At 35.8% G+C, this 144,179-nt stretch overlaps 1 protein-coding gene across 1 annotated transcript; it reads right to left on the bottom strand.

The window, feature by feature from the left end:
• Window positions 1-24,839: 24,839 nt before the first annotated feature.
• Asxl3 (ASXL transcriptional regulator 3) lies at window positions 24,840-121,850 on the bottom strand. Its single transcript, XM_042675352.1, has 10 exons — window positions 121,758-121,850; window positions 120,370-120,478; window positions 103,859-103,980; window positions 91,777-91,894; window positions 90,665-90,784; window positions 79,380-79,543; window positions 38,724-38,820; window positions 36,280-36,385; window positions 31,330-33,289; window positions 24,840-28,565 (listed from the first exon to the last, which is right to left on the bottom strand). Exons 1-10 carry the CDS (start codon window positions 121,833-121,835, stop codon window positions 24,840-24,842), a joined length of 6,600 nt encoding a protein of 2,199 aa, XP_042531286.1. The 5' UTR covers window positions 121,836-121,850.
• Between the last annotated feature and the right edge of the window lie 22,329 nt (window positions 121,851-144,179).

The following is a 144,179-nucleotide window of genomic DNA, read 5'->3' as shown; positions in this document are numbered from 1 at the left end:
ACATTTCTGACATAGCTAGCACCAATTCTAAGGAAACTGGACTGAAATATAACACCATCAGTTATCTTCTTGGAGAGCTTCATTTAAAATAAACAGATTTAGCTGGACACTGGGGGCTCACACTTGTAATCCTTAGTACTACAAAAGCTGGGATCTGAGGATCCAGATTCAAAGTCAGCCTGGGCAGGGAAGTCCAGGAGACTCTTAGCTTGAATTGACTACCAGAAAATCGGAGGTAGAGAAGTGACTCAAAGTGGTAGAGTGCTAGCCTTGAGCAAAAGAGCTCAAGGACAGTGCCCAGACCCAAAATTCAATCTCCATTACCAACAAAAATAAAATAATAATAATAGTAATAATAATAAAACATCCTTTTGTAGAAAGAAATAAGGCTTGGAAAAAAATGGGTCAAAAAAATATTAAGTTTTTCTTGTCTCACTGGTATCAAAGCTGATGACTGACCAAATAGCAAGCCTTCTCAAAATAAATCATTTCCTTTCATACACAAGCTAATTTCTTTCTCTAAATTCCCCCAAATAAGAATATCTTAGTTTCAAATTGTACGTTAACTTAAACAACTGAAAATAAAACTAAACAAACATTTATATTCTCATACAAAATTAAACTAAACAAACATTTATGTTGTGATATAAAAATAAAAGTAAGCACATATTTACATTCTGAATAAACACATTCAAAGAATTTTCTAGCAGAATTGTGAACACTCATACATGCATTGCTACAACTATTTCTCTGTACAAAACAGAGTCACAACAAATAAATGAAATTTGATGTTTCTTTGAGATGTTATACATCATAGATGTAGAGATGAGGTAAGCCTACATAAGCTCTCTAGGATTCTCTGTTAAGAAAGAAATTTACCTTAACTATTCAAATAACCATAGCTGCCCATCAGACCCTGTGTCCCTCCAACATAAATGTTTTGACCTTGAGCAGAGGGAGAATTCCTAAGCAAGGATACTGACTGGTACAGCTCTTTTCTGTTGTATGCATCTGTATACTACACATACGATGTCAGTTATGACCTGCATTCTATGAGCAGAATGATTCATTGCAACCTGAAGCTTCAGACTAAGAAATGTCTGAAAGTTTAAAGTAGATGAGGATGGCTAATGCACTGAGTTCCTGAGAGCAAGAGAAGGAAGCATGTCAGAACCCACCCTTTAATTTTCATATTTCCCCTTTTGTGTCCAGACAAGGGAAAGCATGGACATGGTTCCCAGCCATGAGCACACAAGCAAATGCCATAATCTCCTCCTGGCAGGCTCATTCTGTGCATGGGAAATCCAGTAACCTTCATTTAGATACTGCCCATGCTGTTACCAAATTTTCCTTTACATAAAGAAGAAATGAGTGAATACACTGTAACCATGGAAATCCGGGCTGCCACTTCAAAACTCCGCTTGTTGTCTCTATGTGTTAGAGTTTTTATGTTGCTACAGAAAGGGCTCAATCTCTATAGTACCTCCCCCCTCCCAACCTATTTCCTGATACCCCACGAACAGGAGCTTGTAATCAAGTTACCTTTTAATCAGAGTCTTTTGGGAGTTATGTGTTCAGTGTCTGGAAAACTTCTAAAACAAAGCATGGCATTGTCTTCATATATGCTAAGTCTAACTGGTACACTAGAAAGAAAATCTACAGTGACAAAAAAATTCACAGAAAACTAGACAGTCACACAAATCAACACTATCGCTCAGGGATGCATGAACAGACTATTTTGCTCTATTTCACATTAGTTATTTGCTATTTGCTCTTTTTTCACTAGCTATTCTACCAGAGATTATTTCAAAATTTAAAAAGAAATGACAGAGCAGAGTTACTTTTCAATAGGTATCAGAGTATCCTTAGTGAAGTTAACTATAGATTGGAAAACAAAAGAGGCAACATGGATCCTTGTGAAAGTCACAGTGAAGATATCAGGACTCCAGAAAGCTACTACCAAAAGATTTTCAAAAAATAGTGTCTGTTGATATAATTAAAAATTTCTTTTCTAATTCAATGTAGAATTGTTTTTTTTCTTTAATTCAATCAATCCACCTGTATTTACTCACAGAGAAGGATGGAGAGATTGTGTGTGTGTGTGTGTGTGTGTGTGTGTGTGTGTGTGTGTGTGCATGCATATGTGCCCAGAACCATGTTAAGAACTAGGAATCCAAAGTCTAAACTTCTTACTGTCTTCTAGCAGATCACAGATAAAAAAGTAAGAGAGACATTGTTTTCAAGTACTGTTGTGTTTTCAAGACTGCTGTGTTTCAAGTACTGAACAATGTCGAGTTACCCTATTTGTATCCTGTATTACATCTACAGGTATGTTTGTAAGTTATAATATATCAATAAGACACTTCCCGACATGAAATCACTTGTTCAAGGTTCTGCAGACTCAGGAGGTAAATAGATGATATAAATATAACTCATGCAGAATGATGAAAACAGTAACATTGATCAAGATGCATTGTACTTACAAATGGAGTTGTTGAATGGTAACCTATTTGTATAACTGAAGATAATAAAATATTTTAAAAATAAAAATAACTGTGCCTTTAAAATAATCACACACACACACACACACACACACACACACACACACACACATAAACACATACATACACACTAACTCATACAGCAACAAGGAGTTCTCTAACATAATGCTATTTTCTTTCTCTCTCTAAAATGATATGGCCTGTTAATCAGAAGGAAAGTCAATATTATGGCTGCTTGTTTTATATTTCTGCCTGACAATTCCGATAAAAGGCTTTAATTCTGGGTATCTTTGTGAACACAAAGTCTCAGAGCTCCAAAGCATTGATTCAGCAGCACATCTAATTAAATGGTTTAATAGGCAATCTGTACCTGGCAGGAATTTTGAAACATTTACCTAGGCTTGATGCCCAACGCCTCTCTTTCAGTGGTCATGTTCTTCCTACCTAGAGTGAAATGATTGATTTATCTTTAACCCAGAGTTCTGACTATATTGTAGCTGCTCTATGTTCTTTATTTCAAATAAAGATCCTCCAGTGTACCATGTTTTGAATCCACATCTCAAGACTTTCATCTACAATTCTTCATTCATGACTCTCTCTTTTTCCTATATCCTCAACATCATCCTATTTGAGAGAAAAAAATCATGACATACAAAGGCCATTTATGATAAACTTAAAAGAAAGGAAAAGAGACAAGATAAAAATCTTAGCTTTCCATCCCCCTAGATCTAATGCTCTTGTCTTCCCATTTCCTGGGGTTTTTGTGAGTTTTGTATGTATTTACTATGTAAAATTTTTCACATTAATGAATTCACTCCTTCACTGCCTGTGACCCTACCAAAAAATAAAAAAAAAAATAGAGAATTTTATTTTTCTTCTGCTCAGCCATTTTATATATTTGTTGCATATCACAAAATGATTTAGGATTTGTAAAATCTGTGGTTTAAAACCCACAGAATACTTTGAGATAGTAATAAATTGTAATATCCCATTTTGCTGCATAGGTTGCTGATGACACTGGTAATCTGATATTTCCTTTTGCTTCTTACTCTAATATATTTTATTCACATTTGCATGGGTTTGTACATCCTACCCTATTTATCCTTGGCCCATTGGTTCTTTCTATCCTTTGAAAAATCACTTATAAGCTAATGACACTGCAGTATTTATCTGTGGCTCTTATCATTGTCCAAAGTGTAAAAAACATTTACTCAATTGCCAATTATGGTTAAAGTTTTGATATCTCAAGAGCATATCAAAATCAATAACTCAAATTACATTTTACTCGATTACCCTAATAGTGTTTGGTGTTAAGATAGTGGTGCTCCCTCGTTTGATAATTTAGGTATCGTTGCTGTTTTATATCTAACAATGTACACAGAGCTGTCTTAACCTCATTCTTCCCTCCCTACTACACATATATTTTAAGAGAATTCCAAACTGTATTTATTCCAGCTAATAGCAATTTCTAAAATCAATTCCTATCACCTCCACTGTAAATCAGATTTTGTGTCTTTTTTCCTGAGATGTTGCCACCATCTCACAAGTGCTTTTGTTTGTTGTCAAGCATCTTTTTTTCCTCTACAGTGACATCAGAGTGAATTATCTCAACATAAAACAGCCCTGACAAAAATTCTTCATAGGGTTGTTCTTGTGTATGTAGAAGCCTCAAGTTCCTTCCTTCCTATGACGGAGAAAGATTTTTATAATGTACTCCTTCATTTACCTCCAGGCTCTCTGCCCCTGTTTCCTACCTATACTTTATGATCCAGCAATGATAAATTACTTAAAACTCCTATCTATGACATGCACTCACATAACTTTCTACTCTGATTCTGCTTGGAATGTTTAGCATCATTTTCATTGCCTGGATAAGCTATGCTCAATATTCCAATTACAAATTCTGCATAGCTTCTTTCAAAAGATATATTCAATCCCTGACCTCTCTGATGATTTTCTGTGCTTCTGTATCACCTGACATAATATCTATAACTTTTTTAGATTCTATCTCTTCCATCGAAGCTATAAGATATTGAACACAGTGACAATTCTTCACTAGTGTTTATTGCCACAATCTAACACAAGGCCTTGTCTATGATATGGATGCAGTACACTTTTGTGGAAAGGCCAATCACAGTTTTTGTCCTAAGGATTATGTTCTTCTGTGTGCTTGTTGTCTAAATGTGCCTTGCCTTGCATTTTACCTGAATCAGATAAAAGATACGATTCTCGAAATAGCATATTTCTTCCCTGATTGCTTTTGGTGTCATCAAACAAATACTGGACAGTTTGCTATGAGTTTCCTGTTTAGTATCTCTGCTATCTCTCCTTTGGGATTATCCTGAGAAATCTTTCAAAGATGTCTAATGTTATTTTTTTCTCCAAGGGGAGAGGGGAACAGCCACAGATCTTTATCTCTTATTAATGACTTGACAGAAAAAACTTTGTAGTGACTACTAGGATAAAGTATTAGTGAAATTATTCTCTAATACTTACTACTTGCTTCAAAATGGTAATTCCTTCTTTGATAAAAATGTACAACCCTGGGCTGGGAATGTAGCTTAGTGATAGAGTGCTTGCCTAGCATGCATGAAGCACTGGGTGCGATTCCACACATAAACACAAAAAGACGGCAGTGACACTGTAGCTCAAAGGGTAGTGTGCTAGCCTTGAGCAAAAGAAGCTCAAGGACGGGCTCAGGTCCTGAGTTCCAGCCCCAGAACTGGCAAAAAAATTACACAATTCTTTGAATCTCAATAATATGCCCCCTGAATTAAAGTATTAATATGACAGTGATTATTAAAAACAATCAATACACAATAATTTACTTGGCATAATGAATAGTTTTCCAAATGTATTATCCTAACCTTAAAACTCCTTAAGATAAATACTGATACACATATTTAAAGATGAGAATCAATTGAGAATATTAAACCAAAATGTTTATTCATTCCACTTAATCATGTTCCTACTCATTCTTTCAGCCATTGTGGCCTCTGGAAAACGAGAAGTTGAATGATCCACTGGAAAAGAAAAGGCCCAAATATCAAGTGAAAGCATGAAAACTGAGTGTGAGCAATGAGAGAGTTGAAGTTTCTCGGCCCCGAATGATTCCTAAGAAAAAGGAGATACAGTGCAGAGGCTGATAAAGACATGAGGTGGTCATGATTCCCCCTCCCCCTGCCTTTTGAGCTAAAGTTACAGAGGGAGCTGTTGAGACCAAAGTTAAAAGCGAAGAGGGTTTCTTATTTACTAGTTGGGACCCTGAGATATGATTTTTATAACATGGAAAATGCACTTGTCAAAATCCAACATTTATTTAACATGAAAATTCTCAACAAGCTGAAAAGAGACAGGAACTTTTACAACTTGATTTAAACCTTTACAAATAACCTACTATGAATATCATGCAGGTTTACTATCCAAAGACAATTGACTTCCAATATGCCAATAATGCACAATTAGAACTTATAATTTAAAGAAAAAGTGTCATCAAAAATAGAAAATTAAAATTAAATACTTAGGTATCAATGTAACAAAATATGATGAGTATTTATATGGAGAAAATGACCAAATACTGATTAAAAATCAAATCAGATATAAAGTATAGAAATACTCTGTAGGTTGATTGGGAATTTCACTATTTGTTAATTCTTCTAAGTTGATCTCTAGATTTAAGGCAAGATTCACAGTGTGTTACATTTTTATTGACAGACTAATTATGTGGAAACTAATTATTTCATATGGAATGGCAGAATAACCAGAGGAGCCAATACAACATTGAGGAAGAAGAAAAGAATCACAAGACTGTACTACCAGAGTTTCTGTAAAATCATAATTACCAAAGCAGCATGGTATCAACAAAAGAAGAGACATATTGATCGACAGAACATGTAATAGATCACACAATAAAATCAAATGTCCTTTGACAAAGAAGCAAAAGTAATTAGGAAAAGACAATCATTGCAACAAACAGTGCTGGTACATGTTGATGTTCAAGTAAAAAAATAAACTAGGCTAGACGTCATTTCTTTCATTAAAATTAATTTGGTTAAAAAACGGGCTGGGAAGGTGGCTCAGTGGTAGAGTGTTTGCCTTGCATGCATGAAGCCCTGGGTTCAATTCCTCAGCACCACATAAGCAGAAAAAGCCAGAAGTAGCTCTGTGGCTTAAGTGATAGAGTGCTTGCCTTGAGCTGAAGAGTTCAGGGACAGCGCCCAGGCCCAGAGTTCAGGTCCCATGACTGAAAAACAAAACAAAACAAAAAAAAAACCACAGAGAACAAAAAAAATCCATATAAAAATTAGAACTGTAAAATGCATAAAAATAGCAAGAAGGAAGTCTATATGGTCCATGAAAGAAAAATGAAGTTAGGCTTATAAAAATAAAATACATATATACTTTTGAAAAGGTACTATAAAATATTAAATTATTAAAGTTTTGGAGGAAATACATGCAAAATTCAAGAATAATAAATTATACGTATCCAAAATAGACAACCTACTCTTAAACCTCAAAAATAAACAAATAAATCATCTTTAATAACCAACGAGCTAAATAGAATTTTATATGGCAAATAAGCTTAAGAAAATCTGCTCTAGAGCCTTAAATATTAAAACAAAAGTAAGATATTACTATATATGTTTTAAAGTAGTTTAGCATCAAATATTTTAAAATATCAAATGCTGCTATAGAGACAAAGCCACAAAAAAAAAAAAAACCTCAATGTGCATAGGAATGCATTATAGAATAACCACTCTGGAACACAGAGCTTAATAAAACTATAAAATCCAACAATTGTGTTGATAAGTATTTATTCCATTATTGTGTATGTATGACACAGAGAGAGAGACAGACAAAGAGAGAGAGAGAGAGTGTGTCCTGGATTTTTAACTCAACACCTGGGCACTGGCCCTGAACTTTCTTTTCCTTCTAAGGCTAGTGCTCTATCGATTGAGCCACAGCCCTACTCCCAGCTTTATTGGTAGTTTAGAGAAGATAAGACAGTCATACTATATTTGATGTTGGTATAATTTAGGGAGCAGAAGGGAAAAAACAAATTGTTTAAATAAGGATACAGGTTGACCCATTGCAACAATGAGATGTACAAGATGCTATGTCGAAAAAGGAACTTTATAGGTGGAATTTTAGACAGGTAGGGGGGTGGAGTGTAGTTGTGGAGATGGGAGGGAAGGGATGGTAGGGGAAAAACAAAGGAGGAGACAATAATGCTTGATAAGAAATGTACTCATTACCTTGCTCATGTAATTGTAAACCCTCTGTACAGTATTATCACAATAAAAAAAAAACTTATTTAAAAAAAGAGTCCCAAAATTCTCTTACTCAGTCTGGCTTTGAAACTCAATTCTCAGGTTTCAGCCTCCTAAGTAGCTAGGATTACAGGCATGAGCCACCAACATCCAGCTATTCCATTCATGTCAACATTCAGGCACACACAATACTTACACTCAAAGTTTGTAGAAGCTTTAATCATGATTGTCAAAATTTGAATCAACCAAGGCACTCTTTAAGAGATGAATGGATAAACTACCAGTAGTACTTCTACACAATGAAATATTATTTAATGACAGAAGGAAATGAACTATAAAGATAGTAAATGATGAACACGTTTTACTTAGTTGATGGTCATTCTCAAGAAATTCTCAAGAAATTGTATGACTTCCAGAAAGACAAAATTGACCTGGTACATGCTTGTAATCTCAGCACTTGAGAAGTTGAGGCACAAGGATCCTGAATTTGAAACCAATATATACTACATAGGCAGATACTATATCAAAAGTAGAGAAACCAACAATACAAGGCAAGCACATGAACAAAAGGAAATTAAAGAGCTAGTAAACTCATTAGTGATTGATGAGACGTGACATACATCAGATACATTACCAGATCAATTTAAGTCAATTAAATTGTTCTAATAGTAAAATTGTAATACCTCACATCATACCTTTAACCACACTCATAGCACTTTATAGCATAAAGAACAACATTAATCTTGTAAACATTAATAAAACACTAAACATTTATTCAAGAGATTTTGGAGTTGCTTGGTTTTATGCAGACTGTGTCAAGGCAATCGAATTGTCTATAAATGTATGATAGGCTTATGGCAGTACTTGTGGAAAATATGCTGACTGAAGCAACTTTGGGAATGAGTGAACCCTGTTGGACCAAAGGCAAGAAAAACTACAGTTCAGTATTGTACAAAAGTTGATGAAGTTATTACCTCTTTTGGTATTAGTTGAGACTTCTTATATGCCTATACGAAGGCTGGAATTGAACAATTAAATGAATAGATGACAGAGGGTGGGGTCCAATTATCATACTGTGAATTTAGATATTAGTTAAAAACAGCGAAAAGAGTGCTCTTATCCTTACACTAATGGATTAGTTAGATGTATCAGTATAAACTTATGTTTAGCTGAATATACATGTACTGACACATAGACATGTATATGTGTAGTAGGCATAGGTATGCATACATGAGTTAATATGCCCACATATATTTACTTTCTTGATCTTTTAGTTTCAAAGTCATTCCAGCATCAATACTCATGCATAGACCACTGTATTAGAAACAATGTTATTAGCATTCTTAAATAAAATGAATCATTGGATACAAGATTTATGGGGGCTCTTTATATTGTTTCTTTAATTTTCTTAAATCTAAACTGCTTTAAATATAAAGAATAGTACAGAAATAAGTGATACTTCAAAATAAATTATTTTGATCAGATTGAAGTTACCAGATTGAACTAAATTGAACTGTTTAATTCCCCCTTATGGGAGTGATTTTTGGCTACACCATAAGTGTGACACATTGTTTTGTGTGTGCTGTGGACTGCAATGTGTACAAATATCCAAAGAAATTAAGAAATAAAAATTTCAGAGCTGTAAGTGGTAAAGTCTAGCTTAAATTGTAGGTCTAAGATTTAAAAGATAATTTTAACTATCAAAGGCACTATAGGAGGTTAACAAAAATATATCACATATGTTCTTTTTCAAACCAGCGGTGTTTGAAATTCACTTAAATAGGTGAAATAGTAAATTTCACTAGAGTGAGATATCCAGGTCCCTGCTATGATAGAGCAATACAGAGAGAGCCATGATGTCCCTGCTATGATAGAGCAATACAGAGAGAGCCATGATGTGGACACAAAACAAACAAGATGCATAGTCTAGATTCTGTCCCTTACCTTTCTGCACAAGGCAAGTGCTCTACTACTTGAGCCACAACTCTACTTCTGGTTTTGGTGATTAACGGGAGATAAGAGTCTCTTAGATGTTCCTGCCCAGGCTAGCTTTGAACTATGATCCTCAGCTCTCAGCCTCTTGCATTACAAGGATTACAAACATGAGCCATTGGTAAGATTGTCTTGTTGCAATGTGTTTTAGGAATATTCTCATTGGAGTGGTTCACAAGCAAAAAGTCCTCACCTGTAAGCTAATTTGTGGTGCTTTTTTCACCATTTTAAAATACAGAAGACTGGAATAATGTGATTAGTTCACTTTATAATAGAGTATGGTTAATGCTGCAGCAGTTAACTACCCAATATCTGAAGTACTCTCTCTTAAAAAAATAACTCTAAGTATACATTTCTACACTCAAAGTATTTCAGTAGCAAATATTACAAAATTAGCCAGAACCTCAATTCTAAGCTAAAAATTCAAAAGCTACTTGGAAGATATAAAATATAATAATATTAACTGAATCAAGTGCACTAATGTTAAGTCCAATATAAACTGGTAGCAAAAACTTCCTTATATTTAAACAAATGTTATATTTAAAATAACCCTTGTTTAATGAAAAAATTACTTTAAAGAAATATTGATCCTTGTTTTCTAAAAGAAGAAATAAATAACACAACTCTGGTTGATCCCACAAAAGAGATGATGAGCAGCAAAATAAAGTTAGAAGGGCTTAACTTTAAAACCAAAAGGACGTATTTTCTTTTCGAAAAAAGTGCTCTCAAATAAGAAAAGACTTAAGAGAAAATAATTACCAAGTATGTTAAATTCAAAGGGTGGGTTTTAATTTGTCAAAAAAATGCTGTTTTGTGCCTCTATGGAAATAATCATCCTGGAGAAGAGTCCAATAAATTAATAAAGTAAAATAGAAGAGAAGAAGAAGATTGGGAACTGACAACAAATTGAAAGGGCCAAGTAAAGGAGAGACACCACTTGCCTTTGTGAAAATTGTGAACTGACTGAGCTGACTTTAAAAAATCCAGGACATATGCTTTCACATGTATCAAACAGTTATTTTCCCTTAATGCAAGGTCAGGATTGCATAGGGGGCTCTCACTGTCCATTCTTCTCTAGGAAACAGTAAGATCTAAAGGGATCACTGGAGTTGATGTTAGAATATAGTACCCACAGACGGCAAATCACATGCTCTCAATTTCTAGACAACATGTTTGAGAATTACTCAAGCTGTCTATTTGTAGATTCTTGAGTCTTAATACAGATATACAAATACTGATGGGAGAGACAGAACTGACATCTAAAGTTTTTAAACAATATTTAAGTTGATACTTGGCACACTAAGTTACTTGAGAAAACTTGCTAGAATCAAGTGCTGGTTAGTCTAGAAACTAACCAGATTAGTTAGATTATAAGATACATTAACGGATGAGAACAAAAATCCAAAGCAAGGATTAATGAGCTAACCACTAAATTTACTTATTTACAAAATTAAAGACATGCTTAAGTATATCAAAATACAAATGAAAATTAACAATATAGGGTCAAACCAAAATGGATTTAAGGTCTTTTGAAGAGAGTTTGCTTTAGAGAAGTCCTTCTCTCTCCTTGTCTTCCTAGAAAAAGTGAAGTAATCACTAATAGTAAAGAATTTGAGGTCAGAAAATAAATAAATGCACCCTATCTGTGTTGTCTAACAATCGTAGCTCATTCTTATTGGAAGTCATTGTATGAGCTTCATCATTAAAATGATAACTCAACAAGGAAAAAAAATAAGAGAGCAAAATGGGGAAAAGTGAGGAACAGTATTATATTTTAGTCCTATAAAATCATAGAACAAATACTAAAACCATCAGATTCACTATTTTCCCTATCATATTCTGTTATAGCTTCCTCCATTCTGCTGGCTCCTAACATCACCAAATAGTTTTCACTGTAGGCTCAGGGGGATTTTTGGTTGTTGCTTTGGTTTGGTTGTTTCTAGGTCTAGCTTTCATATATGGTGAAAAAAGCCATATAACATCATTCTGAGTGTGTGTGTGTGTGTGTGTAATTTATATCACTTAACACAAGATATCTTCCTACAAATCACATGGTTCCACTTCTCTTTGTGGTTAATACTATACTACACACACACACACACACACACACACACACACACACACACGCACGCGCACACACACGCACACACACACACACACACAAACGGCTATTGTAAATTGTGCTGCAACAAAATGGAGGATGGACATTTTTATTCTATGCTGACTTTGATTTTTAGGGTAGCTCTAGAGTCATGTAATGGGATCTTACACTAATTTTAGCCTCATGAGGAATATCAGTACTTATTTCCATTGTGGATTAACTAACATACATTTCCACAAACAGTATATAGGATTTCTTTTTCCCCAAATTCTCATGAACATTTGTCATTTGTATTCTTGATTCATTTTAACTGGGATAAGATGGAATCTCAATGTAGTTTTAATTTTCATTTCCTTGCTGGCTAAGGATGTTGAACATCTTTCATGTATTTACTAGCCTTTTGCCATTTTTTGAGAACTAGACAGTCAATTTATTTGGCCATTTATCTCTAAATTTACTTGCTCTTTTTTAATTTAACTTTTGAATTCTTTATACATTTTGTATACTTATCCCTTGCCAGATGAATAGCTAGAAATTATTTAGGCCAAACACTATTATTGGTCTTAATATATTTCCTTTATTGTGTTCTTACTCTTTTGCACTGGACTTACATTCAGATTTAAAGTTTTTCATACTTCAAATCATATTCTGGGAATTATTCCTCAGCTTTGAGTAGATTTTCCATCTCCTTTTTGTCTAGCTGTGTCCTAATTGACAACTCCCTTTCTTTCTGGTCCTGAAAGATGTCCATGTGTAATTTGGTTCTATTTTTAGCCATTTTTTTCTCTCCTCTGACAGTTAAAGATGAATAGATCTCACTTCATAAGCAGGCATTTGTTACTTATTTTGCTATCCTTTGCAAAAGTACTTCAGGATATTAGCTTGGGAAGACATCTGTTATAACAAGGAAAGGTTACCAAAATTTGCGAAATGAATAGTGTATTGCTAGGTTACCCATTCAGATCCCAAAGACCCTAGAGCTTTAATTCTATTGAAAAACTTCTCTCTGACTTGATATGATGTTGGCTGGTTAGTCCTAGACCTATAAAATTATTGCCACTCCAGGGCAGACTGACTTTTACCTTCAAGTGTGTTATTTTTTTAAATTATTTTTTATTGAAAAGGTGATGAGTTAGAGGGTTACAGTTATGAAGGTAAGGCAATAAGAACACTTGTTTTTAATCATTGTTACCCCATCCCTCTTTATCTCCCACTTGCCTCTCACTTTCCCCCCAAGTTGTAATGTTCATATCCAACATAGAATCAAGTGAGTATCAATGTTGCTGCAGTTCATCCATTGTTCTGCTGTTTCTGTTACTCCCTTTCCCTTTCACATATTGCATTGTCTATTATGCAAAACCCGAGGTACAAAAACCTAAGAGAAATGAAGAAAGAAAAAGAAACAATAAAGAAAAAAAGAACGAACTATATACAGGGTCTAATGAGAACCTCTTGTTTCCATAAGTTGTAATTCATGTTAATATGCTTCATTATGTATAGTCCTTTGCACTAAGTACTTGGGTTGTTGAGATCCCCTGTTAAGAACATATTCATATTCTAGTTCTTACAAATGAGGGAACTCATGCAACCTGCTTTTCTAGCATGTTCTTCATGAGCAATTTTAGTAGTTAACTAGCTACTTGAACAGAGTGTGTAAGATAGGTTGAGCAACCACTGGGTGGCAGCAGAAATTTGATAAATACGCTGTATGAATGTAATTTCTTAACTTCTATTCTCCCTAATTTTCAGTGTACTAAGGCACAGCTTATTACAAAATGTCCTTTAATAAATAATATTTATCTGAATTATCACTATGATGTAAACTAGTATATACAACTTGAGAAAAATAAACTTAAAAGAATAAAATTTATCATCTGATATTCTATAAATATAAAATGTTAATTTGATTCTGGTACCATTATAGTTTAACACAGATTATTTGCTTTTGAAAACCTTAGAAATATGCCCCAAATCATACAGATTAAAGTATGAAATGTTGCAGAATTTAGAAAAGAATTGAAAAATAATTCTTCAAAGTTCCAAACCTGGCTTTAAACTTCAACTCTTCTCCTTCTCTCCACTCCTCTCTTCCCCTCCTGTCCCTCTTCCCCTCTTCCTCTCTTCCTTTTCCCTCCTTTCCTCTCATCCCCCAAACAGTTTGCTAAACAGTTTATATGCACGACAACCCTTCCAACAATCTTAGCAAGTTACCACTATCTCATCTTTTCAAACATGCTCAGATGCTCAAATCAATTAGGTCAATTAAGCCATGTTAAATTGTCTATGAGCGTCAAATGCAAATTCAAACAAGCCTTCTGAGTCCTGTGACCTACATTCACCCAGTTCCAGTAATTTGCAAAGCTTTCTGCAGAAACGTAGCAGTCTAGAAAGACAGATGGAGTTTCCTTCCATGTTCAGTAAGGAATTGTATGGTTGGTTACTGGTTTGTGGGTTCCCTGTGTTAATTTAAAATGACAAGCACCAGAAGTAATGCTATCATAGGCCATCATTTATTGAGATACAAATCTTGACTGCATTTGCTATTTGTATTTTAAGCTTTTGTCAACTATAGGTCAGAGAGTAGTATACACATAGTTCAGAGGATTTAAAGAAAACATAATCAAATATTCCACCAACAGAAATATATTCTGCTGACAGTTTTCTTAAAATTTACAGTTACCCTCAGCTACAAGTGGCTCTGGCAAAGAGGCTACCTCTGGATCAGCTGATAAGCTGGTGATGTACATACCCAGAATGACATGGATTACAGTACAAATAGTATAGCCTGAGATACCCAGTCCCCTCAGTAGGCTTAATCCTTATTATTTTCATCTGAAAATGGGGGGAAATACCACTTTAGCTCTCAGACACAGCTTTGGACCTAGAAAGGCTAGATAAAATGATACGTGGGTCAATTACTCATGTTACTTGGTGATGAGTAATTTAACTTTTATGAGAAGTATAAAGGCCAAGAGAAAGTTAATGTTGATTTTCAAGTTAGGCCTTTGTAAATAGCTGGCCGTATCAGTCATGCAAGACCCTTGGGAAATGGAAGGCCTTGATAATTTACTATTTTTCTGTGTCTGACATCTTCCTCACCTTAGAGTGAGAGTAGGAGAATTGAAGACACTCTTATGCAAACTATCTACCATTGCATACCAAATTCCATGACATTGCTTTGACCTCTGTCCAATGTGCATCTCCATTAGCTGTCCATTTGAGCTCATTCTCCACCTACACAGCTTCTTTAATTCTCTAGTAGAAGTTACTACTGGGCTGACAAATACAAACTGAGTGGGGCTTAAACAATTGACAAGAACTTCCTCACATTTCTAGAAGCTGGAAGTCTAAGGGTCAAGGTTCCAAGGTACGTATCTTTTCATGGCGTGCACACATGGCCTACTTTCCACTGTGACCTCATCTGGATTATCTGCCTGCCATGTGTGTGTGTGTGTGGGGGGAGATATGTGTGTGGGGGGGCTTTCTTCTTCTGGTAAGAATGCCAGTTCTATTGAATTAAAGCCACATCCCCGTGACTTATTTAAATTGAATTATCTCCTCATAGCCCTCTTTCCAAATACAGTCCCATTTGGAGGTAGAGTTTCAATGTACAAGTGGGTTAGAGACACTGTTCAATCAATGACACCTACTCAGAAATGTCTTCCCTAGGATGCTCCCATACATCCTAAATTCCACACCGATGCTATTACCTGCGTCCTCACAATAGGCTTTGTTTTCCTTTGCAGCATTGTCTGCTCTCAAAGATCCTGCCTATACTGTGAGTTTTTCTCTTCTCTCCTTTCATTAGAGTAGAAACTCAGGATGTCTGTTCTTCCTGATACCCATGGCATTTTTGGTAGTCTGGCAGGAAGATCAGAATACAAACCTGTGTTGTGTACTCTAATGCACTGTTCTACATTGTGCACTGTGTCTGGAAGCAAGAGTTACCCAAGTAGATGAGAAAACACACTTACTTTTCAGTAGCTTACAGTCCAAAGACACATACAGATCAACAGAAAGAAATGATGGCTCTCTAAGCCTATAAAATACATCTCAGGGCATGGCCAAAATAGAAACTCTGTTGTGCACAGTCCATGGAGATATTTGCTTCCATTGCAGAGACTAACTTCATCAAGTTTGCATAAATCTATTTGCTGAACTATGGACCAGGAAATCAGATTTCCCATTACTAAATTTATCATTCCTTCTTGGCAATATTCATACAAATGAACTGTGCATCCTAAAATAGGTTAAATCTGTGTGTGGAAGAGCATTTTAAATATCCATCCTCATAGGCATGAGGTAAACAGAAATATCTCCTGAGACAATACTTTAATAAACAACCATGCATATGAATTACCAATTACTAAGCTTACGTTTTCATTTCTCATACATTCAATTTATATTCATTTAAAACTTTTATTTAGCTGGGTGCCTGTGGCTCATGCCTGTAATCCTAGTCATTCAGAAGGCTGAGATTTGAAGAAGGTGGTTGAAAGCTATCTTAGGCAGGGAAGTCTGTGAGACTCTTTATCTCCAATAAACCATGCAGAAAAAGCTGGAAGTGGTGCTCTGACTCCAGTGGTAAAGTGCTAGCTTTGAGAAAAAGCAGCTCAAGCCCCAGGACCAGCAAAACACATAAAAAATTAAAAGAAAAAGAAAAAAAACTCACCCAATTTCATTTACTAGCTCTTGGCCACAGATATTTCCATGTGCAAAACGTATTTAGTTTTACTAAGCTGACCATGTTTTAGCATTTTGTTGTTAATTTGAATATGAAATTATAGAAAAAAAATCTTTAACTCAGGTAGAAAAGTGTATATTTTTCTTGCTTAGCATCTAAAAACAAAAGAATATAAATGTACATTAGTACCTCTGACTACCACATTAAGCCTGGTATAAAGCGAGCAGATGCTGCTTTACCTTCCCTGGCAAGTGAGACATGGCAGAGAATCACCATTCTGAAGCAGTTAGGCCATCTGTGTTCTCCAGATGAGCCAAATATGATAACAAACTATTTTTTCCAGACATGAGTTTTTCTTTTTTCTTTCCCAATTTTAAGTGGAAAAAGTATGATTCTCCCAGAGGAACACTTTTCATAAAAACATTCTAATGTACTACATTACTATTTGTGTTTTTATCTTGAATGTGGACAGTCTGGAATTAAACTGTAACTTCAAAAGAGAGCTCTCTTTATCAAACATCCTTCCCTCCTATGTCCCTTCCATCCACACAAAGCTGTTCTGGGAAATATAATGTCCTTGATACATTGGAATAGTATTTTCTGAAAAAACTCCTTCCATCTTAGGAAGATGTGTTGTGGTACAATGCTGATGTACAAAACAATAAAGAATGATAACTTCATTTTTAATATACAAAATCAGGCCCTCAATAAAATACTAGAATACAACATATTGTCTGGATAATGTTGGTGATCAAAATATATGTATATTTGACCCATGTATATGTCAAATATACATATATTTTGAAGGCAATGAATGTGCCTACAAGTATTGAGGGTGAAAAGTAAACTTAATGTTAGAGCAAAGTGAGATGGCACACTTTCCTACACAGAAAGGAACTTAAAGTACTTCCTGTTGGAGGTAAGAAAATAAAATTCTCATTAAATGTAATCTTATTTCATAACACTTTAATTTGGCATCTGGGGTTAGAACTCAGGGTCTAAGGGGCTGTGAGTCCCCTTCTTCCCCCTCTCCCTGACACACACTAAAATACTCAAAGATCAGGTTGTCAGATGGTTTCAAGAGAAATATTCATAAGTAGGAGGTGATTAAAGATAGTATTGTCTTGTGGAGCTGTCAATGAATCATTCTCTGACCTGGAAAGTAACACGGAACCATGCTCAGGCCTGAGGCCCAGCTCTGCCTAGGAAAGCAGGCACAGAATGCTAGGGATCAAACTGTGCAGACACTGTCACCTGCATGCGATTAATAAGAGTACTAGGAATCATGTAATGGACAAGGATTGTTTAGGAAAATGTTGACACAGGTGAAACTTACATTGCTACTATATATCCTGACATTATCTGTTTGCACTAATTTTCATGAAAGACCAGCTTCTCTTTTGGGACACACTGGGAGGTGTCTGAATTTGGTATACATGTCTTTTGGTAGTACTAGGATTTGAAATTATAGCGTTGTACTTGTTTGGCTTTGCTTGCTCATCTGGTGCTCTACCACCTGAGCCATGCCTCTATTCTAGCTTTTTGTTAGTTATTTAGCAGATAGTGACTAGTGGATTTTTCTGTCTTGGCTGGATGCAAATACTCGTTTCAGGCATGTGGTATATTTTGAGTCAGTCTTCTGGCGGCAATATTAGGAGACTAAGAAGCAATACTTGGCAGACACTTTGAACCACCTGTTAAGTTGCATCCTTTAAAAGCAGTATGTGATTACAAATGCTAATTTTTTTTTTGCTGAAGAAAGTGCCTTAAAAACAACATGTCTCCATAAGTGTAAAGAGTTGCTAAGTAAAAATCTTATAAAAAACGAAACCCAGAGCCACAGGCTGTTATCTAGGTGTTTTTCACCATTTCTTATAATAAGAAAATCTCTTGATTTGTCCAGCATGCATTAGGGCTGAAGGACGTCTTACAGGATTGCTAAGTATATTCAGAGACAGCTTTGCTTACAGTCAGGTGTCATATAGCTACATAATTTAGAATTTATTATTTTGAATAAAATAGCAGAATATTCAGCTTTTGTTTTTACATATCAAGTCATCTTTCCCCAAGTAGTGAGTGTGTGGTAACTAATTGCATTGGCAAGTTGAATAAAAAATGTTTGCAGGACTTGCTTTATTGTTCAATTTACACCTTTGGATTAGCTATGATATTTGATCCAACATTTTATTGTTGGTCAATGTGGATGACCATATCTGCTTTTGTAATTGAAAATTTGAAGTCTCAGTGACTAACAACCACAGAAGCCAATTACTTTGATGGATGTGGAAACATTCTCGTCAGTTAATTTGTGCTGAAAGAAGCCCATCCTTCATGAAATAAAGTCGCCACATTTTTCTCCTGTTACTTCTAAATCCCATAAAACCTTTGTTTACAAAGAAAGATGGGTAAATTGAAGAATCAGTACATCAATCATTTGTTCTAAATAGGTTAGATCCTACGAAAGATGTACCCCGTTAATGCAGTACAGTACTAAGTTGTTTATATATGGACTACATAATTGTACCCAATTTATGAGAAATAAAAGAAAGCATTCAGGTCACTTTCAGCAAATACCAGCTTAAGTAACAATGAACTATTTAATTTTACCAAATGGATTTTGCACTCAATACTGCCTGTGGAGAAATGCAAATACTAAAAGTATCTGCAACACTAAATAAAATGAAGAAAGTACCCTAACAGGCGAATAAGCAAAAAAAAAGCACGTAAATGGAAATATCATCATTGTTGGGACAATGATTTGAGAACCAGATATAGAGATTCTCCACTGGCTTACCTAAATAAGGTAGACTTGGCTTTCTAATCATCTTTTTCTTTTTTCTCCCTCCCTTCCCTCTCTTCTAAATGTAAACATCCTCTCTCGCCATCTGGTGGCTAAAGACAACATCTTCCCCGTACATGAAAACAGTTGAACTGTGGGATTTAATAGCCAATTACATTTAATGTTTTCTGTTTTTTTCTTACCAAAAAAGAAAAGATATAGTTATATGTTTAACCTATGGAAAATATAACCAAGACAATGTTGTTCTGATGGTTCACGGTATTTTATTCAAATAACTTGAGCTATAATATTTAATGTAGTATGAAAAAAACTAACCAGAACAATCCTTTTAAAATATCATTTTCTGTACTATTCATTTTGAAAGATACAAGTAAATAAAGCAGTAGTAATCTGTCTGACCAGAAAGCTTTTTATTTTGGTATAAAGAATTAAGATCTTGCGTGGTGCTGGTAGATCACACCTGTAACCTACCCAGGAGCCTGAGATCAGAGGTTCGTTGTTCAAAGCCAGCCTGGGCAGAAAAGTCCCCATGAGATTCTTATCTCCAATTAACCATTCAAAACTGGATGTAGAGCTGTGGCTCAAAGTTGTAGAGGGCTAGCCTTTAGCAAAAGAGCTCAAGTGACAATGCTGAGCTCAAGTCCCTGAGTTCAAGCCACATGACTGACAAAAAAAAAGGAAAAAGAAAAAAGAATTAAGATCTTTATAAAAACAAGGGATCTAAATATAGCTTGAAAGAATAAAGTCAATACAGCAGATCTTATTAATATTAATGAAGTTTCCACTTTAGTTTTTACCAAGTTGACAACATATACTGACAGATTTAGGAAAGCTAATATAACAGAACATGGTCTTTTCCTCTATTTTCCTTTAATAAAATATTCAATGTATTATTATGTATCTAAACCACACTTCACTGAAAAATTAAAAATGACAATTACTTCATGTTTAATTTCTTTATTTTCTCCAGAATACTTTTTATATTGAAGCCCAAATTGTTACTTTGAGAAAGGGATAAACAGAGAAACATGGTGACAAAACATTTCATTTCTTTTAACTTATGGTATTGTGAGCAGTCACTTTTGTAGGCAATACTTATTTTTTTCCTTTGTAGAAAAGAAGAAATAAAAACAAACAAACAGCACCGTTAAAGAATACATGATCCCTGAATTCTAAACAAAACACTGTCTAAAAAGTTTGTAAATGCTTGTTGCACTCAGTCACATTTAGTCAGGTATCAAAGCAAGCATAACAGTATTAAATCGTCTCAGTCTTATTGAATTAAATACTCCTCCTTCTGAGGATTTTACACACCTTTCTGAGTTTTTTTTTCCTATGGGAATAATATATATTCTTTGGTAGAGGACTGAAGGAGGGTTTCACTTTTCTGTATGGTGATATAAAATACCTACATATGTTCAGTGCCCTTGCCCTCAATCTGTGTTTGCCAGGCATGTTATGTTTGGGTTGATTTCACATTTTGCTGTTACACTGTAGGAGTAATCCCGCCTTTAAAAAGGCATTACATGGCTAATGTCATACAGATGTAAACATTCAAAATACTGACCGAAAAGAAAAAAAAAATAAATGCACACAAACACACATTTACAAAAACATAACGAAAATATACATGAGATTAGGTTTGCAACAAATGGGGTAAAAACAGCTTTACAATAATGGCAACCAGATAAAGCACTTTCTTTGAACAGTACAGGGATGACAGACATATCTCTATAGTCTAAATTATTCTGCAACTATCCACTAGAGTACAAAGCAAAATAGTATGTGTTATAAAATAAAAAAGCAGCTCCTGTATAGTTTTTTTTTTTAAAAGCTTTTTGTGAAAAAGCATGAGGACCGAAGACAACTGGATTTGTATAATCAGTGACATTTTGGCTACATGGGCCCCTGACAGTCTGATGACTCCTTGTTGTAGGACTCTTCACATTGTTCTGGGCAACACAGATGGACAGCTAGTTTGAACTCTGTTCAGAGGGAATCAGTCCCTGAGGCAGCTAGCAGGCCTCACCACCACAGCCCCAATGCATTCAAGTCCCTATACTAAGGTTTAGCATGAACATCCACAACAATTAAAAACAAAAACTCTAGGGCTTCACCCATACCATTGAGAAGGTACGAAAGCAGAGGCCACAGCCAATTCCTCCTTTGCAATGATGCAAGTATTAATCAAAGAAAGGGGTTCCAGCAACTATTATCTTGACTTTTAACTTCACTATAAAGCACCATTGGAAACAGCTTGTTTCTGCATATTACTTTGAGCTAAGAACTTCCAAGGTCTCGAAGTCAACTATAATTTCTACAGCTCATCCCAGAAACACACAACACCTCAAAGTCTTTATAGCAACCGGGCTCAACGTTACAGGCTTGTTTTCAAGTTTCTACTTCAAAGCAGACCTTAGCAGGGAAATATTATATATATATATATATATATATATATATATATATATATATATATATATATATATGCTGTGTTCACCACCATTTCTGCTATTCTTGCTTTGGGGAAGGAAAACATTTTCCTTTTGAAAATGAATTTGCACCAGAATGCTCTTATTCACATGCCCATTCCTTACTTAAATGTCTTTATACACCTCAGGCAGGAATATGCATATCATGTAGAAGGGGGATTAGGGATTTGCAGTATCCTTTCCTTTCCCTGTTCCAAAAGTGCTACTTAGGGAAATAAATCCTTTGTGATTAAAAAACAAAACAAAACAAAATAAATGTTTACATGTGCAAGTTCTAATCCTGACCAGGGATATAGGAGTATCCCATCATCAAGATGCTTACAACTGAAATTTGCACTTTACACCACAATAATCATGTACTAAATAACATAGTCTATTTGCACATAGGCAGACACATGTAGAAATCAGGAAACTAGGAACCTACTCATCTAGTTCAAATATATTGGCTTTGATATATTTATATATAATATTGAATGAACACCTATAAAATACCTGACCCACAATTTACTTCGGAATTTCTTTTATTTGTTTTAGCCCAAAGATGAATATTCATTTTTTTCGGGATAATGATATGAGGACAATCAGATTTTGAAAGGGCACCGAAAAGAGCAAAGAGACAGAAAAATGATGTTCTTTGGACTTGGGTGATAGAATCCATGCACTATCAACACTTGGTTCTCCAATTCAGCATGTGAAAAAATCCAAACATACAGAAGGACACTTTTCGTTATTCCCAGTAAGCATTTTGCAGGCAGTGTTCAACAGGGATGGAACTGACAGTGAGCTCAATATCACATCAGCCTCAACTGTTCTTCCAACATGTGTCTGTTACTGGTGTGATAGTTTTCAATCTGCTGGTGTAGGCAGTATCTGACAATGGAGTAGCAGCGATTGAATTTGGTTGAATTTGGAAGAAGTTGGCATGCAAGTGTCTATCGTGTTGTGAAGATAAGAGCATGATCTTCAAAATTTAAGATGAAATCTGAGCCAAGTCAATCATAAAGACATCGTTGATGAAAAACAAAAACAAAAACACCATCCATGTACAATCTGATGCTCAGTTAAACTAAGAGTCCGTGGGCACTTACATTGCACTCCTTGGGAAGAGCTGGTTACGTACATTGCTACCTTTCTCAGTCATTAATTTTGTTGATTTAAATGTGAAACACAGAAGAACTCAATCACCAAGTCATAGCCAAAGACCAGGCAGGCCTTTCTTTGCTTTGCTTTCTTAAGACAAAGTATCTTCACTATCTGCAATTTGTAAATAAAAATGGTATCTCTATCGATTAAAGAAAAATTTGGCAATATTACAATAATAAATAGGAAAGAAAAAAACATACACCATAGCTTGTTATTTACCAAGATAAGACATCCAAGTGTTTTTGTTGGTTTCAGGAATGTAATTTTTGCTCATTCCTGTTAACTTTTAAAGACAGCTTTTTAGGGAATGCCAAAAAGTTTACATTGACTAAAGTGATCCCATGTGAAAGTATCTGCTAATCTTACCTTGGATATAGATGATTTCCCCCACTTTTAAAAAGTTCTACGGCCATGAGCAACCAGCGGGTTAATGGCACTCCATATTTCGTGCTCTGTAATCTGAAGTTAAGTGGGCGAGGTTTTGTTGGCTTTCATCTTCCCAGTGTGTGTGGTTTGTGTGTGCTTTTGAACTTCTTTTTGGGAATAGAGCCTCCAGAACTAGCAATAGGGTGGCCCAAGCATATGGAATGTTGCTCAACTACTCAACGCTTGGACTTTACTGGATAAACTCTGAAGATAAATGCCAAAGATGCAGTATCCCTTTTTCAAAAGTAGTTCCAACCCTGCCTCTTGCACCTAGATATGGGGCACAAAGCAAATTATGCAATAATGCATCTATTTTTAAAGGCTGTAATGCAGACTGAGACTCCAGGGCTGGGAGGGATGTGACATGGTTCAGAAAATTGTCATGCTTAAGCCTTCTGCAGTTCCTTTTGCCATCAGGGACACTAGTGCAAAGAGATGGGTGACCCCTGAAATGCTAGAGGATAGTATGCAGTGATATCATTAATAATCTTTAATTATATATGTGGTCATTGAATTGCACTGAATAGAATGTCTAATATTTACATTCTCAATCCATTTATGCATGCATATGACATTTTGATTGCTTTTACTTTCAGGGCATTTTTTTTTCATATTTGCTCTTCAAAGCCATCCATGAAGCTCCCAAATCTTATGGATTTATGGTCCTTCTTTGGCCAAGGATTCTTATACTAACTGGGGATTAAGGGCTGGAACCAGAATATTGGTTCCCCGAGGCCCATGATACAATTTCAGATGTAGGACACATTTCACTACAATCTGTGTACAAAATCCAAGGTAAATTCAGATTTTTCTGCCAGTCTCTGAGAAAGTGTATTAAGAAGGGAGGAATGAGAACAGGGACAGTTGGTTTCATCGATGGCATAACTCCTTTAATGTACCACTTATGATATGAGTAAATACAAGGAATCACACACTTAACTTAGATTCCCCATTCCAAATAGGACTTAATCATTGTAGTCATGGCAGGTCCAAGAAATGTCACTGTAAAAAACACTTGTCGTGATGGTAAATTTATAGAAAAAAAAATGTGTGATCAACATTAGTCATTTTTATTGTTCTCTTTCTACACTTGCAGTTCTGGTGATTAGACAGTTTAAAAATGTCCTTTTTCTAGTTATACCTGGGCAAGAAAAAGGCAAAAAGGAAATGGGGCAGTGACCTGTATACAAAAACTTTCCAAAGGTTGGAATGGCAACTAAACATGTAAAGGGACATGCTGTTGAGCCATTCAGATGGGATATCTCCTCCCTTTCTGAGAAATGCAAGAACATAATAGCCTAGAGAAGAAATGATAATCTGTTCCAAAGTAAAAAATAAATTAGCATACAAGCCACTGCAGTTTCAATTTGCTGTTGTTGATGCTGTTTGGCTTTTCCAAGTTGAAAAGGGATACTGCACCTTTCACTCAGCTCTTACCGTACAACCAGGCAAGCTACACAGAGTTTTGAAGGACCTATGCAGTCATCATGGCAGAAGGCTCCACAGCCTTTGCACACGATCATGGCTTTGAGCCGGCAAGAGCATTTCAGTTCCAACTCATCTGCATTGCTGCTGTCCGCAAAGTTCTGAACGGGCATCTGAGCATTTGGACCAGGCAGGGCTGTGCCAGGACTGGAGCCACTTCCCAAAATCCCAATGGACTTTTCAATTGCGGACGCTGCCCTTTTGAAGCTTGTGCTCCCAAAGTGTATTGTTGGATAATTTCCACAGAGCTGCTGTTGCTGTGGCACCTGCATTTTCTGAGCAGCTAATTGGGTGAAAGGCTTCTGTGGCTCAGAAAGCAAATAGGAAGAGAAATCTGCATTTTTTAGCGCAAATGCTTTTAACTGTTCTTTCATTTCATTCTGGTCATAGGAAACTTGTTTCATGCCCAGTTCACAGCTGCTGCTTAAACCTTCCTCAAAAGAAAGTGGTTCTGATTTTATATTGCTACATATGCCCGTGGACTGTGGCCAACTAAGTCTCTTAGTGGTTTCCATGGTAACTGGAGGTTGCTTTTGATCAGATGGGCCTTCAGCATTGGGGAGAGGTGGAGGTAGTGGAGGTGGAGGTGGAGGAGGCGGGGGCAAGGCCAAGGGTGGAGGGGGTGGGGGTGGAGGAGGTGGGGGTGGTGGCAATGGAGGATGCACTAGGGCTTTGTTAGGCATGGCATGTGCAGCCCCTCCCACATCCTCAGCTTCTTTTGTGGGTATATTGGGTGATAGCATATTGGCTAGCCTTAGCTGGTGAGATGCTGATGAAAGACCAACTTCTCCCAATCCCTTTTGTTCAAGATGCCTATTGAAGGCAAATGTATTACAACCCACTGGAGTCTTAGAAGAGGACTGTAATAGAGCTGCAGTGGGAATGGGGCCCCTGGCAGCCATGGGCATTTGGTAAAACTGCTGCCTGTGTGAGGTACCGGCATCAGGGTGGAAGCTGCCATTTTTGTCAACATGGAATAGGTTCTGCTGGAAGCTGCATGCAGGGAGCAGCCGCTTTTGCTGTTTGACCTCGGGGCTGTGGACAATTCTGCTCTGCACGGAGTGCTTGTTGATCCATTCTTGTTTAAATGGCTGGCTGTGTCCTAGTGGAGTGGTGCTGGGGTTTAGAACACAGGCCACCCCTTTCACATCAGTGTCCACCAGTAACTTCCCTGGCTCACATTTAACTTGAGTGTGTTCCCCCACAGTCCTGGCCACTCTCTTTTTCGGATGGTTTTCTCGCTTTCTCATTTGGAGTGGTGCAAGAGTCCCTGCCAAGTAGCCCTTACCATCTGGATTTGGGGAGTTCAATGGCGCTTCAATGATGTTCCTCTCCGGGGCTGTTTTACCCACTGAGGTAGTCTGGAGGGGTAAAGGAAGCCTGTTGATTTCAAGCTTGGCTCCCAGTCTGGGCTGTGGCAACACTTTTTCCAAAGGCAGGTTGCCCTGCAGTAACTGTGTCACCAGGGGGTTGTTGGCCTCCACAGATGACAGGCGGCAGCTTGAGCTTCCTGCACTCGGAACTCTTTTCAGGGTGTCTGTGGCCAAGGAAATCACCTCTTCCATGGGACTCGAGGTGGAAGCCTTCAGGGCCTGTGTTTGTGGTCCACTAGAGGCCACCTCAGCAGCTGGAGGAGGCAGCTCAGGGCTGGGAAAGTCTTCTGTGTCCATTCTGAACCCCTTTTCCATTTCATGAGGTTCGGATTTCACAGGAAGAGTGACACTGGTTATGAGACTCCTGGAGTGAAGTTCTGACATGTGTGGATAGCTTGCGTGTTCAGCTTTGATTGCCTTTGGACAGCTCTGCTCTGGATATTCTTTCTGTTTACTGGCGCTGGAGTGACCAACCAGAGGTTGTCCTGCGCTCCTCATCCCATCCTCATTCCAGCAAATCCGGTTTCCTTGGTTATACTGACTGCTACAGGTTGTGTCTGCTTCACTCTTGAAAGTGGTAGTGTTTCGTGCCTGCTCAGCAAAGCTTTGACTAGGAGTCGTCACCTCATTCAACTTCTCTGGAATGACGAGGGGCAATTCTCGGATACTGGGGCAGGGGCCCTGCAATGTTTTACAGTCTTGTTTGGCTGTGGAAGCACCAATGAAAGCAGAAGTGGGATCAACACTTTCATTTGTTACCTGCTCAGGCCTGCTGATCACGGACACCTGAGGACATGCCATGGGTTGTATGGATACTTCCGTCCTCACCGACCTGCTCTGCAGGTCCAAGCTGGCCTCGGTACTTTCAACGGAGACAGTCAGAGACAAACTGGAGGTCAGGGTGGTGCTGTGGTCAACGATCACTTTGCAAGGTATGGATCTGTTTATGGCTGCTGGTGCAAAGCCCCCTGGTGGCTGTTGAGGTTTTCCAGAGTTGTCTGCCCTATTTTGAGGCCCTGAATTTTTGTCCATGCTCTCAGCACTTAACTTGGGAGGACTATCATAAGAGTTTATAGTTAGCATATTTCCAGTAAACATTGCAACAGGTGGATGTACAACCAGCGGGTCGGTGACTGCCAGTGAATCACTGCTGCTGAGGGTGGTTCTTACAGTGGTTCCCACGGATATGGTAGCTTGTTCTTCACTCCCAGGCATGGCTAACTTCTCAGGAGGGAATCTGTTGTTAATTCCTGTTGGGGGAATCAGGACAGAACTAGTGGAGAGATGGTTTGGCAAGGTATTTCCAATGGAGGGAGTTGGCACAGAGGTGTAATGACTGGAGACTAAGTTAGTAGGGTTGCTGCTTGCTAAAAGCATGGGTTTATCATCCATGGAGCTTGACAGACCGGCACCTTCTGTTGTGGCTGGAATGGAAGTGCTGTCAATACATTTTGGTATAATGGCTATGCATGAAGTGTCCGTTCCCTGGATGGTTTTTAACATGTTTATATTACAAGCAGAAATGGTTGTGTTTGCACTGTCAACAGACATTAAGACAGAGGATTTGTCAACAGGACTCACAAAGGGATGTTCTTTAATTGTTCCCGACATAGCAGTGCTGCAGACAGACACAGGGACAGAATTTTTATTAAAAAGTATGGGCACACTACTATTTTCAGAAGAGGTAGATGAAACAATTTTCTCAGATAAATGTGATATGGGGATGTTTTCTTCAGAACTGTGCACAGATAAGTCAGTGGCAGTTTCTGGAAGTGGAGTTGGGTTAAGAGGCTGCTGTAATACAGTGGGGATCTCCCGAAGGTGTGTCGACTTGTTGCTAGGAGATCTGCAGTTTGGATTGACAATAATGACACCAGTGGAGCCTTCCATTTTTGTTTCAGGGTTAGAAGTGACTTCCAAATTTGGAGGTCCTTCCTTGGAGCTAAGTGGAGGCAACCGGGTCTCTTTAGTGGTCGGGAAAAGGTGGGCTCGAGCTTGATGTTTGGCAAAGAGCTTAGCCTTGGTCTGCTCTTTGATATGGGCCAGGGTTCTTGCTTTGCTGCCTTCTCCGGGGCTTCCCATAGCTCCGGAGACAATGCTGGCCGCAGCTGCTGCTGCAGCAGCTGCAGCAGCCTCGCGCTGGGCCCGGGCTTGTTGGGCCCTGGCTTTGATATCAGCGAGGGTTCTGGCTCCTGTGTTCCTTCCTCCACTGACAGATGTGCTAGTGGATGCTCGAGACTCTGCTTTGGAGACTGGTTGGCTCTTGATAATAAACGGTGGTCCAATTTTGGAAAGCTGGATCTGAAAGAGGTAAGAATGGAAAGATTAAGTGTTTCCATAAACATGAGCCATGAGGAGGAAGTAAAAATTAGGTGGAAGAAGATGCTGTCTTCTCTTATAATTGGAATGAACTATGCCTCAACCCCTCACAGGGCATTTAAGATTAATAACAGGTATAGTATGAAGTTAAGTCAACCTTTTAATCTCTAGAAACCTCAACCACTAATTTTATTCAGCCAGGAAGTACTATGTTTCCTTAAATGTCATAAAAATGAGAATAGAACCCATGCTTTTTTTTTGTTGGTCATGGGGCTTGAACTCTGGGCCTGGGCACTGTCCCTAAGCTCTTCACCTCAAGGTGAGTGCTCTACCTCTTGAGCCACAGTGCCACTTCCAGTGGTTTATTGGAGATCAGAGTCTCATGGACTTTTCTGCCCGGGCTGGCTTTGAAATGTGGTCCTCAGATCTCAGCCTCCTGAATCCTAGCCTCCTGCTAGGATTACAGGCATAAGCCACTGGCACCTGGCAATGCATGCTTTTTAAAAATGAGGCTAGTCAAACATATTTAAAGATATATCTGTTTAAAATAGCCTCCTTAATGAAATGGAAACACACACACACACACACACACACACACAGACACACACACACACACACAACTGGGATGCTTATTCTGTTTGAATTTATCTATCTTAATTTGACCCAAAGAAAAAGCACTCGCCAAAGGAATATAAGACCACAATTCTCATTCTGGGTTTGGAAACAGATTCTATGTGGTCCTAGGCAAGTTGCCTGCATGCTTCAGTTTCCAGGAACTCTAGGAGCCAAGGATTATATAGTTGTCTCAGTTCCCATACCAACTAACATGCTAGTTTGTACATGTATAAGGAGCATACTATTCTTGTCACTCAGTTGTAAAATGAAATGAGTTATTTATGGTCTATTTCCTTCAATGGAGCTATTATAAAGATAGAATGAGGCTATATTCGTGAAAGGGTACTGCTTTCTAAGGGGGTTACATTATCATTATATTTTCATAAAAGCAAGGGTAAATCTGAGTTTTTTGTTCTTCAAATTAAATATGGGTCAGGCAGTTTCATTTGATACTGATATTCCACTAGCCTTGAATTCTGTATACATCCTAATCTATACTGGTCACCTACATATGATAGGAAAGAGATTCATTATGTCAGCAAATTCATGAGACACATATACATACTTAGACTATTACCACTTGACACATACTATAGCATTTATTTCCATCTAGAATTAGGTTTTGGACACCAGACAGATGAGCTTATCTTTCTGAGCAACCTTCTTTCTTATTTTCCAAAAGTTTCTGAAGCTTAACCTTTAATCTATAGCTAGGAGGATGTGAATTTGGCAAGAAGATTCTATTTTTCCTTTAAAAAATTCCCATTGTCGAAGAAAATAAAACACATTAAAATTAAACATAAATCTCTTTAACCAGGAGCTTAAGGGAAACATCCAATGTCTACTTAGTATCTGTCTCTTTAATTTCAATGTAGTCTAGTTACAAAGGTCTTATCACTTTGAAAACAAATCTTTACCACCAATCAGGCTGATCTTTAAAACACTTCCTCTGGGACAGATGTTTGTATTTTTCTATGTTTCAGAAAGTAAAATGTATGTTTTAAGTTGAAATAGATTGTTCATCTTTTTATATGCTGACTTTCTCAACAGCTGCTCTATTAAATAGAAAAACTAATAGTGACATTCTTAAAAGTCAACCTTGTAGAGATAATGAATCACCTATGACATTGATACAAAAGTACAAAATAAAGAGAAAGTTATTTTTAAAATCTTGAAGTATTTATAATTTGGACAAATCTTGTAATGGTAAAATAATCCACTTTTTATGCCTACAAATGCAAAGAGCTTAGATAAAAGCACCAAATAAACATCAGTGTAGAAAAAAATTAATTAAATGAAAGTTTCTTTATTTAACTTTAATTTTCAGTTTATTCAAACAGGTCATATTTATATAAAAGATTTGTTTCTTGAAATGTTTGTCCATAAGGCTTTTAATTTTGTGGATTTAAAGACTTCATTATTATCTTGGGAATTAAAAATAAGATATATATATATATATATATATATATATATAATTTATCTATAGCACTTTCCCTCAGATTTCATAAGGTGACTTTCAATCATTTATTCAATAAATATTTAATGAGACTCTACCACAAGCCAGGACCTCTCTATTAGGTGAAAATGGTCTTTAGTAACTTTTGGAAAAATTAATAAAAGTTTAATATATAATGTATATAATATATAATGTGTGCATATATAATATAATGTATATATAATATAAATATAGGTATATTTCACCTTCATTTCCTAGAGCTGGTTTCTGGCTTTTGTCTACATTTTATAATCCTACTACATTTTATAATCCTCTGAATTATTTTATCTCAGTTTTCCAAGGTGATGTAGATCACGATCTGCCCCTTAGAATCCCCAAGTTTTTTGGTGGTTTGTAGGTCTTTCTCCCCAGTTTTTTCCCCCTTTAAATACTGATACCCAATTATATGCATATCTCTAAACCTCTCAATGTATGTATTTTAAAAGTAAAAAGTAACATATACAATTAGATTGGGTAGTAGGAGGATACAATTATAAAAGGATAGATAAGTAAGCTTGGAAGAAGAAAATAAAATATTATTCTTCGACGATAACTTTCTGAATAGGAAAAGCCTATCCATGGAGTTGCCTTGTTTCATTATTATTAAACTAATTACTACTGGTAATAGTACTGTACCTTGAGAGGGGGAACCCTGGGTTCCTCTCTTGGAGGCTGCTCTTTCTCGGCTGGGCTGGTGTTTGGAAGGTTCCGCACTGGCTGATCATCTTCTATTCTGGCTCTCTTTTCCTTACAGATTCCAAAGCTATGCTGCTCTGCAGTTTTCCTCTTCGATATCTCTGATTCTCTGCTTTCATTTCTTATCCCATCAGGTGACTTGGAGGGTTCTGATGACTTGGAAGGATGTGAAGTCTCTAACCGATTCTGTGTGCTTCCTTGCTTATGGATTTTATTTCTTGAGCCTTCTGCAAATGAAGCCTTATCAACAGATGGGATATACTGCTTGTCCTGGAACTTGACCGATGAAAGCTCATTTCCCTTAGTCTCTGGCTCTTCAGAAAAGACAGATAATTCCAACGGTGAGGAAATTCCTTTCTTTTCTGTTCTTTGAAGGACAGTATGATTTTTAACTTTCATCATTTCTGTAGGAGGAAGTTCTGGGATTGAAGAAGGGTAAGGCTTCTCAATTTCAACATGAGATTTACAAGGCTGCTGACATGGGGGTTTGTTGTGCAATTCTTCAGCTGGAAATGCATCAGGAGTAATGGAAGAAGAACCTATTTTGATGGGTTCAGGGGTGTTGGATAGAGGCCTCTGCTGGGAGATGAGGCTCTCTCCTGGAGAGCTGACAGGGGCAGAAGTTTCATCTTTCTGTGGGGAAAGAGCTTCCTCAGATATGGAAGGTGACTTTCTCTGTTGATGCATCATTCTTTCGCTCATGGAAGAATTAGAAACGGGGGAAGTCTCTGTAGGAATTGGAAAACTGGATACAAAAGCAGTCTCAGAGTTGAGAAGCATGGAAGACACTGAAGATGTTTCTGATGTCAAAGGCAAATCAGACATTGGCGATGTGTCTGATGTTAAAGGCAGGTTAGATACTGGTGACGCTTCTGATGTTAATGGTAAGTTGGACATCAGAGATGCTTCTGATATTTCAGGTGAAGTGGATACTGGAGATATTTCTGACATTAAAGATGCATGAAGCCTTTCATCAGTGGGATTCCTCTGGTTATATTTGTCTGTATTTTCAGTGCTGGACACCTCAGAGCAAAATGTTGTTTCGAGAGAGGCTTGTGTACATGATTCTTCAGACATGGACTGGGCTTCCCCACCTGGAGATGGAAGGCTGGTACATGCTCCCTCTGGGCTCTCTGAAGAAAAGGAAGTTTCAGAGATACAAACCTTTTCAGAAAGCTGCTCATCGGGATCACTCTGTAACTCCATTTCTACAGCAACTCCTTCAATTGGAAACTGGCTTTCTAGAGAAGATGACCCTGGTTTTATTTTTAGAGTATTGGTCTCTAGTGCAGTTTCTGGTTCTTTCTGTTCTGCATCACTGACATGAGTCACAGATGATGTAGAAGGAACCAGAGAGTCACAGACTTCCAGTTGATCAATAACAACTGACATTTCTTCCTGGGGACATTCTGATTTTTCTTCAATCTTAACTTCAATATGAGGCAAGGTTTCTAAAACATCATTCATTATAACACAAGATTCCAAGTTGTCTTCAGGAGCTGCTATTTGGGGCTCTTCATAAGATGTGGCTGGACTTTCAGATTCCTCAGTAAACTCAGTTATTGTCTTATGATTTTCTTCTTGGCACTCACAGATGCTAGTCTCTACCTCTTCTGCGATTTCCTCCTGAATCACAGACTCCTCAGGGATCAAGATATCTTCTGATTCTAACTCTGCCATGACATCTTTAGCTGGAACCTCTACCATAGGACAAAGTGTAGCACAGAAATCAGGCTCGGAGGATGCAGAACTCTTCATGCTTTTGGATGGCTGTTCTTCCATGGGGTTCAGTACAGAAGACTCTGAAGGGCAAGTGGTCTCACATGTGGAATTCCCTTCACCTCCATCACTGTGTGGTCCAGAAGTCAGCTTCATAGACTCCTCTCTTGACATGCCCAATCTGAAGAGAAATTAAGAGTGTCAAATTATTGTTCAACCAGAAAAGAAGAAAGGCACAACTGGAATCTCTCACAAAGATAGTATTTAATAAAAAAATAAAGATAACTAATTAATCTTCTGATCACTACACAGCATGATTAATTTATGAAAATTTGCAGTTTGTAGTTGATATGTAGTTTCTCTACTGTTTTATAGTTATAACTCAGAAAATAGTCTACTTCTTATTAAGAAAGTCACAGATTATTATTTGTTAAGGAGATATGAACCACACCAAGTATTAATAAAAGGTATATGAAAGTTACAAGTAATAGGATATTAGAAAATATAACTCAAAAGGCAATAGAAAATATGACTTAATTTTTTTAAATCAGAAAGTAGAAAATGCTCTTCAAACAGAAAATTATGTTAACTTTAGAGGATGCAAGAGAGGCAAATATAAATCAAAGAAAGATGAAGGAAACATATCCAATGCCGAAACTGAAATGACTTCTAAAGATTGGTTCTCTTAAGTCAACCTAAGTAATATTTCTCATCCACCTTATTTTTAAGCATAAATTAACAGTACAAAGGTTTTTTATTGTGATATTTGTGAAATGAATATAATGAAATTTGACAAATTCACCCAATCTATAGTACCTTTTCCCTTTGGCCCTTTCCTTCTTGTTAAGATGTTTTGGTGAGTTTTACTGTGATGATTTCAAGCAAACATGAGGTGTACTTTATAATATTCACCTACCCCCATCTTCAAAATTCCCTTTCAACAATTATGACATATTTTTTGAGGTCTAGATTCTATAGATAAGCAAAAGTTACACTATTTATCCTCTTGAGCTTAGTTTATCATCTTATTTAGGCATCGTGTCAAACAACACAGTATGAAATTCTAATAAAGAACAATAAGACATATTTGGGGTCATCCAAGTTTCTCTACATGCTTAAATTTGTTTAAATCAAGACTTTCAGATTTATTTAAATAGATCTTTCACTGTAAAAATCTTGCATGCAAGACAGTAGAGAAAATTCAAGACATAATCTAGCCTAGTATTATGTTGTCAGGCGAAGCTAAACAGAATTTTAACCAAGTGTACTGTAAATCGCTGGGTTTTTTTTTTTTTTTTGATTTGTTTTGTTTTGCTTTTGTCACATTGACTTGCAGTATCAGCATCAGATGGCAGAGAAGTGTGCTGTTCTAAATGAAGTCAAATTAGGACACATGCATTGACAAACACTAAACATTTTCCAAAGAAAGAAATACAGCTATAATAGCATTGATACAGAAAAGATCTCAGTTAAATCCACTTCAACCTTTTACTTAAGAAAAATCCTTAAAACAAAAATGAAATAAAATTAGCCACACTTTTTGACTGTTTATTGCTGTCATTAAAATTCTGAAGGTTCTGAGATTATACAAGGTGATGCTTCCATGAATTATTTCTTTCTTCTCAATTTTCCCTACATCCAAAATCCAAAGTAACTATATTATAGTGAGAGAGAAAGAACAACTACATTACAGATAAAGCAATGTGATAAACTTGAATGAGGTCTGGGGACTGGGTCAGGAGAGATAAAACTGACACTAATTTTATCCCTATCTAGGTATAGAAATCTAGCCATGAGAAGCAGAAGTTCTATTGTTTGGCTAACAATAATATCAAATAAATAAAAACACTGCTCCCAATGTTGGCTTTCACAACCAAGGAAGAAGGGCTACCTAGCGGTCTTCAGCCTTGTCCTCCTTTCAGTTTGGGTTGGAAAAAGTATCTAAAATGTAGACTCCTGGGTTCATCTCCTACAGATTCTCAATAATTACATCTTGATGGGTTCAGAAATTTCCTCTGTAGCTTTACCATTTCTAACTCAGATTTTGATAAGTTTGTAGTGATTCTATGTGAATGCAGATAATAAGCCTGCATAATTTTTCGGTTTTTAAAAGAAAATATACTAACTAGCTCTATTCAATTTAACCTAAATATAGGTTTGTGTCCAGGAATCCTGATCAAGCACCCTCAGGAATAATGCTAGGGAGGAGCTTACATTCTGAGAATGTAATCCCTTCAATGTACAACTACATTCCCTGAGGAGATCTGCGTGTGCCTCCTGGCAAAGTGTTTTCCCCTGGACAGTAGAAATTTTGTAAAACGAGGTTCCAAAGCCCAAAGTTTTGATACCCGCACCCATGTCTCCACCTTTAACACAAAACAACACTGTTTAAATCTTAGCCAGAAAGCAGGGGATGGGGTGGGGTGGGGGTTAAAGCCAAATTTCTCTACTATGGAGGACCTGGAGTTACTGTCAGTATCTCCTAAACATCTCCTTTCTTAGAGATCAGATTTTGTGAGACATCAATTCTGTACAAGCATACTGTATTTCCAGTAAACAAGCAGCGGTGAAAATGCTGCCATGCTAGTTCAGCTAGTAGCACACTACATGTGGTTGGTACTTAAACAAAGGAACAGTACATGCACATACACATATAAATGAAAACCAGGCTGCACTTGAAACAGAACACCGATAAAGTAAGGGATAATGACCCAGGATTTCCCTAACACAAGAGCTAAACAAATAATAAATTGGCTATGTACAATCAATATGTTTGGAGAGAATGTGAGACTTAAATATGTGAGTAAAACTACTTTTCTTTACAAGATTCATTAAAGGACATAGTTGGCTAAAAAACTAGGGGAATTTTGCAACAACAAAAAAAAAACTACTTATGAATGCCAAAATTGACTTCTGTAGGATTTCATGTGCTATTTTCAGTCTAAAATGAATTTTCATGAACAAGTTATAAACCTTTTAAAATGCATTTTTAAAAATTTAAGTGCTGATATGCCACTATAATTTTACCCACAATTTCTTACGCTGAGGGACTATTGCCTTTTATCACAGGTTTATTAAGTTTTACAGCATATGAGTGTGCCATGTGAAGCAGGGAATTACATTTTCATTTCCTTGTAGGAGAAAGGAGAAAAAAAATGCTCTCATACTTACTTTTCCCCATAAAACCTCTCAAAGAATTTTTCTTTCCAAGGCTCTGTTTTCTTTTCCTTCTCAATTTCTTGCCTTATTCGTAATTGCATTTCTGGGGTAAACTCTCCTAGAAAGAAAATGGTCGATGAATTGAATAAAAATACTCACCTCTTTTGCCAATTAATAAAGAAAACATGTAATTCATTTGAGTAGAATTTTACAGATATTGATGTTAAAAGGGATGACTAATGATAATATTTCTACTGCTCTTCTTTTATGAACATCACTCAAATAGTCATTTCATGTTAGATGAACTCTAAATCATTTAGCAAATGTATCATATGTTAGGACCTGCAATGGAAGTATGTATATCCACTGCTGTGAAGAAAATCTGTCTGGTAAGAGTAGAAAATACATAAATGCCTGTGAAATAATGTCCACACAATGCGTAAGTAAAAAAAAAAAATGCATGAAACAAGAGTATATAGAGAAATGCACTTAATTCTGTCTAAATCAATTAAAGAAGTTTACCTACAAGAGTTGATTCATGAGTTAGCTTTTGAAAGATGATTAAATTACAAGACACAGGAATATGAATATATTTATATTCTTTTGAAAGCCCACTAATGAGCAGGGCACAGAATTAAATGAAATGGGAAAGGAAGGGTAAGGCCAATTACCCAGTTATGATTCAAAAAGAGATATGCATACCCTACAAGAGATAGAAAGAAAGCCTGGTGGCATTCAATGGAAGAGAAAAAAGGCTAAATAAATGGTTTACAATGAAAGATCTGACAATATGGAGAGGAACTTTCAGGATTCCAGCTTGAAGCCTGCTGAACAGTGAAGACAAGGGATGAAGATTACAATTGGGCCAGGACCAGTGGGAATGCTGAAGAGGGATCAAACTGAATTAAAAATTCATGATGAGATAAAGAAAGAGGGTTATAGGTACCATTAAGATTTTAAGCTTGTGGACTCTGAGGATGGTAGTGACAGTGAAGTAAGAAAAACGGAAAGAAGAGCAGATATGAAATAGAAAGCAGTACATTTAATATGGAGTATTTTAGTGGCAAGATGCCTGTTATTAGCTGAAGTCCAGTAAGTATTTCAAAATAGAATATTGGAGATCAAAAGAGCCAGATTTGGAAGTTCTTGGTATAGGGGAAATAGTTAGAATAAAGGTCATGAACATGGTTTATTGGAAAATATTTATGTTTTATAAAGTACTGAAGATATAAATATATCATCAAATGAAAGAATAGGAGCTCTAGAAGGAATCTGAAAGAGGACTGTTAGAAATATAGCCCCTAGAGCAATTTAAAATGTATCATAAAAAAAAACACTGCAGATGATTCACATTAGACCGGGTAAAACAGAAACGAGATGGAGAAACGACATGACATGCAAGAACTGAGAAGAAATTAGACTTTTAAAATAGAAACTTTAGAAAATAGAAACATATTAATATTCTCTAGAATGATTATTTTGTTAGTTATAGGGGGGCAAAAACTGGATAGGTAAGCAATAAGAATGAGGTAGCATTGGCCTTTTTTAGTCTTACAAAAAACTTGGTGTTTTAAGGAAATACATGTTGAGGTGTAATTTAAATACAAAAAGAATTAAAAGAAGAATTCTTAGATTCGGAATACCAAAACAGGGAACAAAACTCTATAACTAAAATTATACTTCAAAGAAAATCATACTACATCAAATTTTAAATTATATCATTGATCATATCATGTTACTTAAAAGTATTTGATATAAAAAGTTCTGGTGGCTCGTGTTCGCTTCGGCAGCACATATACTAAAATTGGAAAAAGTTCTGGTGGCTCATGTCTAACTACTCAGGAGGTTGAGACCTGAGGATCATGGCTCAAAGCCCGCCTGGGCAGGAAAGTCTGTGAGATTCTTATCTCCAATTAATCCCCAGAAAACCAGAAGTAGTATTGTGGCTCAAAGTGGTAGAGCAGTAGGCTTGAGTGAAAGAGTTTGGGGACAGTGCCCAGGCCCTCACTGATGAAAGCACCACAGCTGACGAAAGAAAGAAAGAAAGAAAGAAAGAAAGAAAGAAAGAAAGAAAGAAAGAAAGAAAGAAAGAAAGAAAGAAAGAAAGAAAGAAAGAAAGGAAGGAAGGAAGGAAGGAAGGAAGGAAGGAAGGAAGGAAGGAAGGAAGGAAGGAAGGAAGGAAGAAAGGGAAGGAAGGAGGGAGGGAGGGAGGGAAGGAAGGAAGGAAGGAAGGAAGGAAGGAAAAGAAAGAAGGAAGGAAGGAAGAAAAAGAAAGAAGGAAGGAAGGAAAGGTTCTAGTATAACAGAAGAATTAAAAATTGGAGTAGGATGTCATTTGTTAAGTAAATTAAATTTATTTCAGGGAGGAAAAGGACTTGCGCGTCAAAGAAAAGTACAAAACTCAATACGTAAGCAAACTCCAAGAGGTCCCATAATAACAGAAAACTGAAATTTACCTTCTGCCAGTCGCTGCTTCCACCCCTGTGCTGCATATGCAAAGAATTCATTATTTAGAGCTGAATTGCTGAGGCGTAAAATTCCATCACTTCCCATCTAGGAAATAAGCCGACAAAAACAAGATTCCATCAGGAATAATTCAAAGCAAAAGTATGCAGAAAGGCAACAAATCTGAGTGGGGTTAGGTATGGGGAGTACAAGGAAGGGAATGAAGGAGAAGGAAGGGAAGAAAGAAAAGGTAAGGGGGGGTGGGATATGGGAAGGAATAAGAAGGGGAAACAAAGGAGGAGGCAATAATGCTTGATAAGAAATGTACTCATTATCTTGCCCATGTAATTGTAACTCCTCTGTATGGTATTTTCATAATAAAATTTTTTTTAAAAAGAAAGAAAAGGTAATCTCCTAGGATATACATATATATATATATATATATATGTATATATATGTATGTATATATATATCACACACTATATGCATTATGCTTGCTGAAGGAAGGCCCAGAAAAATTAGAGTATTATCTTCAGTTGGTTTCTTAGTTATGGAATGACAATAAAAGATAAAAATATAGATAATGCCAAACATTTGTTAAGTGGGAGTTAAGCAGCTCAAATGTGAAAGCTGTGTGAAGTATCTGGGTGGACAGGATGGGTTAGGGAGAATTTGACCTACGAGTTGGGAATGGAGTAGGATCAAGCGACTGACAGGATTTGAACAAAAGGGTTGGAGTTTAAAGCATATATGTTCAGATAGCATGGACTTTCTTGTAAATCAGAGCATCATAACCAATCAGTACTGGACCATTTCTGATGGTATCTTTGAGAATATTTGCTGTGTGATATTCATAAGGTCTGACAGCTGTGGCTCCTAGTACTTTTCAAAGATTGCCCCCCACACTCTAGATATCCTAAAAACATACTCAGATTTCTTATCCCTGTGCTTTGGCTTGGGATTTTTCTCCACAGCCCCTTGACAGTTACTTTAAAGATTTAATGAAATGCCCTCAGGTAGAGTGCTTGCCTAATACGCATGAAGTCCTGGCTTCAATTCCTCAGTACCATATAAACAGAAAAAGCCAGAAGAGGTGCTGTGGCTCAAGTTGTACAGCGCTAGCCTTGAGCAAAACAAGCTCAGGGACAGTGCCCAGGCCCAGTTCAACCCCCAGGTCTGGGGGGAAAAAGAGAAAAAGAGAATGTTGACTTAAAAGTCCACACTTTATACCATCTAATGTACATCTGATACTTCTGAACTGGATCATGACCAATGAAATATAGAAAGATAGAGATCATGGACAAATATGAGATACACTGATGATATTAACAGAGAGGCCACAGATTTGATATTTTTCATTTCATCTAAGAAGAAACCAATAGCCATGCTAATAAAATAGTGCATTAGAAGATTTCAAGCAATGTTTCACTCATGCATTGATTATTCTCAATAGATACCTATAAGGCCAGTCAGATAATGTGCCTGGTACTTGTAAAGTGTTGGCAATAAAATGCAATAAAGAAAATGCCCATGGGCTGGGAAGGTGGCTCAGTGGTAGAGCACTTGCCTTGTATGCTCGAGGCCCTGGGTTTGATTCCTCAGCACCACATAAGCAAAAAGAAAAAAGCCAGAAGTGGCGCTGTGGCTCAAGTGGTAGAGCGCTAGCCTTGAGCTGAGGGACAGTGCCCAGGCCCAGAGTTCAGGCCCCACGACTGGACCAAAAGAAAAAAGAAAAAAAAAGAAAATGCCCTTATCCTTATGTGGTGAATAAACTCCATTATGTAGCAGATGTGTCTATTGTTTGTCAATTTTTCTACCCACCTGAGGTCAGCAGCCTCTTATCTTATGAGGGGAAAATGTCCCAGGTTTCCCATCCGTTGACTGTATAATTCTAGAACACTATTCTTTAGAAGGTGGTTTATGCATGAACCAACCCACGTTATTTGGTTATGTATCCCAAATGACTAGAATGTATAGGTCTGGAAACTAAGGATTTAAAAGAACCTTCACACTATAAATTCTAGGTCTCCACTTGAAAACTGTGTGCATCCTGTTCCCAGGGCGGGAGGCTGGGAAGGGATGTGAAGGGTAAACAAAGGAGGAGGCTGCAATGCTTGATAAGAAATGTATGCATTAACCTGCCCATGTAATTGTAACCCCTCTGTACAGTGTGTTCACAAAAAATTAAAAAAAAAAAAGACTCTAAATTCTGAGGGATTATAAGCCCAAGACAAATGGGTCAATCAGCTCTAGCCATCATTAGGAAACAGGACTACTGCTGTGGGGGGGCCGGGGGCGTAGACCAGAGGACACTAGGAATGCTGGTTGCTTTCAACCTGAGTTAAACAGCACTGATGGCCTTAAAGGGGAAGACAATTATGGAACCACAGGTTGCAAGGACAGAGGGTGGGGCCCTCTACCAGGCCAAGCAGCAGATCTGCTAGTTGGAGACAAACGTAAGTGGGTGTAAAGAGAAGGCAATAAGTAATTGCATGCAGTCTTAAACCTACTTAAGATTAGGACTGCTTAAAGCTGGTCATCTAGTCTGAAGTCTTGTTCTTGTCACTGTAACCAGGGACCTATTAAAGAGTTGTGACAGAGGGCTTTTCATGTGAGGTATAGGTAGATAGAGTGGTGTAAGAAGTTGATGACAGCATTAAATGGTGGTGATCTATTCTGTGACATACCCCATGAATTGCAGAGCAATGCACCAACCCACGTTAACTGATAAGGTTCTAGGATTTTCTGTGAAGCCCAAAGGTCTTTAAGGCACTCTGCAGGTAGACTGGGAATATAAACCTTGGTCCTAAGAGAAACTCAAAATCCACAGGAGGTAAGGGCCTGGAAAGAGGCCTCATTTTCCTTTGGTCCTTTGTTTTTGTTCTTTCTATGGGTACATTCTTTGGTTCCTTCCACATGTTGGCTCCAAAGTCTTCAATAGCAAGGAGGCTCAGCTGTCTAGAGAGCTTCCACTGGCCCTCTCTTTCATAATTGAATCCCTAGCTTCCAACAGCATTCAAGTTCTCATCCAAGCTCTACTTTGGAAGGTAAGATGATGAGTCGAACCTCATACGACAAGTGAGCTAAGAAGTTTGGGCTACAACTTCTACCTGAGTGCATCCCAGCATAGGTACCCCAGGTGAGCATGAAATATCAAGTTAATAGCTTCTCCTTCACTCTGTGTCCACCTCTTCCTAGTTGTTTAATATGAGCCAGAAGGAGAAAATTGTGATGCTGCTCTAGGTAATAGGCAAATATCAAAAAGGTTGAAATGTCAAAAAAGGCTACAAAGATGTGCACGTGGAAAGACTTCAAGTCCTGTGTAAAGACCAGAAAGTAGGAAAGAGAAACACAGCGATACAAGTACTGATGGTCTTGGAATATTTCATAAAGGATGATAAAAGACAAATTTAAGAGACACTTAAGATTGGACAAGGCTTTAGAATTGAGAATTTGATATTTATGGGATATCAAAATTATTCAGAATGATTCTGAGAGAGAGAAAAGATTAAAAAAATATGGCTGCTCTAGAGCACAAGGATCCATGTTATCAAGGAAATCTAGCATAGAAATTATGAATGAAGAGGAAATAGTTGTTGAATATTCCTCCTAGAAGCCTGACTTTTCTATGAATACAGCTTTGGAATACCTGTCATAGTAGTTTAAGAGTCATAGGCTGAAAAAAAAAAAGCTTCTATATACTAAGAAAGATTAAAAGAAAAGAAGAATGTTTCTAGTACAAACAGCTTAAACTAGAACTACTAGGCAGAAAGCAGGCTCTCTGAAAATACAAGAAGAAATTCCATACTACTGACCTTTATAAAGGCTCAGAGAAAAATGTCTGAATTATTGTTCATATGATGACACATACAAAGCCTGTCTTCTATAGACAGAGCCATGTAGGTATTCTATAAAAGTTTATTGCATTGTCCTTATTTTAAGTGGTGAAGAAATTAATTTAACTATGGTAGCTAATGTACAGTATTTTAGTTTCATGTATCCTTCCAGGCCAGGAACTTGGTTAGTTAGTTAGTCATTGAAATTTCAGCAATAATCTTAAGGCACAAATGAACAGCAGATCCTGATGGGCTCTGAGAAGATTCTCAAGATTTCAACACAAGAAAATTCAAAGCAGGGTGACTGAAAAGCATTAAAGAATATGGAAGCTAGCCTCAGAGGAAATGTTTCTCTTTTTAAAACAGCAAAACAACATGAACTGCCAGATTCCCAGTCTATGTGAGACAGCACGATTAAATACCAGGGCTAAATTAGACTTAGGAAATACATGCCAATAAAACTTTTAAAATACACTATTAATTTTATGGCCCTTAAGAAATACTGTCTAAAAGATATAACATTTTAATGAACTAGAACAATAAACATTTCTGGAAGGTCTATTTATTTATTGCTGAGCTATAAATTCTTGTAGTTTTCATTAGCTGAGACAAAAACATTCATTTTAAAAACAAAATCACCTCTCTTTTAATGAAGTGTCCAGCTAGCCTACTGGTAACTTATTCTTCCTTTGTAAATCAGCGAGGGGAAAAAAAACTGATTAAATGATATTCATGGAGGAAATAACACCAGTAAAGGAAACGTTCCATTGTAGAAATCTCTTACAATCTCTTACAAAGGTTGAAATATTTTCTTTGACATTGATTATATCACATACATTTTAGGCGATGTATGTTAGGTAGAATTCGGAGTATCACACAAATATTGCTGTAGTTAATTCAAAGCAAGAATATATTCACGTTTAATCAAGTATATCTTTAAACCTGAATTGTATTCTTTATCACCTTTTTTTCTTATTTTGCTTCTTGCAAATGATTCTGCATGCAGTTTGGTGGCTGATAGAGGAATATGAGAAATGTACTGGATTAAAAGAAATAGAAATGTAAGCAGTTTGGATTTCACTCTATCATGAATGGAGAGTCTTTAAAAGGAAAGCAGAAGACTTATGAAAAGATTCCTATTAATGTGTGTGGAAAAGCAGACTGCTAGTTTAGACTGGTTTAGTAAGGATAGCTGATAACTGACTTCATAAAGAAGGGCACTCAGGTAAACCTCTGAACAAAGCATTAATATGAGTGATCTCATACCTCTCTGGTGGAGGTGTGAGGTGCCTGGAGGGGACCCTGGGAGTGAGTCCAGAAGAGTTCAGCATCTGTTGGCCTTTGTACACACTGACAATTTGTCTTCTCTACTCAGGAGACTAAAAAAGCTTTAGGGAAATATTTGACTAGAGGAATGATGAGAAATAACATTTCAGGCCTGGAAGAATATTGTGAATGGCACAGTGTCTGTTTAGCATCCACAAGACCTCGGTTCTATCCTCAGTACCATTAAAAAGATGAACTCAGTACCAATAAAACCATTTAGAATTATGAAAGTAACACTTGTCAGGCTAGCTACTGTTTTCAATTAAAAACAAACAAACAATAAGGTCTTTAGAGCAAATGCAACCTAGACAGTGAGATTACTAACAAGAGACTAATTCAGTATCCAAGAGTAAAGGACATGAACCATCAGCAGTTATCACCAAGTCTTTGCATCAAGTTCATACCACAGCGTGAACTCAAGACAAGGTGTTTGTTTTCTCTAAAGAGCAAAGTTTCATTTTTAACCTCATTCTGATGATTTAAATGTCTTGAGGGACTAAATATCTGTTCATTTTATCCACAGGAGAAAATGTTATTTTTCAGAAGAGTCCAAAGATAAGCTTAAAAAATGAAGAAAAGCAACTAGGAAAGAGATCACATTGCTAAAGAAGCTAGGATTAACAATATGCTAAAAACTCTTTTACAAATAATGTCAGAGAACTATTTCCAAATTATAGCAAAACAACATTCCCCAAACTGAGCTTGGCCAAAGAGGTATTTTAATAGGCACTTTTAATGGGTAAGTCCAGGTATATGAAATTTATTCTTCTTAGCAATAAACAGAGCTGATGTCTATTAAATATGGTTCATATTTTTCCACAGTATGCTAGAATTTCTTTTAAAATAGTTAAAACAGGATTAGGTAGTACATTCCAAGTTTTTTAGCTTGTAATCCCCTCACAGAAAAATTAGCTATACCTCCTGGAACAATGATTTCCTAGAGCGTAGTTTAGGAAATGATGCATTAAGATTTGTGCTAGAGGGCAGAAGGAGTTAAATAAAATTAAACTAGGACAATAAATTTGTATATTCTATATTAAAATTCCTTGTTGAACAAATCAATCGAAAATTTCACAGTCTGGATATAGAATAATTTTCACAAAAATGCAAGAAATAAGTATTCAAGCTAAGTAAATGAAATAGTAAAAAATAATAAATTTTAACCTATAAGCATGAATGATCTCAAGTTAAGATCCCACTGTAAGAAATACCTTTGCTATTCCTTTTAAAGAATCAATATGTGCAAAGAAACTTGAAAACAGTTATAAATTTTCATTCTAAAGATGTAATCAAGACTACTTTCAACCGAAAGAAAAAAACTAACATTATGTAGCATTTATCCTTACACCTACTTTGAAATAAATATTCACAGAATCAAACTGAAATGAACAAAAGGCAAGTTTCAGAAAGAAAATATTATGAAAAACTCAACATTTAGATGGAAAAGTGGAAGGCTTTTTGTGTCATAATTGTTATGACAGAGTTTTAAAGCTGATTTTCATAATAAAAGCCTTTCTTCTTCTGAGATGAGCTGATTTCCTTTCTTCTTACTACATGCTGCTTTTGTGATGATGGCTGAGCACAAGGAAGAAATCACAAGGCATAAAGTTCAGCATGGAAGGATGGGGAGATGAAAGTTCTGCCTTACTTAGGATGATGCGAGCTGTAGTTCTTAATTACAATGAAGTTCTTCTGGCATGGGAGTAGACAGGAGAAATAGATGGCAACATTTCAATGTTAAATGAGATTCATAAATACCTGAACTATTATAAAGGGTTTTGGAAATTAAAGAAGATTTTAAGATAGCCTAAGTAACTGGTCTTGTGGGAAATGATTATCAGCTGATCATAAAAAATAACACACATGTACACAATACATGTGCATATTCATATCTACATATAGCCACCTCTGTATACATGCATACATATGCATGAATGTGTATAGAAACATACATTGTGTGTGCAGGCATACATTAAAAGATGCATATATATTGTTTATGTATATAAGTATATAGATCCACCTATTACAGTATATACCTTTCCTATTACATTACCCCCTTCAAAGTGTGTGAAAATACAATTTGTATGCAATCCATCACTGGGTTAAGATGATAATATTCTTTGGGATGGAATCAAATCGAATGCTCATTCCTTTGATCAGGAAACCTGTAACACCTCAGGTGGGCAGAGAAGATGGTTAATCCAAGATGAGAATACAATAACTTAGAATAAGACATACTGGCAAGCATGTACCCAGGCCCCAATTAATAGACAAAAGGAATTTACTAACAAATAGGGAAAATGTTTCTCTCATAATTTGTAAGTTCTGAATTTCAGCACATATAATTGGGGAAATCATGTTTGAATATGTGAAGAATGATAGAAACAAATGAAAAAGGTGAACCTTAATATTGAGTCTTAAAAGAGTTCAATTACTGAGATACAACTAGTATAGTTAACACAGGACTTTAGTGATGCTTGCATACAATATTATTAGAAGCAATAATTACTTTCCAAAGACATTATTCTACACTTTAATAGTCTGACACTTTTTGTAAGAATCATTCTGTTTTCCAATTTCAAAAGGAGGAATTGCTATTCAAAGTGCGATAATTTCTGCATTGCCTCAGCAACCAGCTCAGAAGAAATGCAGCCTGTGGAAAAATCAGTAAAAGTAAATGAATTAAAGAGATCTAAAGGTGAGAATAAAGCCTTTGACAAAAATCAAGCTTTAATCTAACACTAGAGAATATGTTTTGATGTTCACAGTGCATCTACTTCATGACAAATTTGTAGGCAATGCTTGGCCACACCCTGAGGCAATCTGATATGTCTTTATGAGAAGTGATTTTCTTCAAAATTATCTAAATATGGATAGTAAGATATTTTTTAAAGTTAAACTAACATGAAAATGTGTGTATATTTTAAAAATGTCTTAAAAGTTATTATCTCTTTTAGCTGCATTTTTATCAATGTTCCTTTTATGGGCAGGGAGAACAAAAGCAGGGTTTCGATGTTCAGCCATGAAATGGAAGAGCAGGGTTTTATTTAGTGAAACTCAAGTTCATGTTCTGGTGTAGATAAAATAAGGTTATGTTATCATGTAATAGGATTCAGTGAGTCACTGTTTCCATTCACAACCATGGAACAGCTGTGTTTAAGTCACTATTAGTCACTCATGTCATTAACAAACATTTGGTAAGCTTTTACTAGGTGCCAGGAGCTATGAAATGGACAGTTTCTGCCATAAGAGCCTCATCCAAGACTGAGAGAGTAAAGGATAAAATGTCGAGTAGTGCCCAAAGAATATTCAATGTCGTATGTATCTGCTTCCTCTTTGGTAGCCTTTTAAATATCTATGTCTCTAATATACCTATATCTGCTCCTTCACAGCTGAGCAGTAGTCCCAATCTCCTTATACTTTCATAAGAACTAACCAACAATAATAACAACTAACAATTTAGTGTTTCCATTAGGTCTGAAGCTAGGTGTTTTTTTTTTTTTGTCTGTCTGTGTAGCTACAACAAAAATTGGTTTCTGTTTTGGATGATGAAAAGTCCAAGATCAAGGTGTAAGTGGATTGTGTGTATCATGAAGGACCCTTCTCAAAGGGGCATCTTCACATAGTAGAAGGAGCTTGTTAGTTCTCAGGAGTTTTTCCTATGCTTACTCGTCTGTCATTTAATCACTTTCCTCAGGTCCCATTTTCTAATACCATCACAATAGAGGTTAAGATGTCAACATATAAATGCTAGTGATGAAGTATAAACATTCAAATATATAGTAAGTAAACACTGAAGCAGGATTTGACCTCTCAGAAATATCATTATATTAAGTGGCTTCCTCTAACATGCATGGATTCATTATTTTATTCAAAGGCTTTTAAAAATAATTTTAATGGTTTTTTTCTCATTCATTTTATGAATTTTATGTTTATGTGGTACCTAGGAATTGAACTCATGGCCTCATGCATGATAGGCAAGTTTTTATCTACCCTAAGCCACATTCCCTGCCCTATTAAATTTATGTACTAGATGCTGGGAGTAAAATAATAATTGCAGAAGATATAACTGTGTCCTGCAAAGTTACATTAACAAATTGTATTAAAGTCCATGTAGAAAACAAAATACATTTCCATATGAATGGAGAATGTCATTCTTTCTGATAGAAGCACAGAATTCCATTTTGTATGTATACCACATTTTCTTGATCTACTGAGGGGCATCTGAGTTGATTCCATATCTTAGCTATGTCAAATAATGCTGCAATGAACATGGCTGTGCAGGCATAGAGTGAGATTGATTGGTCATAGGAAAGCTCTATGTGTAGTCTTTTCAGGAACCTCCATGCTGCTTTCCAGAGTAGTTGAACAAGTTCACATTCCCACCAACAGTGTAGTAGCTTTCCCTTTTGGCCACATCCCAGCCAGCATGTGTTATTATTACCTTTCTTGATAATGGCCATTCTAACTGTGGAATCTCATTGTTGTTTTGATTTGTGTTTCTTTTATGGCCAGAGATATTGAGCATTGCTTTATGTGTCTATTGGCCATTCTTAACTAATTTTTGAGTTCTAAGTATATTTTAGATATGAGGCCCCTGTCTGATGTATAGCTAATAAAGATCTTCTCCCAATCTCTGGGCTTTCTATTAAATGAACTATGCCAGACCCAAATTAAAATGGCTTGCATGGTTTCCCTTAGTTGTAACAACTAGAATATGTTTAGAATATTCTCAGAAGATCACAATGGCTCAATACTAATGTGCTTAAGATCACATAAAATGATGCTTATCGAAATGAACTCCAAAAAAAATGGGAACAAGGGATTTTTTTTAAAAAAAATATGTACTTTTTTGGGGCTGGGAAGGTGGCTCAGTGGTAGAGCGCTTGCCTTGCATGCATGAGGCCCTGGCCTTGATTCCTCAGCACCACATAAGCAAAAAGAAAAAAAGCTGGAAGTGGCGCTGTGGCTCAAGTGGTAGCGCTCTAGCTGTGAGCTGAAGAGCTGAGGGACAGCGCCCAGACCCAGAGTTCAGGCCCCAGGACCGGACCCCCTCCCCCCCAAAAAACTGTACTTTTTAATTGTAAAAATACTGTAGAGAGGGGTTACAGTTACATGAGCAAGGTAATGAGTACATTTCCTAATGAGCACTGTTGCCCCCTCCTTTGTTTTTCCCTTACCGTCCCTTCCCTCCCACCTCCACAAACAAGGGATTTTTTTTTTTAGTGTACTGTTTGCAGTTCTTTCCTTTTTCCCCCTTTGGCTTATTCCCCATTGACACTGTTTTTGATTTCTGTATCCTTTGTCTTGTATATAAGTTCATCTGATTTGGGAAGGGGAGGGAAACCACAGAAACAGTGGGACAATGGGTAAACAAATGCAACAGTGATACTCACTATACACTATTTTGGAAATGAACTTCGTAGCTTGGGGGAAACAGAGTCAGGGGGAAGTGGGAGAAAATGCTGGTGGGGGTAACACTGTTCAAAAAGAACTGTAGTTATTGCTTTACTTATGTAACTCTAACCCCTCTGTACATCCCCTTTACAATGAAATTTTTTAAAAAAAAGAAAGAAAACAAAATACAATGAGAGAAAATTCTGAGTGCCCACTAATACAGGAAGGAGTCTCGAAGGCCCTCATTTCTAAACAGAACTGTGGGTGAAGAATGGGGAGCAGGCAGCTCCACAATTATAAGGGAGGAGGAGAAGCTAGCAAGACAGAGAAGCTTCAACTTCCAAGCCTCTGAGAATGGATGGAGTGAGCATTGTTATGAAAGACAATGATGCAAGGCTGGTGGCACTGAAGATACTGCTGGCCCTTTAATTCCTTTTGGCTGGACTGTTCTAGCTGGCAAAGGTTCATCTTTCTGTGATTCAATGTCAACCTTTGTAAACTAGGAATAACAAAGTATTTACTTCACCAAGATTTAGTGAGGATTAAATTGAGAATACATATGCAACACTCACTACAGAGGGCTTATTTGAAGAAAATTCTGAAGAAGTTTAGATATAGTAACAACAACTATTTGGGGGAAAGGCTTCACCAGAAAAGTATGGAGTTCGAGGACACCCTGGGCTATGTAGTAACAACCTGGCTCAAGAAACTAAAAACAAGGAAAAATAAAACTATTTGTCATTGGTGTAACAGACCCATCCTAGGGTGATCTCAATGAGTCAAAAGCTTTTAATAATACACTGCGAGTGATTGGCTTCTAGCCAGCTGAAAATGGGAAAGCTCGTTGATTATATTGTGACAGAAAATGTCATCCACGAATCAATCAAATTGTAAATTATCTGAGGAGAGACATGGTCTTTGAGAGTTGAAGGGTTCAGCTCTCATCTGTAAATAACTGAATCCTACCAGCAGCCTCAATGAACCTAGAAGGCTTCACACTGCAAATGATAATTCTACCATCTTGGTTTCTCCATGTAAAGTCCCTGGAAAAGGGAATCATCTCAACTGAGCTGTGACTCCACATTAATGGAAATGAACTTAACTCCTGAACCATAGAAATACTAAATATGTGCTACTTTAAGCTGCCAGATTTGTGGCAATCGATTACAAACTATAGAAAACAAATATAAGTGAAGTGAAAATTCATTTGATTGCTTCTCCTTCCTTCAGCAACTGGGAGAAATTTTTATCTCTTGACAGTCTGATGTATTTGAGAGTATATGTGTCTGGGTCTTCAGAAAAGGTGAAAAGAATGCAAATCTTTAGGCGGTGTGGTCACAGTGTCAGATACAGGTTATAAAGGACCAGCTCTAATCTTTAGTAGGAGTGGAAAGGCATCAGTATACCATGGCAGTATAGAAGCAAACTATGTCTTGTTAAATGGACTAATATTGGTGAAGTTCAGTTGCATTACTATTTTGCTGTAGCTGTGCAATCCTTCTCACGTTTGACAAGGGTGAACAAAAGATCACTTTGTCTAGGATATATAAACAAATTATTTCATAAGGGACTACAGAGTACAAGAATTACTTTCAGTCCTTGTCTTTTATATAACAATGAAAAATAGGAGACATGGGATTTTAGCTTTTGTCTAAGGGCTGGCAATACCAGAGTTATGTTACTCTAACACAACATTCCAAAATGTAGACAAAATATCTCTTCAAATTAAATCAATTAGCTATAGGCAATCCAGAAAATGGAAAGTATCATTCCTTCTATTAAATCTGAAACCATTTAAATTTCATGTAAACCCTTGTTCTTTCAACATCCTCTAAGGAAGAAAAGTAACACATTTTTGAATATTTAAGACATTCTCCTTTATTCTCTATACTTAAGTAACTCAGCATGTTACAGTAAGAAGAAGTGTAGATTTAAAGTTAGAAAATTGGTCTGCTAAACTGAGTCTTGTATTTTCACAGCTGTCTGAAGATGATCCGATTTCTGAATAGCTTTTGGTTTCCATCTGTCTCATTATTCTCATAGAAAAAATAACATAAAAGCAAAAAATACTTAATGTAAACTCAAATAATGAGACTAAAGAACATAACATATTACCTAACAAATAGCACATGAAGGATAGCATTTTGAATTTAAATTATAAAACTAAGCATCAATTATTAAGTGTTTAGTTTGTGATCTTTTCAATCTCAGAATTTTCAAGGTCTGTGAATTTGAACAAAGATAGCATGCTACCTAAGAAAGCAACATTTAAAAGGTGCAATCTACTGTGGAGTTTCATATCATGAGCAGAGTTTGTTGACTTGGTGTTGGCTGGTTGCGTGACCTCTGCTGTCACATTTTGAGAAATCAGTTTCTTAGCCTTGAGTAAATAAGTGCTACCACTCAGGCCTATAGCTGATAAGCCTAGGGATCAGTGCCAAAGACAAGGCTTTCCTGGAGAGAGCATAATTTACGATAACCAGTCAGTCACCTTCTCTATGTACAAGGGTAAGAAAGAGCATCTATACCAGAAGAGATGTCAGGACAGCAATGATGTCTTAAGAGTTCTATACTAAAGGAGCATGCTCAAACATGCTCAATACTTAACACTGTCAATTCCTAGCCAGTAACTCAAGATCTCCCTCTGCCAGCAACTCTCATTGCAATCTGAGCAAGACCACATTAGCACAACCAGAAAGTATTACACTGTCTCATCTTTAAACACTTTCCACCCTGAAGATAGGGTACAGTTCAATGGAGAAAGAAATTTCATTTGCAACAGAAGCCAAAACCCATGAAGAAAAAAAATATTTGAGTTACAAACTAATAACAAGCCACAGTTCAATTTTAAAGCCTACTAGAAGGGTAAATTTTCATATCACAAAATTAACTAAATTTTTATAATACAGTAACAAACATGTCACTGAAATTGTATCAATACTGAATAGTCATATGAAAATCCTAAATCACTCAATTATTATTCTTGTTATTGTAAAGTTGATGTACTGAGGGGTTACAGTCAGGAAATGAGCAGTGCATTTCTTTTTCAACAGTGCTGCCTCTTCCCTGGTTTTCTCCCAGTTTTTCCCTCCTGCCCCTTCCCCACAAGTTGTATAGCTCAGCTTGAACATAGTGTCTAGTGTGTACCACTGTTGCATTTGTTCACACTTTGTCCCATAATTTCTGTGCTTCCTCTTATTCTTCCCCAAACAGATAAACTTACATACAAGACAAAAGGTACAGAAAACAAAAACAGCAATGAAGGAGAATAAAAAAGTCTTGTTTCCATTTCTTGGAGCTCATTTTGATAAACAGCATTTTATATGATCATACTCAAACAGCTATTGAACCTTTGTGATCCTGTCCCCAAAGTATTTTCCTCTGGTCTCACCTTGTGAATGTCTAGAGATCTGTATAATTTATGATATTCAAGTACATTTTTGTCTTTTACCATCTAGTGTGTTTATATGTTGATTAATAGGCAAGTTTTAGTTAAACAAATGAAGGAAACCATGCAACCTATGTATCTTTGAGTCTGGTTTACTTCGCTTAATATAATTCACTCTAATTAGAAAGAAAACTAACAATAACAGATGCTGGTAGCCAAAAGGGAACACTAGTACGCTGTTGATGGGAATGCAAACTTGTTCAACCACTCTGGAAAGCAGTATGGAGGTTCCTCAAAAGACTAAACACAGGGGCTGGGAAGGTGGCTCAGTGGTAGAGCGCTTGCCTTGCATGCCTGAGGTCCTGGGTTTGATTCCTCAGCACCACATAAGCAAAAAAGAAAAAAGCCGGAAGTGGCACTGTGGCTCAAGTGGTAGAGCTCTAGCCTTGAGCTGAAGAGCTGAGGACAGCGCCCTGGCCAGAGTTCAGGCCCCACGACCGGACACACACACACACACACACACACACATGCACACACACACACACACACACGAAAGACTAAACATTGAGCTTCCCTATAACCCAGCAATACCACTCCTGGGCATTTATCCAATAGACCATAAACAAAGCCACACTAATGCTACCAGCACAACTAGGTACATTGCAGTATTGTTTATCATAGCTAAGATATAGAATCAACCCCTCAATGGACAAATGGATCAAGAAAATGTGGCATATATACACAATGGAAGTCTATGCTTCTATTAGAAAGAATGATATTGTACCATTCTTAAGGAAATCACTCAATTATTAGTAACAGAGAATGCCATCTGATTTTTGAAATGTCTATCTGACAATCAGCAGATTAGCAACATGCCAAACCTTCCTCTACTTCCTTAATTCCCTCAGTACATTCTATGAACCAATCCATGATGTTCCTAAAGAAATAAAGGATTTTAGGACAGTTTCATTTGAGAAAAATCACTAACACAGCATTCAACTTTTTTCTTAATTGTAAAGCTCTTGAGCTTTTACAATGCAAATGACTATAGCCATTTCCCAAATGCCTGAAAACACAGAACATTGGTCTCCATAGAACATTCTGTAGGAATGATATGTTCACTGTAGGAAACATTGCTTTACACTACCTAAACTATAGCAGGGCAGAACTCTAGCGAATTAGGGACTTACTTTTATTACCTCAGCCCTGAATCAATGCATTCTCATGAACTTCAATTTAATGAGCTCAACTTATTTTTAAAGACTACAATAAGAAATGATCCTTATAAAAATTGTCCTTGTAAGTACATTAAAAACACTAGCAAGTAAAAGGAGGGGGGAAACCTCTTGTGTCCTTGTCTTGGGATACATTTTGCTTAACATTATCTCATATGGTCATATGTGCATAGCCTTTGACCTACTCTGCCTGTCCTAGACATGTACTAGTCACAGCAAATAAGGGAAACCATGGGACCTATGTTTCTTTGGGCCTGGCTTACTTCACTTAATATGATTTTTTCCAAGTCTTTCCGTTTCCTAACAAAAGAGGCAATGCCATTTTTTCTCATGGAGGCATAGAATTCATATATATATATATATATATATATATATATATATATATATATATATATATATATATATATATCTCACATTTTCTTGATCCATTCATCTACTGAGGATGTGCTGGTAGCTTTGGTATGACCTTGTTTGTGATCATTTGGGTAAATGCCCAAAAGTGGGATCGCTGGGTCATAGGGTAGCTCTATGTGGAGTCTTTTGAGGAACCTCCATACTGCTTTCCAGAGTGGTTGAACAAGTTTACACTCCCACCAACAATGCAGTAGGGTTCCCTTTTGGCTACATCCCCTCCAACATCTGTTGTTATTAGAGTTCTTGATTATAGCCATTCTAGCTGGGGTGAGGTAGAACCTCAGCATTGTCTTGCATTTCTTTTATGGCTAGAGAGGTTGAGCATTTCTATTTTTTATTTATTGTGAAAATACCTTACAGAGGGATTACAATTATATGGTCAACGTAATGAGTACATTTCTTATCAAGCATTGTTGCCTCCTCCTTTGTTTCCTCTTCTCATCCCTTCCCATTTCCGCCCCCCCCCACCTGCCAAAGTTGTAAAGTTCATTTTTTGACATAATGACTTGTACATCTCATTGTTGCAATGGGTCCACCTGCATCCCTATTTAAATGATCTGTTTTTTCCCTTCCCCTCCACAAATTATACCAACATTAAATACAATGAAAGCAGGGGTTATACTGTGGGGGAGGGACATACAAAGCAACAAAGAAATCATCTTATAAATATGTTAGAAACAATCACAAAAAAGAAAAAAAACCATTTGAATACTTATCTTGGGGTTCATTTCACCTAACATCAACTTATCTGACCATTTCTGCCTGTCTCAGACATATACTAGTTATTGCAAATAAAGGAAACTATGGGACTTATGTTTCTTTGGGATTGGCTTAATTCTTAATTTTTTCCAACTCTTTCCATTTCCTAACAAATGGGGCAATGTCATTCTTTCTGATGGAGGCACAGAATTCCCTTGTGTATATATACCATATTTTCTTGATCTATTCATCTACTGAGGGGCATCTGGGTTGGTTCCATATCTTATCTATGGTAAATAATGCTGCAATAAACATAGTTGTGTGGGTAGCTTTAGTAAGGCCTTGTTTGTGATCATTTGGGTGAATGCCCAAAAGTGGGATTGCTGGGTCATAGGGGAGCTTTATGTGGAGTCTTTTGAGGAATCTCCATACTGCTTTCCAAAGTGATTGAACAAGTTTACACTCGCACCAACAATACAGTAAGGTTCCCTTCTGGCCACATCCCCTCCAGCATCTGTTGTTATTAGAGTTCTTGATTATAGCCATTCTAACTGGGGTGAGGTGGTATCTCAGTTTTGATTTGCATTTATTTTATGGCTAGGGAGGCTGAGCATTTCTTCATGTGTCTATTGGTCATCCTTTCCTCTTCAGAAAAGATCTTCACAAGACATACAACGGACAAGAGTCTCATATCTAAAATATACCTGGAACTCAAAAAATTAAATCCCCAACAACAAATCCTCAAAGAAACAACTGCCCAATAAATAAGTGCGCTAAAGACTTAATGAGCATTTCTTCATGTGTCCACTGGCCATTCTTATTTCCTCTTCAGAGAAGTCTCTCTTTAAGTCTTTAGCCCATTTGTTAATCGGACAGTTGTTTCTTTGAGGATTTGTTGTTGAGGGTGATTCTTTTGTTTCTATTGTATATTCTTCACCTTGGTATAACCCCTGTTTTCACTGGATTTGATGCTGGTGCTCTGCACCTTGTATATGTATTTTTGTAATTTGGGGAGGGGAAGGGATATTGCAGAATGCTTAAATGGGGATGCAGGCTGACCCACTGTGATGGCGTGATGTACAGGACACTATTGAAAATGAACTTTATAATGTTGGGGGGGGGCGGGAAGAGTTGGGGAGGTGAGGAGGGAAATGATGGTAGGGGGAAAATGAAGGAGGAGGTAACAATGCTCACTATGGAATGTACTCATTACCCTACTTATGTAACTGTAACCCCTCTGTACAACATTTTTTACAATAAAAAATATAAAAAATTGTTCTTGACAGTTTTATAAAACTTCCATTGAAAGCATATTCAAACTTTATTTACTATTTCTTCTACACAAACTGATCATTATTTTAACATACAAGATGAAATCTCTGTGTATGTAGCATTGTGTATTTGTTATCTTTGCTCTCTAGATTCTCTGAAAAAGATATGTGATTTTTTTTCTGGTTCCTCACTCAATCTAATGACCACATTCTAACTCTTACCTGCTCTTACTCTCTTCATATCTCAAAAGTTCCATTTTAAAATACATATCTTAATACTTTTGAAAGGTAAATAAGCTATAATATTTTTACAAAAGCATAAAACTTCTAAGTTTCCTTTAGGTATTACCATTGAGCACATTGAGACATCAAGCACACTGAGTTTTATTAACAACAATTCAGCACTAGACCCTTTCCTCAGTACACCTGGCTTTCCATCCAGTGACTGTGGCTTGTGGCTTGAAGGGTCACAGAAGGCTAATCTAAATATGCCAAACCAAATGTATAAATGATCTTTAAAAAAGCTAGCCAAAGATCAAAGAGATAAAAGAAGATGTGCAGGCCTACTGTTAAGTTATTTTCTGACATGTTAATAGCGTATTGTATGATACACTCGTACTTCATGTGGTTTAAAAATGATTCAGAGGATATGCATGCACCAGAGGATATGCATGAACAGAGGTCATAACACAACACCAGAATTTGCCTAGATTTTAATACACATCAAATTTTCTATACCTAACTTGCATTTTGGGGAAAATATATTTATATTGAACATATTTACAAAAGTTGTTCATAGATAACTACGTCATTGAAGTTAACAGCATCTGTTTTATTTCTATCAATATTCTGTTATATGTGTATCAAGGTGCAACCACAGTGCTGTAAATAACAATTACATGATATATGATAGGATATCTTGCTTTTATTCATGCCAGTGCACTTGCTTAGACCTACCACTGACATCTTAAAACACACCGGTATAATTACTAATAACTTTCCTTCATTTGTCAGATAGAATAATTATATGCAATCTAGTGTATTTTAGGGCTATATGTGTAATATGATTACATAATAATAATAATATAAAAGGGCTAAAACATCTGTTAGGTAAAATTAGCCTGAAAAATGCTGAATTTTGTTGTTGTTGTTGTTAGCAGTTAATGGAAACCAGACTTGCCAGTTTGGATTATAATACTAAGGTGATACAGGAGAACATTGTAAAACATGAACACTATTGAATGATTGGCTCCTTCCCCAGTATCTTCAATTCTTTCGTATCTCATCTCTATTCACAGGCCTGCTGGCAAGTAATCTTAATGAATGTCAATGCTTATTTGAGTATGCCACTGTAAATACCATGGGCAATGATCACTTATTCTCTCAAACTCTAATACAATTTTCCTTTACATGAAAAAAAAATCATTATACACTGTACCCTGTTCTGATGCTCATAAGAATGAATTTCTAAAACTAACATTTCTAACAATAATTATAGGATGTGAGAAATAGAGCCAAAATTATACGTTATGATTTTAATACTATGAACATGAACACCTAAAGAATAATATGTTGTTTATAAACAAGAAATTAGAAGAGTTATGTGGAATTAATTGATTTCCTACAGAACGAAACTGTACGGCAATAAAGATCACATATTTATTATTGTATTGTCATTTTTTTCCCCGCTGAGTGGAGGGATGTGTGAAGTTTAGGCTTTTTAACAGAAGTTTTGTATTGCTGTGTATTTATAGGAGTCTGGCCCCAACTGCAATGGTGTGAGCCTGAAAGGAATTCATGGGAGCCACTGCTATAACAATGAGCCCTAGTTTGCAAAGCATGCACATGCTCCCTCCCCAACTGAGAGACTCCAGTGATCTAATCGCACCATATGTTCTCACCCACAGGACACATATGATCTACGGTGCAAACAATCAAGTCAACCATCTAATTTTATTCCAATGATAAAGGGAAGGAATAGCTTTTAAAATCCAAGCTGTTTAAAAATCAGTTACCAGTGACACAATTCATTATCATAATAACTGAAAAATGTTTCCATTTAATTAAATAATAACCATATACTGACAAGTGAACAACTTGTCATTTGGGAACTCTGATTATCCATAAATATGGCATTTATCTCATAAATAGGAATAAAACACAGTAAATACAAATATTATAAAAACAAATTGGAAAGGAAATTCAAACCAACTTTTGGATAAAGATCATGCATTTTTTGAAAGCAGGTTTTAGGCATATGGCACAAAATCAAATAAAAAATTAAAATGAGAGAGTATTCATTAAATTTGCATATAAAGGAAAACAGAGAAAGCAAATGTAAATAGCATGGACATTAGAAATAAAATATAATCTATGTTCCCAAAAGGAAGAGAGAAATTATGGCAGTAAAGCAAATACAAACATCTGCTTACAAAATAAAAGGCATTTTAGAAATCAATTTGAGAACAAACATTTTACATCTACATTCATTCTAAAATGACACAGTTATCCCATTGGGCTGAAATAGAGGCGACTAATGATAAATCTAAATGAAATAATAAATCATAAAAATATAATTTTACAAACTTAGGGGACTTACAGTATTCTGTGACAAATTAACTCATGAAAACTAAAACATTTTATAAAATAAAAGTTTTGTTAAATAATTTTTCCTGGAGCAATTAAATGAATAAAACCTAGTAAAAATTTCTAATAAAGAAATAAAAATATAATACACTTGAGTGAAGTGAAAATTCATATATTTCAGCTATAAATTTAAAAAGAAAGATTTAATGTACATACTTTTTTATATTTGAAAGAAATGTAAGTGAAAGGTAAGCCTTTATTAAGAATTCTAAAACAAAATCAAATCAAGAACTAAAATTCAAAGCAATTTCTATTGGAATAAATCCTATTTTCAAAGATGTCTATAGACATTTTTAGGAAGACAAAGGGGAAAGGTCTATTTATGTTCTTGACCATTTTTAGCAGCTTACAGCATCCTCAACATGAACTATGATCATGGGTAAGAGGAAGCACAAAATTAATAAAAGCTAATTATGAACTATTCTTCCCAGTTGAGACATTCTGTGATCACAGTTTGTTAAGCTGAACATTTACTTATTACAGTTTTCTAGCTGACTGTTAAGGTGCTAATGAGATGAGGTTTCTGCTGGGTAAAAATACCATGTCTTTATCATTGACCAGAAGTCAGCTTATAGATCACACCTACTAAAACCTTGACATGAACCAACTTGATAATATTCTAAAATGTCTATGAAAACATAAATGGCTAGGGGAAATATAAATAGCTGGGAAAAAGAATAGAGGTGTCTTGCTAGCTATGTCCTCTGCCATGCAGTAGATCTGCAGCTTCATACAATCGCATTTGTCTAAACTTTCTTTGATTTGTTGTTTCTGGGTTTGTGCCATGGAGACAGGGTTTCTCCTATTCCTTCCTGTAATATTCTCAGGGTGTCTGCTTTGTGTCTGAGGTCTTGATCCATTTGGATTGATTCTATAGAAAGCCCATGGATTGGAAGATCTTCACTAGCCATACAACAGATAAAGGTCTCATATCTAACATATACTTGGAATTGAAAAAAATAAATCCCCCAACAACAAATCCTCAAAGAAACAACTGCCCAATGAATAAGTGGGCTAAAGACTTAAAGAGAAACTTCTCTGAAGAGGAAAGAAGAACGGCCAATAGACATGAAGAAATGCGCAACATCCCTAGCCATAAAAGAAATGCAAATCAAAACAACATTGAGATACCACCTGACCCCATTTAGAATGGCTATAATCAAGACCTCTAATAACAACAGATGCTGGAGGGGATGTGGCCAGAAGGGAACCTTATTGCATTGTTGGTGGGAGTGTAAACTTGTTCAACCACTCTGGAAAGCAGTATGGAGGTTCCTCAAAAGACTCCACATAGAGATCCCCTATGACCCAGCAATCCCACTTTTGGGCATTTACCCAAATGATCACAAACAAGACCACACTAAAGTTACCAGCACAACTATGTCTATTGAAGCAATATTTACCTCAGCTAAGATATGGAACCAACCCAGATGCCCCTCAGTAGATGAATGGATCAAGAAAATGTGGTACATATATGTATATATGTATATATTTTATATGTGTGTACATATGTGTATATATATATATATATATACATATATATATATATATATATGCCTCCATCAGAAAGAATGACATCTCCCCACTTGTTAGGAAATGGAAGGACTTGGAAAAAAAATTGTATTAAGTGAAGTAAGCCAGGCCCAAAGAAACATAGGTCCCATGGTTTCCCTTATTTGCAATAACTAGTGTATGTCTGGGACAAGCAGAAAAGGTCATACATATGACAAGATAAGATAATGTTAAGTGAAATGAACCCCAAGATAAGGACACAAGTGGGTTTTTTTCTTTCTTGCTATTGTTCATAAGGTATTTATAATGTAACCTGTGATCTTTTTGTTTCTTTGTATGTTCCTCCCCCAAGTTATAACCCCTGTTTTCACTGTATTTGATGTCGGTGCACTGCATCTTGTATATACACTTCTCTAATTTGGGGAGGGAGAATGGAAAAAAACAAAATGCTTAAATAGGGATACAGGTTGACCCATTGTAACAATGAGATGTACAAGACACTATGTTGAAAAACAAACTTTACAATTTAGGCAGGGGTAGGGGAGTGGCAGGTAGTGTAGCTGTGGAGGTGGGAGGGAAAGGATGCTAAGGGAAAAACAAAGGAGGAGGTAACAATGCTTGATAGGAAATGAACTCATTACCTTACTCATGTACTCATTAACTGTAACCCCTCTGCACAGTATTTTTAGAATAAAAACATATTAAAAAAAGAAAAAAGAATAGAGGTGTCAAGTTGCCTCTTGTAGATAGAAAACACTTAGTAATAAAGGAAATGTAGTTCTAGTGTAAGGATAGACAAAAGAACCAATATAATAAAAATGGCATCTATAAACAGAGATGCCTGCATGTGATCCATAATGACAATGATGAAATTCTATTGCATATGGGTGAGGGTCAGTCTTTTTAATAAAATGTTTTGCCAAACAGGATATCAATTTGGTGACTTCCTCAATATAATATAATATTATATTTTATGTAGTAATATTGCTCACATTTTTCTCCATTTCCCTACAGCTTTGTATATGTCAAAGAAATATCTGGATTTCAAACTTGATTTTGTTACTAAAATGGGCATATTTTATATAAAAGATTAAAGTATTTAATTGATCATATTTTTATAAAATCTATCACACATTGGGCATAAAATTATGTTTAATAACATAAAAATACTGGATGCACATTCTCAAGTTTTCATAATGGGTCTATATAAATCTTGGAGAATGATATCTTAATAGTTTCTTTCCCCAAATAAGTATATCCATATCTGATACTAAAAACACAACAAAGGCTAGCATTATTGTTGCCATAAATTTATTTTATCTTCAGAAATATGAAAGTGTTATAGGCATATTTAAAATTATCTCATAATCAAAAGACTCCATATCTCATAATCAAAAGTCTCCTTATTTCATAAGCAAACACTCCTTATCAACTGTATTCTGATATACAGAAATGTTACTAAAATAATAAGTACAATGAAAATCATTAAACACATTAAATAATTTCTTAACATCAATAATAGTTTATTCAAGCCCATTTAATAGATTTTTTTCCTGTTTTGTTTTCTTTTTGATGCCATATTCATTTATTTATTTTTAAATGCATTTTTTTCATTGTAAAAATTCTGTATAGAGGGGCTACAGTTACATGAGCAAGTCATGAGTACATTTCCTATCAAGCATTGTTACCTCCTCCTTTGTTTTACACCTAGCATCCTTTCCCTCCCACCTCCACAACTACACTACCCCACCCTGCCCCTGCCTAAATTGTAAAGTTCGTTTTTCCACATAGTGTCTTGTATATTTCATTGTTACAATGGGTCAACCTGTATCCCTATTTAAGCATTTTGTTTTTTCCATTCCCCTCCCAATTAGAGAAGTGTATATACAAGATACAGGGTACTGACTGAAAACAAGGGTTATACCTCAGGGGAGGAACATACACAGAAATAAAAAGATCACATGGGGGCTGGGAAGGTGGCTCAGTGGTAGAGCACTTGCCTTGCATGCATGAGGCACTGGGTCCAATTCCTCAGCACCACATAAGAAAAAAGATAAAAGCCAGAAGTGGCGCTGTGGCTCAACTGGTAGAGCACTAGCCTTTAGCTGAAGAGCTGAGGGACAGTGCCCAGGCCCAGAGTTCAGGCCCCACCACTGGACCCAAAAACAAAAACAACAACAAAAAGATCACGTTACATTATAAATACCTTAGAAACAGTAGCAAGACAGCTAAAACCACTTGAGTCCCTATCTTGCATTTCATTTCACTTAACATCGTCTTATCTGGTCAACTGGACATACCTTTTGAGCTTTTCTGCTTGTCCCAGACACATACTAGTTATTGCAAATAAGGGAAACCATGGGACCGATGTTTCTTTGGCCCTGGCTTACTTCACTTAATACAATTTTTTTCCAAGTCTTTCCATTTCCTAACAAATGGGCGATGTCATTCTTTCTGATGGAGGCACAGAATTCCATTGTGTATATCTTAGCGATGGTAAATAATGTTGCAATAAACATAGTTGTGCTAGTAGCTTTAGTATGGTCATGTTTGTGATCATTTGTGTAAATGCCCAAAAGTGGGGTTGCTGGGTATTGGGGAGCTGTGTGTGGAATCTTTTGAGGAACCTCCATACTACTTTCCAAAGTGGTTGAACAAGTTTACACTCCCAACAACAATGCAGTAAGGTTCCCTTCTGGCTACATCCCCTCCACATCTGTTGTTATTAGAGTTCTTGATTATAGCCATTCTAACTGGGGTGAGGTGGAATCTCACTGTTGTTTTGATTTGCATTTCTTTTTTGGCTAGAGATGCTGAGTATTTATTTCTTCATGTCTATTGGCCATTCTTATTTCTCTTCAGAGAAGTTTCTCTTTTAGTCTTTAAATGGATGAAACATTAGAAGAATTTAAGTGAGAACACACAGTACAGCAAGTAACATTCTGGAAGCTGTCCCAAGGGGTGATTAAAAAAAAAGTGGGAAAATTGAACTACTTGAAGCATTTCCTCCACCCTCCATCAAGGCATCTTCCTTTTACTTATATTTATTTAATAATGCCTCTAATGTACACCCCATCAGATTTAAACAACAAAAATGTTGGCATTAAAATCTAAATCAATTTTTCAAAAATCTGTAAAAGCTTGATGCAAAATTACTCTGAGGAAAACATATTCTCAGTATCATTAACATTTCTGACCTGCCTCATTCTCAATAGCCTGCTACAGTTCTATAATTTAGCATACCACTTTCTAAGATTGCCCATCTAACTCTCTTTGTGCATTGTAGAATGTTTGAGCACAAGCACTATATCTAGTTGTTAATTTTACTCCACTGCCCAGTAAAGAGACCATACGACACTTAGAATCAAAACAAATAGTTGTGAGTAGTAAAATACAATTAATCTATACTTAACCACAACCCTTTCTTTTAAAGTCTGCTGAGAAAAACTGAACTTTTTAGTATGAATGTGAAATATAATCTAAGATGACAGAGAAACTACATGGCAGTTTCCTTAGGTATTTTTCCTCTAAAATAGACATTATTCTGAATTCCATTAAAACGGTTATTGAACACAGACACATTACAACACATGTGGAAATATCCATGTATTATTAACATGTCACTTTTGAGAACATTGTACATTTAACATAAATGATTTTGGCACACTTTAGGGCAAAAAGCTACAAACCAATATTTTGTTACCCTATCAACAGGCAACACTAAATTTCAAAGGTAGTAGTATTCCATTTCTAAGCTGGTAGTATCAGGAGCTCTGTGGGCCTCTTCAATAAAACAGCCATAGTAGTGAAAATTATGTTGGTCAATAACCATCTAAAGCTTCTCCATTGTTTCCTATTGGCAGATAGCAAAAGTGTCCATGTCACTCTATCTCTGACCAATCTTTTTACCCAACATATTCCTGTGAGGAAGGCAGCTCTAGTTCTGGCCTGCACTGTGAGCCAGTGACTTATTCAGTGTTGTGGGCCACTAGCATTTCTCATCCCTCCAGCTGAAGACTGGAGGAGACAAATTCCTGGCAGGATCAGTAAAGTGGTATAGGGTGGTAACTCCACTTCATATGTAAAAAAAAACAAAACAAAATCAAACAAAACAACAAAAAAAAATCCTAGGGCCTTACTCATGGGATGGAAGATTTATTCTAGTAAAGATAAACTGAGTAGATGGAGACTAACACTCTGCTATCAAGAGTTATACTCTTGTCCTGAGCCAGAAATAAAGTCCATAAGATTATCGTTCTTCCAAAGAATTAACTATTTACAACAGAGTATGAGCAAGTTAGAGCCTAAGGGTGCCCTGTACATTGATGCAGGCTCTGATGCCAGGGAATGAATAGAAGACTAATAGTTGCATGAGAGAAATGAGCTAAACTATAGGTTTATATGGTTACTGGAGAGAATCAGGAAAAATATAACAAAGAAGAGCCCTCCTGGGATCTATCTGAACCACCTCCCAAACTGGCCTCAAAATCATACAGTAAAGGAGCCCTAATTTAATATAATCAGTCTGTGAACCAGGGCACTGTTGAAAATAATAAAGTTATCAGGCAGCAATTAATGGAACCTAAAGGGCATGATATAATACCAAAGAAGATTGTAAAAATATTGAGCACAGTTCTGTCAACCCAGTAATTTTATCCTCATTGCTTGCCAAGGAAATAGAATGCTTAATAGCAGGACTGAAATGTTTATGAAGGGCAAATATAATTATATTGTGGCTGTTTGAAAACCCAATATAAATTAACACAAAACCTAATATAAATTAATTGTCCCACTTTTCAAAGCCAATATAAACAAACCCCTAAAATTATGGTAAATAATGTGCAATGAAAAGAAATACTCTCCTTTGAGGAACAAACATTTTAAGTCATTATTACCTTTCATATAGATATTTATATTGGCTTAACAGAGACTAGGCGAAGGGACAAAGCACATTCCACGGTGACTGGTCCCACAGCCTGGCCCAGGAGTTGGGAGCAGCATTACAAAGGCTTCATACTGTGATGAAATCAGCTACACTCCGTTGTCTACCCCAATCTCCAGAAAAATTAATAAGAATGCAGCAGTGACAACAAGCTCTGATAAAGTACCCTGAGATGCTACAACTAGTAACATAAAACATCCAGTTTCTAAAAGAAAGGAAGAAGTAGGAGATGTGAGTGAGAAGGCAAAGAGGGTAGTGGAGTGAAATGGGAAAGAACTTCCCACATAAAAGAAAAACAATCTGTCAAGAAAATTGCCTATGAGGGGCTTCAATGCTAGATTTAACAGGAGAAAAATGCTCGGAAGCAGCCATTTTAGTTCCATATCTTCAAATAACCAAAGGAAGCTGTCCTTAAATTTAAGAAGGTAAAATGACAATATTTCCTTCCAATAATGAGATAGTGATATGCAAAGGAATCAAATATAAATCCAAGATTAAAATGTAAAATGAATAAAGTGAAAACTTCAGCCTGTGATACAGCTTAGTGACAGAGTGCCAATCTAGGATGGGTGAAGGCCTTGGGTTTGAGCCTTAGCAGGAGAGTCACGGAACAGCATGAGGACAGGAAGAGAACAGTTGGATTTTCTATCATTTGAATGTCCTGTATGAAATTCATGTTCAAATTTAATTGTCACAAGTGATATTCAGAGGTTGAACCATTCACAGATGATTGGGTCATGAGAGCCCTACTGTGATGATACTATAAGAATATGCTACATAGAGATTCTATAAGAAGTAACTTAAAACATTCACTAAATACCTAAAAGTGTGTAAGGTATTTTTGGAGCCTTGTATATATTCCTTTGGCATCTGTTGATTTGCTTTCTGGTACACAATGTAAGATAAGAGCTGCTCTCTTCTTTCAAGATGGCTGTATCCTCACATGTTGGAAGTTCAGAATGCTGTATCCTCACATGACAGAGAGATGTAAAGTCTCTTTAATAAGGGCATTAATCCCATTTATAAGAATAAGAGTCTTCATGACTTCATCATTTCAAAAAAGGCTCTTTCTCCTAATACGATCGCATTGGAGTTCAAGTTCCAATGCCTGAATTGTGAATAGACACACATTCAATCCCTTAGCACATGGTCTCTTCTTACTATGGCTTATCTTAATAAGTAGCATCACTCACTGTCCACCTAAGTGGGGTGACTAGACACTGAAGCAGAGGGTCAGTCATAGGAAACAAAGGTGGTTCTAGAAAGAGAAGCAGGGAAAATAGAAAATAGAAGATCCTGGAGTTCCTTAAGCTAAGTGTTGATGGGCACATTTATGTGCAAAAAGAATAAGAGGCCAGATGAGAACTATCTTAAATGAATAGAGAGAACAGAACCTTGTGTCCATACAGAAGCCAAAGCTGGATCTGTTTCCCTCAGCCAGACAGGAAACCCACAGAGTTCATAGTAGAGGACAATCTACCACTTCTGCCAATGGTGATTGTATAACTCTAAGTCTCAAAAATAAATAAATAAATAAATGCATCCTGGCTTGAGCAGTTCAGACATGGTGACACTCATCTAAATCTAGATTCCCATGGAACTTCAAGCATACTCACTAATCCCCACACCGATTCTCACACTAGACTGTTAGATCAATGAGAGAATTACTCCTGATTGCCTCTTGAACATGATGTCCCTTAGGTCTAGCATGTGAAACAGTCCAACATAAAACTTCAGTGGATATTTATAAAATGAATGGATTGTCTTGAATCATCTTCAGTTATGAGTAGATCATTTCCATCCTATGTTAGTAACACATAGTCTTTATTCTCTGAAATGTCACACTGTGTTTCTTTTGTGAACTAGCTAATATTTCCTAGGTCTAGCTATTGACTTTCATCATTTCAGTCTTAAGAACATGAGGCCAGTAGGTTTTGAACAAGAAACAGGTATTGAAATGATTTTGGTTAAAAAGTCTGTGCACATTTATACAAATTTTATGGGCTCAGATAAAGGATCAGGGCAAAGTGTCTATTTATTGGGTTGATACCCAAGTAGAGGCTGGGCATTGGAAATCCTAAGGACTGCTTCCTTAATAATGAACATCTTAACTAGAGAGTTAATGTATATGAATGAGCTTAAGTTTCTCTTCAGTTAAAAGAACAAAATAGCCTTTGGATGTAGAACACAAGGAAATTCCAAAGCAAGCACCACTGGAAATACTTTCTGCAGTGGGATTCTATTTTGCAGGGATTAAGTGGTGGTGAACTCTTCCAGAATGCAGGAGTAGTGTGAAGATCTGTTCCTCCTAACTGCCCTACCCTTTTCTCTTTTCACTCAGCACTACTTTAGAACTAGGAAAAACCTAGAGTGTCTCCCAATAAAAGAGCACAAAGCATCCTCATCCTCTCAGTCATTCTCATTCATCATCTCTTGGCTTAATCGTATTTCACCTACATTATCTTGTGCAGAAATTCATTACACTTTCTTGGCATTGCCTGCCTTTCTTCAAATTTCCAAAATTGATAAAGGAATATACTACAGGTAAAAATTAGTGTTACTTCAATGAAAAATTAAATGCAATGAAAGGAATTAAGGATGCATAGTTATCCTGCCAACTTTTACAGCAGGTCAAGCATTATTATGTATTGACTTGTTGCCTATCACAGGGTCTTCGTTCCTTTGCTCAGGCTTTAACAAATGTTACAAATAGAATGAAAGTATTATTTTTCAGATTACCATATTTGGCAGGTTTAATAACTATGATGGGTTCTGAAGATCGTTCCAAACATAAAATCAGTTTTCTTCCTTCTAGCCTCAAGCCTAATTTGGGAGTAACTGACTGACACCTGTTTGTACTGGTCTGTGATGAGCTGAGCATGAGAAAGCACCTTAAAAAGGGAGAACTCAAACAGTTTAATTCCTTATAAAGGTAAAGTCAAATTGCAGTGAAATAAAAAAAACAACAACAGGAAGTAGGTATTCAAAAGGGGTGGAGTCAGGTGAAGGGGAGTGTGGTGGGCAAATGAAAAGGAGAAGAGGGGGAAAATGCAGTTAAAAGTCCAATGTCTATCTTACAAAATTAAGAATTACGGAAGGGGTGGGGAGAGGAAGAATGGGTGAGAATTTGAAAAGGTGACATTGATCAACATGTGCTATATTCATAAACTGCTTTGTTAAATGACAAGTAAAGATAAAGAACAAACAAAAATGACACTTGCTAATATGCAGTCTACCACATGAAGAGCTACCTCAGTCTATCTATCTCTTTCATAGTTATAATGAGGCAGTTGAATTCTGTTCTTTACTCATTACCCTTACTCTCCCTTCTTACATAAACTGGACAATATGCATTATATAGACATGTACTCTATTAAATAAATTAGATAGAAAAAAGGATTTGTGTAAATGTCAAATGGCAATGTCAAATATTTAGTGATACAATATTCTAGTAGTAGTGAATAGTGCATAGCCAAAAATACCCTTCCAGGCCATGAAGTTGCTACATACCATCCTATATGAGAGATGTAACAATGGTTTAAATTCATATACAGGTGTGTTTGCACGTTGAATGTGTTTGTATTCCTCTGTTAGCCACCCTAAGCATGGGAATAAAATATGTTCTATTTGTTGGATTGCCAGTAATCCAACAGCTATCTGTTAACCAATCAAATCTGTATATTATTTAATGTATGTTGAAGCCAGGAACCAGTAAGTAGTACTTTGTTAACCACCAGTAAGCTAAGAAATGAAGAATATATAGAAAAAATCTGTTTCCTCCGTAAGTGATTTCTATATTGTTAAATTATGTATACTTCTACATCCTCCCTACAGCCTAAAGAAGGCAAGAATGAAAATATCCATGTATGGTCAGAGAGACTTTGGCTCTATATGATTTACTATCACCAGAAAGTGACTTGGGCAAAGGAGTAATGGATTTTCTAAGTACTTTAAGATATGCTTTCATGAAGCAGAGAAGGAGCCAAGGTGTCAGTTCCATTAAAATAATTACATTTCAAGTACACACTTACTTTTACCTAAAGCCATAAGGTACTAGTGTTTTTTTTCATATCGTTAATACATTAGAATTTTATAATCTTTTAGGTAAATTGACGTTTCATTACATACACTATTTGTAGAATAAAATAACGGTATAATTTCTAAATCAATACATACAGTACGTAAAGCAATCTCTGAGAGGAGCCCGAGTTATTGAAAATGTATGAGCTATTTCCAAGCAGGAAAAAAGATGGAAAGCCCTTTCCCATTTGCATTTATAAAGGCTTCTTTAAATATATACACTGATGCCAACAGAGCCATCAGAAATCAATAAATCACTTTCTCGGGTGCTGTAAATGTCTGACACACACATTTATTTTCCTCGTCCGAAATTCTCTGTAAAAGGGACTGTGTAAATGTTCCATTTTAGTTTAATGACATTCTTCACAGTTAAAATTATGTGCATTATTGCCAGTGAGTGCAGAACCTGAGCAGCACAAAGGCAGATAGGATTTTAAAGAGCCTGCCTTGTATATATCTTTCAGTGGCTAGTCTGTAACCAGAGGAACACACTGGTTAGTGTTAGAAGAAAATTGGGAGATTAGAAAGGAATGGACTGAGATGCTGCAATTACCATTGCGACCACATATATATATATATACATATATATATGTATATATATATATATATATATACATATATATATATTAGCATAACTTATTTAAATGTCGTTGGTCTTGCATTTGTACTCAGCCCTGTTAGCCCTAATGTCACCAAATAGCTGCTGTGAAGAACATCACTTAAAAATGATCCCAATGGCAAGAATGACAGCCACCTCTTCATCAGCGAGGTTCAAATTGAAAATGTAATAAAAACCTAAATATGACTCCACTTAAATTGACATTCATTCCACCTGCTGTCATATATTTTTAAAAGGTCATACAATTGTTCTATGTAGACACAGTTTATAAAGTACAAATTCTTAAAGAAAAAAGGGTCTACGAGGCATAATCCCAGGCAGTTCTAGAAATTTTCCCACTGTATCTTGTAGAGAACTATGCACAAAGGCACATCTGGCTATATACTCAAGCACTGAGTTTATTAAGACAGTATCCCTATGTGAAGACTGAATGAAAGACCAGGGATATTCTACCTCTTCACTGGCTTTCACTATTGTTTCTTTGTATTTTCTCTCTGATCCAACATTCTGTAGCCAGGGAGGATTTTCACCCTGTATGTGCCTTTTATTTACCAAGTATATTATTCTGACACTCCAACATTTCATTCAATGACATAATTTTCTTCCTTCAAACTCACATTTTCCCTGAACTTCACATGGTCAAGCTTCTCCAACCTTACCTTTCTTTTTCTTTATCCTACATCTCATTAACAAGTATTCCAATAATCACCTCACAACTTTTCTAAAACTTGCCAACTCTTTCTCCCTAAAACTTACATTGAGAACATTAGCAAATAAAGGATCTTGGAAACATACAACTTCATGTGCATTTGTTACCAAGTTAAATGCACAAATGTTTAGCATTCCTGGGCTGAAGAGCACACAAAACTGGTAGAGACTACCACCATCTAACCTCAATTGTTTGGTGCTGCGCAACCACCACTGTTTCCTGAGAATGAAACCCTAGGATAAACCCTCACACTGCCTTTCCCAGCTCTTTCACCCTCCCAAGAACCCAACCTTTAGTCTAGAACAAACACACCATTCAAACTCCTTAGCTTTACAGTAGCCTGCTCACATGTACATAATTACCTTTCCACTCCTTCTTTGCTGTCTTCCATTTTAGGAATCGGCCAAATATACCACTTTTCCCCTTAAATAACCTTCTTTTTTTAAAATCTGGGCTCATAAATCATCTCTCTACTATATTTCATTTTTTCCAACTACTGTCTTACTTTTTAGGCTGATTTCTGTTTAATTATATTCTAACCTATGGAAAACATACCAGACTTATTCCTTTGGGAAAATGTGTAATAACTGATGTCTAGCATGCATTTCATATTCTTCTCCCTTGTATAATCATCAAATCCTCATGGTTTTATTTCCAAAATACCTAACGTGGATTTGTGTCCACATATTGATGCCATCATCACAAAGTGACTTCTGAGATAAGGTTTATAAAGAATTAATGAAGCATAAACGAGGTTAGAAAGAACAGGGTCCTAGCATAAGAGGACTGACTAGTGGCTTTAGAAGTAGACAGGGAACCAAGGATGCCCTCTCTTTGAAGAAGGTCATGTGTGAAAAGCATTAAGAAAGTCATCACTTGGGAGCCTGAGAAAAAGGCAAGCCTCAGGAAAGTTTGATCAGGCTTAATCTTGGATTTCCAGCTTGCGGAACTGTGAGAAAATAAAGTTTTGTTTCTTGACTGCTCAATCTATAGTATTTTGTTACAGTGATTGCTACAATGTCTTTCTCATTCTAAATCTCTGGCCAAAGTCCTTCTGCTTAAACTAACTTCTAAGTGATTCACTCACTCATTCATATATATTTCATAAGTTCATCAATTCAGTATCTGCTGAGCAACTTGCTGTGTGCTAGGCACATTCAGTAGAAGAAACAAAGTCACTCTTCTGTGTCTTTGTTCAAATGAACATCAATAAAAATACATATCCCAATTAGCTATAGATAACTGTAAGTGATGACAATGAAATAGAAAAGAAAAATAAGAGAAGGCACTGAAGGAAGTAGAGGAGGCAAAGAGATAACACAGAGGTCAGATAAAGATCTGGTCTTTCCAGACATGCCATCAAAGCATGCCCACAGAGCTGTCAGTACATGCAGAAATTAAGAAAGAGCAGGAACAAACCAGAAGCTGGTGGCTTATGCCTGTAATCCTAGCTACTAAGGAAGACAGATCAAAAGGACTGTAGTCCAAAGCCAGCCTGGGCATTAAAGTCCTCAAGACTCTATTTCCAAAATAACCAGACTAGAGATGTGGTAGAGTACCAGCTTCACAAGCAAGCTACATGAGCGTGAGATCCTGAGTGCAATCCTCACTACTGGTGCGAGAACAGCGTGGGTAGGGAAAAAGGGATACGGGGTAGGGAGGAACACACATACAAACACACACACACACAATACATCAGTCAATATTCCCAGCACACATACATAGGACATTCAAATTAGAAACATTTGAGATTAAAGTAAATATTTACATGGCACAATCAAAATGTCCACAAACCATAGAAAACCAGTGTAATAAACCAAAGCTAATAACAGAAGATAGTATTTGGCATGAAGTTTAGGGCAAGTTTAGGGGAGGAAGGGTTTCCAAAACTCAGGACAAGGTTGAATGGAGAGTATCTATGTGTATGGGCTGTTCAATCAGTGAGCTCAACTGCGCCGTCCACACAGGAAATGCAGGGAGCTCAATGTCCTTCCGCTGTCCACTCTCTCATTGCTGAATCCAGTCAGAAAACAGAGACCTTTTACTCTCTTTTTCTTTTTTATGTTTAAAAGTCTTTTTTAGGGAAGGTTTGAGCTTCCCAGTTGCAAAATGGTGTTGTTTTTTTTAAACTATTTTTATTGTTCTTTTAGAGGTGATATACAGCAGGATTAGTTTTATGTGTGTGTGTGTGTGTATCAGGTGGTATGTACATTTCTTTCCTTTTGCTTAGTATTAGCTGTTCCCTCCTCCTCTTTCCCATCACTACCCTTGATTTGCTTTTGAATATTTTTGTAGGCCTTCTTCCCTCCTCCTTCTCTCTCTCTCTCTCTCTATACAAATATATACACATATATGTATATATATACATATAAATGTATATAATGTACATTAAGTTTGAGGACAACATTTTATATATATATACATATATATGTATATATATATTCATTATATACATATATATGTATATATACATATATATGTATATATACATTATACACATATATATGTATACATACATATATACACACACATATATATGTATATATACATATATATGTGTGTATGTATACTTATATATATATATACATACATATATATGTGTATATATAATTATATACACATATATATGTATATATAATTACATATAATTATATATATACATATATATGTATATACATATATATGTATATGTATGTATATAATTATATATATTATATGTATATATATATGTATATATATATATATAATGTTGTCCTCAAACTTAATGTAGGCCTCTCTCTCTATGAGAGATATCGTTGGGAGGAGCAGTGTCCATCATGACCCAGTGTGGACCCATAGAGCCCCATGGTATGAGGTAGGTGTCATGTGGGGGTGAGGCCTAGAGAAAAGTTTCACATTTAAAGACAGATGAGGTAGTTACTGTGTGGCAGCGTGGCCTGATGCTGACAGTGAGCTAGAAGAGGATGTTCCACTGAGGCCAGATGGGAGAGATGGAGAGTGGGAACCTGGCTAACAATACTGTCACACAATTGTAAACCCAGTTACTCACGAGATGATTGTAGTAGGATAATGGTTCAAGGCTAATATAGGCAAAAGAAAAAAAAAAACAACAAATGAAGAGTAAACCCTAACCCCTCCAAAAATAGTAACTATGGAAAAGGGCTGGTAACATGACTCACATGGCTCAAGTGATTAAATGCTGGACAAGCAAGGGCAAAGACTATGAGTTCAAAATCCAGTACCACCAAAAAATAAAAAGAGTTCAAGCCTGAGTGGAATGAGAAGACCATTTACATCAGGGGCGAATGGTGGTCAAGATGGATCACTGGCTGACAACAAGATGTTCACCAAATATTCAGAAATATTAATAGTAATATAAGTCAGCTCCTTTATGTCAGAGAAGCAACAGACACTTATGGAAAAGACAACACTAGAATGAACCCATTGGGTATTAAATCAGACTTGAAGGCACACTATAAATTCACGGTTTATAAAACAGAAAACTGCATATAGAAATTAATGTCAGCATCAATTGCTCAATGATTATATATTAGGCTCACATTTTTCTACATGATTTTGTCTTCAAGACAGAGTTAAGAAGGGCATTCTCAGATGCATATACACACAGTAAATATGTATTCACATATATATGAATATATATTTTCAAAATCTGGCCTAAATCCAAAATCAGCACCATGCCAATAGCAAAGAGCACACCTTTTATGAAGTTTAGATATCTGCATTCCATCACACATTAAAGGAAATGGTGGCATCCTGGAGAAAGGATTCCTTCCTGGTCCAGTGCTCAGAAGGCATAAAATGGAATGAGAACACCATGATGTGCTTCAAAGTAAGGAAGTGTTCAAAGAATGATGCAGGCATGTCAAAGGGACACAGGGGCCAGTTTTCATGGACTCCCTCTGATCCAATGTGGAATAACGAAAGCATAATATCCTATTAAAAACAGGAAACAATGAAGCCATGCAAGTAAATAATATAACAGAAAGTTTAAGGAGGAACAGGATATTTACACAGTTAAAAATAACATCTTAACGAAACACTATTTCTTTGCAAATAGGGAAGGAACAAGTTTACACTGGAGGAGGTTGGTCCGTTCTGTAGTCTAACTATCAAGAGTGAGAAACATCAGTAGTTGTAACAAAACTCTGTGTGCCATCTTACAAAGACAACTTTATCATTTATTGCATTCTTCTCAAAGGCTCACTATTTTGAAAATGAAAAAAAGAAAAAGCAGAAATCAGAGAATGATAAAGAGGAGGAAGATGACAAGGGTCACAGGTCACCTGGTTGCAGTAGGACCTTTACAGATTTGCCTCTGAGGCTAGCAGAAAAAAGAAGTTTGGAGGATGCATGTAGAAACAAGCTTACAAAAGCCTAACTTGCCCATAATGGCCTCCACTACTGCCTACCCATGATCTCCACCCTGATCTCTCATGGAGCCTTACCATACTCATTTTTATCCATACTCTTAATCTTAATATGTTTCCTCAGGAGAAACATTTCAAAGTTGCCTCTATAATCCAAGTACAGGTATTACTAACCTCATCTTTTTATTTGTTTTCATTCTCAAAATCTGAACATCATTTGCTAGACAATTCATAGAATAGAAACATTTTCACTCACCAAGATAAAACACAAAACTTCACTCACACACCAATGTTCATTACCTAACAAGAAGAAAATTACCATCTCAACATTGTATGTCCTCTAATACAATTTTTTAAAAGTCAGTATTTTTTAAGTATCTTTGAGTGCTAGTGTAAAGTGTGCAATTTTTCCCCAGGAGTAGTGAACACCCTGAGATTTGAGGCTCCAATAGTTGCCTTGAGCCTATCTGCATTTTCCACTCTTTGGAGGAAGTAATTACTGAAGAAAGAGTCATGTGGTCTCTATAGTATCATTCCTGTGAATTTAGATCTTGTGTTCAAAATGTGGGCACAGAAATGTTTTCCCCATGTATGTAAACCACGAAGCAAGTACCAGACTATCACACAAAGACCCAGGATTAGTAAATTTTCATCAAGGGGGAAACATTTTTTAATTCATTAAAATTACTTGTAATTATGTAACCAGTAAAACTAAATCTCAGGACAAATAACCCAATTCATTCCTTTATTTCTTTCTTCTACTTACCTGAACCATAAGTCCCCTTAACGTTTAACTTAGTTTCAGCTGGATTTTCAGTTATTTGTGAAATGCATATGAAACTAGATATAACAATGCTTTTTTAAAAAAGAATTAAAAACAAACAGCTCTTTCAAAAAAAAAAAACATAGAATGAAAAAAAATCAAAACACACCGATAGGTAAACAAAACATCCATAAAAGTTGGCTTAATAGCAGTTGGCATAGGTAAGATAAATGAGAACCCAGCTTGCCCTGTTTTAATGTTCATTGCCATGTGGGTATTTATAAGCTGGATTGAAACAGCAGCATTTGTTGCATTAAATCACCTGTCTCTTTTCAGCTAGGAGGCAGGGTGAAGTCCTCTGGGTGGCTCAGATAGAGGAGGAAAGGAAGAAAGAATGAATTCCAAGTTTCTCCCTTTAAAATGCTCACAAATGCCCAGGCCCAAAGATCCTTTTTGTCCTTCCAAATTACCCTAGATAAAATCTCCACTTGCCTTCTCTACCTTTAACAATCCCATCCCACAAGCAATCTATCATTTATTACTACTCAGTCTGAGCTGAAACTATGCCTGGAATCCACTCCTTTCTTTTCATTTCCAAGGCCAATGCCCAAGGTCAGACCATTATCTCTTATCTCAACTACTGCAATTGTCTTTCTACCAGTCTCCGTTTTCCCTCAGTCTTTATCACCCTACCTGTCCAATCCCTCATTCACAGGGTTACTGGCTTCTAAAAGAAAATAAGCATTCTTTTATTTATCCTGGGATCTTCTTGTCCCCTCCTATATCCAGATACTAAAGTGTCTGTACATGCCACTTTCCATTTGAAAAATCTTTGATGGTGCTCCCTGGCTTCAGGAAAAGCTCAAAGAGCTTAGCCTGCCACTAGTGTAGATCAATGATATCCAAGCACTCTCTCTTTGCAGGCTGTCAGTCACTCTTCTTGTGTGTATACAGAATAGGTCTTTATAAATGCCTTGACCTCTTTCTCTCTTTCCAGGTTCAACTTAAACATTCTCTGCTATATAAAATATTCCCTAATACTATATCCAAATTATATTTCTTCATTTTCTACACCTGAATACTTTACTTGTACTTCCATGTTGAATCTTATGTGAATCTGTCACACACTTAATTTGGTGTAGACATAACCAGTTATTAAACTTTCCCAGTAGTAGGCAAAGTAAATTATACTTCACAATGAGGTTCTTACTCCCCAAACTGGTTCTTCTATTCTCTATATTTAACAAAGCAAACAGCTCTTAATATATGCCTGGTAAATATTTCTTGAATAAATAAATAATTTCCCGAGGGATTAAGTGTTTGAGGATGGGTATTGTGCTTTATTGATTTGTATTCCTTACAGTGGCTAAAAAAAACTGCATGTGAATATAATATTAGGCTTACAATCTGGTGTCCTGAGTTAATGAATCTTTGCTTAAGTAAAGGAAAATCTGTCATCTTTTTATGCCCCCAAAATATGAGTAGTTTGTATATCCCACAATTTATTCCATGAGTTAGATAAAAATTATAAACAAGATAAACACAGAAGTGGGAGTACAGACTGTAGAAGCTAATAATTCAAGCTGCCCAAATATTTTCTTAACACCTGAACTCTAATTAAATAAGCTTATAATCACAGTTAGGTCTCCATAGCTCTGTCTATCTCTTGCTTCAAGGATTATATGACAAAATGTAAAATTACTACCAATGGATGAGAAAAATGAGGAGAGAAAAGTAATGTTGACTGCAATTTTGTGGTCTGCCCCCTTCACCCCCATCTTTGATTTCAATGCTAACTCCAAAGTCCTCTTATATCTCCTTTGAGAATAAGTGAAATAGCTTACTAAGTATTATTTCCACTTTCATGTTTCTAAACCCTAACCTTCCTTTTCTAAACACTTTCCTTTAAAAGCACCAATCTTACTGTATTATAACTCTTTTAAAAAGCCCTTAGGACTTTGTATTGTAGACAAGAAAGAATACTGTTCAGTCTTAGGCTTCACACCCAATGAATCTTTGAAAATCTAGTTCCAACAGAATTGATGACACTATTGTGTCTGCAACCCAAACTTCTACCAAATAAGTTTTGATATCCTGTTACTTTTCCATGTTATTGAAATTCTGCCTGTATCTCAAGGCTTAATTTAAGAAGCTTTAATTTGTCTCTAACATTTTCTTTGCATGAAAAAAGTAAATTTTTCTTCATGTTTTCTCCCTCTGGGCTGACTTGTTTCTATTTCATATTTTAGTTATTTAACAAATCTATAAGTATCCAACTATAGCCTGTTTCACTTCATTCCATAAGGACTTCTTATGCAAATTTCCTGTCTTTCCATTATCCTGGAGTATCTAAAACATGCCATATTTACATAATATTTGAGAAAATTTTTATTGGATAAAAGCAAATTTCCAAATATAAATATATTTGAAATCAAAATAAACTTTTAAAAAAATGTGTCCAATAATCACTACTCAAAGCCCTACATGGGAATAACAAACTGTGCTGGTAAAATGTAAATATTTATGAAAGGAGATTGGTAAGTTAGTAGAAAACAGAATCAAATAAAAAGCTAAGAAAACTTATTTAAAGTAATATAGAAATATTGACTTAGTCTTGACTCCATCAATGTACCTAGTTATACCTATTACTTCAAACCACAAATTCTGAAGTCTACACATATTAAGCTCATCAATTGGAAAAAATACAGTGTCAAAATTTGCTAATAGAAGAATCACAGGAGACTGTTTCTAAGAAATCACTTAGTATATTTTTTGAAAATTAATAAAATTTGTCTATGATTTTTTTCTCCTCTTTTTTTTCCCTAAGGAAACAGCTTTAGAAGATGATTGATGCCTGCTATTATGGATCTATATTTACATTTCCTTATTTTAGAAGCTTTTCAAAAACATACTTAAAGCATTTCCAGTTATTCTAAAAGGAAAAATAAAAGGTGATTATTTATAGGCAATCATATTATGATGATAGATGCTTAGATAGGAAATGCAAACATAAATTTTAAATGCCTTTGAAAAGAGTTGAGGATAAAACCATTTACATAATTTCTTAGAAACCCTGGGTTTTTATTACTGAATTTATATATTCCCTCTGGGTGAGGAAGCAGCTACTTCAAAGATTTATTTGATTTGTAGAATGTATGATGTCTTTGTTTTCTATTCCCAATTCAGAAAGGTTTATCCTTTGCAATTCTGCCATACTTTACTGTTTTTAAATTTTGGGATGGGGTTCAGAGAAATTTCAAATTGTTTCTGTTTTCGCAAGCTAAACACATAAATGATGTCAATAATTATTTAGAGATAAATAAGTTAAGTAAATGTACTACATTATTACAAAACAGTCCATTTAGATATTGGTCATCTTGAATAATATAACTGCCATAGCACAACTCATAACTGATACCAAATGTCTAAAACTTCTACTTACCTGCCTATCCACTTCAGGAAGCAAAAGCAGTAGGTATTGCTGAAAATGCTGAGGTAAGGAAGCAAATGTATGTTTATTTATTAATGCCCTCAAGTTAGTGTTGACAAGAATAGATCCTGGGGTTTCTATGTCAATGTCCTCAGCTTTGGTCCATTTCAAGTGTCCTGTGATGAACAAGCAAGAGGTATGGATTTACTATAGATCGAGGCAAAAGCACATGCACACTCTTGTATACATATATATTGAACACATATATTCAATAATATGTAATTCTATCCCTTTGATTTTCAGAAAAGAAACCCACAGGTCTCCTTTAATTAAGTTTGTGTTTGGCCTTAGTTATTAGATAGTACTCAATATCTTCTAATTTTTTTAATTCAAACTAGCAAAAGGTATCAATAAGGCTTCGTTTTGATTATGAACTTCTAATCGATCAGAAGTTTAAAAAACACTTCGGAAATAAAACAGCAATAACTACAACTTACAGACAATCTCAGGTTCCATGACAAAAACAACAGGGTGCTGTTGATTTTATTTTCATTTCTGCTTTTCTTAGAACTGAGGATCAAAGCCCTTAAGGCCTCACATTTGTCAGGCATGTTCCTTCCCACTCAGTTCCAGTCCCAACATAGTGTTGTTTAATTTTAATAGACATCCTGCTAGCAGCAGAATTCAGTTTTTCCCAGTTTTCATGACATCACTAAATACCCAGTCATTTCAGATGTTTCCTATTCAGGGTATTTTTGAAAAAAATAATACAACTATGCTCTAAGGATATTTTCAGAATTCAAGGCATGTTGGAACTCAATAGAACATCACATGTAGATTTTACAAGTGAAAATAATGAAAAACAAGAAAATAACCCAGCATCAGACAGTTGATACATACAACAGAAGTGTGACTATTCTCCGTTACTTGACCTAAGAGAACTGCTGGACGGTGATTATAAAGTATGTTGCAAATCAGAGGTTAGAAAATTATGGCCTATGAGCTATGTCTGCTCCACTGCCGATTTATTGTTAAATAAGGTTTTGGTAGACTGGAGTTGTGCCCAGTTGTTTATACTGTCTAGCTCTTCTTTTGCAGTACAATGCACAATTGCAGAATTGTGACAGAAATTGAATAGATTGCAAAAACATATAATATTTAATGTCTAGTCCTATACAGATAAAGTTTGCTGAACTTTAAAGTACCTGAACTTAGAAGAAAAATTGAGAAAAAATAAGACAAGACATTGTGAGAAAAGAATGGTCAAATTTTTGACACTACCAGATAGGATAGCTAGAAATGAACGTTTCTGTTTTAATTTAAAAAAAAAATAGAGTTAAAAGACACAGGGAAGGAAGAAATGATGGAACGATTATGACACAGAGTTGATAAAAATATCTAGAATATAATATAAAGAATAGGATAGAAATGCAGGGATTGTAACCAGCAGTCAGAATGGATATCCACAGGAGTTTAAGAAAGACGAAAAAGAGGAGGGAAGAGGGGCAAACCTGAATATTATTGGCTGACATTTTTTGAAATAAATTTTATTATCTTTAAGTAGTTGAACAAAGGTGAAGCCATTTCACAAGGCAGTTGAGGAATACCGTGTATTTTGATCAATTTCACCCCTTTCGGCATTCTCATCCAAACCCTCCCAAATCACTCCTTCCCTCTCTTGTCTGTCTAATTTTTAGGTTATGTGTTGATTTTTGGCCACTTAACAGTTTGTGTATACAAGGCATCTTAATCTTAATCTTCACCCGGCTTTGCACTACTTCTTCTCCACTCTTCTCAATGGATTCTTGTCTGCATCCTACCACCTTTGCTCTTTCTTCTTTGCTCTTCCTTACATGTTCCCAAATAATAGACTACACCAAACCTCAAGAAAGTAAAATACCCATTCCTCCATCCTGATGTATTAACATCTCTAAGTGTTAAAAATCGAAAGAATATCTTAGAATTATTTTGCATACAACATCTTCAGAAATTACAATTAGGACAGCAACTTTTTCAAATGAGAGATGACAGCAGAAGGTCTTCAAAGGGCCCCGAGAAAATAAAATGAGTGTAAATTTATAATGGGATTGAAAACTATGATTCTCACAGTGGCAATGATACAAAAACATTTAAACATCCAAAATCATTTCAGTCTCCAAAACTGAAAGTCTATTCTTGAGAACCTTGCTAAAATAACTACTAGCAGATCTTCTTAACCAATGGAGAAATTTCCTCAGAGAGGGAATTACAGGGTTATAGAAATAATGAAAACCTAAAAGATGAATAGATATGAGCTGGTCCAAACAAAAATGTTAACAGTAAAAATAATCCCCATGCATGACTAAGGAGAAGTTAAAGTGAAAACCAAATGTTTAACAATCATAAAGTGGGAAAATGTGATTGAAATGAGACCAACATAAAATCCCAATATTTAAGAGACACTGGTAGGTTTCTACTTTGTTAAGATTCTATAGGTAGACTTGGAAAAATAGAAAAGGAATTATGATGTCCAGATAAATGGACTGAAGGAAAATCTAGTAACACAGATGACAGAAATAAAAGGAAAAAAACATAATCACAATAAATGTAGGTGGGGTTTTAAAATAGAATTAAAAATTTAAAAATCTAGTTATATGTGCTTTCAAGAGATATACTTAAAAATTACTTGGAAATAAAAATTAAAAGGGAAACTAAGAAACACCCACCAGAGAGTAGAAACAACACAAAGCAATTTCAAAAGACTAGTATCAGACAAAATAAAAGAGAGGGTAAGCTTGAACAGAGTACATTATAAGCATCTGTGAAAATGTAACAATGAGATCCCTGTCTATATATACGCTTCACTAATACACAGAATAAGAATGAGCATTCCATATATGTATGAGAAATAATCACTGGAAATACAGCTTTTACCATGTTGACAGTACAATCTTGAAGTATAAAATTGAGAAAACCACAAAAAGAAATTGGCATCATAATGCTAGGTGAAAATCTTACATATATTACTGAAAACTAATGAGATTTTAGGATTGCCTGAGCTACACAAGGATTTTAACAGCTCAGTATTTTGATTTGAACTCAGGGACTCCTGCTTGCTCAGCTTGCTTGCCTGACTGGCACTCTACCATCTGAACCATGCCTCCAGCCCTGTTTCGTTGGTTATTTTGGTATGAAGTCCTGTTTACTTTTCTGCCCAGGCTGCATCTGAAGAGCAGTACTTGGGATATTAGAATCCTGTGTAGCTAGGAATACAGGTGTCATCCACTGGTGCCTGGTAGTGATCACTCTTGATTCAGTGAATTCAATACAAGGTACAGCTCTGTGGCATTAGATAAAAAACAAACTTTTTGTCCTTATTTGTGGGATACTAAGGAAAATTTCACAACTGACTGGTGAATCTAAACAAAGAAAAATTCATCTCTCTGTTGACAAGAGAAAGTCTGGTATCCTACCACAGAAAACAGTAGCTCTTCAATGCTTCACACATCTATAATATATTTAGAAATTCACAATATTTGTAAGCTGGTTGCTGGTGGCTCATTACCCTAATTACTTGGGTCTGGGGAGAGAGGCTGAGATGGAGACGGATCATGGTTTAAGGCCAGACTGGGCAGAAAAGTTCATGAGAGCCCTTCTGAACAGAGATCAGTATGGGGTGATGCATACCTGCTATCCTGCCTATGACAGAAGCTAAATAGTGAGAGACTTGCCAGGTATATACAGAGTATACCAAGAGAAGAAAAAGGCTGAAGGTGGTGGCACTCAGCAATAGACCGCTGTCTATCTATCATGAGGCCCTGAGTACAAACCCTAGCACCATGTTTGCAATTACTTCATAAGTTGGGGGTGGGGTGGAGAATGTAATGTAAACGATAATGCCAAAACTAGTGAAATGTTGTTCAACCAGGTTTTAAAGTATATTGTATAGATAAGAGTAGAAAAAATGATTAAAAATTACAAAGGTTAACTCTTCAGGTCATGATGTTAATCAATTAGTCAAAGCATAAAACTAAGAAAGAGGGAAAATGTAAGAATATATATTTACTCAAAACTAGAGAATTAAGATTACCAACGATAAAAGAATTGAATTTAACAACTGAACTTATAGAGTTCAATTTTAATTCTAAAAATTAAACTAACAGAGTAGACATTCTTTGTAAGAGATGGAGCAAATATTAAATAAGCATACTTTATAATCTACTTTTAAATCTGTATACTCTTGTAGATTTTAAAGAAAAGAATATGTTATTGAATTTCACCAATTTGAATCCAAAAAGTTTATTATTTTCCAAATTTAACTTAAAAATTGAGAACATTAGACAGATGCTAGTGGCTTATGTCTTTACTCCTGCTTATTCAAAAGACTGCAACCCAGACAAGGCAAATTTGTGTAAATTTTTAAAACAGAAATCAGCCAGGCACTGGTGGCTTGCTTGTAATCTTAGCTACTCAGAAGGCTGAGATCAGAGGTCTATGGTTCAAAGCCAGCCCAGGCAGGAAAGTCCATGAGACTCCTATCTCCAATTAACCACAAGAAAATCGAAAGTGGTGCTGTGGGTCAAAGTGGTAGAGTGCTGGCTTTGAGCAAAAGAGCTCAGGGACAATGTTCAGGCCCAGAGTTCAAGCCCAATGACCACCACCACCATCAACAGCAACAACAAAAGAAAGAAAGAACAACAAATGAAAGAAAGAAAGAAAGAGAAATAAATAAATAGGTGGGTAATTCTACTACAAATACAGATTAAGTTATAAGTAGCTCTAAAGATGAACTTAATGCTATTGAAGGACTTTCTTGACCTTTTATCTGGAAGTCTCTCAATATTTTATTTTGTAGAGTGTCCAGAGAAGTTGTTAGGAAGAAATCTTAAGTAAGTTTATGCCCATGTAAGGACAGTATTAGAAAAATCTATTTTTCAATTTTATTTATAAACACAAAGGTAAACCAACTTAAGTCAATTTGATAAGCATATTAGTGCCTGTTAATTCAATTAGTATTTTTCTGTATGATAGAAGTACTTCATACATACACACAAGCAAAAAACAAACAAAAAAATCCCTGAACCTCACTTGAAGAAAAAGGGAAAGAATTAGGAAGCAATTTTTTTTTCTCAGTATGCGATACTATGGCAAAACCTACAGAAATATTTGCAAAAAATGTAAATTATTGAAAATATATGCTTTGTGAAAATCAAGACTTATGTTATTACTATTTAGTATGGCAAGAAAATCTTTAAGAATAACACAGGGCAAAAAAAGAAGCATTAGAGAAGCTCCTGGTCTTTTATGATAAAGCCAAATGAAGATATATTTCTAACATGTCCACCTAGGCAAAATAATACATTTTATAATTTTGGAATGAAGAGCAGATGAATTAAATTTGTTGTTACAGAGAACGTTTAATTCCATTTTAATTATCCTTACACAAGTACTCTTAATTGGCTTAAGAATAATCCAATTATGTATGATTGTTTTATCTCATTAAAGCTAGTACTCCTTATTTCCCTACAGTATCCAGAAAAGGAAAAAGATGTAGTCATTTTAGTGTCTAATTCCCAGACATTTAACCTAGAGGGTCTCTGGTAGCTTAGGTAGGGCAAAGATCCAGGAGAAGCAACAACTGCCAAATTGCCAAAATAAGAGTCAATAGTCTACAAGAGGACCTATTTCAGGATTTAAACTGAGGGGAATGTATTCAATAAAGATCAGACTAATTCTTTGTTGATTTGGATAGAGGAAGTTCTGGGCTCTGAATTCTGGAACACTTCATTCAGGGTAATCTGTTAGCTTTAAGACTTTAAGGGAAGAAGGCATACATTAGACAAACCAACAGACAAGGGGAACAGCTCAAATACTGATTTCAAAACCAAAGCGTTCTTTACTGTCTCAGAAAAAGTGAAAAAAAAAATCCTAAAACAGAACTCACAGGAAAGAAATAGGCAAAATGTGTAACAGGAGACAAGATATATAAATTTGACATAAGCAATGTGAATCAATGCAGTCTTCACAAATGAAGAAATGCATAAAAATTGTAACAGAGTATTGAATCTATAAAGTATAGGACAAGGGTTAAAGAACTTAAAGCATTAGGGCTAAACAAATAATATAAATGTTATCAATATTAATGTTTAAAAAGTTAACTGATGAAACATGACGATACAGAGATTATAAAGATAATTATTTCCTTATCTTTCACAATTTATTTTCCAGAACTGAAACGAATAGCTAAAAAAAACCTGTAAGTTCTATTTCAGCTATTCATATTTATAACATTATTGGAGAGATATGAATAGATCTTGTGGTAATGTTTAACAATTTAAGTTTTACTTTTGGTTCTTATTTAGTCTAAAATTAATTAAATTTAGTACCTTTAATTAAAATAGAATGATGATATAAGATAATCTCTGAGATAGATGTATATTAAGAAATGTCAAGAAATGTTTATAAAACACTGAGATAATAATTTTGGATGAGAGCACGTTGGTTACTCAAATTTCATTTTTACTTTTCTGCCTGGATTTATTTAGAGTCTGGAACAATTTTTAAACTGAGCAAAGTTGTAATTCTTTACTACAAAAAGATTAAACCAAAAAAAAAAGTTGGAATGAATCCCAGAAGTTGGGCTCAATGAGGACATTATTAAAACTCCCTCTGAGACATCCACTGGAAGCTTAGATTTGTTTAGCAAGCATTTTTTAAACTCCTACTGTGTGATTGGGTATAAAAGTCTATTTAAAAGCTGGTTTAGGTGAATGACCTTGAACTCAAGGACCTTGAAACTTTATATGGAAAAAAAGTGAAATATTAAAAACACAAAACAAGAAAGAAAGGGATGAATAAGCAGAGGGAATTGAGGGCAGGGATATGATTCTGTTTGAGAGTCCAATGGTAGATACATGTGATTTTATACTTGTGAGAACCCAACTCCAAAAGTGAATCTTAAGTCAATCATCTGTGTGGTAACATTGTGTGGGTGTAGGTTCTCCAGTTATAATAACAATGTATAACTGTGGTTCAGGATGCTCCTAGCAGAGAAAATTGATGTTATATGGAAGGAAGATATAAGGGAATTCTATTTCTCCATTTTACTGTGAATCTAAAACCACCTTATAATTCAAGTTTTTTTTTTTTAAATCAAAAAAGAAAAAAAAGATAAGAAGATGTATCCCTAGGAACTTCTAAAGAGTATTCATCCCAAATACATATTGCAAGTGTAAGGACAATGAGATAGTAATGTTTCAGGGTTGTCTTAAAGAATTTTTGTTTTTTATTTTTTGTTTAGTTTTGTCCATTACTAGAACAGAGGAAGAAGACATGAAAAACACTGCTGAGGCAAAACCAAAACGAAACAAAACATGAAAAAACCCAAAACATGTATTCCCAACCCCACTGGCAGACACTTCTACTTTTCATGGTACCAGATGAGGACTCTGCTGCCAAGTTATTTAGTAGTCTAACAGTTAGTGTTATACTAATTGTCAAGACCAGTGATAACAAGAGACACTCATTAGCACTGGGATTTTACACATATCCACATCATGTTATCATCCGTGCTTGATTTAGAAATGGGATAAGGGACTAGTTCAGCTTTGTCTGATGTTTAGTTGGTGGTTTATAATGCCATCAGAGAAATACTCTGTTTAGTTTAGAACCATTATGTTTTTCAACTGCGTTCACTCACCCTTTGTTATCCATACTGATTACTGAGAGCGTTCAATCAGACAATTACTCAGGAAATGGTCACATATTTTTCGTAACTAATTTTGGCTAACAGCAAAGGAATGAAACAGCTGTATCAACCACAATGGGTTCTTTTGGTGAGTCGAATATTTCTCATAAAAATGTCACGATTATTATCAGTGCTAGAATGGCTAAGGAAGGCAAAGGCTCACTATTCATTCTATTTTTCTTCTTTTGATCACTATTATTTGATTGTGTGCTCCAAATACTCTCTAGACAAGGTGGGTAATATAAATGGGCAGCAGAATGCTGTGCTCAGTCCTTCACCGTAGAGTTCTCAGAAAAACACATAGGCCCCACTGTGGCTTAGGTTCCAAGACCCAAGTGAAGCCCACACCTTGAGCAGGATCACTATCCTGCAATTTGACAAATTAAGTAATTGCTGGAGATCCAGAGGAAGCACTGGTGTGGGGGGAGGGGAGGGATGTAATTAGACGTGATTTTCATTCTACTAGAGAAATCTCACTATGAGAATGAAAAGTTAGACTTACACTTTAAAGAGTAATTTTATCTGTTTGTTTCAGAACTATCCATCTAAATTAAAATAGACTATGGCATTTGTTTAAATTGAGAACAGTTTCAACAGGTACCCCACCAAGAGAAAGCACAGAAAGAGGTAAGAAGGTTTCCAAAATTTTGTGAGTTTATCATGTGACTCAAGTGAGAGAAAGACAAGTAGGAAAGGCAACTTTCCCATCTGGATGGCTAAGGCTGCGATGTATGGATATTCCTTTGTACAGGTTTACCAACAATGACTTTCTCCAAACACAGGGTCATTTTTCCCCCCCACAGGGTCATTTTTATCCAAAGAGATAAGTAGCTGAAACTACAGAAAGTGATTTACACAGCCTGACTTTCAATCATTCATTCATTCAACAGTTACTCAGAACACAATAGACAGGAGGCATGTAATTAATGCGTGCAGTTAAGTACCAAGGTCACTGTTCCCAAAAATTTAACAACTTAAAGGCAAAGAAGAAAAACACATTGCACCTAAATATGCCTTTTAGAGCACTAAATACCTTGATTCTAATAGAACAGAAAAAAATGTCACTATCTAAATGAGTTGCCACTGTCTAAACAAGTTGTCTGAGGATGATTACATTTTGGGTTCTTTCGTTTTTGTTTCCAGTTTTCATTTATACTGTTGAGTACATATTGGAAGCTTAATAAATACTTCTGACTTCATTTGCACAAAGTAAGCCATTTCATTCAGCTGTTGGCTACTTTGGTCAGGTAAGTTCCTTCCCAGTAATTTGAATGATACAGGGTTGTCCAGGAAAGGAAGTTTTACAGCTGCTAGCTCTCCTTTCCTGGACCACTAGTGAACCTACATTTGAGCACACATGGCAGACCCATCAGGTCATACAATGCTAGGTTGGTCCTCAGTGTGGAATGAAGTTTAGAAGAGTTGGCCTTCAGATTCTACTAAAGATGAACGGACTCAGGCTGTGGAGTTAGATATGTCATGATTTATTTCTGAGCTGTATCACTTACTAGCAATCTCTTTATTCTTTCTGGCCCTCGATTTCTTGGGCTATAAAATAAAAGACATTCTTGTATTTTGAAGACAGTGTCTGGCTACGTAGTTTAGGCTGGCCTCAAACTCACAGTCTTCCTGCCTGAGCCCCCAGAGTGCTAGGATTATAAGCACATGCCAACATGCCTGATTAAATGAGAAGCTATGTTGTACAAAACTGAAGAAAGAATTAAGTGACATAACTTAGGCCAAAATGCTTATATTAAATATGGGCAGTGACTCTGGGATTTCATTTATTGTTTCCTCCACTAAAGGTGCATCATTATTTCTACTGCTTTTAGGTTTAACACAAAGCAGCCAAAATACTCTGGTAGCACTATGCATGCAGGGTTTCCTAAGAACAGAATTGTATAATCAGCCTTTACATTGCTCAGTTTCAGTATATAAAACAAGAGAAATACGCAATCTCTATCTGCATAAATGTGGACTTCAAGTCATCACCATTCACTACAGGAACCTGGTAACAGTAAGCCATCCTGATTGTCAGTCCTCAAGTTAGCAGAGTAAGGAAGTGGGTAAGGCTTTGTCCTAAATCTTCTCATGCTCACTGTACAGCACTGACTTTTTTGAGGTGGGTAGCAAACAAAGGTTTTACTTTATTTGTTTTTGAGGTAGCCCAGAGTGGCCTTAATCTTACTCTATAACCTAAGCTGGCCTAGAACTAAATGATCCTCCTACCTTAGCCTCCTGAGTACTGAGTATTGACAATACAAGCAAGTGTTACTTCACCAGACTTAACAGACTGTTTATGACTACCACTCGCTTTGTGGGTATAACATGGCATTGTTTTAGAATTGCGTGTGTAAGCACACACAAGCATACACATAGACATTCAGTAAATTATTTATATGTCATTCTCCTATTGTACTTTCTGCTTTGAGAGCTACTTATAACACCCAGAAGACGAGGAAAATCCAAGTTAATACTTATGAACAGATGGTTACATATAAACCTTAGAGATACGCTTTGAATCAGACAACAACTTAAAAAAAATCCTGCCTAATCCTAGAAATCACGTAAGAGGTAATTATTCTATATTAAAGAATCTAAGTACAAAGTAACTTCTGTTTTCCCTGAATCTTTTCACTAATCGTATTTGAAGGCTATTTGACGGTTTCTTTCTGGAATTTAGCAAAATGGCAGGCATATAACAAGCAATTCATAACATTTTATCCAAAATTAATAAATCTGTTAAAATCTGATGTGAATTTTATGACAAATTAAATTCCAGAAATAAAACTTGCCTAGAAATTATGTGGCAGAATCAGTAATCAGATCAATAAATTCATAGTTTCTATGGATCAATTTACAAAACATTATACTGATCTGCTTACTACCATTACTCTTCTTCATTTGTGTAATAACTAAAAGACAGAAATGAAGCCATTAAGTCCAGCTTATTCAACTAGGCAAGGATGTTGCCAATTATAATGTTTGGCCTAGGAAGCATTTATGTTCTGTCTTCTCAATTCGCATATATACGTGCCGTTTGAAATTACCAGGAAGGAAATATTTAGAAGACCTGGGTGTGCTGGCAAGACCCATGGATTTTACTTCCATCTGTTTCACCAGGTTCACACCATTTTGTGGACAGGAACTACTAAATATCTCAAGCAGCAGAGACTAAAGGCAGTGTTGTGTCATTGTACCAGGTTCCAATGAGGAAGCTGTCATAGGAAGGATGGTCACTGTCTCCCTGTACTTTCCCCACATAATATATTCCAATGAAATGAAGCTGAGTTGCCCAGATAAAACACTGAACACTAAAACAGAATCATATGTAGGCAGGTCATAATTTGAGTACACATTTTATTTTAAGTCTGTTATCTACCTTCTACTGAAGCGAAAATCTATTGAACTTTATCTACAAGGTTTCACTTATTCAGCTTCCTTTTCGTTGAGATAAATGGATATTTTCATTTCTTTGCTTAACCACTAAAAAAAGTTATGCAAACATTTCCCATTTAAAAAAAATACATCCCTCCAATATATGAAATCTTAGGGCCTTCTGGACACTTACCTAAACCAGACTTTTTTAATCGTTTTAAGTGCTGACTTGTTTGTCTTCCAGTTGGAGATTTTTGCCCATGTTTCATTTCTTTATCTGAACTGTCTGCTTCACCATTTTTAGATTCAGATCCTTAAAAAAAGGAAATAGTTATTATGCCATTATCTTCTTCTCACTGTCCTTGAAAAGAAAAATCTAAAATTGTTTTAAGAACTGTAGATATAATCTTTTTCCCCCTAACAGTTAATATACTACCTTTGGCTACAATCTGATTCCCCTACTGGATATAAAGAGAACAGCCCAATAAATCAATCAAACAGGACAAAAAGCAAGAACAGATGGCCTAATAGCAGAGTCAAAAACGCATTCAGCAATCTGATAGCTTTTAAAAGAAATAGAGTCAGATCTTTTGTAAAAAAAAAAAAAAGTCATGAATAAGCTTGAACAATGCAGTGACATTTAGAGACGATGCTAGACAGAAACAGAACGATGAAGGAAGAGGAGGAGGGTTGTGAAGAAAGGGAGAGATTAGACCTTTATAAATAACTTTACGTTGAAGAAGGAGCAGAAAATGCAAGCATTAATCTACAATAAATAGGATGGTACACAGCTGATAACGTGACAGGAGGTGAATTAGAAGAAAAGGTCAGAGCTGCACTGAGGTGAGAAGAATGTTGCTAGAACACACAAACTAATAAAGGATTCAGGATTTTTCAGCACAGGACTGACAAACAAATTCACACTCACGAAGAGCTGCCTTTGATGGAGTTACACATCAGCATGTGGTCCACATTTAGAGCTGAACATTCGAACCAAAGCTAAAGCAGCAACAACTAAATCTATCTAACCTTGCCGTACATTTTCTCACACCTCCTGACACTAGCAAATGAAGTCATTTGATGATGAGCAAGCTGGTGTCTTTTATATTAATAAGAAAATCTGTAAAATATTCTATATTTTTGAGTCACTGAAAGAGTTGAAGACATTTTAAAAAAAAACAGAGCAGAACTCAAGTGGAAGTATTATTCAGTTTCAGGAGAAAAAGAAAAAAAATACATCTCTCTCCAGGAGGAAGGCTCCTCCGGAAAGAAACTGGCCAAGCATACAATATTTTAGCTGTTTACCTGAAGGTGAATCTGACTGCTCATCAGACACCTTTAATGGTGTTAAAACAACACGAGGAACAGTCTTGTTTACCATCATTGAGACTCCATTTCTTCTTTTCTGCTGCTGCCTCAAAGCCTATAAAAAATGATAATAAAATATCACATGAAAAGGTAGCCACAATAATTTCTCATGATTGAATTAAATGATCCACTTGCCCATCATTAACTAGAACCTCTTAAGAGAACTTAAATTCCACAGAGCTCTTAATTTGTCAGGATTCACCCTCGTGCCATTTTTTTTCCCTTCAAAAGCATTAAATGGAGCTTTGGCAAAAGAGCATAAGTCTGAGACCATTTGCAGTAAAATTCTGACAGCAGAGCATCACTTTCTGGTTTATTCTACCTTAGCGGTGTGGCTTGAGAGCCCATGGAATCTGAAAGTATGACTCCCAAGTAAAATAAATGTAAAATAAATGTTTCAAAACCACGATGAAAATACATGTGTCTGCACTTCTCATGCAGGTGCGCCGTCTCCGGTGCGCTGCTCCGTCAATCAGTTAACACCGAGTGTCATCAGTATGTACAGCATGTAAGAACTACTGTATTGATGCATTCGCTCAGCCGTGGGGAGCACTGCACAAAATCACTGAACATGGCAGGAATCATTTATTTCTGTGAAGGGAATCAGTCCTAATCTTGGAAACCTTGCAGCACTTGGCTTCTGTCTGCTTGACTTTGGGCATTAACCTTCAGAACACGAACATGACAGCATTTGGGCAAATCCAAGAATAATAATAAAAAAAACATATAAAAATAAATCTCTCTAAATGGGAGTGTTTTGTGTTAAATAAATGAACTGACTGTGGTGATGATAATGTAATAAAAGACATTTAAAAGTTTTGAAATACAGCTTTATCTAGCTGATTGCTTAATGCAGAAAATTACCTGTAATAAAAAAGAAAGGTCTGAAGCACTACAGAAACAGAAGACCCATTAAATTCACAGTCACAGGAATGCTAAAATTCCCTCAAGAGGTTAAAAGGCTGGCCTCAGACAGTCTAAAACATTTTAATTCCTGGTTTCTGTGTAATTCCTACCAATTTTACAACATTTCAGTTACTTGATTAATGTCCTTTGACTAACCGTTGTCAGAATGTCTTGAAATATTACATTGGCTGTACATTCCCTTGCTGTCAAAAACGATGTCCTGTTATTTGCACAAGGTATTAGCTGAATGTTCAACTTGTTGACCATAAGATTTACCAATCAAATAATTACAGAAGTGAAAAATTAAATACCACTTAAATGAGAAAAGGAAAATTCAGATGAGAATTAAAGCCAGATGAGAAATGAAAGGGTTGGAAAACCTACTATAAATTATGTGTCTTCTAATGATAACACTAGACATATTTCCTTTGATTGTTATTTTATAGCATTTTATAAAGTACCTGACAATATGGGAGGACCACAGATATAAAGATTAACATGATCTATTCTTCAAACCTTTAGCCTTTTGTCAATAATAAATTTAATGAGAGCATATGTGCTATAAAATATTTAAGACATTTATTTTTTCCTCAAGGCATAGACATAATCGCACATAAATTGTGTGCATGCTTGCATAAATCTCTCTAGTCTTGGATAAGAATGAAGACCCTTTGAAGATTTCAATCTAACAATCCAATAATACAACAGAATGAAGCAACACAAGGCTTTAACTTACGTTAAGGCCTTCTTTGTTCACTGTGTAAAACTTCATGAGAAAATAAAGGCTATGCCTATTGTAGTCAATTTTTAAGGGTATGCACACACATATGAAGTTAGAGGATTTATTTTACAAATATTGGTTAAGGAATATATATATATAAATATAAATATATATATATATATATATATATATATATATATATATAAAATATAACCAGTGGCCTAGAATCTGAAATCAAAAGTTAAAGATTTTCTTTTTGGGAGTGTTAGTGCAAACTATGGTGGTAAACTAAAGCTACTAAAATATTGTAATAGATTTCTAGAGCAGAGAAAACACTACTGATAAAAAGTTAGCAATCAGAAAGAAAACCACAATAGAAATGATAACTTCTATAAATAGGCGTTTTCTACTCAGAAAAGCCAAACAATATTTCTCTACACAATATTTCTTTGTATTTTTTACTGTTATTGTAAAATGTGGTGAGCACGTGATGAGTACGTTTCTTTTTGAGCAGTGTCGCCTCTACCTTTTTTACTCCTCCTGACCCCCTACCTCACAAGGTGTCTAGTTCATTGTCAACATAGTGTTTGATGAGTATCACTGCTGCATTTGTGCATCATTTGTCCCAACATTTCTGTGCTCCCTCTTCCTTCTCCAAAACAGATAAACTTACATACAAGACAAAAGGTACAGAAATCATAACCAGCAACAATGGAGAGGAAAAAAAAGCAAAATAACAACAACAACAAAATAAAAACCCTTGTTTCCACTTCTTGGAGTTCATTTCGATAAACATCATTTTATACGGTCATATGCACATCACTATTGAGGTTTTACATAATATATTTTTTAAAGAAAGCACTGACCTGTACCACTGTCCTTGCAGATGGTTAAAGCTAAACACTAGGGGCTGGGAAGGTGGCTCAATGGTAGAGTGCTTGCTTTGCATGCATGAGGCTCTGGGCTCGGTTCCTCAGCTACCACATCAGCAGAAAAAGCCTGAAGTGGCACTGTGGTTCAAATGGTAGAGAGCTAGCTTTGAGCTGAAGAGCTAAGGGACAGTGCCCAGGCCCAGAGTTCAGGCCCCAAAACCAACAAAACAAACAAACAAACAAAAACAACAACAAAACTAAACACTAATCATATAAGAGAAATAATTAGTATCTTAAAACTCTGTTTTGCTGTCAAAAATAAACATATTAATTCCTTTTTTTGGAATAAGTACACTTGTTAAAAAAAGGAGAAGTGTCTGTTTTCTCTGACACTAATAGTATTAGGAAAACAAAAGATTTCAGGTAAACTCAGTGTGCCAGGATTTCGTCACCAAAAAGACAAAGGAACATATCTTGATTTTATAATCTAGAGGCAATAACTTCAGACTGAGCCTGTGGCTGCCTTGAAGAGTCCAGTTTGCTTTCCAGGAAGTAGAACTCAGTGGACACTGGACACTGGGAGGTCAGAACATGGATAGAAAGAGAAAACCCAACATTGCATTCTCCATGGAGATACTAGGATAGTCATGCTTTCAGGTACAAGGTATTTGGTGACACTATAAACAATAGCACCTGGACACCGTTCCTGTCCACTAGGCTCCTGGTCTCTGGTGGTGGGCCATGAACTCTGCAAAGAAAGATTTTTGCTTTTGTAACTTTATTTCTATATCTATGAGCATATCAACCATTTAAGCTTTCACTGAAAGTTTCCTTTTCATAGTCCTTTAAAAATAAAAATAAGAAAGCATGAAAGGCCCTTTGTGCCAGGTTGTCTGAGGGATAAGAACAGACTAAGACTAAAGTGAGCAGAAATGCATATTCTGATTCTGAAGGGCAGCTTCAACTTAAGAGAAGCATCAAATCTAGATTGAAGTGACTGATTGATTGATAGAGCAACACTAGGGACTGAAGCCAAGCTTCTGCATCTGAAGCTGTCCTTTAACTTGTGAGCCTTGAACTCTCCAATCTTCCTGAGTGCTGGGATTGAAGGTATGTATACCACATATGCCCGGTTCCATTCTTAAATTTTAGGTGAGTTTTCCTGTTTTAAATAATACATCAGAACAAATGGCTATACCTTAAAAATGTATCAGAACAAGTGCATATATCACTGGGTGAGTTTCAGCCAGTGGGCAGCAATGCTTGGTATAACTGACATTTCTCAGCACTCAAATGAGGGAGTCTGCATCAATATGGGTGTTAAAATCCTTCTGCTCTAAGGTGCTATGGAGGAAGCGGGGCCATGGCAGAGCTCTTTAAAAGTTGTGCATGCAACTAAGAAGGCTGTTCAGTGAGAGAAAGATTGAATTAGCTGTGCAAAGCTGGTTATGTCACCTGTCCTTGTGAAGCAGAGTCAATAGAGTGAGCAAGGTATGTAAAAGAAAAAGCAAATGTACAGAACAGGTGTACCACAAAGTAAATACTCAATAAGTGCCATTGTCTTATTCACATATTGTATCTACACCATAACAAATACAGATTATGATAGCAAACTCCATTATCCTGAACATCCATAGCAATGACCAGAAAAAGATTTTTTAAATTATTTCATGTTTTAGTGAAGAGAAACTCAGGAGAGGATCTAAAGAAGGGGGAGCCCAAAAGGGCCTGTCTCTGGGGGTAACAAAGGTAATTTGTCATTACCAGCAATGAGAAAACTGTGGTCCCTACTCAGGGAAAGAAGTTGTATCAGAACCTGTATAGCAAAAAGGATCTTTGGGAGTTCAGGAAATAGAACAGAAGCTAGAGTGGCCATAAACAAGGGCTAGGAAGTCACAGAGATGGCAAAATCGTCCCCCAAATGGTGGTCACAGGCCACTAAGAAACAAGGAACTGAGGTTCACTGAATGGGTAGGCCTTCACCTCAGGCTTTCCGCACTGTGGTACCTTTCTTACGCACCAGAGATGTGAGAAGGCAGAGCAAAGAGGAGGCAACAAGGAATTTTCAACCATGGTCTTTTATGACTTTATTCCGTTTTTTTAAAATTAGATTTCACTGTATGAAAAGCGCTGCATCCTAAAACTGGACAAGTTTCTTAATTATTCCAGTCAGTTTGAGGTACTGCTTTAAATAGGTATAAGCCTTCCTTTGTATTACCCTTCCTTCTATACACTCTTCTCTTCTTTGTCCAAATGGTATATCTCCTCAGCTACTTCAAGTCTTTGTTCAGAACTATTTCCACACTATATTTTTCTCCCCTACAACCTATTCTGCTTTCTTTCTCATCATGGACTTTTTACCTTCTGGTATATTGCACCATGTCATGTCCCTATTCAGGCCCTACAAAAGACAGGCACGTTTTGATCTCTTTTGTTTACTGATATATCCTGAGTATATAGGAAAGCTTCTGGCATATATGCATTATTCTGGAAATCACTATCACATCAGAAAGAAAACTTGAAAATTATTTATTCATTTATCATTTCAAAGGCAGAAATCAGTATGGGACTAGACATAATTTGTTTTCTTCTTCTAATAGGGGTTTTACATATGCTTGGGTCAATTTCATTTCCCAGCTGGACAGCATTTCATGTAGAATATAGAGCTGCTTGAGTCCTCACTGTGTATTTTTGTACAATCTCATTTCCAGGTTTGAAATCATGAAGTTAAATTAGCCACACCTAAGACTCGGGTGAGAAACTTCACATTGGAGAAGGGATTTTTGGGCTTTCCTCTTTCTTCATCTCCTATCATTAAAAAAAATTATCATGCTGTCTATGATAAGGAAAGATAATGAGAAATAAGAAGAACAGGGCATTTTTTTTTGTTGGTGCTGGGGACCTGATATTGGTAATCTGGTACTGAATTCAGGGTTTCAGACAATAATTCTACAATTTGAGCTGTGCCTCCAGCTCATTTATACCTGGTTGTTTTCAAGGTAGGGTTTGGTCTTACGCTGGCGTGGAATATGATCCCCCTTGTACTTCCCTGTGTTACTGGTTAAAAGCTATGCCACTATACTAAGTCATTGTGCTTCCCCTGTGGCTGTAAGAACAGGTGTATTACACCCAACCACAGCTTGACATGGAGTCTTGGAAACTTTCTTGCCTGAGTTGGCCTCATACCATGATCCCCCAATATGTCTTTCAAGTAAGTGGCTAGGATTACAGGACTTGAGCTATTTCATCATGCCAGAAATTTTATCTTAACAAGAACCTTCATTCTCATAACCTCAGACTAGCAATTAGGTGCTAGTTTTGTTGTTGTTGTTGTTGTTGTTTGAATCAAGGGTCTATCAATGTAGCCCACACTGACCTCAAACTTATCATCTCCATCCTGCCTCAGCCTGGAAGATTTTAGAGTTATAGGCATGTATGATTACATCTGGCCAACTTCTCGATTCATGGATGCAGTTGTGAATACTGTACAGGCCTTCCTACAGAGTATATGAAACCATATTCTATTCTCAACCTCAAGGATGCCCCTAAGCATAGAATCTATGTATCTACCTCTTCTGCCACGTCCAGCAGTCTTCGTGAGCAAAGCCATTACATATTGGCCATGCCCAGCTAAGTGATTAGTACCTACCCATGGCACAGTACAAGCCAATGTACACAGTATTGCTTGCTACTTCTTCTCCTCCCGTTTATTATGATTAGGCTACACAATTCCTTAAGTGTGCTAATACTTCAAAACACAAACTACAAGGTACTGAATACTGTGTAGTGTATACAATGAATTTTGCATGACTTTTTAAATAGCTATTGCAGGATGATCAGTGGACCATCTGGCCTCCCCTCAGTAAGTCCTCCAGGGCTGTGTCTAGCACCTCTCTTCAGAACAGGGAATACGTGTATCACATTATTTTCAGCTCTGAGCTTTTGCGAAAATTCCAGGAAAAAGAAGAAAATTCTATTATGCTATAAATCAAAGTCATCTTCTATCTAACTTATCTAGAGATGAATACCTCACAGTTTAAAAACTGTTAAGTTTGGCTGGGCACTAGTAGCACATGTCTGTAATACTAACTACTCAGGAGAGTGAGATCTGAGGATCATGGATCAAAGCTAGCCTTGGCAGGAAAGCCCATGAGACTCTTATCTCCAAGTAATCATCAGAAAACAAGCAGTGGCATTGTGGCCCCAAGTGGTAGACCACTAGCCTTGAGCAAAAATGTTCAGGGACAGTGTCCAGGCCTGGATTTCAAGCCCTAAGATTGACAGAAAAAGTAAGATTATATAATAGATAAAGAACATAAAATTATGGGAGTTATTTTCAGAGTTATTTTCAATGATGGGGGAGAGTGAGAACTATATAAGGGTACCTTACAAGAGGGTTAGGGTTTTTTTTGGTGGGCTGTCTCAGATGAAGGGGCAACCTTCTCTCTTCCACAGCAAGCTAGTTGTTCTGTTGATTAGCCTATAAAACTATTGAGTCACTTTTGTGATATAAATAGTATTACTCTTTCATTTAAGGTTCATTTTGGGATATGAGAGCAATGAGGACCTCCAGCATTCATTGCATGGTCTCAGCCTTAGATGTACTTTGGGATGATAATGGCTTTTCTTATTGAGCAACTTTAACTGTCATTTTTAAATCCAGAGAGAAGCAATGTCAGAGCCTAAATAAATAAGCATATGGTACATCTAAATGCAGTCAGTTATGAAGAAATGAACCTACACAAACTGGTTGTATTTGTAATGTGCTGCTCAAACTTAAAATGTCAACATCCATGATGTTTAAGACACACCAAGTTTGATGTGTCTAGTTTCTATTCAATGTGAAAGAAATTTATAGGCTTTAAATCTGAAAATAAACTGACTTTTTTAAAAATGGGAACAAACATGAGAGAGAGCTAAATGACTTGAGGCAAAGGAAAGATCATATCATCCTCACATCAATTTTATTCTGGCTTTAAGTGAAAGGGAAGAAATCAAAAGATGCTGACTGAACAAGCTTTTCCTACTGGAGATAAAGTGCAATCTTTCCTTGTTAAAAAAAAAAAAGAGCAGGAAAAACCTCTAGATAAACATTTCTTTTTGTTAGACTGAAAACTTGTCAGATAATTCTAAAAAAATGTGGAATATTTCCCATGTCTGCCTTGATGGACAAGAATAAAACAAAACAAAAAAACCAGGAGCTTTGGTGTGAAGTAGGAATTTTAAACAAAAATGCTCATTTTAATAGGAAACTACACCAGCTATGTCACTAAAGAATACACTAAATGTAATAACCCTGTCACTAAAGAATACACTAAATGTAATAACCCCTCCAGGAGAATTCTGAAAACATCACCCGCTGTGAATGCTAAAACTTAAATCACTAGAAATATACATAGGAAACAGCCAGCGGTGTGAAACAACAACTACTTGTATTGTTGCTAGTGTGCTAAATGTCAACACCCATGTTTAGAAGAAACTATCATGCACCATAACCTTTGGAATTTCACAGTACTGGTCAGCCACATAAACAAAACAAAACACCAATAAATCTGCTTCACAACGTCAAGAGAGAAAAGCATCTGCAACTTTATGAATAAATCCTATCACTGTAAATAAATAATGAGACTCAAATAAGCCAACAGAGACAATACAGAAAGGTTATGTCCACCACCTTGTTACCCGTCAAAACAGAACTCATCCTTCTGCCATCTTGCATTTTCTTCAGATGTTTTAACAATTCTGAAATGTAATCTTTCTTAATTATCTTTCTTCAAAATTCCAAATCTAATCATTTCATACTTTCTCAGGATATGACATCCAAAACACCAAGCCAGAAAGAAAGGAAGGAATAAGGTAATAATCTCGAATTTTCTGCTTTCCAGAGACTTCAGAACATGTTTACCCAGGGTAAAAATCTACTGAAATAACAATATATTAGTCATACAATTATGATCAACATACACTAACTAATGGTTTGATGATTGAAGAGTAAAAGGGACTGAAGTTTTCGAGTGGAATGAAAATGATCTTTGGGTTGTTGGTTGGTTGGCTGGATACTTTTGCTTATTCTGTGACACTAATGAAAGAACCCAGTGCCTTGTGACTGAGCTACATCACCAGCCTGAGAGCAATGGGAACTTTCTATGTCAACAGCTAAGGAGCATTCAAGCTTCCTCCATGCAGCCCAACCTATAGTTACATAGCAATCCAGAGTGCTGGGAAATCAATTGAACCCACTTATTATAGCAGTATGCTTTGTGTGGGGTTGATCAATGAGGACCTGATTTCTGGGAAATTACGTCTGGCACTTTGTGCAAAGGGGTTTGTCTTACCTCGCTATTTTCACAGTACTTGTGATCATGAAAGGTTGCTGGGAATTTATGTTTTACCTACTTCAAAGTAATTATTTGGGCTACTGTATATAGTTGGGCCACTGTATAGAGTTGAATTACTATAGTCCTACCGCCTTCAAATATATTTCCAATAAAATAAAAGAGGCTAATCTATTTGAATGTGAGCCATTAATATGCGCTTGTGCATTAGGAAATGGTATACTTAATGTCAGTTGTACTGTTTTCCTATGTCATATAAAATGTCAGGTATGCAAATTTCCACAACCAATGTCAAAAACTGATCTGTCATGTTAAGCTCATGTACAGAGAAGCAGTATTAGAACTGAGGGTAGAATCTGACCCCTAGCTTCAAATGTCATCTCCATCATTTATCTGTTGGGTAATTTTGACAAAACTAGCTAACTTATCTGAGCCTTACTTTCTGTATTTGAAAAACTGGGATATGAGTAGATACGTCACAGGATTTGTATGAAGATTAAATGTGCATAAAAATGAAGGCATACTGTAAATATCAGCCTATGCAATCATTAAGGTCATTCAGTTGACCCTTAGGTTCTATGATTGTAACTTCCATATATACTCACAAACATATATCCACAAACTTAGAAAAGAGATGTAGAAATAAATATATCGACATACATATATAATAACAAAAATTCCTACCTTGTTATATTCTTTCAAAATGAAAGAAGGCCATAATTTGTTGAGGTTGCTACAATTTAAAAGGCTATGCATTTAGTCAATTTTTGAAATGCTATCTTAAGAAATTCAACAGTTACAGGAAATCTGGGATGAAATGCTGCAAGGACAGCTTATCTTCTTATCTTATATTTCCAATATGAGTTTTTGTTTAATATTGGTTAATGTGATTTTTTGTTAATCAAACAGTAGTATATCTACATATATTTTCTTGGTAACTCATTTGCTACTTAATAATAAAATCAAAGTTTGAAAAATTACATAAACAAATCTTTCTGGACACTAGAATTATGACACAAAGTTCTTAAAACCAGATTGAAATCATAAGCACATCATAAATGCATGTTCCACAACAAAACAAAACACCCCTAGTGAGCTGTGGAACATTGTGGAACCATTTAGTAACTATTAAAAAGAAAAGGTTCAGATGACATAAAACCAAAATCAAGGTAGTAAAACATAATGACTACAATAGAGAGACTTGAATTTTTTATCTTCATACTCATACAGGTTTCACAGTTTGTACATTTTTCAAATCACTGCACTTTAGAAGAATGTGTTTTATTTATGATCCCATTTCTGCTTCTTAAATGCCATAGATACAAGTGCCCAGTTTTGTATCCTTTGTTTTGTTCCAGTTGGTATTTTATTGCTGCATCCTATTTGCTGCCTGAATGAGCCTTTGCCCAGGCTTTCCTACCTACTCCATCCTTTATTTCACCAATTAAAAAGCCATCTCAATACTGATTGTAGTTCTGTTCACCAGAACTACAATAAGAAACTAAAATGCTTTGTAAAAGTCACGGTATAAATCAGAAGCTCCCTGAAGATTATTTGACCTATGCAGGATGAAACAATTTTATTACCTTAAATATAAGACCAATGAGTAGAAATGCTACCATTTCAGTAATTAATGTAGAACAAAAAGTTAATATAGGTCAGTATAAAAATCATCCAACTTCTTTCTGACATTTTCTTGTTTGCAATAGAGGAGAAGGTAAATGGAAACTCTCCAAGCCTACAAGATTGATAGGAATATTAAGATGTTTTTAAAAATATGAACTTTAATTTAGAAAACATGGTTTCTCTTTTCCCACTTAGATATCTATCATGAGAATGATATATTTATGTAAGAGCCCATAGAGGGTTAGTGGAGAGGGTTTGGCACAAGAGAACAAAAATAACTATGACATGAATGCAGATAAACGAGAGCACACCAGAAATTTAGGATAAAGAATTAAGTGTCTTGAATTTACTAACACAATTTATTAGTAACAAAAAAAGAAAATCCACCACTCAACAGCACCACCTAATTCCAACATCTTTTCCTTTCCTTTACAAATTTTGCTGCTGTAACAAGTAGCTAATGTACATTGAGTAATTATTATGGTCCAGACACCATGTGCTTCTAATGTATTACATCAGTCATTTCTTAAATCAGTCTCCTTAGAAGGTTGTATAATTTCTCCAAGTTCCCGCAGAGAAGGAATTGAGAGTTGCAGAGGAAACCTGGTTTGCCTAGATCCATAGAATCACAATGATTCAAACCACACTATGTCAGCCCAAATCCCAACCTTATAACCATCGCTATCATCTTAGCACAAGGTCAGATCAGATTATGCAATAGTACAACATTATATAACTTCCACTCAGCCTTGAGCAACACCCACTGATGGATATTCTAGATAAAAGCAAGCTCTGCTTACCATTTTTCGTATGTGTAATTTAATAAATCTGGGCAACGTGAAAGTATAATTGTATCATCCATAAGATAAAAAACGATCGATATGGGGCTGGGAAGGTGGCTCAGTGGTAGAGCGCTTGCCTTGCATGCATGAGGCCCTGGGTTCGATTCCTCAGCACCATGTAAGCAAAAAGAAAAAAAGCCGAAGTGGCGCTGAGGCTCAAGTGGTAGAGTGCTAGCTAGCCTTGAGCTGAAGAGCTGAGGGACAGCACCCAGGCCCAGAGTTCAGGCCCCATGACCGGACCCAAACCCCCCCCTTCCCCCCCAAAAAAAACAAAAAAACCGATCGCTATCAAAGTATATGGCATATGGAAGAACCCAAACTGTTTTACTATAAGTCACATACAAAACCACTCCATAGAAGTTTTTTTATATATTCCCAAGGCCAGGTTCTATATTCTTTTTTTTTTCAAGTTAATTTTATTGTCAAGGTGATGTACAGAGGGATTACAATTACATATGTAATGAGTACGTTTCTTGTTGAACATTGTTACTCTCTCCCTCGTTACTTTCTATTTCACAACAAACTTCTCAGCCAGGCCTCTTATACATGATATCATAAGTCAAAATTATGTTAAATAGCACACAAAAAGCTGAGTTTGAGCTATCTGTATTCTTTCCTGGTTGCTAGGGTCTCATACATTTTACTTGACTTGCAGAACACACTTTACCTTATGTAGATAGGGCTAAATGACAAAGAACCAGAGAGCACCTCTCTTACCTGCTTTAGAGCCTTTTTGGTATGCTGCTGAAAGGAAGACACTAACTTGCTCTGCACGGCTGTGTTGGTAAGGCTTGAATCTCGAGTAGAAGATGCTTCATCAGTTACCTGCTTCGTACAAACTAGAAACAGAAAGAGATAATGATATTACTAATTTGAATTCCTTTTTTTTTTACATCCACTGTAATTAACTCACTAGGAGCTTTTCTCCAATTGAAAATGGATACTTAAAATAAAGCAGAATAGCACAGCACAAGGAAGAGTGTCTAGATTAGAAGAGAAGGGACAATTTAATAACTGTGTGGCCACAGTTTCATTTAACCTGGATAGACCTCTGTCTTTCCTTACTTGCTAATAGATGAACATTACTTTGTCATAGAGCTATTGTGTAAAAGTAAAACCTATCACAATATCTACCTCAAGAGTTGGGACTAGTAAACACTATATGACTACAGAGATCTGGTGATGCATATTATTCTAAAGAAACCTTCTAAATGATGGAATAGGTTATTTTTTAAAAAAAAAAAAAACCAGACTAGTAGACATCTAGGATTCTTCCTTTTAAAAGCTCTCCCTCTGTGGAATATATCACATACGGAGATGCTCCTCCATCTATGGGATGAGATGTAGCAAAGAGAAATTACAATGATACACAAGATATTTTTGTCAATTCAGGATTATTATATTCAACCAATATATGCCTATTGTAATGAAACCTGCCCACTTATACTACAGGCAAGGACTCCGCTGACCTATTCTACAGAAGGTAATTTGTATCAGAAAGCTACTTTTAGAAGCACTTATGTCTTGCTGACATAAGCTTTCAGATACTCTCTGCCTTATGAGATCCATGTTGGAGCTGTGGCTCTTCCTTCAGTCCTAAGTTTAAGACAGCAATGATCTGAGCAAGAGTATCAAGGAGGGACCTTCATGCTGTGTACTAGGAGAGGAGTTATTTGAAAAATTCTAGAGTGAGAAAACACTTAAGTTTAGTGTCTGAAAGGAGGCATATGTCAAAGGCAGGAGGCAAGAGGAAGTTAAGAGGGACGAAAATAACTTGGGAACATATTATATAAGCTTAAAACGTGACTTCTTAAGGGTACTAAGATAAATGCTAAGTCTAGAAAAAATATCCAACTAACAGTGCATTAGAGGGATTCTGACCAGAGGTTTAAAACAAGTAGAAAGGTAAAAATTACTATAGTTTTCAATTTCCAGCAACCCTCCCCCCTACACTCAAAATTAGAGTACAAATGGATTCCTGTGCACATATACAGAGAACATTCCATTTGAGCATGCCTTGGCCTAGAAATAAACATGTGGATCAACAGAAAAGAATCTGGAGAAACTGAGAGGTAATCACGTTTTATTTTAATACAGGAAATATTCAGGAAGCCAAATGAATACATTTAGGAAAATAGCTGCTAACTATTCATCTAGCCATTTTATATAAGTGAACTAATTATTTTCTTGAAACTTTCTTACAAGACAAAAAGGCATTGTCTCCATACTGGGCAGAATAGAAAAGTAGAGCTCAAAATTAGTCACTAGTGGTCACATAGGCAATGAAGCATCAGAAATGGGATCCAACTGAAGCCAAGTGTTATTCTGGAACCCATAATTTTTCCACCTAAAATACTTGGCCTCAAAAATCAAGATCCGATGCAGAAAATTCTACGTCTGAAGAAGTGTAATATAGCTGCATAATGTTGGAGGTAGTGAAACAGGAAATTAGTATAGCCAAGTGGAGAAGTTATTCAGCCTTTAACATGAAAAAATTTAAGAGAAATAGGTGAGTGACAGGATTAGGAAATACTATGGTTAGAAGGATTTGTACAAAAAATGAGTCATCCTTGAATTAAAAATGTTTAGTTTTTTTCTACTAGAAACAATATGGCATTTTCATTGGAATGAAATAAATATTCTGGTTAAGAAACATTTTATAACACTGCTTGCATAAACTGTGGTTTCTCAGCATCTCCTTGAAATGTTCACTACATGGTAACACTTCACCAAAAGCTTACTTAGCAAGAAAAGCCAAGTCTATTTCATGTACGGATCATGCAGATGGCCTTTTCAATGTTTTGAATTCTCTATAAAGTGTGACTAGCCAGGGAGGCGACAGAAAGGTGGCAGACAGGACACACAGTCCCAAATGAACAGATTGAAATGGGTATAATTTAAGTCTAGCCAAAAGTAAAGTGTGCATTCACAAGTAGTTACTACTTTCACTCATAGTAGCATTTCAAATCCAGAAAACGGGAAATTTACTGGTTGAAAAGGACCAACAATGAAATCCACGGGCTGCTATGGAAAATATGAAACTTCCTCTACATGCAGAATATCTAAATTCAAATAAACTACCAATTGGGTTAGGAAATTCTTTTATTCATAAGTCTTTCAAAGGGAAACGTTAATACAGTAGGATCAAATACCAACAAATTCTGACTGTTTATCATTGAACCTCCGTGTTCCATTTATTTTCTGACTAATACAAGAAGCAATGCATAATCAGCTGTGTTTTCTGAGGACAGCAGCCTTCTGGTTCACTAATTTGCTTCAGTTCTATCTGACCCAGGAAACCATCTGATACTAGGAGATTTATTTTAGCATCAACACACATGGTATAAATGATCACTACATTGTGCTCATAGTGATTCACGTATGTTTACATGCGTTGTTTCCAAATATTCTGTTCAGCTTAGAGCTCAGAAATTCAGAGAGACAGCAAGCCACTAGAACTGACATAGCATGACAGGATACTATGAATCTAATTCTCAAAAAAAAAAAAAAACAAACACTTTTCTTCTTTACCTCAATCTATTTGCTTTTCTATGTAAGGCAGACCTAAAAATATTCCTGTGGTAGGAAATATTTGCTTCTCTAATCCCATCTTTTGGCACTCAATCCTGACATATACCCCTATGTCAAACTAGTTTCCCTTATTAATGTGCTCCGGAAAATTTTTATTGTATATATTATTATATATGTTTTATATATATTATATATATTCATTCATTTTTCCCTCGATCATAGTGCTTGAACTTGGCACATGGGTGCTGTCTTTGAGCTCTTTTGCTCATGGCTAGTGCTCTACCACTTTAAACCAAGCACCACGTCTGGTTTTCTGGTGGTTAATTGGAGATAAAGAGTCTCATAGACTTTCCTGACTGGGCTGGTTTTGAATTGCAATTCTCAGATCTCAGCCTCCTGAGTAGCTAACATTATAGGTGTGAACCACCAGTATTCATTCTTTTGCTAAATATATGACGTGAGGATGATTGAGTCAAAAAATACACTCATTCACTCGGTTTTTGGTTTGTGCTGATTTAGCAGATTCATGTTCTGAAAAGTCACAAGATTTCTTCTTTGGTACTTACTCTTTCAACTTTTTTGCCAGTCCTGAGTCTTGAATTCAGGGCCTGGGTGCCGTCCCTGAGTCTTTTTTTGCTCAAGGCTATCACTCTACCACTTGAGCCACACCACCACTTTGAGTTTTTCTGAGTAGTTTATCAGAGATAAGAGTCTCATGGACTCTTCTTCCCAGGTTAGCTTCAAACCACAATCCTCAGATCTCAGCCTCTTGAGTAGCTAGGATTACAGGAGTGACCCACCAATGCCTGGTTTCAACTTTCTTAATAATAGACATGATACATAAATCAGTAAGGACATATTTTAAACAGGTGCTTGGATTTTCTCTAAAGGACTGAGTCTGGCCTCTGAAATACAAGACAAAAAAAAAAAGAATGTTAAAGGAAGGATCAGTGAAAATCCCTTATAAGCAAAATTATAACAGAGGCCAGGAAACTGAAAAAATAGGACAGATGCTTTATCCAATAAATACCAAACCCTGACATGCAGCTTAGAAATGGATATCTTTTTGGCACCCAGGACAGAATAAAAGTTACTTCTTTCTGCTTGTGCACTGGATGGATCACAGAACCAAGGACAGTGACTCTAATACTTCAATCCCTACAATGAAGCCTGTCTTCCCCATAGGTGAACAAAGGTAACAAAAGGGATCAGAAATGAGAGGTCTGGTTTTCCCTAGAACAGTCATAACAACATCTTTTGAAAGACACAAAGATACAATTTCTGTCAGTGTTTTACTTGTCTACAAAAAAAGTACCAGCCAAAAGCTAATCTTCCAGTTTTATACTTGCTTCTAAATCTCCCAAATCCTTTCCTCAAAAAGTCTTATGTAGAAGAACTGGAGCAAAGGCAGGTAGAAGATCATAAATAACCAAGAGACAGCCGTGGCAGCCAGAAAAACTTTGAAATTTGTGTTCTAGCATAATTGTTAGTTTGGATTATTTCTTGGAGTCTTCACAATATTCCTTTGTCTCCTCTTCTTCATTTACTATTCAGTGTGAACTAGAAAAATGTCCATTAGCACTCATCTGTGTTAAGCTGAGTACTAAAGTGAAAGTGTATCTGCTTATTCTTTCCTAACTTACTTACTAATTCACTGATGGATATAAGAGGTCACCACAATTCTAACTTTGATCTTTTACTCAAGACACAAGAATGGAAGAAATCATAACTTTATCTTGATCAGCCTGTATTTCTAGACACGAATCTTGCCATGCTACCTGGGATCCAGTCAATGAAGACTGTTGGTGCTTCCTAAACAAATTGATCTGCTGTGTTCATTCCTATTTGCTCTGACTGTCACTCTTCCAAGTTCTCTTCTACACCTTTCTACCATACCAACTCATCTTGGCAGATCAAACTAAAGAGCTTCCCCCAAAGCTTCACTAACTATCCCCGAGGTTCACTTTCCCCTGTCCCTGCTTTCTCAGAATTTTCTGGATGAATTTTCTGCAATACTCAGTGATCACTGGCTCACAACTCAAGCTTTTACTTCTGTGCTTATCTGGTTTACTTCTGGGCTTATCGTGGTTAATCCATCAAATGTTTAGTAAACTCAAGCTTAATATTTGATTTTCTCTAAATTTATTGAAAGCCTCTACGGTCAAAGTTAACTTTAAAATTCTGGTTTTAACAAGAAAGGGCAGAAAGCAAAGCATGGGATTTTTTTTATAGAAAAACACATGCAAAGAGCCCATTTAGAAAAATTGAAAACAGAAACCTTTTTGAAAAAACTTTACAAAATTATTCTAAAGTAAATTAGGAAAAATAGGGAGACCATGTCTTTTTTTAGGTACTTCTTTTTTTAATAAGGTTTTTTGTGTGAAAATACTGTACAGAGGGGTTACAGTTACATGAGCAAGGTGATGAGTTTCTTATCCAGCATTGTTGCCTCCTCCTTTGTTTTTCCCTACAATCCCTTCTCTCCCACCCCCGCCCCCCTTCCCTGGCCTAAATTGTAAAGTTCGTTTTTCGACATAGTGTTTTATACATCTCATTGTTGCAATGGGTCCAACTGTATCCCTATTTAAACAATTTGTATTAGAGCTTTATTTGCAAGTTGTTGTGAAGTTGCATGACTGGCTACTATTTATAGATATATTTCCCTCTGCTGTCTTTATCTATTATTTTAAGAAGAAAGTCACAGTTTGTGGTTTTGCAAAGGGAAACATAAATAAATTTGAAAGTCAAAATTTTAAATCATGATGCTAGATAAAATGGCAGGAACTGTGTGGGAAGAGAAGCCCAGCCCATGACAGAGCCTGGACACTGTGAAGCTCCTGCATGTAAGGTATTCTGGGTCATTGGTTGCTATAGGTCCCATGAAGCCATCCTGTCAGCAATAGGCTGCCTAGAAGTTCTCATTTTGCCTGACAGCTCTGGTGTGCAAACATCTAATAAAGGCAATGAGAGCAGATCCTTTGGCCATTTTCATTTCTTTAAGGTCTCCCCACAATTCAAGTTTCTCAAAAATAGCTTTCTAAAGCAATGATGTTGACATATATTACACCTAATGAAGTTTTGGTGAATAAAAAAATCAAATAAACAAAACAGCACAGGTGACAAAATGCAGTCAAAACTTCAATGTTTATCCTACAAAATTAAGAAAAGTTAGGGAAGGGGTGGATTGGGAGGAATGGGTGAGAATCCTGGAATAGGTGACGTTAATCAAGACAAATTGTATTCATAAACAACTTTGTTGACTGTCAACTCCTCTGTACAACTTGGTATAACTAGTTAAAATAATACAGTGATGAAATAGATTACTAGAAATACTATTGTATAATTATATGTTATAATATATAGTATTATATGTATTAACCCAATATTATATATTTGTGTATAAATATATAACATTCTATATAAACATTGGGGACATGTGTATAACATTATATATAATATATAAAACATTTACATATATAAAACATATATAACATAAAATTATAATATATAAATATATGTGTATACATAGATACATTGGAGATACCACTGGAGTCCCTAGAGGTTGGGATTTAGAAGTTTATTCATTTCTTATGAATTCATTCACAGCACATTTGCTGTAATTTTGATGTAATTTTGAAGCCATGAGGCTTTAAAAACTGTATTTTCAAATTACAGTGATGCAGACCGTTAATTTTATCTAAGGTAAACTTTCAAATAAAACAAAGTAGTGATAACTATAATTTGTTCTTTTTTATTATCTTTAAGAAGCTATACAGATGGTTTTAATTTGTTTAGAGAGATCAGTAAGCTGATTATTCAAAAGTATCTACTAATGGCAAATACTCTAAAGGACTGTTTAGATTACAATGTGATTTTTATATAGTACTTACATGTAAAATTGTATACATCAGATATTCTAGATAGATACAGAAATAAAATGCTTGCCAAAAATTATAAAAATTGACTTTATAAAAACCGGAAATCCATTTGACCCCAATTAAATTTTCCAGGACTCCAATGCTTTCAGAGAAAGATAATTCCTTAATCCTTTTTTGTATTCCATCTTTGTAGACCTGTCTTCTCTTTTTAAAAAAATTCCTGTTCAAGATAAGCATAGGCACTTAGGCTTAAATGATTTTTCTTGCTGTACTACAAGAAAAAAAAAACAGAAAGGAACAGATGCCAAAAGAAACTAGCCATAATACTAATAATAAAATAATGGACACATCAATTTTTCCCTAAGAAATTTCCAAAGGACAAAGCATCTTAACATTGTAACTGTGGATGCTCTTGGAAATATTAAAAGTAATGCCTTCTGTGAATAAAATATGCATAGTATCATTGAAAGTTTTACTATATTTTGAATGATTCAGCTTTATTAGCCCTCTTTTTACTCAGGAGAGCTTTTCTGCAGGGTTAGTGGGGGGAAGGGTGCAAAACAAACCAAATAAATGGTGCGTAGGAAAGTATTCTGCACCACTGATTGCTATAGGTCCCATGAAGCCATCCTGTCAGTAATCTGTATCAATGAAAACTTGCTATTATAAGATTTAGTCTTTGTGGACACTGTAATGATTTTGAGGGAGTTTCTGGCACCTCTTGCTGTCACAACCTTGATGTGCACAATGACTCACAAACACTTGCATTCGCATTGTATCAGACAGTGAACTCCATGTGATGAGAAAGAATGTTTTACACAGTGGAGATGGAACTACAGTGAACTTCCATAAACACTCAGCTTACCAGCTGAGCCAATTTAACTATAGTAATACCTACGGATAACCTAATGTCTATGTATGTTGAAAAAGAGGAAACTCAAACCACAAACCAATATATTTAAAAACAAGGACACCAGTTTTTAGCCACCTACACTCCACTTATCATCGAATCAATAAGGACTTTTCTATCTGAAAACAATAGAAAGTAATAACACCATATGCCGTTTATGTGGGGTATAAAATATTAGGGGCTATTTCTTTTATACTGGCACAACACCTGTGATCTTTCATGCTACATAAGTTCCTTGAAGCAGCTGCAGGAAAATAAAGAAATTGATTTAGAAAATGAGAAATTTGAAAAAGTAGATGGACAACCTATCAGTAAAAAACCAGCATGGGTCAAAGGAAGGTGCTTCACTGATGGGCATCATTACTAATTACTGGTCCTCATTACTGATTTTTTTTATGTTTCAACAATAATAATCAAGTCCAGTGAATAATACAAACAAGTTAGGCATGATCTCCATAGCATCTGAGAAATGGTTGTATATGGTCATTTTAAGCACGGAAAAGGGATTATCTGGCCTCAATGAAAAAGTACTTATTTTTAAGAGCACGAGTGATTTGTTCCTATCCACATATCAAAGACTCCATATAAATCAAAAGAACATTGGCTAGTGAAGATAAGTAATTAGGGGGAAATACCTTTAATTTGTTTTTATTTGAGAGGAAGTTTGTTTTCATTATGAGATCATACTCTTTTCCATCTTTATCTCTATATTATGAAATATTTCTCCTGTAACACAAGACAAGATGGGAAAGTGTACTTAAATGGGTCACTTTATCTGCACTTAAAAGGAAAAATTGTCTTTTTCCTCTTGACTCTGGACTGTTAAAACTGACTACAATCCATTTATACTAGAATAAAGGTCACAAGTCAAGAGGCAAAAAGAATATAAGAAAAAGAAGCCTTTAATGGATAAAAGAAATGGAAAACAGTATGCATCACTAATGTTTGAAAGAGTTAGAGTAAGTGATTTAGAAAAGTTAAAGGGGGGTGCCAGCTAGTCAGTGACCAGCTGTTCTTTCATGCTGGGGACTGGGGTGGGGGGAAGGTTAGGTTAATTAAAAACACAAAACGTTTTACCAGAAGGGAAAAATTCTTCACTGCAGAGGTTATCAAAAAAAAAAAAAAACAAAAAACACAGAGGGATAAATGCGAGGAAGCTGTGAGATTTCTACCCCTCTGGACAGCTGTTATTTAAATAATGTCTAATTGAACTAAATGCTGTAAGAAAACACTAACATGAGAGAGAGAATAATCCAAGGCTGCACAAACTTTTGAAATCTCCTGTACTTACTGTGAAGCATGAAATCTGTGGGCAGGATGAAAGAAGGAGGAATGAGAAGGAGTGGGCAGAGGAAGTTTTACATCCTGCCAATGGTCATTTCTCTAAAGACTATTCTTCCTCTGGACATTTTTCCATGTGTAGCTAAAACAACACAACTTTTACATACTCAAGTTTCCTTAGGCCACCAATGTAGAACAGGTGTCTCCGCTAGCTAACAAAGAGGGTGGGATTAAAATGCACAGATTTTCGATAAAAGGCAAAAAAAAAAAAAAAAAAAAAAAAAAAAAAAGCTTAACACAAGAAAAACCTGGTATGGAAATGGAAGGTTTCTTTCTCATGCCTTCATGGTTTTTAGGAAAGGTAGAAACTGAAAATATTGCTGTCTATTCTTCCTATGTAAACCAACAACTCTCTGTATCCCTCCCACCTCACCAAACACAGAGAGGTAGTCACCCAGCATCATGCAGAAACAGTATGGAGTATTTACAGGTAAGCAGTAAAATAGGACCAGGAGGAGATACCACATAGGTAGGCCACATCTAAAGTTACTCAAAACAATCCCTTCACAACTCAGAGGTCACTCTCCTGCTCCCTTCCTATCTTCTCCTGTGAAAGTGCTCTGTAAGTTCTCATATGGCTTCTCCCAAGCCTTGTCAGACCATACCTCACTTCCTCCAGGAAGCTCTTCATTTGTGTATAATTGATGTCTCAACTGAGATCCTATCCACACACTTCAAGCCACCTTAAAAGATTTTTCACTTTTGATAAAAGGCTTCTCAGACCAGCCTCTGAGCCAATGAAAACAAAAATTGAGCTGAATAATGTTTCATTAAGTTAACACAATTCTGCCAAAAATCACACAATCAGAAACCCGCTTATAAAACTGAACATAAAGACTAATGGAAAGGAACCAAATAAAATTCCAGAAATGTTGGGATCATTATATACCCTGGGATCTAAGATCTAAAACATAGGATATTTCTCTCTCTCTCTCTCTCTTTCTCTCTCACCCCCTCCCTCCCTCCCTCTCCTCTCCTCTCCTCTTTTTATTTTTTCCCTAAGTGGAACCTTTTACAACACTAATTCCTTTGTTTGAGAGCTGCTTCCTCCCTGAAAGCCATTAGGGTTAATAGCAAGCAGAACCTTTTTGATCTTTGCGGATAAAAATTGTACATTCTCCAGTTTCCTCATTTGTACAAAAATAAATGTCATGGTTACTGTTTATTTTAAACATGAAATGTACTACAGCCCCAAAAGGAGAAACACTTTCTTTTTTAATAACAATTTGTAAGTAGAGGCTGAAGGGAGTGAATATTGTCTGCTGATATTATCACTGCATATAAAATAGGAATAGGTTTTGCAAAAGCAGAAATTTGTTGTGAGTTGATTTAATGTGTGAGGAAACTGAATATATACCAATGTATTATGCTCAGAAAACAACTCAGACACAAACACACCCATAAATCTCTGAACTAAAATAGACCATAAAATTCAAAATATTTTCTTTGGGTGACATAGATCTATACTACAGTCATAACTGGTCATGGGTTGTCAACACAGATATATCAAGTGATTCACCTAAATCACTCTTTGATCTCCAGGGCTTAGCTTATAAAATTTGAACAGTTAACTTGCTCAAGTCCATATGTCCAATGCTTATTAACTGAAGAGACTGTTCAGAAGTCAAAGAATATACATAACCGTAGTTCTGTCTCATAAATCCTACAATCAATAATGTACTACTTGTACTATATTGCCATTATTTTCAAGAAAACTTTAAAAAAAAAACTTAAGAAGTATCCTGACAAGGCATCTTCCATTTTCAAAAGACATTTCCCTAGCCAACTGTTGCCCTGGCTAAATGATGTTTGAAGAGTAAAAACACTGTTGTTGTATTAACTCACTTAAGGACTCAGTGTTAATGAGTAGCATTAAGCTGTTAAAATTTCTCTTTTCTGTTTTGGCAAAGCAATTTATTCTCAGCTGCTTCTCTACCCATTCCTCTATTGGTGCAGCAAATGTTCAATCTTAATTTGAAATAACTATGGAGTAATAGAAGTTATTCTTTCAATGTATCAGGGCATCTTACTAATAAGTCAATGCCCCCAAAATCCTCTTTTTACCCCCAAAGACTAGGAGATGAAGACTAGAGAACAGATAAAAACACAGACTTGAACCACTCTTCTCCTCCCTCTCTCCTACTGTTCCTTCACATCCATTTCCACATATGAACCATAGCTTCTGAACAGATGTTTTAAAAAATTTCTAAATGTATTTGTACAGCTGTAAGAAATGTGGAAAATAGGTTCATTCTAACTTCTGAATAAAGTAGAAAATACGCAAGGAAATCACTTAAAGCAGTTGAGCTTCTGAGAATTTTACTAATTTGTAGGCGATCATGCTTGATCCATTCTACTCCTTCATTTTGGATAAACCTGGGTGTTCCCTTTGTCAAAGTCTCAAATTCAGAATCAGAATAATTTGGATTGATGTTAGAAAGACAAAGTGTATCTGGGGCCACTAGCTGATAAGTATTTCCTGTGGACCCAAGCAGATATCCAAGTAGCTAGAAGTTGACTTTGGCTCTCTCTCTCTCTCTCTCTCTCTCTCTCTCTCTCTCTCTCTCCCTCTCTCATGCTTGTACCTGCAACTTGGATAAGACTTTTCACCTTCCCACTGATGATAAAAATAAATAACAGTGCTAATAAATATTGTCTATGCTACAGGAATATTGTAAAGATTAAAGGATGTGCATGTAAACAGCTTATAAGAGCTGAATGTTGTTAGTGCTAGGTAGATTTTTCAGTATCTGTGTTTGAAAGTGTATCCTGAGGCTAGATTAATGGGCTGTACTCAGAGGCATGTGGATAGGAAATATGCTTATCCTGCAAGATGTGATTGTGGTTTGCAATAAGATACAAAGGTGGGCATGTCAAGGAATACTCAAGGAAATAAGCTATTTACTACTCTGTCAGTGATTTCCCCAAAGCAATTTCTCTAATGCAACTTCAAAGGCGAGGCCAGGAAATCTAATTTGGGTCACATTCACAGGATATGGATGGGTATGAGTCTTTCTGTGAAGTACCTATTCACGTGTCAAATTAGGGGGAGTGTACTTATTCCTGATTTGGCTTAATTATTGGCTGAGAGCTCTCACCCTCGCTCCCACTGCTGCCCAATTATTAAAATCCTCTCTGTCTCCTCTGGAATTCAGGGTTAGTCATTAGCAAAATCTTCTGAAGCCTCACATTTTCTCTGAAAACTCCCTTCACATAAACCTTGGCTCTCTTCTATACAGACCAGTTCCCCCAGAAAACTCTCAGCTGGTTGCCTTTCTTTTCCACATGTCTTGTATATCTGAGCCCGGGAATGTGATGGGTGACCCATATTTTCCTCACTTTTCCTTCCTCATCTACCTCCCTGCTCATTAGTTGCCTCCAATATTGTCTCACATCTCATCAGAGTATACTGTACCAGTGAACCCCCTTTTCATTGAACATATCTGTCAACTACTGGCTCCTTCTCCTTCATCATTTGAAAACTTTAGCTCTTCAATGTCACATTTAGTCAATATTATTTCCAGTATAATTGTCTGTTTCAACAGCTATGCAGACTTATGTCTTATGCTAGGCTTACCATCAGCTTGTATAACACAGTTCACCATAAACAAAGGGAACTTTACCACCAGGCATACCCAGCACAAGTCATGGCAGCAGATAGAGCAGATGAAGTAGTGAATTTTAGTTGCTTAAGGCTCTCTCATTCTCATAATCAAACTCTATAAAGAGGAGTTCCCACACTGTTTAACTATTCTTGAAAGCTTTACATCCACTCCCTTCTTTTGTCTTGTCTCAGTCACACATATCATATCAATATACTAACTTTCTGATACCCTAAAACTCAATGCCATACACTCACACATCCAGGGACTTCTATCTCTTGCTCCCTAAAATGCCAGATCAAATAATCTTTTCATTTCAGTGTTGTTTCCACCATCACAACATCCTTCTGAGGTGTGTTTTCAATCATCTCCGCATCCAATTTTAATTCCAGGGATATTCCCCCTCCACACACACACACACACACACACACACACACACACACACACACACACACACACACACACACACACACACACTCCCTTTCCATACACATTCAATGCCTCTTCCTTCACCCATCGCAGCTAGATTTGACAAGATCCCATGTAATTGTAACCCCTCTGTACAGTATGTTCACAAAAAATAAAATAAAATAAAATGGAAAAAAATCTATCTGTGTTCTTAGACTATGAATTCAGCACCTGAATGCAACTGGAGAAATTTAAAAAAAAAAACAAAACAAAACAAAAAACCTTCTGTCATAGTAAATTCCAGACTAATAACATTGAGAGTTCCCTTAGTGCTTTTGGACTCTTCTAAAAAATATTTTATATCTTCTACTTAAATCTACTAAAAACTTTCCAAACCTTACGCTCAACTAATGAACTGATTTCCCATTGCACTGACAAGTATGAAACAGTGACGAGCAAATTTTTATCAGCCTCTTTCACAGGTACTCACTTACTTTCATATCAAATAAAATAAATCCAGCACCTGTCTATAATCCTTTTCATCTGTAAAGGTCCCATTTCCCCTCATCTTTGGAAGCATATAGCAATACAACATTCTGCCCACATTATTACTTTTTCTTCCTCAACCAGAATTGTTTGTTTTTGTAAGTATACAATTCTAACTAATGTATTTCCTATTTTGAAGACATAACGTATTTCTATTGTCCTGTAGGCATTTTCCTATTGCATGTCTCTTTTTCTCAAAAACACATTTGGTCTCCATTCTTTCAAACCCTTTCCATTTGGGCTTGTAGCTTTATAATTCCACAAAAGCAGCCACTGTCAAGTTCATCCATAAACTCACAGGGCAAAATTCAGTGGAAATTTTATAATCATCATCCTAACTAGACATATTAAATGCCCTGAGAGTTGACTCAATCACTTCCAAGAAACACTTTCTTCACTTGGTTTCCAGGACAGAAATATTTTCATGTTCTTGATCCTCAGTCTCATTTGCCATTTCCTGCGGTCTCTTCCAGCCTCTTGAAATTCAAGTGCCCCTTGAATTTTAGAGCTCAGTCTTTGAACCACTTCTCTTTGCAATTTACCTTAGTTCTTTGGTGATCTCATTCAGTTTCATGTCTATAAATATCATCAGTAACCTGACCACTTTCAACTGTGTATCCCCCTAGAAAAGTGTTTCCTTTGAATTTCAGAGAGAAAAGTGCAGTTATTTAGCACATCCACCTGGCGGTAGAAATAAAACTCCATACTCTGAATCCAAAACTAAGGTCCTGATCAACAATGCTCCTGCCCATCCTCCTTCACTTGGAAATCTTTCCATTTTGGCTAAAGGCAATGCTGTGCTACTACCTGCTCACATTTAAACTTTTCTGTCTCACAGCTATTGGTCTGTCAGCAGCTCTCATTGCATCTCCCTGCAAGTCTGTCCAGAATCCAGTCACTTTTCATCACCTACTACTGCTCCTTTCATTCGCATCACCCCCACCTCTCCTCTCTCCCCTAGAATCCAGCATCACCTTCTAACTGGTCTCCCTGATTGTATCCTTGCTCACATATTTTCTTATTCTTACTGATCTTGTTCAAATGTAAGATCACTGTCTTTCTAGCTCAAAACCTGACAATTCATTGATACCTCAGTTAAAGTAAGAGCCAAGATTAACATACGTTAATCTAACCCCCAATAAATTCTCTGGCTTTGGGGATTGGAGTTGGGGCTTGGTTTATAGAAGGTTATCCAATTGGCAAAAGCCTCAGGTAACAAATTTAAGTCCCAGTCTTGGACCTAAAAATATCATGTGGCTTTATAGCTAGCCTTACTCCCTTTTCTCACTTTTGCCTCCTAGACACACCAATCCTTTGCTGCTTCTGGAGTGTTCTACACGTTCTTCTGCCTCAAGGCCTTTACAGTTGTTGCACTCTTTATTAAATCTCACTCCATCACTCCATTGAGAGCTCTTGCAAACATCTTGGCCTTCCTCTACTTTTATTCTTTCTTTTACTTTTTCCGGCATCACTTGTCTCTACTCATTAAACCACACATGTTAAGATTTACCTTGCTTATTGCCTATCTGTCAAAGAATCTTAAGTCTACTAGAGTTTCATTTTTGCTATCTACTTCTGGAACTGCAATAACAAGAAGAGTACATGGCACATGGCAGAAGCTGAGTCTATAATGACATGTATAGGTGGCTATATCTATAAAGGAAAAGAGAGAGCGCACACACACATACTTATAGTACACACACACACACACACACACACACATTCAGTTTAACACTGGGAATGACCTTAGTAAGATTCTCCATCGTCCTGAAAGGAAAAGGTGTGCCTCATTCACTATCCCTTCCAGAATGCCAGCAACTGTGCCTGTCCTCCTTGGTTTCAAGTACCAGGCACAGAGCACCCACTTTCTTCAGTGATAGGGAGGTGGTTTCAAAAGAGTTTGGAATTTTAACTTCACATCGACTACCAGTTAGTGATTGTAATACATGAAACAGTTTTCCCCCATATTAGTCAGAAAAGACTGTTTCTTATGTTAAATTCACAACCTTGGCGGCAGATCAGATAGGAATGATGCAGCATTGGTCTTATGGGGCCTATCAGAAAGCATGGCAATCTAAAAGGCAGGAGTGTTCTATCAGTCTGCAGAGAGAATGCAAGGTTCCTCCTATGGCTATTAACAAAATGAACGACTTGGCATTGCTACTGAAATATGATATTTCTGAAAGGATCCTTTTAGGTCTGTTTGCTTAAAGAGAATTTACTGGTTCTTATGAAGTACACTTGTAGAGACTTTAATTACACCATCTTTCTCCCAAATCATGATCTGTGACCAGTGGGGTTAGGTACAAGAAAAATCCTGAGTGCAGACTTACATACCCCAACAGAATCATAATGTAATTGCATCAAGAGAAATTTACGAAGAATGAAATAACTGAGATGGGATTCTAAGGTTAAACAAAATGTTCCCTTAGAATTCCAGGAAAGTCCTTCACTTGTCAAATGTGTTTAAGAAGAAAATACCTTACTTGGCCCATGTTTCTGTGAGTAATGGTAATACAAAATTTAATCTACAAAAAACAAAAACAAGGAACAAAACCATTATAAAACTACTTGTGATTGCAGGAAAGAATCAGTATAATCCATAATGAAACATGACCATTCTTAGTACTTCCATAAAAATAAAATCATTGGATACCTCTAGGAACCCCGCTTGCAAGGAAAAACAATACTGGTATTTGTAACACTCCAGAGAATTTTGAAGACAAATATACTATTAGGGGGAAAAAAGCAAACAGTAAAGAACTATATAGATAGTAAACTTATTAAATCAAAGTCAACTGGTGATCAATTTTACCAGGCGGGTGGGAAGGGAAGGAGGAGTAGGAGAATGAAGAAGAGGAGGAGGAGGAGGAGGAGGAGGAGGAGGAGGAGGAGGAGGAGGAGGAGGAGGAGGAGGAGGAGGAGGATCTATTATGGTACATAGTTCAACTAGTGAAAGTCTGCATAACTTTTACAGAAACAAAGTTTCTACCTGAAGTTCAACCCACTCACCTCCATTCTCCTCTCCATTGGCACTGGCCTCTGCCATCTCTGTACCTTCCAGCTCTGACTCACAGACTAGATCCAATGCCCCATCTGCTGGACATGATGATTCTTCTTTCTATATTATTTTTTAATGTAATAGTAATAGAAAAACTTGTTATTAATAGAAAACATTTAAAATACTTATAATTTTAAGTCAATTAGCACTTAAATCTGAATGCTCTTGAACACTATGTAGATTTTTTAAGTAAGCTATTTAAAATATTTTTAGAATCATGAAGTGTTATCATAGTTATACACGATTTCAAATTTCAATGCTTGACTCTTTAATGTAAAAATCGCTTGACAAGAGAAAAATTTAGTACTGGGAAAATTTTGTTGATATTTTTGTCTAATTTGTAAAAAACATCCATACAGAAAGTATCCTTTGACATATGCTATTTCCATTTTTTTCAATTCTCTAGGCGTTCTTCTATGAAGAAGAATATTTAAAAGCTCAGAATGTTAATAGTATATTAAACAAAATAGCTATAATAAAACAACTGAAAAATACAGTCATTATGAAGAACTTGCATTATTTCCTGACACACCCACCATAACAAGGACTTGTGGCTTAAGAAGGACTTAAGTTCTTGCCAGAGATAACTTTGGGAATTAAATATAAAAATTTCCCAAGAAAATGAATGAACTTAAAATATGGTCCCTCATTTATTAAAAAAGTAACTTGTATTTTATTTATAAGAATTAAAACAGAAAATTTGTTTTAAGTCCTTGGTAGTCCTTTGGGAGTGTGTATTTCAGACAGTATTTCCCATTCTAGGGGAAATAAGAATTAGACAAAAAGAATTACACAAAAGACACAGTCATTTGCACATTTGTCTTTTATTTTCTCTATTTTCATTTATTCTGTAACAGGTATGCACTGTTAGTAAAACTTGAGAACGTGGTTATTAAATTGAATACCTGATTTAAATCAGCAAGTTTTCAAGCACATAGAATAAATTTCTCATCTTCACAAGAAGGTGTGAAGCCTGTATACCAGTTACAATCATTAAGTCAAAGAGTTATGAGTGACTATGATGATCTTAAATTCCTCACTGACAACCCATGATACTCCTTCCCATAAATTTTAAAGAATCAAGAACTTCAAGGAAGCCACAACTATTTTCCATTACCATATGTTACGGAGTGAAACCACAGATATGCTGTCATTAAAGAATAAAATACCATTGTTTATTCTTAATATGAAATTATTTTGTGACATCTGAAAACACTTAAAAAGGCATAGGGGTTCTTCTACCCTTCACTGAAATATAATTGTATTTTCCTTCGTATGTTTGAACAAATGCATGATGTACAGTAATAACACACATAATACGTAGGACAATTCAACTTACTTTGAGAGCGTAGAGGCCTGACTTGCCAGGGATCTTGAAGAAGGTTCCATCCCCTATTCGAGTGTTTGTGTGAAGCATTGCATTCAAACAGGCTAATGGAGAGGTTCCACTAGAAAATAAAAATGTGCAAAAATGAAGTGTCTGAGATGCAGCAGTTTGGGAAGACTGTTCTCTGAGTCTCTTTAAAAAAAAAAGAAGGAAAGAAAGAAAAAAAGAAAGAAAAAAAACCTCACATGCCTTTTTAAAATGTCCTCCCATCCTCAAAAACATCTACATTACAATAACAGGCCAGTCCAGTTTTGCCAAAGTTAATCAGATGCATCTGTTCTACAGCCTTCAGGCGAAAAGTTTCCTAAATTGAAGTTACACTTTTATTCATAAAGCAACCAACATTCTATCTTAAGAAATCAAAGCCCAAACTTTTATGTGAGGTTATTTTGTAAAATAACACTGTGATGCCTCAGTTTTAAAAATATTCCAGACAACTTGATGGTTGCACTTGAATGATCAAAAAAAAAAAAAAAATCAAGTTCAAGGGCAGCTCCATCTTGTAGGTTGCAAAGCAACAAAAGAATAATAAAAAACAGGGAAGGACTGATTTGAAATTATAAGCATTTAGGGATGCATTTCTCACAGGGCAAAATAAGGAATGTACTCTGTATTCATAGCTGTGATGTAGTTTCTGACATGGCAGAGTTTCCTTAGATTTGTAAATAAGTAACTTCAAAATTCTGCTTAGCTAATAATCTTCTGCAGCAAAGTACAAGTGACTTAAATATGAAATTAATCTTGTTTGATTAAGATTAAACTAGTGATTAATATTTTCAAAGTACTTCTTTGTAAATATTATTGTGGTAAATTCATAGGCTTGTTAAAAGGTACATGAAATGTTAATATTCATTTCTTGGAATAAAATTTAGATCTTTTGTTAGTGTGTGTTTTACCTGTAAACTAAAGCTACAATTATTGCTTCCATTTGATTACGTTTCTGTACACATTTATCTTCTGAAGATGCTCAAATATCGATATTTGTACAAGCTAATTCTGGTTAGAAATCCTGTTTCTAGTACACAATCCTCTGGGAGTTACAAGTATTTAACCCAAAAATATTCTGAGACAACAGAGCTTTTAAGTATTGTAATTTCAAACTCTGAGTTTCTGCATAAAAACCTAGCTATTATAAATTAAAGCATTGTCTAAAAAGAAAGATTATCAACACTATTATACACTATGAAAACTCATCAGTACAATGAAAAGTTAAATTTGCTTAGTGAGATGCCAGAAGAGACTTAATCAAAAGTCAGCATATATCTGCATCCTGGTCATAAAGGTTTAGAGGTAGTATAATATTGTGAGTACTCTTTATTATTTTAGGAAGCAGCTGCTCTGTGCCAACACATAAATACAAATCCATTGGGTTTGACAGGAAACAAGATTCCTAATATAAATTTGGCCATAAAACAATGTAATGGTAACACCAAAGTACACATGGTAATAATGCTTTGTGCTTATGTAAAACCTTTCCTCATGAAGATCCTACAAGCTCACAAGCTCTAGTTAAGTGAGCCAAGGCATACTTACAAATAAACATATTCATCTCTCCAGAAATGTCTATAACTGAATTCTAGATAAATAATGCAACACATGTTGTAACAGTACACTGCAAAATATATTTTTTACATTATTCTCTGCAAACTAAAGCACAGAAAATCTGAAGCTTGGAATGAGTATGCCAGATTTGGGGAGTTTTAATTTAGTGGGACTGTCAGCAATATGGACTTTCTGTACAGATTTGGCAAGGAGATCTACAGCTCAACACAGAAAAATGACACAATGTAGATTGTTTCAAATAGAACTTGGTAAAATTGTCTACCTTACTTGAACCATCATAACACTCTCCTTGCTCTTGAATACTAATGCATTCGACTAACGAACTCATGTTTAGAACATTAAGTAGTGTGCAGATTTAAAGATAACTAAGAAACACTGAACAAATGTAACAATCACTTACCTTTTCTTTCAAAGTAAAGGTAATTTTAGAGTTATATGGGTTATTAAATAGTAGCTAATGCTGTAGTTTTTGTCACTATGTGCTCTCTACTCAGTCCAGACAAATGGTAAGCTCTAATGAGCATTAATACCTTACTAAATTACATAGTTTATTAGTTCAATAAACTGGATTTGCTATGAAAAAATGTAAATATATAATTACATTTACAATAAATCTTCAGAAGTCTCAATGACTAGTAAGATTGCAAATATTTCCCAAACAAATGTTAAAAAGCATTTTTCAAAAATCATAGCATTTAGTTATTGATATTACTTTCTTAAATTTCAAAAAATCAAGAAAATTTGGAATCATTTTCCTTAAAAATATGTACACTGGGAAAAACAAAGGAGGAGGTAACAATGCTCGATAGGAAATGTACTCATTACCTCGCTCATGTAACTATAACCCCTCTGTACACTATTTTTACAATAAAAACATAAAAATACGTATACTGTACTCATAAATTGACAAATTGAGTTGAAACCTCCTGGTACAAGCATTTATAGATATATAGTTTTTCAACATAAATAAATAATTTTAATTTTTTGTTTTATTCTATCATTGGTCTTATTTTTCTCATGATCATATTTTCTATTTATTTTATTTTATTATAAAGATGATGTACAGAAGGGTTACACTATGTAAATCAGGTTTTTGAACATTGTTACCACCTCTCTAATTTTCTCCCAGGTCCTGATCCCCTTTGACCCCTCCCCCCACGTTGTTTAGTTCATTTCCAACATAGTATCTAGTGAGTATCACTGTTGAATTGGCTGATCTCCTGTCCCATGGTGTCAGTGAGCATTACATTTTTTAAAGAAAGGTCTTTACTGAATTCTACTAAACAGGAATAAATAAATGAAAACCATATTGACATAATTTTGTTATTTTATATACAGAAAAAGTAGAATTAGGAAATGCACTCTATCTCTATTTAGCAACTATAAAGATTAACTGTGGGTCTGAAAAAGATGAAGGAAACATGATTTCAAACGTTCTTAAGTATTATGTAACATTTGTTAATTTTAGTTCATTCACAGAACAGTTTCTTTATTTCTAAGGGTAATCAGCATAGTCAAAATTAAAGTGAAAATTTCTTGTAACAAAACATGTGTGTGTGTGTGTGTGTGTGTGTGTGTGTGTGTGTGTGTGTGTGTGTGTGTGTGTGTGTAGTGAAGTGAATGATAGGTTTTTAGCAAAGTATCTCTGAAATTTCACAGGTTACTTACTTTCTAATAAGATGAATCGGAGGAACCGTGACATTCCAGTTTATAAAAGGAAACCAGACAGAAAGGAAGGAAGAAAAGAAAGTTAGTTTTCTAATACAAAAGCTCAATTCTTCACTTTATCAATTCAATAAGTAAGATAATGTACAAGAACTAGGCCAACACCTGACACAGGCCACCTGTGGGTGCTCAGGAGGTCATAGGGTGCTTTTGACTTTCTTCATCAGGACATCTACAATGCTGGCAATTTGTTCACCTTGTACATGGACTGTCATATTATAAATATGATAAGAAATAAAGAGGACAATATTTAGCACAAATTATCTTTTTTCTTCCATCCCCTATAATTATGCTCTTTCTTATACACCTGCCAGAGTAGATATATAGCTTATTCTATTTATTTGATTTTCCCTCCAGACTGTAAGGTTGTGGAAGCCTTCTGGGTTGTTTCCATTTCTCACAACCCCTGAAGCAGAACAGGAGTGGAATGTGGAGGCAGGGGAGCAGGCATAATTTAAAATGTCTAGACATCAAAGAACCCCTAGAGACACTGTGCTGAGCCCACTACTGTGTGAAATAGGAAAAAACAAAAAACATGGCTTTTTTGTCATCAAATTGGTGATGGGACTCATCAAATTTTACTAATAGTGAATGCTTAGTGAAGGGAATGGATAACCTTTCTATTTAAATAAAAAATTCAAAGCCAGGAAGTATCCTGGGAACTCTGATTGAAAAAACAGACATGACAAAGAAATATTATAAATACAGGCTTCCATTATTTTACGTAGAAAAACTAATAATGTTGCATAAGACAATATTTAAATACATATATGTCTTATATTACTCTAGCATTTAATAAAAATTTAAGAATAAATTTATTACTTGTAAATATGTTTAAACTTCATTTTAAAATATGGAAATATAAGGGTTAATCCTAAGCAACATAAGTCTAAAACCTCAACAAATTCAATATGCAATTATGAAGTACCATTATTAGACAATTACTGTGCTAAGTGCTGTTAATAATAAACAACTACATACTTCTTTCAGAAAACAATTAATAGCTTGTTTTAAGTATTCTATTAGCTTTGATAAAATATCTTAATTTAAAGGATCCATTTTAAAAGTAAATTATGTGGGTCCCTGAGGGTTTTGATGAGATTTTAATTACTGACATAGGATCTTTGAGCTCAGTGTGTGAAAATGAAACTGTTTATCCTCAGGATTTGTACATATAACTTTGTATATGTAATAATAAATGAAAGTATTTTAAAATACTGAAAATGACTTATGATACTAGTATTTATTTGACTATTTCCTTATATACTTAATGAACATGTGTCTACTAATGGTAAAGAATAAAGTACTCTGACCACTGAATGACACTTTCTAAACACACATGTTAACACAATGTACACCTGCTAATATGGCAGTAAGCCTAGAGAATAGTACAAACTATTCTTAAACTATTATCACTGTAAAGAACTCTCTAACATGACTAAAATCAAAACTTTTATTAAATGTTTTATATCGTGTATATTTTATTATAAATGTATTTATATCTGTAAGGTATATAAAATTATGTAATATCAAAATAATCCTAGCAAAAAAATGTGCACACAAAAAATGACCTACAGTAACCATGTTTTATTTTGAAGAACGGAGTGTCAAATTTCATGGTTCCTCTAAGATTACTAATGACAGATTTTAAAGAACAATGACATGTGAGAAATAGCACTGCTCAGAGCTCAGAAAAACTACAAAAATAAGTATGAACAAACCTTCAGCTCAAATAAGAGATAGGTCATATTTTAAAAAGAAACTATTTTACAAGTTTTTATATGAATGCATCTACCTGGTCCTTAATATTCAATACGACTATGGCAAAATTCAAAATATAGTTTTAGTACTCTGTGCATCAGGAAGACATTTTACAGTCTACATATTATTAAATAGCATACTGTGCAGTGTTACTCTTAAATCCAGAGAATACTTTCAGATCTCAAAACATCCACGTGTCTCTGATTGGTGTGAATAATACAAGGGGTACTTCTCTTTGAATATAGCAGGTATTCAAACACCAACCTTTATTCACTTTATGGAGAGTCACATATCATTTCCAGACAGGCTGCAGTCATTCCTAGAAACATGTTCACTAAACTGGCCATTTGTCTTGGAAGGCAAAATGCCAAACTATTAATTGAAGACACTATTTTTTAATATATATTTTTATTGTAAAGGTACTGTATAAAGGGGTTACAGTTACATGAGTAAGGTAAGGAGTACATTATCTATCAAGCATTGTTACCCCTTCCTTTGCTTTTCCCCTACCATTGCCTCCCTCCCACCTCCCCAACTACCCTCCCAAGCTGTAAATTTCATTTTCAACATAATGCCTTGTACATCTCATTGTTACAATGGATCAACCTGTATCCTTATTTCATGATTTTGATATTTCCCTTCCTCTCCCCAAATTAGAGAAATGTATATACAAGATGCAGGGCACCAGAATCAAATACAGTGAAAACAGGAGTTATACCATGGGGGAAGAACATACAAAAGAAACAAAAAAAAATCACACAGTACATTATAAGAACATTAAAAACAACAGCAACAAAGATAAAACCTCTTGTGTCCCTATCTTGTGGATCATTTCGCTTAGCAGCATCTAATATATGTACACAGTTTTTGATCTTTTCTGCTTGTCCTAGACATATAATAGTTATTGAAAATAAGGGAAACCATGGGACCTATGTTTCTTTGGGCTTGGCTTAATTCACTTAATGTAAGTTTTTTCAAGTCTTTCCATTTCAAGGTAGTATTATTTTAAATTAGGAATTATAAGACCTATAATGAGGTTCTTATAAAATAGCCCTAGATAACTATAAACAAAATATATTATCCCCAAATATCCCAAATATAATATCCCAAGATTTCTTACAAAAAGCACATTAGAGAGTTCTCTTTTGACTATAGGTCTCCAGTAGACTACATATCACCAGCATAGCTCAGTATTAGCATCTGCTCCCCTACAACTGTGCTGTGACATTCCAATTTGTCCACTTGCTGCAGACGTACCATGCACAAGAATGTGGGCTCTGGAGCTCGTAAACGCGAGTTCAATTGCAGCTGATCACTCAGTGGTTGTATCATATTGAACTTAAACTTTCTAGTCCTTAAATTTCTCAAGTATACAATTTGAATAATAAAAGTAATTCTATTACCAAGGAATATTCTTAAGACTAAAGAAGTTAAATGTGAAAAAGCATTTACAGGGCTACATGGGATGTTGTACATGCTCAAAATCTGCGAGCTGTTAGTATAAATACTGCTCTGCTACTCGAAGTAAGCAACATCTAGAGTACTAAAGAATAGCAAACAGAAATAACTGCATATTTTATGTCTTGTTTATAAAGTTGGTTGAGGTACAATTTTGGCTTCTAATTTTATTTTCATCAAATTATTAATGATAAGTGAGACCCAATGAAACAGCTCATCCTTGTAATCAGTCCTAGATACTTGGACGATGAAGATAGGAGGACTGCTATTCAAAGTGTTATCTCAAAAGCAGGCTACGTGTGGTGGACTATGGCTATAATCCCAGTGATATAGAAAAAGTCTGAGGCCAGCCAAGGCAAAAACAGAAAAAATGCAACTTCCTATCTGAAGTGTAATTAAAGCAAAAAGAGAAATTGGCTCAAATGGTAGAACACTTGCCTAGAAATCATGAGGCTCTGAGTCCAAAAAAAGCCCCAGTACTACCAATAAAAGGAAGAAGAGAAAGAAGGAAGGAAGGAAGGGAGAAATGGAGGGAGGGAGGAAAGGAGGAGAGAGAGAGCTTGGAAGGTGCTTAGTCCAGTCTTTTGCATGTGAATAATATTGAAAATAACAGAAGTAATAAATCAATAAATATGATTGTAGTTAGCATTTATTAAGAGTATCAGGCTAGGAATATGGCTCAGTGGTAGAGTGCTTGCCTTGCATGCATGAGGCCCTGGGTTCGATTCCTCAGCAGCACATAAGCAGAAAAAAGCTGGAAGCAGTGCTGTGGCTCAAGTGGTAGAGCACTAGCCTTGAACTGAAGAGCTGAGGAACAGTGCACAGGCCCAGAGATCAGGCCCAAAACTGACCAAAAACAAACAAAAAGAGTATCTAAAATTCATTCCTGAGCTTTAGCAATTGTTATCTATTCCTTACTGCTAATAACATGTAAGCCTCATTCCCAGTTTCATAGATGTGACTGAGGTTCAGGCACTAATTCATAGAAGCCCAATGACAAATGAGTGACAGAGCTGAAATCTAAACTCTTATCTGTTTCCAAAGCTCATTCTCTTTTCAGTGCCCTATACTGCCTCTGCAAAGAACTTCCTGCTCCATTTAATCATCCTTGAATATTAAAATAATATTTAGCACAATATTTAGGCAATACACAAAGACAAGCTGGGGGTTGCCAAATGGTAAGATGGTTGGCTTCCACTCCACTGAACACTGCAGGAGACAATGACTTTCCCAGGGTAGGTTTGAAATATTATAAAGACCTAGGCTACAGAAGAAGATTTTGTTACTTGTCTTCCTCAAGAAATATTGTCAGTAAAAAACAAGGAAGAAAGAATTAAAGAGAAAATATAGCAGAGAATTTAGACTTATAATTGAGATGCCTCTGTAGAAATAGATCATTAAAACAATCCATTCAGTGAGCAAACATTTATTCAAGCACTATATATGTCAAGCTAATCATGAAATAAATTTGCACTGTGACAGTACTTTGCACATAATAGAAAAATATGCTGAGCTGAACTGAATTTTCTGAATATATAAGAAAGGACGGTGAATTCAACAGACAGGCAGCCCCGAGGCATGTTAAAAACAGGAAGAAAATCATTTGGAATTTAAATGTTGTCCTGAGTTAATTCCAAAGGGATGATTGAGATGTGATCATGTGTGGATTTTTCATGTCATCATCTTCAAATGAACAAAGCCAACTCAAAAGTCACTGGTGGCTATGCAAGACTTTCTACTATTCTATACCCTTGCAAATCCCAAAGAGAATGGCTTCCAAAATAAGATAATACATTTACTATACAAAAAAGAGAACATTATAATTCTATCCAGTACCATAGTTTAATTTCATATTAAAATGTAAACTGCTACTATATTCCAATGTGGCTCTTCATCCTGTCCCATATTATTAGCAACAGTTAATACTAGCCAGTCCACAAACCTGTTATATAGGGATGTTAGTCCCAAATGATGCACAAAATTATTGTCAAATAAATATGCTATACACTTTTACCCCACACTCACTAAATGCATTAGCAATACATTTTAAAAATCTCTAAGAAGTCCCCCTTACTTCTGAACTCTTTTTCCTAACCACATGTAATGAAACTACCACATACATCTTCATATTCATCTTTTCATGATGTCTAATAATATGCATGAAGAAATAATAGAATTTATTCATCTGTGTAGGATCACTAAGAAAAGGGTACCTAGTAGCAATTATTCCCTCCAATATTGAATTATATTGTCCAAAGTATACAAGATTAGCTACTTTGTCTTAGAGAAAAATGCCACAGTATGATTTTTAAAATTTTTTTCCATGTCAACTTATAAAATTGAAAAATAGAGAGGAGATGGGAAGGGATAAGAAGGGGAAACAAAGGAGGAGGCAACAATGCTTGATAAGAAATGTACTCATTATCTTGCCCATGTAATTGTAAATCCTCTGTACAGTATTTTCGCAATAAAAAAGAAAGAAAAATAGAGCCATGAACTCTAGCCTCGAAAAGATGTACAAACAGTAGCCACAGATGATTGACAGTGCTGTATGTTTTTAAATTTTATTTAAAAAATGCAGGACAGTAAACAACAAGATTATCGTACTCATGTCTCCCAATGCTCCCAATGCAGATCTTCCTTGTGATTTCTGATTGCTCACTCAGTGATGGGTACTGTCCTTTCCATTACTCATGACTCAAGCATTCTTCAGACTGCTGAAACTACTCTCCCCGATAAAGGCTCCATGAAGTTCATCTGACATTGACATATTTTCTTTCCATCCTAATTCAATCTTTGCCTCACTCACAGGAGAAAAACTCTTATCTGCCGTCCTATCTGCCCTTAATTCATTATCTCCTTGCTCTGATTTGTCTTACAGCCTGGTGCTAAACAAATTCTTATTTGAAAACAACACAAATTACACCATTCATGAAGCTAGTTGGGAAATACAAACTCCTCAAGCTGGCAGTAGGGTCCTCTGCTCTCTTTACCACTCCTGTACAGACTGACTCAACTCAGCACCTCCTGGTACCTCTCTAGTCTCCATCTCTGCTTTCACCCCTCAAAGTCCTGCATATGGAAATCATGATACCTCTCCTAAGCATGCTTTGTTTTTGTTATGCAAAATACATTGTTGAAGAGAGACTTTTGCTATCCAAGAGTATCTAAAACCATTTATGATCCAAGGATATCTCCTTTCCTCTAGAGCAATCTTATAACACTGTTTATCTTTGTAATGCTTTGTCTTCAAAAACTATTTCCACCTCTATCTTCGTTGCCCTCACTGTGTTTAGAAACTCCTTAGGGGATACACACACACACTACATTCTTTTGTATTGCCTGACAAGCTATCCCTACATACTCAAATATATGGTTAATTACTGCTGTAAGCATGGATATGTAGACATAAAGCATAATGAATGTAATAAAATTTCAATGGATGTCATGAATATTCTTTTAAACTAATGGCTACACTCATATTTTCAAAGAGTCTACATACTAGGCAATCTTCAATGGTCATGTTCTATTTTCTTTTTTGTTGTTGTTGTGTTTGGTCTGTCGTGGGGCTTGAACTCTGGGCCTGGGTGCTGTCCCTCAGCTCTCCAGCTCAAGGCAAGCATTCTACCACTTGAGCCACAGCTCCACTTCTGGTTTTCTGGTGGTTTTTTGGAGAAAAAGAGTCTCACGGAGTTTCTTGCCCAGGCTGGCTTTGAACCACGATCCTCAGATCTCAGCCTCCTGAGTAGCTAGGATTACAGGCATGAGTCACCGGTGCCCGGCTCATCTTCTATTTTCATACACCACAGCCTTCCTTTGAGCAAGTCTCCCTTCTTATGAATGGTTTTCCAGTATAGCAATCATGAAATGGTCATGGTTTCCCCACTAGGAAGTCTGACCAGATTAAACTATCTCCTGGTCATAGTGATTGGTCAACTATCAGGAGTTTGAATATGTTTGCAACAGTAATACAGAAATAATGAGATACTGTACAAGCTATTTTCAGTAGGAGCATCATCTGTGAAGACAAAAGGAAAGAATGGCTGGTACATACCTCTGCCTCCACAAAGGCAGAGTGAGCAAGCTTAGAAGAAATCTAATCAGAGGAAAGCAGGGCCCAACATGGAACAAAAAAGATATCCCTTGAATTCCTGCATTATATTGCAGCCATGCTGAAGATTTCTATGTTAAATAAACCAATAAATGCATGCTGATGTTATTTTTTGACATCTATCTGACTGCCTAACAGAGAGATTTAAGAGATTTAAGAAAGCTGATTTTCCTTTTTTTTAATCTCAATTTCCTCATCTGTAAAATGATTAGTTTAAAAGTTTATAATCTACTAATGTCTTTCTGGATTAAGTTTTAAGGGCAACCAGTAATAGTGTGAGTATAAGAATTCTAAAGTTCATTGCAGTTGCACTACTTGACTATATGTATTTTTTCTTCTATTAACTGCCAATTGCCTCTCTAATCCATTAGGTCCCTCTGAACCTCTACAGGTGTTATTATCTAGGCTGCTGTAGTAGCCTTTAGTTTGGACCAACTTAATACCAAATTGCTTGTGTGCTCCTATTCCCTTCACAGGGCACTAACAGCCTCAGCAGAATATTCAGGGGTCTACTGCTAAGCTAACATTTCACAATTTGCCAGGTAGAATAAAATTTGAAGTATGACAACTCCAAGTATTGGCTGAAGATGTCCAAACAAAGGAATGAAGAAATACTCTCATGAGAATAGAACTGGAATAACCAATTTGGAAAAAACATTTATCAACCTCTAGTGAAAAAAAAAGTATCCTTCATGCTCTACTAATTTTAGGATACAAATTCTAGAAAAAAAACACAATTGCATAGAGACAATATTTATTATTAGGGAAAATTTGTAAATAATCTAAATGGTATGGATATCAATAAATGATATGATATCAATAAACTTTTTATCTAGCCATAGTAAGACTAATTTATAATAATAAACACCAAATTTTCTCTAAGAAGAAAGAAAAGGAAATTAAAGTCACTTCAGCTCTTTTTGACAGACTTTATTTAAAATAAATCTGAAGCAACTATGACAACATGTCCACAGCTGTTAATTCCAACTGGTTTTTGTTGGTAGATGGACCCTGTGCTCTATTTTCCAAATTTTTCAAGATAGAAAAAACTTATTGTTATTATTTTGCCCACAATTTGAATTTTTTATTTTGTCTTGATTCAGTTTTTGTTAGTGGGTAACAATTTTATGTGTGCAAATAAATATTTATGTACATGAAAAGTCCAAAGGTCTTTCCAATTAAAATACAAGTCCCTCTTAACTCCCTGTAATCCCACCCACTGCTTCAGAAGTAATGTATAGATAAGATCCTCCATGCTATTCCTTCAGAGCTTTGGTATTGCAATCCCATATATGCATATGGGATTCAACTCTGTGGTTTGATTATTTTGTTTTTAATACCAGTGAGATAATTTACTACATAATGATAAGTATGCCTTGGTGTTTAACATGATTAGGAGATATTCCCTCATAACATTTTTTGTTCATAATATTCTATAAAATTTTAAATGTTTTAATATTCACAAAATATTCTGAACAGTTTGTAGAACATCATGACTTAAGTATAGCTTTATTAACAACACTTTGCATATACTTGAATACACCGTTCATTACATGTATACCTATCTCTTTGGGATAGATTCCAAAAGTTTAGTTTTTAGTTTGAAGAGTGTTTAGTTTGAAGTGTTGATGGATTCCTTCCAATAAAAGTACCTAGTTAATGATGGAGGGAGGGAGGGAAAGAAGGAGAGGGAGAAGGAGAGGGAGAAGGAGAGGGAGAGGGAGAGGGGGGTAGAAAGAGAGAGAGAGAGAGAGAGAGAGAGAGAGAGAATATTTACTTTCAGTAAGCCAATCAAGGATATGAGTGAAGAGGTCATTCCAGGTAGAGAGAACAGCATGAAGAAGGCAGAGGTAAACAGGATAGAATGCCCCATGCAATCATTGATATTTCTAGAACAGTAAATACAAGGAATAGTAGGATGGGGGTTAGATTCCAAAGAGAAGATATGCACCATGTCATGGTAGATATTTGATACCACTTTTTACTTCTACTTCAAGCAGTTTATACTTCATGGAAGAAAAGGATAACCCCACTAGAGGATTATTAACAAGGCATGAGTAAATATATAAACTGTGACATATCTAAAAGAAGCTAAACCAATAAGGACTCTACCATATTGGCCTTCAAGCAAGATGGCATGAGCTTCATGAGAACAATGATGGTAGAGAGTTAGAGAAACAGCCAGATAGCACCTGGAGGATGAGTGGATGGGATTTAGTTCTGTGGAAGCAACTGATTCAACTGTCTAGAATGGAAAGAAAAGGAAAAGGAAAGGAAAGGCAGGTAGGTAGGCATAGGGAAGAAAATCAGTAGGACTAAGGCACTCACTGTATTTATGAGGTAAGGAGGAAGAAATTGAGGCTGTGTTAGGGACTAGAGGTAAATGGCAGCCATAGTAAGATGACCAATACAGAAGAGGTCGGTTTAGAAACAATGTGGTAAATTTAGTTCTGGATTTACTAATTCAAACTTCAGGTGCACACATACATGCCTCACAGAGTCAATATTGGGGCTGAATATAAGCATTGGACACTATCAGCTCACAGATGGTGTTCAGAAGGGTGACAACTGGTCAGGCATGGTTCTAGAGTAATACAAGAAAAAGTTACTCATTGAGTTTATTATATTCCAAACTTCAAAAAACTACCTAAGAAAGTATTCCTGAGATCAAGAAAAGGAAACCCAACCTGTCACGATTTTATTATAACATCATAAGGTTGAATATACACAAATATCAGCAGAATATGAAATGTCAGAAGAATTTGAAATCTCTGAATTTATCAGTAGAAATAACCTACAAACATGAAGTATCTAGGGGATCTTATCAGCAAAAACCCTTTCTTCAATACAATTTTATTTGAAAAAACAATTTCAGAACAAAATAAAACATCTGCCAAGTAAAAAACTGAGAAAAAAAAAACATTGAAACTATGAACACCTCACATATTTTGAGCATTTTGTACATTGTCTTCTAGACTACTTTTCTGGGATTTTTTTTTCTATTTAGATTATGAATCACCTAAGTCTTGAAAATAATATTTCACTTTATAATCTAGTTTTTAACCATTATAAATATAAAAATTGAATGGTTAGAAATATTCTTCCACCTTGTTTCATGTCTACCAACTATTTTCAGATTGGCTGTATATTCCAATTTGGGGGTTCAAGACCAAATCCATACACAATAAATAAAAATCTACTTGGAAGAAGGAGTGTCAAGCGTAGTCATTTTCTTATACCTTTTCACATGATTCTAATGTGCAGAAACCACTAATATAACCAATAACCATTTAAATTAAATTTCCAATTTATACTTGAAATGCAGCCCTATGAATCTGTTAGTACTTATACTTTTTTGTTATAACTAGGAATACTTTCCAAATATCCATTTGCAGAAGTGGTTTTATTAACTCACTGGACAATCGTTGTTTAATGACCTTTGGTGAGAAATGGTGACTTTTCAGTGGGCAGTATTGGCTCATACTCTCATCAGTAGCTTGTGAGCAGGATGCAGCATTTACAGTTGGAACCAAGTATATTAAGTGATGAGTTTATTAGACTAACTAAAGAACAATTACCAAGAACTGCTTTAAATTATGCTTTTATGCTTATCGACAAGATTGAATGCATATCCATACACAAGTTTTTTATTCCCCTTAATTTAGTGCTTTGGAAGACTTTACTCCTGTCCTTGGACCATGACATTCTTGGTTATTTTTTTTTTTTATTTTCAATTTTCCCTTACGGATTACTTGAAACACATTCACTCAAAATGTTTTCTTCATTTTATTTTCTCCCGCTTAATGTTCTTTTTTGCCCTGAAATACAGGTATAATGTAAGCCAACTATGTTTTTTTTCCTTTATGCTTTATTTTAGAGCTATGAAAGTTATGTCTCTCTAAAGATGGATTTAAATTTTATGGATATTTTTCTATTTTTCCCAATAGTATGAAAGTTTCATATTTGAATTTTCTCTATCATCTGTATCTTCCTCAACATAAAACATAAAATACAACTCTCACATTACACATTGAAAAAGAAAACCTTGGAGCAATGCATTTGCAATGGCTTTCTATAGTTCAGAAAGAAAAAAAAAGATTTCCTTTGTCCACTACTTCATTTCTGATTCCTCTTCCTACTGCTTCTCTGCAAAGACCCTGGCACTACTCATCTGAAATCCCTTTATCAGCAGAATGTCAAGAGAATTCAGCTCAGAATTTTGCTGGCTGTAGGGGAAAAAAAATTACCTTTAAATGTTTGATAAAGCAAATGCCTAAAAATAACTATATTGACCACTATTAGTATTAAGTCTAGCAGTCATACCACAAGACAAATGTCAATTAAATTTCACTTTCTTCTTTGTCTACCTTTGCTCTTAAGGTACTTTTTTCAGTGATATATTCTACTTTGATTACAAATATCAATGTATAAATATTTCTGGTAAACACAGTTTTCCAAAATAAAACATAGATTTCTGCTATATAATGTTTTGTGAAATTCAAACACCATAGATATTGAGGATGTTTAAGAATACATCTATAAATTTTGGATAGAATTATAAAGTAAAAACCATCTTTACCAAAGACTTAACATAAGACCTCTTAAGAAAACAAGATGTTTTTGAAAGAAAGTATAAACACAAAGATGTGTGAATTAAAGCATCCTTCCCTTCCCAAAATTTAGTATGCAACACTCAGAATAAAGAGTAGGTATTAAAGAAATGTAACATACCTAGTTCTTGTTTCAATTTCAACCTCAAAGAAATATGATTCATGAGAAGCCTACATTGGAAGCAGGGATTACAGAAATGTTTATGTTTTCTACAAGCACTAGTAATACTCTTTCATACAGGAAAGAAAAATAAAATGAAGGTCAAGATGGATAGGATCAAAGCCAATGTTAAAAGAAGATAAATAGTAACTTTTCAGGTTGTTAGTTCTGAAAAGTGCAAAATTATATACACATGAATATTAATAAATTCACACAGTTAAAATAGTTTTTATATGTGTTCTTCTGTTTTACAATAATGAATATCTTCCCTAGAAAAAATGCGCATTTTGATGACCCAGGAGGAGCAATGCATTGCAGCCTAAACGGAATTTCCCCTACATTATTTGACAGCAATATTACTGTTCCAACCAGGTCTACAGAGAGTCCCCAGAGAACAACTCTAGAATGAAAAAGGAGAATAATATGTAAATAAAAATGGGTGCAAAAGAAAACAATTGGTGCAGTAAGGTAATAGTTCAAGAAAAATTACTTTAAACATGTGGTCTTAGTCTCTAATCAAAGAGCAAGTGAGTCTTAAATTTATATAAATCTCTCTAGGGTTACATAACAATAGGAGAAATGTTTTCTTTTCTCTCTTCTCCTTTCATTTTTATTCTTTCCAAAAACACAATTTGGGTTAGCACAGCTTCTGGCCATTTATCAAAATCTTATACAACTCTAATCCACCTATTTAACTTGAATTACTATTCCAATGGCTTTATACTGCTTTCAGGAAATAGTTCCTTGATGAACCTGACATTAAATTCCAAGAAATCAGTATTTCACTTAAGCTAAGAAAAATCTCAAAGTGCTGAATTCAACTATGAATGCTACTTCAAGAATTGCTAAGATGGCATCCATACTGAGCATCAGTATACTACAAGAGCTTTCCCCTGTTTTTTGAAAAAGAGGATATCTTTCCTAATGTGCCAGTTACATAATTAGTATTAGCATATTTTACTAGGATATAAATAACAGCTTGAATATATTATAGTTTTTTCCTATTGCAAAATGTCATCTAAAAAGCACAGAACAATATTCTTCCTGCTTAACCCTGAAATAAATATACTATGATGATGTGAAATAGCTATTCATCATTATTAAAAGGAAAACTACCAATACATATCCAAACTCCATTCAAAAAGAGAACAATTATTTACTGAAATCTCAAGTATGTGCACCATGTTTATATGTGAACGTTGTGGTAAGCAGAGAGTCCACACAGAAAATTTCTGTATATACATTTTTTAAAAATCCTATAGGCAATAAACACATAGTTGTTTGATTTCAAAAGTTGCCTTTCCTCAAATAATTATTTTCTGACTGAATTCATGCATTGATCCTTAGGGCTATTTTCTAGGACACAATGTCCTTTCAATATTAGCACAAATAGTAGGATATCATTACTTCATTTATAGCACAAATAGTGAGAAAAGTATCAGAACAAAGATAAAGAAAGAATTCAAGTTTGACATCGGTTCTCCTCCCTCCCTTCCTCTCTCCCTCCTTCCCTCTCTCCCTCCCTCCCTTCCCTCCTTCCTTTCTTCCTTCCTTCATAACTCTTTCTTTTGTCTGTCTGTCATTTGTTATTTAGTTTTTAGGTATTTACTTATCTATTTAGTTTTTTTCTCTGAGAACCTCACTTACTAACATTTGCCTGTTTAACAGTAGTCTATTGCGATGGGAGCTTTGAAATCAGCAAATACCCCATCTTTCATTATAATTCCTTCCTATCTCTTTCTTTTTGTCTGTCTGTCGTTTGTTACTTAGTTTTTAGGTATTTACTTATCTATTTAGTTTTTTTTCTCTGAGAACCTCACTTACTAACATTTGCCTGTTTAGCAGTAGTCTATTGCAATGGGAACTTTGGAATCAGCAAATACCCCATCTTTCATTATAATTGTTTGAAGTTAGGCAATATTGCCAAATTCTCACAACTTTCATCTACTCATCTGTAATATGAGGGAAAAGCCCAAACCCAAACCAGTTGCTGCTCAGTGTTACTATGCAGATTAAATGAACTGAAACATAGAAAATATTTGGCCTCAGTTCCTGACACTGATCACTTACTGCATAAATGTTATCTTCCTGCCCTTTTGTCAAAATGACATCCAACAGACAGTTCTAATGATATTATAGATACATATATCTGTATTTGTTTTCAATTCTTTATTTGTGTTCTGTTTAAGCCTAATAAATTTGCTCTATATTTAACACTCAATAAATGTTTCTTGATTCTAAAAAAAAGTAAGGGAAATCATTTTGTGCATTAAAAACTAAAAAGCACAACCAAATAACTAAAAAAAAAAAAAAAAAAACAACCACTAGCATACTCCCTGTAAAGTCTTAAAATGCTTGAACAGTTTGAGGAAAGAAAAGGCGGTATTTATGTCACCAAATTTCTTAAAAGTTCAACCCACTTTGATTCTTGGTAAAACAAAGTCAGAACAATGAAGTGTTTCAGTAAAGATAAAACAAAACAACCACTGAAAGAAATTAGCCAACCGCTTCAAGGATATTCATTAACATAGTAAGGCTACTTTAATTCAAAGACATCCCTACCCCCAGGTGAATAGGTGAACAAGCAGACTACAACTTCCGCAACGAAGATCATGGAGAAGCAGTCAATGTTCACAGGAAAGAAGGCTCTGGTTGGATACCAGAAAGGAAAAATCAAGTATTTCTATTTGATCTTATAATCGTGTGTTTTGCTATTAAATTTGCAGTTAAAATGTGACCACAAGTTACATAGACCAAAAGTCAGAGAAATTAGAAATCACACCAGAGCCTCCTGCTTCACTGTCCAACCAGTCATCCTCTCTTAGTGTCTATTCTAGTCTGTACTGTCACACTGGCAAAACAGAAATAATGTATGGGAGTGACATCAATCAGGAAATCCCTTTCATAACCTTTGACTCAGTCATTCAGATCACACTGTCTGGCTTTGGGGCATCTGGTTGTCTTCTCATGATCTACTAAACATGAACTGGGGAATGAGTGACTTCTATGGGGTTCCATATAGGAAGACCCTCAATGTCCATTTCACCCACATCACTAGCTGGTACCTACCCGGAAGGAATGAACGGAACCACTCCAATGATATCCCAGCCACTCCTGCTAGTTCAAGCATTCGGTTCAGCATCACCTCATGACCAACACGAAAGCAGCTGAGGCTCTAATATAATCATCATGGAAAGTTGTCCCAAATCCTTCATTCGAGGAAGATCCTTCATACACACCAACGCTGTCTCCAAGCCATGCCGGGGTCTGAAACCAGACTGGAAAATATTATATATGTGTATATATAGTAAAACTCCCACAAACCACTCTTCTAGTTTGTCATATTTATTTATAGCAACTGAATCCATCCTCTATAGATCTCCTTCCCAAGGTGAAAATGTGAACATTCAAGGAAAGATTTTTTCCATGGTAGAAGGTAAACTTAAAGTATATGAAGACCTGGTGCTGCCTGGTAAAGTAGTTGAAGCAATCCCAAATGAAACATAGTTTGTCCTGAATGGAAGAGAGAAAACACAATGCACAATGTTGGTTTCTAACACTGCTCTTCTAAAATGGATGGGCAAGATCGAACTATTCTTCTACTGATTTTATTTTTTTTTGCTGTTGTTATTGTTTCGTTTTGTTTTCCTTAAGAATTGGCTTTTTCTGGAGATAGACCAGCAGTGCCAGATTAATTCTTGAAGCTCTATTTGGGATTTACCAAACATGCCTTAGGCCTAGGCCTTCTTGAATCTCATGTGTAGACCTCGCTTTCATAATCCTAGCCACAATCATCTTGACTAGACTGTCAAGTTTTACTGATAAAATGGTCTAGACTGACTACTTCAGCTTATCATGAACACAGGACTTGGAACCTTAAGACAAACAACATCTTTTTTCTTTCTTTCTATTTGTTATAATTTATTTTATTTTTGTGCCAGACCTGGGGCTTGAAATTAGGGACTATAAACTGTCTCTTTAGCATTTTCACCAAAGGCTGGCACTCTATCATTTGAACAACACTTCCACATATTGTTTTTTGGTGGTTAATTGGAAATAAGAGTCTTATGGACTTTTTCTGCCAATGACTAGACAGAAATGATCATATCCTATCACCTGAGTAGCTAGAATTACAAGTGTGAATCACTGGCACCTGGCTAAATAAAAATTACTAAATGTAGGAAACTATATAATGATCAGTGGATCCCCTGGAGCCAATATTCTTTCAGAATAAAAAAAAAGAATTGAAACCAACATTTTTTAAAAAGAAGTATTTTCCTCCTCTCTCCTTAATGAGTAGGCTTTTAGAAATGAAGTGATTTACATTATACTGAGAATTCAAAGTTTGACTAGAGAAGTCAATGTTCTTATTTTCTTGGGCCCTTTATCACAAGAATGAAGACTATTTCTTTTGTTTGTCCTCTTCATCTAAAATAATAAAGGATTGACAACTAAAACATATATCTCAGCTCAAATTTTACCAAGTTGCTCAATTTCCAGGATGTGTTTAAAGTAAAGTGAGCTAAAATAATTGCAGCATTATTTTCTATGCAATTACTCTAAATGATTTTTTGCATCAAGCAAATAGCTATCTATAAAACTACCCGTCATATGTAATTCCATTTAAAGTTAATAGAATTCTGTCTTCTCATCTCCATTTCCCTGGCTGTTCTACCCAACCTGATTCCATCCTTGTCAGTAATATTCAGTTTATATGAAAATGAAAGAGCTTGGAAATGCCCATCTGTTATATTGCCTACCGATCCATGTGGTATATACATTCATTCCCAACTCAATTATTCTGTTGATATCAAATATCCAGAAATCTTTTAGACAGATCTGGATCTGTGAGTTATACCAAACATAATACTCATTATGTTTCTCTAAACAGTCGCCACTAATTTTGCTACATGTCATAAAGAGTGACATATCTTTAACTAATGATCATGCAAAGAGTGAATGACTTGCCTTGGCAAAAATGTCAGAAAACCGCATTTAAAATTTTATAGGGATACAAAAATTAAAATCATGGTATATTCAGTTATTTAGTTCAATGCTAGAGTCTACTTAATGTAGATTGGTGCTTTTCCTCCTCATAATTTAGTCTTCGTGTTTGATATATTGACACCTTGTTATACAACGAGGTCTGTCTACCATGCAGTAAATATTTAGCTGCTCAAACCATCCCTCATGCAGATATTACTAAAGAGATATCTGTAAGTAATATATACTTAGTCAAATAAATATCTACATGATGATGTTCCCTCTGATATAGGAACTGACCAAAACAGGTAAACATGAACAAGGTATTTCACTAGCTATGTAATAATTCATAGTTAAGAGAAAGGCATGTAAACAAGCAGCTACCACAATAGTACAGTAAAAACTTCCCATGGAGTTCTAAAAAGACACTATATTTACAGGGAGTGTTTTCCAAATGAGGTAACAACATCTTAAATGACAAACAGGTATAAGAGTGACTGATAGTAATAACCAACAGAAACTAAAGGAGTCATGTCTACGCAAGTTACAAGAATCTTGAAAATCAGTTCACTATTCACGTCTAAAACACATTGTATGCCATGCTTACCAGGCAGCAAAACTACTTCCATATAGTGGGAAACTCCTAGCACATTATGAACATTCAATAAATATTAAATAAACTGTGAGTTAAACTCAGTGACACAAATAATATCACAGACTTCCCAAGGAATTACTTCCTCCAGTTATAACTCTAGATCTCCTAAGAAACAGCAAAATATTTTGTTCACTGAATCTACACTGCAAAATTTTATGTTGTATATTAGTGCTTTAAAATATATCAATCAAAATTTAGATGATAGTATAAATATATAGGACTTCATAACACAAATTTGCCAAGAAACATATCACCTCGGTGATTAGCAGGAGTATTGGTAGGACACTACACATATAAATTCAAAGGAGAGAAAAAGCAGAGCAAGGTGCTAGTGGCTCACAACTATAATCTTAGCAACTTGGGAGACTGAGACCTGAGGATCATGGTTCAAAGCCAGATCTGGGAAGTAAAGTCCATAAGACTTATCTCTAATTAGCCAATAAAAGCTAGAGTGGAAGTGTGGATCAAATTGTAAAGTATGAACCTTGAGTGGAAAAGCTAAGAAACAGTGCTCAGCCCCCCCTCCCCCCACCACACACACAGAGGAGAAGAGTAATAAGAATCTACATCAGACATTCAAAAGGCTGAAGTGGCTAAAATTTGAGAAACATACTCTCTGGGTAACAAATAATTTTAACATGTCTCTTAGTTAATGAATAATTTGTTTACTAATAGATTATAAACTGGGGAATTCTTTACAGCATCCTAATATTCACCACTTGCATACTAAAAATAATTCTGTCTCTTTTCTGCCAAGAAACAGTAGCTTTAAATCATGTCATGGAATCTAAACTAATAACCCTTACTAGTACCTCTTTTCTAACATCTGATCACATTTCTTATAAAAACTTAGTAGATAATAAGTATTTTTATTGAAATGTGAAATATTTGGCACCAGTGTACCAAAATATTACTGTAAAATATCTCAGAATAGAAATTGGGCTTCACTCCATCTTGATTAACTGTCTCCAAATTGATAACAAAGCAGCCAAGAGCAAAATCTCCCACATCAAATACCTCATAATTGGCAGCACATTTTCAAAGCTTTTCCAGATTATTTTATAGCAGCCTTATGGTACAAATAAAGTTACAATTTTCTCTATTTTACTGGAAAGATTTTTATAAAAGGACTGAGTGACTTATCCAGGATAACACATTATGTTCAAAGCAGAAATACAGCTAGAATTTAAATTTCCACTCATTCAATCAGCAAATACCATCAGCCAATTGTGTGAAGAGCTCCACAGGGAAGAGAATGATCAAGGAGACATGACCTCTACTATTAAGGAAATTGCAGTCCTATTACAAAAACGAGAAAATGTGGAAGAGTTTTTAGATACCACAGCAC

The sequence above is a fragment of the Dipodomys spectabilis genome, unplaced genomic scaffold, assembly GCF_019054845.1.
Source record: "Dipodomys spectabilis isolate Male_0828 unplaced genomic scaffold, ASM1905484v1 ptg000024l, whole genome shotgun sequence".
NCBI lineage: Eukaryota > Metazoa > Chordata > Mammalia > Rodentia > Heteromyidae > Dipodomys > Dipodomys spectabilis.
This window is presented reverse-complemented; position numbering and strand designations above follow the sequence as displayed.

Excerpts from the sequence above, each read along its gene's own strand:
- Asxl3 (XM_042675352.1), bottom strand. The coding sequence starts at position 121,835 with ATGCTTCACACAAACACTCGAATAGGGGATGGAACCTTCTTCAAGATC. Across the intron at positions 90,785-91,776 it reads GCAGTCAGATTCACCTTCAG|GATCTGAATCTAAAAATGGT; the intron begins GTAAACAGCTAA and ends CCTTTTTTTAAG. Across the intron at positions 33,290-36,279 it reads GAGAGGTTTTATGGGGAAAA|ATTGGGCATGTCAAGAGAGG; the intron begins GTAAGTATGAGA and ends ATTTCTCTTCAG.